The following is a 144179-nucleotide window of genomic DNA, read 5'->3' as shown; positions in this document are numbered from 1 at the left end:
AAGATTGTTTCTGCTCTGACTCCGGACATTTCCCCATAACTCTCTCTACTCTCACTTCTTACTCTTCCCTAGGACTATATTTACTCTCGCTCCTGACTGTTACCCAGGACTGTTTCTGCTCTCATTCCTAACTGTTCCCCAGGACAGTTTGTACTCTCACTCCTGTCTGTTCCCCCGGACGGTCTCTATTCTCTCTCTAGATTGATCCGCAGGACATTTTCTGCTCTCACTGCTGAGTATTCCCTGGGGCTGTCTCTAATCTCACTCTTGACTGTTCCCCAGAACTGTCTCCATTCTCACCCTTGTCTGTTCCCCAGCACTGTCTCTAGTCTCACTCCTGACAGTTCCCCAGGACTGTTTCAGTCCTACACCGGCCCCCTTCCACAACTCTTTCTCCGGTACATCGATGATTACTTCGGTGCCGCTTCATGCTCTCGTCAGGACTTGGAAAAATTTATTAATTTTGCTTCCAATCTCCACCCCTCCATCATTTTCACGTGGTCCATCTCTGACACTTCCCTTCCCTTCCTTGACCTCTCTGTCTCAATCTCTGGTGATAGACTGTCCACCAATATCCATTACAAACCCACCGACTCCCACAGCTATCTCGACTACAGCTCCTCACACCCCGCTTCCTGTAATGACTCCATCCCATTCTCTCAGTTCCTTCGCCTCCGTCGCATCTGTTCCGATGATGCTACATTCAAAAAGAGTTCCTCTGACATGTCCTCCTTCTTCCTTAACCGAGGTTTTCCACCCACGGTCGTTGACAGGGCCCTCAACCATGTCCGGCCCATCTCCCGCGCATCCGCCCTCACACCTTCTCCTCCCTCCCAGAAACATGATAGGGTCCCCCTTGTCCTCAATTATCACCCCACCAGCCTCCGCATTCAAAGGATCATCCTCCGCCATTTCCGCCAACTCCAGCATGATGCCACCACCAAACACATCTTCCCTTCACCCCCCTTATCGGCATTCCGTAGGGATCGCTCCCTCCGGGACACCCTGGTCTCATTCTATACTGTTCTCCAGAACTGTCTCTGCTCTCACTCCTGACTGTTACCCAGGACTGTTTCTTCTCACACTCCTGACTTTTCCCCAAGATTGTTTCTGCTCTGACTCCTGACATTTCCCCATAACTCTCTCTACTCTTACTTCTTACTCTTCCACAGGACTATTTTTACTCTCGCTCCTGACTGTTACCCAGGACTTTTTCTGCTCTCATTCCTGACTATTCCCCAGGACAGTTTCTACTCTCATCCGCCCTCACACCTTCTCCTCCCTCCCAGAAACATGATAGGGTCCCCCTTGTCCTCAATTATCACCCCACCAGCCTCCGCATTCAAAGGATCATCCTCCGCCATTTCCGCCAACTCCAGCATGATGCCACCACCAAACACATCTTCCCTTCACCCCCCTTATCGGCATTCCGTAGGGATCGCTCCCTCCGGGACACTCTGGTCCACTCCTCCATCACCCCCTACTCCTCAACCCCCTCCTATGGCACCACCCCATGCCCACGCAAAAGATGCAACACCTGCCCCTTCACTTCCTCTCTCCTCACCGTCCAAGGACCCAAACACTCCTTTCAAGTGAAGCAGCATTTCACTTGCATTTCCCCCAACTTAGTCTACTGCATTCGTTGCTCCCAATGTGGTCTCCTCTACATTGGAGAGACCAAACGTAAACTGAGTGACCGCTTTGCAGAACACCTGCGGTCTGTCCGCAAGAATGACCCAAACCTCCCTGTCGCTTGCCATTTCAACACTCCACCCTGCTCTCTTGCCCAAATGTCTGTCCTTGGCTTGCTGCGTTGTTCCAGTGAAACCCAACGCAAACTGGAGGAACAACACCTCATCTTCCGACTAGGGACTTTACAGCCTTCCGGACTGAATATTGAATTCAACAACTTTAGGTCATAAGCTCCCTCCCCCATCCCCACCCCCTTTCTGTTTCCCCCTTCCCTTTTTTTTTCCAATAAATTATAAAGATTTTCCTTTTCCCACCTATTTCCATTATATAAAAAAAATAAAAATAAAAAAAAACCCCACTAGAGCTATACCTTGAGTGCCCTACCATCCATTCGTAATTAGCACATTCGTTTAGATAATATCACCAACTTTAATTTTAACACCTATGTGTTCTATTGTACTATTGTCGTTGACATCTTTTGATGATCTGCTTCTATCACTAACACAAAAACAGAATTACCTGGAAAAACTCAGCAGGTCTGGCAGCATCGGCGGAGAAGAAAAGAGTTGATGTTTCGAGTCCTCATGACCCTTCGACAGAACTTGCGTTCGAGTCCAAGAAAGAGTTGAAATATAAGCTGGTTTAAGGTGTGTGTGTGGGGGGCGGAGAGATAGAGAGACAAAGAGGTGGAGGGGGGGGTGGGGGTGTGTGGTTGTAGGGACAAACAAGCAGTGATAGAAGCAGATCATCAAAAGATGTCAACGACACTAGTACAATAGAACACATAGGTGTTAATGTTAAAGTTGGTGATATTAATGTCGTTGACATCTTTTGATGATCTGCTTCTATCACTGCTTGTTTGTCCCTACAACCACACACCCCCACCCTCCCCCCTCCACCTCTTTGTCTCTCTATCTCTCCGCCCCCCACACACACACCTTAAACCAGCTTATATTTCAACTCTTTCTTGGACTCGAACGCAAGTTCTGTCGAAGGGTCATGAGGACTCGAAACGTCAACTCTTTTCTTCTCCGCCGATGCTGCCAGACCTGCTGAGTTTTTCCAGGTAATTCTGTTTTTGTTTTGGATTTCCAGCATCCGCAGTTTTTTTGTTTTTATTTTTGCTTCCATCACTGCTTGTTTGTCCCTACAACCACACCCCCCCCTCCACCTCTTTGTCTCTCTATCTCTCCGCCCCCCACACACACACCTTAAACCAGCTTATATTTCAACTCTTTCTTGGACTCAAACGCAAGTTCTGTCGAAGGGTCATGAGGACTCGAAACGTCAACTCTTTTCTTCTCCGCCGATGCTGCCAGACCTGCTGAGTTTTTCCAGGTAATTCTGTTTTTGTACTGTTTCTAATCTCACTCCTGACTGTTCCCCCGTTCTGCTTCTACTCTCACTCCTGACTGTTCTCCAGGATTGTCTCTACTCTCACCCCTGACATTTAACCAGGACTGTTTCTACTCTCGCTCCTGACGGTTCCCCCATACTGCTTCTACTCTCACTCCTGACTGTTCCCCCGTACTGCAAATACTCTCACTCCTGACTGTTCCTCGGGACTGTTTCTGCTCTCACTCCTGACTGTTCCCCAGACATGTTCCTACTCTCCTTCCTGACTGTTCCACAGGACTGTTTCGACTCTCTCTCCTGACTGTACACCAGAACTGTTTGAACTCTCACTCCTGACTGCTCCCCAGGACACTCTTTACTCTCACCCATTAATGTATCCCAAAGCAGTCTCTATTTTCGCTATATCCTGTTCCCCACAACGGTCTCTATTATCACTCCTGACAATTCCCCAGGATTTTTTCTGCTCTCACTCCTGACTGTTCCCCAGGACTGCCTCTACTCTCACTCCTGAGTTTTCCCCACTACTGTTCCTACTCTCACTCCTGACTTTTCCCCCGTACTGCTTCTACTCTCACTCTTGACTATTCCCCAGGACTGTCTCTACTTTCACTCTAGACTTTTCCCCAGAACTGGCTCTACTCTCACTCTAGAATGCTCCACAGGACAGTCTCTACTCTAACTCCTGACTGTTCCCCATGACTGTCTATACTTTCATTCTATATTGTTCCCCAGAACTGTCTCTGGTCTCACTCCTGACTGTTACCCAGGACTGTTTCTGCTCACACTCCTGACTTTTCCCCAAGATTGTTTCTGCTCTGACTCCGGACATTTCCCCATAACTCTCTCTACTCTCACTTCTTACTCTTCCCCAAGACTATTTTTACTCTCGCACCTCACTGTTACCCAGGTCTGTTTCTGCTCTCATTCCTAACTGTTCCCCAGGACATTTTGTACTCTCACTCCTGTCTGTTTCCCCGGAGGGTCTCTATTCTCTCTAGATTGATCCACAGGACTTTTTCTGCTCTCACTGCTGAGTATTCCCTGGGGCTGTCTCTACTCTCACTCTTAACTGTTCCCCAGAACTGTCTCCATTCTCACCCTTGTCTGTTCCCCAGCACTGTCTCTAGTCTCACTCCTGACAGTTCCGCAGGACTGTTTCATTCTCACGCCTGACTGTTCCCCTATTCTGCTTCTACTCTCACTCCTGACTGTTCTCCAGGATTGTATCTACTCTCACCCCAGACAGTTCCCCAGGACTGTTTCTACTCTCACTCCTGATGGTTCCCCCGTACTGCTTCTACTCTCACTCCTGACTGTTCCACGGGACTGTTTCTGCTCTCACTCCTGACTGTTCCCCGGACATGTTCCTACATTCCTTCCTGACTGTTCCACAGGACTGTTTCGACTCTCTCTCCTGACTGTACACCAAGACTGTTTGTACTCTCGCTCCTGACTGCACACCAGGACTCTCTTTACGCTCACCCATTAATGTATCCCAAAGCTGTCTCTATTTTCGCTATATCCTGTTCCCCAAAATGGTCTCTACTATCACTCCTGACAATTTCCCAGGAATTTTTCTGCTCTCACTCCTGACTGTTCCCTAGGACTATCTCTACTCTCACTCCTGAGTTTTCCCCACTAATGTTCCTACTCTCACTCCTGACTTTTCCCCCGTACTGCTTCTACACTCACTCTTGACTATTCCCCAGGACTGTCTCTACTTTCACTCTAGACTTTTCCCCAGAACTGGCTCTACTCTCACTCTAGAATGCTCCACAGGACAGTCTCTACTCTAACTCCTGACTGTTCCCCATGACTGTCTATACTCTCATTCTATACTGTTCCCCAGAACTGTCTTTACTCTCACTGCTGACTGTTAACCAGGACTGCTTCTGCTCTCACTCCTGACTTTTCCCAAGACTGTTTGTGCTCTGACTCCTGACATTTCCCCATAACTCTCTCTACTCTCACTTCTTACTCTTCCCCAGGACTATTTTTACTCTTGCTACTGACTGTTACCCAGGACTTTTCCGCTCTCATTCCTGACTGTTCCCCCAGACTGTCTCTACTCTCTCTCTAGACTGTTCCGCAGGACTTTTTCTGCTCCCACTGCTGAGTATTCCCTGGGGCTGTCTCTACTCTCACTCTAGACTGATCCCCAGAAGTGTCTCTATTCTCATCCTTGACTGTCCCACAGCACTGTATCTACCCTCACTCTGTCTGTTCCACAGGGCTGACTCTACTCTCACTCCTAAGTGTTGCCCAGGACTTTCTCTACTCTCAATCTGGAATGTTCCTCAGTACTTTCTACACTCTCACTCCTGACTCTTCCCCAGGACTGTCTCTACTCTCACTCTAGAATGCTCCCCAAGATAGTTTCCACTCTCACACCTGACTGATCCCCAGGACTCTCTCTACTGTCACTCTATACTGTTCCCCAGAATTGTCTCTACTCTGACTTCTGACTGTTCCACAGGACTGTTTGTACTCTCGTTCTTGACTGTTCCCCAGGACTGTTTCTACTCTCCTTCTTGACTGTTCCCCAGGACTTTTTCTGCTCTCACTCCTGATGGTTCCCTAGGACTGTCTCTTCTCTCACTTCTTACTGATCCCCAGGAATCTCTCAACTCTCAGTCCTTATTTTTCCCCACAACTGTCTCTACTCCGACTCCTTACTGTTCCCCCGGACTATCTCTACACTCACTCCTGGCTGTACCCTAGGACTGTTTCTGCTTTGACTCCTGAATGTTCCCCAGGAATGTCCCTACTCTCGCTCTAGCCGTTCCCCAAGACTGTCTCTACTCTCACTATCGCCTGTTCTCCAGGACTTTTTCAACATTCATTCCTGATTATTCCCCAGAAATATATCTATTCTCATTCCTGACTATTCCTCAGAACTGTTTCTACTCTCACTGCTGACTGTTCCCCAGGACTCTTTCTACACACACTTCTGACTGTTCCCCAGGACTGTTTCCACTAAACCTGCTGACTGTTCCCCACGACTGGCACTAGTCTTAATCCTGACTGTTCCTCATGAATGTCTCTACCCTTTCACTGCTGACTTTCCCCCAGGACTGACTCCAATATCTCATGACTGACTGATCCCCAATACTGTCTCTACTCTCCCTCTAGGCTGATTCCCAGGACTGTTTCTACTTTCACTCCTGATTATTCACCAGAGCTGTCTCTACTCTCACTCCTGACTGTTCCCCAGCACTGTTTCTGCTCTCACTCCTTTCTTTTCCCCAAGACTGTTTCTGCTCAGACTCCTGACATTTCCCCATAACTCTCGCTACTCTCACTTCTTACTGTTCCCCAGGACAGTTTGTACTCTCCTTCCTGACTGTTCCCCAGGACTGTTTCTACTCTCTCTCTTGACTGTTCCCCAGGACTGTTTCTACTCTCACTCTAGAAAGCTCCGCATGACAGTTTCTACTCTCACTCTAGAATGCTCCCCACGACTGTCTATACTCTCATTCTATACTGTTCCCCAGTACTGTCTCTACTCTCACTCCTGCCTGTTCCCCAGCACTGTTTCTGCTCTCACTCCTGACTTTTCCCCATGACTGATTCTGCTCAGACTCCTGACATTTCCCCATAATCTCTCTACTCTCATTTCTTACTGTTCCCCAGGACTGTTTGTATTATCGCTCCTGACTGTTACCCAGGACTGTTTCTGCTCTCCCTCCTGACTGTTCCTCAGAAATGTTTCTACTCACCTTCCTGACTGTTCCATGGGACTGATTCGACTCTTTCTCTTGACTGTTCCCCAGGACTGTCGCTACTCTCACTCTATCCTGTTCCCCACAACTTTCTCTACTATAAATCCTGACTGTTTCCTGGGTCTGTTTCTGCTCTCACTCCTGAATGTTCACCAGGAATGTTCCTATTCTCCCGATTGACTGTTCCCAAACAATGTTTCTGCTCTCACTCCTGACTGTTCCCCATCACACTCCCTACTCTTTCATGACTGACTCTTCCACAGGACTGTCTCTGCTCTCACTCCTGGCTGTTCCCCAGGACTGTTTCTGCTTTGACTCCTGAATGTTCCCCAGGACTGTCCCTACTCTCGCTCTCGGCTGTTCTCCAGGACTTTTTCAACGCTCATTCCTGATTATACCCCAGAAATATATCTACTCTCATTCTTGACTCTTGCCCAGGACTGTTTCCGCTCTCACTCCTGACTGTTCCTCAGAACTGTTCCTACTCTCACTGCTGACTGTTCCCCAGGACTGTTTCTACATACATTCCTGACTGTTCCCCAGGACTGTTTCTACTAACCCTCCTGACTGTTCCCCAGGACGGCCACTATTCTTATTCCTGACTGTTCCTCATGAATGTCTCTACCCTTTCACTGCTGACTTTCCCCCAGGACTGACTCCACTCTCTCATGACTGACTGATCCCCAGGCCTGATCCTACTCTCACTTCTGACTGTTCCCCAGGACTGTCTCTAATCTCACTTCGTACTGATCCCCAGGACTCTCTCTTTTCTCAGTCCTTATGGTTCCCCAGTAAATTCTCTACTCTGATTCTTTACCATTCCCCCGGACAGTCTGTACTCTCACTCAAAACTGTTCGCCAGGACTGTTGCTACTCTCACTGCTGACTCTTCACCAGGGCTGTCTCTACTCTCACTCTAGACTGTCCCCCAGGACTCTACTCTCACTCTAGTCTGTTCCCCAGGACTGTCTCTATTCTCACTTCTGACTGTTCCCCAGATCTGTCTCTACTCTCACTCCTGAGTTTTCCTCACTACTGTTCCTACTCTCACACCTGACTGTTCACCCGTACTGCTTCTCCTCTCACTCCTGACTGTTCCCCAGGACTGTTTCTACTCTCACCCCTGACAGTTCCCCAGGACTGTTTCTACTCTCACTCCTGACGGGGCCCCCGTACTGCAAATACTCTCACTCCTGACTGTTCCCCCGTACTGCTTCTACTCTCACTCATGACTGTTCCCCGGGACTGTTTCTGCTCTCACTCCTGACTGTTCCCCAGACATGTTCCTACTCTCCTTCCTGACTGTTCCACAGGACTGTTTCGACTCTCTCTCCTGACTGTACACCAGGACTGTTTGTACTCTCGCTCCTGACTGCTCCCCAGGACTCTCTTTACTCTCACTCCTTAATGTATCCCAAAGCTGTCTCTATTTTCGCTATTTCCTGTTCCCCAAAATGGTCTCTACTATCACTCCTGACAATTCCCCAGGATTTTTTCTGCTCTCACTCCTGACTGTTCCCTAGGACTATCTCTACTCTCACTCCTGAGTTTTCCCCACTACTGTTCCTATTCTCACTCCTGACTGTTCCCCCGTACTGCTTCAACTCTCACTCTTGACTATTCCCCAGGACTGTCTCTACTTTCACTCTAGACTTTTCCCCAGAACTGGCTCTACTCTCACTCTAGAATGCTCCACAGGACAGTCTCTACTCTAACTCCTGACTGTTCCCCATGACTGTCTATACTCTCATTCTATACTGTTCCCCAGAACTGTCTCTACTCTCACTGCTGACTGTTAACCAGGACTGCTTCTGCTCTCACTCCTGACTTTTCCCAAGACTGTTTGTGCTCTGACTCCTGACATTTCCCCATAACTCTCTCTACTCTCACTTCTTACTCTTCCCCAGGACTATTTTTACTCTTGCTACTGACTGTTACCCAGGACTTTTTCCGCTCTCATTCCTGACTGTTCCCCAAGACAGTTTTTACTCTCACTCATGACTGTTCCCCCAGACTGTCTCTACTCTCTCTCTAGACTGTTCCGCAGGACTTTTTCTGCTCCCACTGCTGAGTATTCCCTGGGGCTGTCTCTACTCTCACTCTAGACTGATCCCAAGAAGTTTCTCCATTCTCATCCTTGACTGTCCCACAGCACTGTATCTACCCTCAATCTGTCTGTTCCACAGGGCTGACTCTACTCTCACTCCTAAGTGTTGCCCAGGACTTTCTCTATCTCAATCTGGAATGTTCCTCAGTACTTTCTACACTCTCACTCCTGACTCTTCCCCAGGACTGTCTCTACTCCCACTCTAGAATGCTCCCCAGGATAGTTTCCACTCTCACACCTGACTGATCCCCAGGACTCTCTCTACTGTCACTCTATACTGTTCCCCAGAATTGTCTCTACTCTGACTTCTGACTGTTCCACAGGACTGTTTGTACTCTCGTTCTTGACTGTTCCCCAGGACTGTTTCTATTCTCCTTCCTGACTGTTCCCCAGGACTTTTTCTGCTCTCACTCCTGATGGTTCCCTAGGACTGTCTCTTCTCTCACTTCTTACTGATCCCCAGGAATCTCTCAACTCTCAGTCCTTATTTTTCCCCACAACTGTCTCTACTCCGACTCCTTACTGTTCCCCCGGACTATCTCTACACTCACTCCTGGCTGTTCCCCAGGACTGTTTCTGCTTTGACTCCTGAATGTTCCCCTGGAATGTCCCTACTCTTGCTCTAGCCGTTCCCCAAGACTGTCTCTACTCTCACTATCGCCTGTTCTCCAGGACTTTTTCAACACTCATTCCTGATTATTCCCCAGAAATATATCTATTCTCATTCCTGACTGTTCCTCAGAACTGTTTCTACTCTCACTGCTGAGTATTCCACAGCACTGTTTCTACTCTCACTCCTGAATGTTCCCCAGAACTGTCTCTATTCACACCCCTGACTGTTCCCCAGGACTGTCTCTACTCTCACTCCTGAGTGTTCCCCAGGACTGTCCCTATTCTGACTCTAGAATGTTCCCCAGTACTGTCTCTACTCTCACTCCTGACTCTTCCCCAGAACTGTCTCTACTCTCACTCTAGAATGCTCCCCAGGGCAGTTTCTACTCTCACTCCTGACTGTTCTCCAGGATTGTCTCTACTCTCGCTCCTGACAGTTCCCCAGGACTGTTTCTACTCTCACTCCTGACTGTTCCCCTGACATGTTCCTACTCTCCTTCCTGACTGTTCCACAGGACTGTTTCGACTCTCTCTCTTGATTGTACACCAGGACTGTTTGTATTCTCACTCCTGACTGCTCCCCAGGACTCTCTTTATTCTCACTCCTTAATCTATCCCAAAACTGTCTCAATTCTTGCTATATCCTGTTCCCCACAACGGTCTCTACTATCACTCCTGATTGTTCACCAGGAATTTTTCTGCTCTCACTCCTGACTGTTCCCCAGGACTGTATCTAATCTCACTTCTTACTGATCTCCAGGACTGTCTCTACTCTCAGTCCTTACAGTTCCCAAGTAAATTCTCTAATCCAACTCTTTACTTTTCCCCCGGACGGTCTGTACTCTCAATCTAGACTGTTCCCCACTACTGTCTCTACTCTCACTCTAGAATGCTCCACATGAATGTCTATACTCTCATTCTATAATGCTCCCCAGAACTGTCTCTGCTCTCAGTCCTGACTGTTCCACAGTACTGTTTCTGCTCCCATTCCTGACTTTTCCCCAAGTCTGTTTCTGCTCAGACTCCTGACATTTCCCTATAACTTTCTCTACTCTCACTTCTTACTGTTCCACAGGACTGTTTCTACTCTCGCTCCTGACTTTTATCCTGGTCTGTTTCTGCTCTCCCTCCTTGGCTGTTCCCCAGAAATGTTTCTACTCCCCTTCCTGATTGATCTATGGGACTGTTCGACTCTTTCTCCTGATTGTTCCCCAGGACTGTTTCTACTCTCACTCCTGACTGCTCCCCAGCACTGTTTCTACTCTCACTCCTGACTGTTCCCCAGAACTGTCTCTATTCACACCTCTGACTGTTCCCCAGGACTGTCTCTACTCTCACTCCTGAGTGTTCCCCAGGACTGTCTCTATTTTGACTCTAGACTGCTCCCCAGTACTGTCTCTACTCCCACTCTTGACTCTTCCCCAGAACTGTCTCTACTCTCACTCTAGACTGCTCCCCAGGGCAGTTTCTACTCTCACTCCTGACTGTTCTCCAGGATTGTCTCTACTCTCGCTCCTGACAGTTCCCCAGGACTGTTTCTACTCTCACTCCTGACTGTTCCCCTGTACTGCAAATACTCTCACTCCTGACAGTTCCCCGGGACTGTTTCTGCTCTCACTCCTGACTGTTCCCCAGACATGTTCCTAATCTCCTTCCTGACTGTTCCACAGGACTGTTTCAACTCTCTCTCCTGATTGTACACCAGGACTGTTTGTGTTCTCACTCCTGACTGCTCCCCAGGACTCTCTTTACTCTCACTCCTTAATGTATCCCAAAACTGTCTCAATTCTTGCTATATCCTGTTCCCCACAATGGTCTCTACTATCACTCCTGACTATTCCCCAGGAATTTTTCTGCTCTCACTCCTGACTGTTCCCCAGGACTGTCTCTAATCTCACTTCTTACTGATTTCCAGGACTGTCTCTACTCTCAGTCCTTACAGTTCCCAAGTAAATTCTCTACTCTGACTCTTTACTTTTCCCGCGGACAGTCTGTACTCTCAGGACTGTTCGCCAAGACTGTGTCTACTCTCACTGCTGACTCTTCTCCAGGTCTGTATCTACTCTCACTCCTGAGTGTTCCCCAGGACTGTCTCAATTCTGACTCTAGACTGTTCCCCAGTACTGTCTCTACTCTCACTCCTGACTCTTCCCCATGACTGTCTTTACTCTCACTCTAGAATGCTCCCCAGGAAAGTTTCTACTCTCACTCCTGACTGTTCTCCAGGATTGTCTCTACTCTCGCTCCTGACTGTTCCCCCGTACTGCAAATACTCTCACTCCTGACTGTTCCCCGGGACTGTTTCTGCTCTCACTCCTGACTGTTCCCCAGGACTGTCTCTAATCTCACTCCTTACTGATCCCCAGGATTCTCTCTTCTCTCAGTCCTTATGGTTCCCCAGTCAATTCTCTACTCCGACTCTTTGCTTTTCCCCCGGACGGTCTGTACTCTCACTCAAGACTGTTTGCCAGGACTGTTTCCACTCTCACTGATGACTCTTCACCTGGGCTGACTCTACTCTCACTCTAGACTGTCCCCCAGGACTCTACTCTCAATTTAGGCTGTTCCCCAGATTTGTCTCTATTCTCACTGTTCTCCAGGATTGTCTCTACTCTCACATCTGACAGTTCCCTGGAAATGTTTCTACACTCACTCCTGACTGTTCACCAGGACTGTTTCTAATCTCACTTCTTACTGATGTCCAGGGCTGTCTCTACTCTCACTCTAGACTGTCCCCCAGTACTCTACTCGCACTCTAGGCTGTTTGCCAGATCTGTCTCTATTTTCACTGCTGACTGTTCCCCAGCACTGTCTCTACTCTCACTCCTGACTGTTCCCCCGTACTGCTTCTTCTCTCACTCCTGACTGTCTCACGCTTGACTATTCCCCAGGACTGTCTGTACTTTCACTCTAGACTTTTCCCCAGAACTGTCTCGACTCTCACTCAAGAATGCTCCACAAGACAGTCTCTACTCTCACTCATGGCTATTTCCCATGACAGTCTACACTCTCATTTTATACTGTTCCCCAGAACTGTCTCTACTCTTACTCCTGACTGTTACCCAGGACTGTTTCTACTCTCACTCCTGACTGTTCCCCCAGACTGACTCTACTCTCTCTCTAGACTGTTCCGCGGGAGTTTTTCTGCTCTCACAGCTGAGTATTCCCTAGGGCTGTCTCCACTCTCACGCTAGAATGCTCCCCAGGATAGTTTCTACTCTCACTCCTGACTGATCCCCAGGACTCTCTCTACTGACTTATGACTGTTCCACAGGGTTGTTTGTACTCTCGTTCCTGACTATTTCCCAGGACTGTTTCTACTCTCCTTCCTGACTGTTCCCCAGGAAGTTTTCTGCTCTTACTCCTTACTGTTCCCCCAGACTGTCTCTACTCTCATTCCTGGCTGTTCCCCAGTGCTGTTTCTGCTTTGACTCCTGAATGTACCACAGGAATGTCCCTACTCTCGCTCCAGTCGTTCCCTAGGATTGTCTCTACTCTCACTCTTGGCTGTTCTCCAGGACTTTGTCAACTCTCATTCCTGATTATTCCCCAGAAATATATCTACTCTCATTCCTGACTGTTGCCCAGGACTGTTTCAGCTCTCACTGCTGACTGTTCCTCAGGACTGATTCTACAAACTTTCCTGAGTGTTCCCCAGGACGGTTTCTACGAACCCTCCTGACTGTTCCCCAGGACTGGCACTGTTCTTACACTTGACTCTTCCTCATGTATGTCTCTACCCTTTCACTGCTGACTTTCCCCCAGGACTGACTCCAATCTCTCACGACTGACCTATCCCTGGGCCTGTCTCTACTCTAAATCCTGACTGTTCCCCAGGACTGTTTCCACTCTCACTCTAGGCTGCTGCCCAGGAGAGTTTCTACTTTCACTCCTGATTGTTCACCAGAGCTGTATCTACTCTCAATCCTGACTTTTCCCCAGGATTGTTTTTACTCTCTCTCCTGACTGTTCCCCAGGACAGTTTCTACTCTCACTCCTGACTGTTCCCCATGACTGTCTATACTCTCATTCTACAGTGTTCCCCAGAACTGTCTCTACTCTCACTCCTGACTGTTCCCCAGCACTGTTTCTGCTCTCATGCCTGACTTTTCCCCAAGACTGCTTCTGCTCAGACTCCTGACATTTCCTCATAACTCTCGCTACTCTCACTTCTTAATATACCCCAGGACTGTTTGTAATCTCCACCTGACTGTTCCCAAGGACTGTTTCTACTCTCTCTCCTGACCCTTCCACAGGACTGTTTCTACTCTCACTCTAGAAAGCTCCCCAGGACAGTTTCTACTCTCACTCCTGACTGTTCCACAGCACTGTTTCTGCTCTCACTCCTGACTTTTCCCCAAGGCTGTTTCTGCTCAGACTCCTGTCATTTCCCCATAACTCTCTCTACTCTCACTTCTTAAAGTTCCCCAGGACTGTTTGTGCTCTCGCTCCTGACAGTTACCCAGCACTGTTTCTGCTCTCATTCCTGACTGTTCCCCAGGACAGTCTCTACTCTCACTCCTGACTGTTCCCCCGGACATTCTCCACTCTCTCTCTAGACTGTTCCGTAGGACTTTTTGTGCTCTCACTGCTGAGTAATCCCTGGGGCTGTCTCTACTCTCGCTCCTCACTGTTCCCCAGGACTGTTTCTACACTCCCTCCTGGCTGTTCCCCAGGACTGGCACTATTCAACTCCTGACTGTTCCTCATGACTGTGTCTACTCTTTCACTGCTGACTTTCCCCCAGGACTGACTGCGCTCTCGCATGACTGACTGATCCCCAGGACTGTCTCTACTCTCACTCCTGACTGTTACCCAGGACAGTCTCTATTCTCACTCTTGGCTGCTCTCCAGGACTGTTTCTACTCTCACTCCTGATTGTTCACCAGAGCTGTCTCTACTTTCACTACTGACTGTTCCCCAGGACTGTCCCTACTCTCACTTCAGACAGTTCCCCGGAATGTTTCTGCTCTCACTCCTGACATTTCCCCAAGAATATTGCTGCTCTGATTCCTGTCAGTTCGCCATGACTCTCTCTACTCTCAGTTATTACTGTACAGCAGGAATGTTTATACTCTCGCTCCTGACTGTTCCCCAGGACTATTTCTGCACTCATTCCTGGTGTTCCCCAGAAGTTTTTGTACTCTCCTTCCAGACTGTTCCATGGGACTATTTCGACTCTCTCTCCTGACTGTTCCCCGGGACTGTTTCTGCTCTCACTCCTGACTGTTCCCCAGACATGTTCCTAATCTCCTTCCTGACTGTTCCACAGGACTTTTTCAACTCTCTCTCCTGATTGTACACCAGGACTGTTAGTATTCACACTCCTGTCTGCTCCCCAGGACTCTCTTTATTCTCACTCATTAATGTATCCCAAAACTGTCTCTATTCTTGCTATATCCTGTTCCCCACAACGGTCTCTATTATCATCCTCACTATTCCCCAAGAATTTTTCTGCTCTCACTTCTGACTGTTCCCCAGGACTGTCTCTAACCTCACTTGTTACTGATCTCCAGGACTGTCTCTACTCTCAGTCCTTACAGTTCCCAAGTAAATTCTCTACTCCAACTCTTTACTTTTCCCGCGGACGGTCTGTACTCTCACTGAAGACTGTTCGCCAAGACTGTGTCTACTCTCACTGCTGACTCTTCACCAGGTCTGTATCTACTCTCACTCCTGAGTGTTCCCCAGGACTGCCTCAATTCTGACTCTAGACTGTTCCCCAGTACTGTCTCTACTCTCACTCCTGACACTTCCCCAGGACTGTCTCCAATCTCACTCTAGAATCCTCCTCAGGACTGTTTCTACTCTCACTCCTGACTGTTCTCCAGGATTGTCTCTACTCTCGCTCCTGACAGTCCCCCAGGACTGTTTCTACTCTCACTCCTGACTGTTCCCCCGTACTGCAAATACTCTCACTCCTGACTGTTCCCCAGGACTGTCTCTAATCTCACTTCGTACTGATCCCCAGGACTCTCTCTTCTCTCAGTCCTTATTGTTCCCTAGTCAGTTCTCTACTCCGACTCTTTACTTTTCCCCGGACGGTCTCTACTCTCACTCAAGACTGTTCGCCAGGACTGTTTCTACTCTCACTGATGACTCTTCACCAGGATTGTCTCTACTCTCACACCTGACGGTTCCCTGGAACTGTTTCTACACTCATTCCTGACTGTTCACCAGGACTGTCTCTAATCTCACTTCTTACTGATGTCCAGGGCTGTCTCTACTCTCACTCTAGACTGTCCCCCAGGACTCTACTTGCACTCTAGGCTGTTTGCCAGATCTGTCTCTATTCTCACAGCTGACTGTTCCCCAGCACTGTCTCTACTCTCACTCCTGACTGTCTCACGCTTGACTATTCCCCAGGACTGTCTCTACTTTCACTCTAGACTTTTCCCCAGAACTGTCTCTGCTCTCACTCTAGAATGCTCCACAGGACAGTCTCTACTCTCACTCCTGACTGTTCCCCATGACTGTCTATACTCTCATTCTATACTGTTCTCCAGAACTGTCTCTACTCTCACTCCTGACTGTTACCCAGGACTGTTTCTGCTCTCACTCCAGAATTTTCCCCAAGATTCTTTCTGCTCTGACTCCTGACATTTCCCCATAACTCTCTCTACTCTCACTTCTTACTCTTCCCCAGGACTATTTCTACTCTCGCTCCTGACTGTTACCCAGGACTGTTTCTGCTCTCATTCCTGACTTTTCCCCAGGACTGTTTCTACTCTCACTCCTGACTGTTCCCCTGGACTGACTCTACTCTCTCTCTAGACTGTTCCGCAGGACGTTTTCTGCTCTCACTGCTGAGTATTCCCTAGGGCTGTCTCTACTCTCATTCTAGAATGCTCCCCAGGATAATTTCTACTCTCACTCCTGACTGATCCCCAGGACTCTCTCTCTGTCACTCTATACTGTTCCCCAGAACTGTCTCTACTCTGACTTATGACTGTCCCCCAGGACGTTACTTGCACTCTAGGCTGTTTGCCAGATCTGTCTCTATTCTCACTGCTGACGGTTCCCCAGCACTGACTCTACTCTCACTCCTGACTGTCTCACGCTTGACTATTCCCCAGGACTGTCTCTACTTTCACTCTAGACTTTTCCCCAGAACTGTCTCTGCTCTCACTCTAGAATGCTCCACAGGACAGTCTCTACTCTCACTCCTGACTGTTCCCCATGACTGTCTATACTCTCATTCTATACTGTTCTCCAGAACTGTCTCTACTCTCACTCCTGACTGTTCCCCAGGACTGTTTCTACTCTCCTTCCTGACTGTTCCCCAGGACTTTTCTGCTCTCACTCCTGACTGCTCCCTAGGACTGTCTCTTCTCTCACTTCTTACTGATCCCAAGGACTCTCTCAACTTTCAGTCCTTATTGTTCCCCACAACTTTGTCAACCCCGACTCCTTACTGTTCCCCCGGACTGTCTCTACTCTCACTCCTGGCTGTTCCCCAGTACTGTTTCTGCTTTGACTCCTGAATGTACCACAGGAATGTCCCTACTCTCGCTCCAGTCGTTCCCTAGGATTGTCTCTACTCTCACTCTTGGCTGTTCTCCAGGACTTTGTCAACTCTCATTCCTGATTATTCCCCAGAAATATATCTACTCTCATTCCTGACTGTTGCCCAGGACTGTTTCCACTCTCACTTCTGACTGTTCCTCAGAACTGTTTCTACTCTCACTGCTGACTGTTCCTCAGGACTGTTCCTACACATTCTCCTGAGTGTTCCCCAGGACGGTTTCTACGAACCCTCCTGACTGTTCCCCAGGACTGGCACTATTCTTACACTTGACTCTTCCTCATGTATGTCTCTACCCTTTCACTGCTGACTTTCCCCCAGGACTGACTCCAATCTCTCACGACTGACCTATCCCTGGGCCTGTCTCTACTCTAAATCCTGACTGTTCCCCAGGACTGTCTCTATTCTCATTCTAGGCTGCCGCCCAGGAGAGTTTCTACTTTCACTCCTGATTGTTCACCAGAGCTGTCTCTACTCTCAATCCTGACTTTTCCCCAGGATTGTTTTTACTCTCTCTCCTGACTGTTCCCCAGGACAGTTTCTACTCTCACTCCTGACTGTTCCCCATGACTGTCTATACTCTCATTCCACAGTGTTCCCCAGAACTGTCTCTACTCTCACTCCTGACTGTTCCCCAGCACTGTTTCTGCTCTCACGCCTGACTTTTCCCTGAGACTGCTTCTGCTCAGACTCCTGACATTTCCCCATAAATCTCGGTACTCTCACTTCTTAATATTCCCCAGGACTGTTTGTACTCTCCTACCTGACTGTTCCCAAGGACTGTTTCTATTCTCTCTCCTGACCCTTCCACAGGACTGTTTCTACTCTCACTCTAGAAAGCTCCCCAGGACGGTTTCTACTCTCACTCCTGACTGTTCCCCTGCACTGTTTCTGCTCTCACTCCTGACTTTTCCCCAAGGCTGTTTCTGCTCAGACTCCTGACATTTCCCCATAACTCTTTCTACTCTCATTTCTTAAAGTTCCCCAGGACTGTTTGTGCTCTCGCTCCTGACAGTTACCCAGCACTGTTTCTGCTCTCATTCCTGACTGTTCCCCAGGACAGTCTCTACTCTCACTCCTGACTGTTCCCCCGGACACTCTCTACTCTCTCTCTAGACTGTTCCGCAGGATTTTTTGTGCTCTCACTGCTGAGTAATCCCTGGGGCTGTCTCTACTCTCACTCCTCACTGTTCCCCAGGACTGTTTCTACTCTCCCTCCTGGCTGTTCCCCAGGACTGGCACTATTTTCACTCCTGACTGTTCCTCCTGACTGTATCTACTCTTTCACTGCTGACTTTCCCCCAGGACTGACTGCGCTCTCGCATGACTGACTGATCCCCAGGATTGTCTCTACTCTCACTCCTTACTGTTACCCAGGACTGTCTCTACTCTCACTCTCGGCTGCTCCCCATGACTGTTTCTACTCTTACTCCTGATTGTTCACCAGAGCTGTCTCTACATTCACTACTGACTGTTCCCCAGGACTGTCCCCACTCTCACTTCAGACTGTTCCCCGGAATGTTTCTGCTCTCACTCCTGACTTTTCCCCAAGAATATTGCTGCTCTGATTCCTGTCAATTCGCCATGACTCTCTCTACTCTCACTTATTACTGTACAGCAGGAATGTTTGTACTCTCGCTCCTGACTGTTCCCCAGGACTGTTTCTGCACTCATTCCTGGTGCTCCCCAGAAGTGTTTGTACTCCCCTTGCAGACTGTTCCATGGGACTATTTCGACTCTCTCTCCTGACTGTTCCCCAGGACTGTCTCTATTCTTACCCCTGCCTGGTCCCCAGCATTGTCTGTACTCTCACTCCTGACTTTTCCCCAGGACTGTCTCTAGTCTCACTCCTGACTCATCCCCAGGACTGTCACTACTCTCACTCTAGAATGCTCCCCATGACTGTCTATACTCTCATTCTATACTGTTCCCCAGAACCGTCTCTACTCGCACTCCTGACTGTTCCCCAGCACAGTTTCTGCTCTCACTCCTGACTTTTCCCCAAGCCTGTTCTGCTCAGACTCCTGACATTTCCCCATTACTCTCTCTACTCTCACTTATTATTGTACAGCAGGAATGTTTGTACTCTCGCTCCTGACTGTTCCCCAGGACTGTTTCTGCACTCATTCCTGGTGTTTCCCAGAAGTGTTTGTACTCCCCTTGCAGACTGTTCCATGGGACTATTTCGACTCTCTCTCCTGACTGTTCCCCAGGACTGTCTCTATTCTTACCCCTGCCTGGTCCCCAGCATTGTCTGTACTCTCCCTCCTGACTTTTCCCCAGGACTGTCTCAAATCTCACTCCTGACTCATCCCCAGGACTGTCACTACTCTCACTCTAGAATGCTCCCCATGACTGTCTATACTCTCATTCTATACTGTTCCCCAGAACCATCTCTACTCTCACTCCTGACTGTTCCCCAGCACCATTTCTGCTCTCACTCCTGACTTTTCCCCAAGCCTGTTCTGCTCAGACTCCTGATATTTTCCCATTACTCTCCCTACTCTCACTTCTTGCTGTTCCCCAGTAATGTTTGTACTCTCGCTCCTGACTGTTCCCCAGGACTGTTTCTGCTCTCATTCCTGGTGTTCCCCAGAAATGTTTGTAATCTCCATCCAGACTGTTCCATGGGACTGTTTCGACTCTATTCTGACTGTTCCCAAGTACTGTTTCTACTCTCACTCCTGACTGTTCCCCCGGACTGTCTCTACTCTCTCTCTAGACTGTTCCCCAGGACAATTGCTACTCTCACTGCTGAGTATTCCCCAGAAATGTTTCTATTCTCACCCCAGCCTGGTCTCCAGCACTGTCTCTACTCTCACTCCTGACTTTTCCCCAGGTATGCTTCTACTCTCACTCTGTCTGTTCCCCTGGACTGTCTCTACTCACACTCTAGACTGTACCCCACTACTGTCTCTACTCTCACTCCTGACTCCTCCCCAAGCACTGTCTCAACTCTCACTCTAGAATGCTCCCCATGACTGTCCATAATCTCATTCTATAATGTTCCCCAGAACCATCTCTACTCTCACTCCTGACTGTTCCCCAGCACTGTCTCTGCTCTCACTCCTGACTTTTTCCCACGACTGCTTCTGCTCAGACTCCTGACATTTCCCCAAAACTCTCTCTACTCTCACTTCTTACTGTTCCCCAGGACTGTTTCTACTCTCGCTCCTGACTTTTATCCAGGTTGGTTTCTACGCTCCCTCCTGGCTGTTCCCCAGAAATGTTTCTACTCTTTCACCTGACTGTTCCCCAAGACTATTTGTACTCTCACTCTATCCTTTTCCCCACAACTGTCTCTACTATCAATCCTGACTGTTTCCCAGGTCTGTTTCTCATCTCACTCCTGACTGTTCCCCATCACACTCCCTACTCTTTCATGACTGACTCTTCCACAGGACTGTCTCTACGCTCATTCCTGGCTGTTCCCCAGGACTGTTTCTGCTTTGATTCCTGAATGTTCCACAGGACTGTCCCTACTCTCGCTCTCAGCTGTTCTCCAGGACTTTTTCAACTCTCATTCCTGATTGTTCCCCAGAAATATATCTACTCTCATTCCTGTCTGTTGCCCAGTACTGTTTCCGCTCTCACTCCTGACTGTTCCTCAGAACTGTTTCTACTCTCACTGCTGACTGTTCCCCAGGACTGTTTCTACACACACTCCTGACTGTTCCCCAGCACTGTTTCTACTAACCCTCCTGACTGTTCCCCAGGACTAGCACTATTCTTACTCCTGACTGTTCCTCATGAATGTCTCTACCCTTTCACTGCTGTCTTTCCCCCAGGACTGACTCCACTCTCTCACGACCGACTGATATCCTGGCCTGTCTCTACCCTCGCTCCTGACTGTTCCCCAGGAGTGTCTCTACACTTGCTCTAGGCTGCTCCCCAGGACTGTTTCTACTTTCACTCCTGATTGTTCACCAGAGCTGTCTCTACTCTCACTCCTGACTGTTCCGCAGGATTGTTTCTACTCTCACTCCTGATTGTTCCCCAGGACTGTCTCTACGATCTCTATGGACTGTTCCCCAGGACTTTTTCTACTCTCCCTGCTGAGTATTCCCCAGGGCTGTCTCTACTCTCACTCTAGACTGTTCCCCAGAACTGTCTGTATTCACATTCCTGACTGTTCCCCAGGATTGTCTCTACTCTCACTCCTGAGTGTTCCCCTGGACTGACACTATTCTCACTCTAGACTGTTCCCCAGTACTGTCTCAACTATCACTCCTGACTCCTCCCCAGGACTTTCTCTACTCTCACTCTAGAATGCTCCCCAGGACAGTTTCTACTCACACTCCTGACAGTTCCCCAGGACTGTTTCTACTCTCACTCCTGACTGTTCCCCTGTACTACTTCTACTCTCACTCCTGACTGTTCCCCCGTACTGCAAATACTCTCTCTCCTGACTGTTCCCCCAGGACTGTTTCTGCTCTCACTCCTGACGGTTCCCCAGACATGTTCCTACTCTCCTTCCCAGCTGTTCCACAGGACTGTTTGGACTCTCTCCCCTGACTGCACACCAGGACTGTTTGTACTCTCACTAGAGACTGTTACCCAGTACTCTCTTTACTCTCACTCCTAAATGTACCCCAAAACTGTCTCTATTCTCGCTATATCCTGTTCCCCACAATGGTCTCTACTATCACTCTTAATTATTCCCCAGGAATTTTTCTGCTCTCACTCCTAACTGTTCCCCAGGACTGTCCCTACTCTCGCTCTCGGCTGTTCTCCAGGACTCTTTCAACTCTCATTCCTGATTGCTCCCCAGAAATATATCTATTCTCATTCCTGACTGTTTCCCTGGACTGTTTCTACTCTCACTCCTGACTGGTCCTCAGAACTGTTTCTACTCTCACTGCTGACTATTCCCCAGGACTGTTTCTACACACACTCCTGACTGTTCCCCAGGACTGTTTCTGCTAACCCTCCTGACTGTTCCCCAGGACTGTTTCTACTAACCCTCCTGACTGTTCCCCAGGACTAGTACTATTCTTACTCCTGACTTTTCCTCATGAATGTCTCTAACCTTTCACTGCTACCTTTCCCCCAGGACTGACTCCACTCTCTCACGACTGACTGATCCCCTGGCCTGTCTCTATTCTTGCTCCTGACTGTTCCCCAGGAGTGTCTCTACACTCGCTCTAGGCTGCTTCCCAGTACTGTTTCTACTTTCACTCTTGATTGATCACCAGAGCTGTCTCTATTTTCACTCCTGACTGCTCCCCAAGACTGTCTCGACTCTCAATCTAGGCTGCACTGCAGGACTGTTTCTACTTTCACTCCTGATTGTTCACCAGAGCTGTCTCTACTCTCACTCCTGACTGTTCCCCAGGACTGTCTCTACTCTCACTCCTGACTGTTCATCAGAGCTGTCTCTACTCTCACTCCTGACTGTTCCCCAGGACTGTTTCTACTCTCACTCCTGACTGTTCCCCAGGACTGTCTCTCCTATCTCTATAGACTGTTCCCCAGGACTTTTTCTACTCTCCCTGCTGAGTATTCCCCAGGCCTGTCTCTACTCTCACTCTAGACTGTTCCCCAGAACTGTCTCTATTCACATGCCTGACTGTTCCCCAGGACTGTCTCAACTGTCACTCTAGAATGCTCCCCAGGACAGTTTCTACTCACACTCCTGGCTGTTCTCCAGGATTGTCTCTACTCTCGCTCCTGACAGTTCCCCAGGACTGTTTCCACTCTCACTCCTGACTATTCCCCGTACTGCTTCTACTCTCACTCCTGACTGTTCCCCCATACTGCAAATACTCTCACACCTGACTGTTCCCCAGGACTGGTTCTACACACACTCCTGACTGTTCCCCAGGACTGTTTCTACTAACCCTCCTGACTGTTCCCCAGGACTGCCATTATTCTTATTCCTGACTGTTCCTCATGAATGTCTTTACCCTTTCACTGCTGACTTTCCCCCAGGACTGACTCCACTCTCTCACGACTGACTGATCCCCGGGCCTGTCTCTACTCTCACTCCTGACTCTTCCCGAGGACTGTCTCTACTCTCGCTTCTGACTGTTCCCCGGAATGTTTCTACTCTCCTTCCTGACTGTTCCCCTGTACTGCAAATACACTCACTCCTGACTGCTTCCCGGGACTGTTTCTGCTCGCACGCCTGACTGTTCCCCAGACATGTTCCTACTCTCCTTCCTGACTGTTCCATGGGATTGTTTCGACTCGCTCTCCTGACTGTACACCAGGACAGTGTGTACTCTCACTCCTGACCCTTCCCCAGGACTGTTTCTACTCTCTCTCTGGACCCTTCCCCAGGACTGTTTCTACTCTCACTCTAGAAAGCTCCCCAGGACTGTATCTACTCTCCTTCCTGACTGTTCCCCAGGACTGTTTCTACTCCCACTCCTGACTGTTCCTCAGGACTGTCGCTACTCTCACTCTATCCTTTTCCCCGCAACTGACTCTACTATCAATCCTGACTGTTTCCCCGGACTGTCTCTACTCACACTTCTTACTGATCCCGAGGACTGTCTCTACTCTCAGCCCTAATTGTTCCCCAGTAATGTCTCTACTCCGATACCTTACTCCTCCCCCGGACTCTCTCTACTCCCACTCTAGACTGTTCCCCAGGGCTGTCTCTACTCTAACTCTAGGCTGTTCCACAGAGATGTCTCTATTCTCACTGATGACTGGTCCCCAGCACTGTCTCTGCTCTCACTCCTAACTGTTCCCCACGACTAGTTCTTCTCTCACTCTAAACTTTTTAAAAGAACAGTCTCTACTCTCTGTCCTGACTGTTCCACAGGATTGTTACTACTCTCTCTCCTGACTGTCCCCTAAGACTATTTCTGCTCTCACTACTGACTGTTCCCCAGGATGGTTTCTACTCCCACTCTAGACTATCCACCAGGACTGTCTCTACTATCACTCTAGGCTGTTCCCCAGAACTGTCTCAATTCTTACTGCTGACTGTTCCGCAGCACTCTCTCTGCTGTTCCCCAGGACTTTTTCTACTGTCACTTTAAACTTTTCCCCAGAACAATCTCTACTCTCAATCCTGACTGTTCCACAGAGCTGTTTCTACTCTCACTTCTGATTGTTCCCCAACACTGTTCAGCTCTCACTCCTGACTGTTCCCCAGGATTCTTTCTACTCTCACTCCTGTCTGTTCCCCAACACTGTTTCCACTCTCACTCCTGACTGTTCCCCAGGATTGTTTCTACTCTCACTCCTGTCTGTTCCACAACACTCTTTCTGCTCTCACTCCTGAATTTTCTCCAGGTCTGTCTCGACTCTCACTCTATACTGTTCCCCAGGACTGTTTCTACTCTCACTGCTGAATTTTCCCCGGGACAGTTTCTGCTCTCACTCCTGACGGTTCCCCATGTCTGTCTCAACTCTCACTTCTTACTGTTCCCCAAGACTGTTTGTATTCTCACTCCTGACTGTTCCCCAGAACTGTCTCAACTCTCGCTACTGACTGTTCCCCATGACAGTTTCTACTCTCACTCCTGACTGATCCCAGGACTGTTTCTACTCTCGCTCCTGACTCTTCCCCAGGACTGATTCTACTCTCACTCCAGATTTTTCCCCAACACTGTTTCCGCTCTCACTCCTGACTGTTCCCCAGGTTTGTTTCTACTCTTACATCTTACTGTTCCCCAGGTCTGTTTCTGCTTTCACTCCTGACAGTTCCCCCGTACTGCATCTACTCCAACTCCTGACTGATCCCCAGGACTAGTTCTTCTCTCATGCTAAACTTTTTAAAAGAACAGTCTCTACTCACTGTCCTGACTGCTCCACAGGACTGTTACTACTCTCACTCCTGACTGATCCCCAGGAATTTCTCTACTCCCACTCTCTACTGTTCCCCAGAACTGTCTCTACTCTCACTCCTGACTTTTCCACAGGCCTGTTTGTACTCTCTCTCATGACTGTCCCCCAAGACTGTTTCTGCCCTCACTCCCGACTGTTCCCCATGTCTTTTATTGCTTTCAGTCCTGAATGATCCCCTGTATAGCTTCTACTCTGAACCCTGACTGTTCCCCAGGACTGTTTCTACTCTCATTCTTGAGTGTTCCCTCGTTCTGCTTCTACTCTCATTCCTGTCTGTTCCCCGTGACTGTTTCTGCTCTCATTCCTGATTGTTCCCCAGAAATGTTTCTACTTTCCTTCCTGACTGTTCCACAGGACTGTTTCTACTCTCACTCCTGACTGTTCTCCAGGACTATCTCTGTTCTCACTCCTGACCGCTCACCTGGACAGGCTCAACTCTCACTCCTTACAGTTCCCCAGGAATGTCTCCATTCTCGCTCTATCCTGTGCCTCACAACTGTCTCGACTGTCACTCATGACTGTTCCCCAGGACTTTCTCTACTCTCACTCTATACTGTTCCCCAGAACTGTCTCTACTCTCACTCCTGACTTTTCCACAGGCCTGTTTGTACTCTCTCTCATGACTGTCCCCCAAGACTGTTTCTGCCCTCTCTCCCGACTGTTTCCCTGTCTTTTTCTGCTTTCACTCCTGAATGATCCCCTGTATAGCTTCTACTCTCACTCCTGACTCTTCCCCAGGACTGTTTCTACTCTCACTCTAGACTCTTCCCCAGGACTGTTTCTACTCTCACTTCTGATTGTTCACCAACATTGGTCAGTTCTCACACCTGACTGTTTCCCAGGATTCTTTCTACTCTCACTCCTGTCTGTTCCCCAACACTGCTTCTGCTCTCACTCCTGACTTTTCCCGAGGTCTGTCTCTACTCTCACTCTATACTGTTCCCCAGGACTGTTTCTAATCTCATTCCTGAATTTTCCCCAGGAATGCATCCACTCTTACTCTAGACTATCCACCAGGACTTTCTCCACTCTCACTCTTGGCTTTTCCCCAGAACTGGCTCTATTCTTACTGCTGACTGTTCCCCAGCACTGTCTCTGCTCTCACTCCTAACTGTTCCCCACGACTAGTTCTTCTCTCACTCTAAACTTTTCCCTAGAACAGTCTCTACTCTCACTCCTGACTGTTCCAAAGGACTGTTTCTACTCTCTCTCCTGACTGTCCCCTAAGACTATTTCTGCTCTCACTCCTGACTGTTCCCCAGGATGGTTTCTACTCTCACTTTAGACTATCCACCGGGACTGTCTCTACTCTCACTCTAGGCTGTTCCCCAGAACTGTCTCTATTCTTACTGCTGACTGTTCCCCAGCACTATCTCTGCTCTCATTCCTGACTGTTCCCCAGGACTTTTTCTACTCTCACTCTAAACATTTCCCCAGAACATTCTCTACTCTCATTCCTGACTGTTCCACAGGTCTGTTTCTACTCTCTCTCCTGACTGAACTCTAAGAATATTTCTGCTCTCACTCCTGATTATTCCCCAGAACTCACTCTACTCTCGCTACTGACTCTTCCCCAGGACTGTTTCTACTCTCACTCCTGACTGTTACCCATGACAGTTTCTACTGTCACTCCTGACTCTTCCCCAGGGCTGTTTCTACTCTCACTTCTTCTGTTCCCTATCACTGTTTCTACACTCACTCTTGACTCTTCCCCAGGACTGTTTCTGCTCTCACTCCTGGCAGTTCCCTAGAAATGTTTCTACTCTCCTTCCTGACTTTTCCCCTGAACTGTTTCTACTCCCACTCCTGACTCTTCCCCCGGACTGTCTCCACTCTCTCTTTAGACTGTTCCCCAGGACGTTTTTTACTCTTACTGCTGAGTATTCCCCAGAGTAGTTTCTACTCTCTCTCTAGACTGTTCCCCAGAACTGTCTCTATTCTCAACCCTGACTGTTCCCATGCACTGTCTCTACTTGCACTCCTGACTTTTCCCTAGGACTGATTCTACTCTCACTCTGTCTGTTCCCCAAGATTGTTTCTACTCTCATTCCTCTTTCTTCCCCTGGAATGTCTCTACTCTCACTCTAAACTGTTCCCCAGTACTGTCTCTATTCTCACTCCTGACTCTTCCCCAGGACTGACGCCACTCTCACTCCTGACTCTTCCCCAGGACTGTCTCTTCTTTCAGTTCTTTGTTTCCCCATGACTGTTTCTACTCTCACTCTAAACTTTTCCGCAGAACTGCTTCTGCTCTCACTCCTGACTGTTCCCCAGGACTGTTTCGACTCTCATTCTTGAGTGTTCCCTCGTTCTGCTTCTACTCTCACTCATATCTGTTCCCCGCGATTGTTTCTCTTCTCACTCCTGATTATTCCCCAGAAATGTTTCTACTCACCTTCCTGACTGTTCCACAGGACTGTTTCTACTCTCACTCCTGACTGTTCTCCAGGACTATTTCTGTTCTCACTCCTGACTGCTCACCTGGACAGGCTCTACTTTCACTCCTTACTGTTCCCCAGGAATGTCTCCATTCTCGCTCTATCCTGTGCCTCACAGCTGTCTCTACTGTCACTCATGACTGTTCCCCAGGACTTTTTCTGCTCTCACTCCTGACAGTTCCCCAGCACCCTCTCTGCTCTCACTCCTGACTGTTCCCCAGGACTTTCTCTACTCTCACTCTATACTGTTCCCCAGAACTGTCTCTACTCTTACTCCTGACTTTTCCACAGGCCTGTTTGTACTCTCTCTCATGACTGTCCCCCAAGACTATTTCTGCCCTCTCTCCCGACTGTTTCCCTGGTCTTTTTCTACTCTCACTCCTGACTGTTCCCCAGGACAGTTTCTACTCTCACTCCTGACTGTTCCCCAGAACTGTTTCTACTCTCACTCCTGACTCTTCCCCAGGACTGTTTCTACTCTCACTTCAGATAGTTCCCCAACTCTGTTCAGTTCTCACACCTGACTGTTCCCCAGGATTCTTTCTACTCTCACTCCTGTCTTTTCCCCAACACTGCTTCTGCCCTCACTCCTGACTTTTCCCCAGGTCTGTCTCTACTCTCACTCTGTACTGTTTCCCAGGACTGTTTCTAATCTCACACCTGAATTTTCCCCAGGAATGCATCCACTCTTACTCTAGACTATCCACCAGGACTGTCTCCACTCTCACTCTAGGCTCTTCCCCAGAACTGGCTCTATTCTTACTGCTGACTGTTCCCCAGCACTGTCTCTGCTCTCACTCCTAACTGTTCCCCACGACTAGTTCTTCTCTCACTCTAAACGTTTCCCCAGAACAGTCTCTACTCTCACTCCTGACTGTTCCAAAGGACTGTTTCTACTCTCTCTCCTGACTGTCCCCTAAGACTATTTCTGCTCTCACTCCTGACTGTTCCCCAGGATGGTTTCTACTCTCACTTTAGACTATCCACCAGAACTGTCTCTACTATCACTCTAGGCTGTTCCCCAGAACTGTCTCTATTCTTACTGCTGACTGTTCCCCAGTACAATCTCTACTCTCATTCCTGACTGTTCCCCAGGAATTTTTCTACTCTCACTCTAAACTTTTCCCCAGAACAATCTCTACTCTCAATCCTGACTGTTCCCCGGGACTGTTTCTACTTTCTCTCCTGACTCTTCCCCCGGACTGATTCTACTCTCACTCCAGATTGTTCCACAACTCTGTTTCCGCTCTCACTCCTGACTGTTGCCCAGGTTTGTTTCTACTCTTACAACTTACTGTTCCCCAGGTCTGTTTCTCCTTTCACTCCTGACAGTTCCCCCGTACTGCATCTACTCCAACTCCTGACTGTTCCCCAGGACTGTTTCTAATCTCACTCCTGATTGTTCCCCAACACTGTTTCCGCTCTCACTCCTGACTGTTCCCCACAATTGTTTCTACTCTCACTCCTGTCTGTTCCACAACACTCATTCTGCTCTCACTCCTGAATTTTCTCGAGGTCTGTCTCGACTCTCAATCTATATTGTTCCCCAGAACTTCATCTACTCTCACTCTATACTGTTCCACAGGACTGTTTGTGATCTCTCTCCTGTCTATTCCCCAGGACTGTTTCTGCTCTCAACCCTGACAGTTCCCCATGACTGTCTCAACTCTCACACCTGACTGTTCCCAGAACCTTTTCTACTCCCATTCCTTACTGTTCCCCCGGACTGCCGCTTCTCACACTCTAGACTGTTCCCCAGGACTGTCTCTACTCTCACTCCTGACTCTTCCCCAGGACTGTTCCTGACTCTTCTCCCGGACTGTTCCTATTCTCACTCTTGACTTATCCCAGGACTGTCTCTACTCTCAATCTAGACTGTTGCCCAGAACTGTCTCAACTCTCTCTCCTGATTCTTCCCCAGGATTGTGTCCAGTCTGCTCTAGAATGCTCCCCAGTAAAGTTTCTACTCTCACTCCTGACTGTTCCTCAGGACTGTTTCTGCTCTCACTCCTGACTGTTCCCCAGGACTGTTTCTACTCACACTTCTTACTGATCCTGAGGACTGTCTCTACTCTCAGCCCTAATTGTTCCCCAGTAATGTCTCTACTCCAATACCTTACTCCTCCCCCGGACTCTCTCTACTCCCACTCTAGACTGTTCCCCAGGGCTGTCTCTACTCTAACTCTAGGCTGTTCCACAGAGATGTCTCTATTCTCACTGATGACTGGTCCCCAGCACTGTCTCTGCTCTCACTCCTAACTGTTCCCCACGACTAGTTCTTCTCTCACTCTAAACTTTTTAAAAGAACAGTCTCTACTCTCTGTCCTGACTGTTCCACAGGATTGTTACTACTCTCTCTCCTGACTGTCCCCTAAGACTATTTCTGCTCTCACTACTGACTGTTCCCCAGGATGGTTTCTACTCCCACTCTAGACTATCCACCAGGACTGTCTCTACTATCACTCTAGGCTGTTCCCCAGAACTGTCTCAATTCTTACTGCTGACTGTTCCGCAGCACTCTCTCTGCTGTTCCCCAGGACTTTTTCTACTGTCACTTTAAACTTTTCCCCAGAACAATCTCTACTCTCAATCCTGACTGTTCCACAGAGCTGTTTCTACTCTCACTTCTGATTGTTCCCCAACACTGTTCAGCTCTCACTCCTGACTGTTCCCCAGGATTCTTTCTACTCTCACTCCTGTCTGTTCCCCAACACTGTTTCCACTCTCACTCCTGACTGTTCCCCAGGATTGTTTCTACTCTCACTCCTGTCTGTTCCACAACACTCTTTCTGCTCTCACTCCTGAATTTTCTCCAGGTCTGTCTCGACTCTCACTCTATACTGTTCCCCAGGACTGTTTCTACTCTCACTGCTGAATTTTCCCCGGGACAGTTTCTGCTCTCACTCCTGACGGTTCCCCATGTCTGTCTCAACTCTCACTTCTTACTGTTCCCCAAGACTGTTTGTATTCTCACTCCTGACTGTTCCCCAGAACTGTCTCAACTCTCGCTACTGACTCTTCCCCATGACTGTTTCTACTCTCGCTCCTGACTCTTCCCCAGGACTGATTCTACTCTCACTCCAGATTTTTCCCCAACACTGTTTCCACTCTCACTCCTGACTGTTCCCCAGGTTTGTTTCTACTCTTACATCTTACTGTTTCCCAGGTCTGTTTCTGCTTTCACTCCTGACAGTTCCCCCGTACTGCATCTACTCCAACTCCTGACTGATCCCCAGGACTAGTTCTTCTCTCACTCTAAACTTTTTAAAAGAACAGTCTCTACTCACTGTCCTGACTGCTCCACAGGACTGTTACTACTCTCACTCCTGACTGATCCCCAGGAATTTCTCTACTCCCACTCTCTACTGTTCCCCAGAACTGTCTCTACTCTCACTCCTGACTTTTCCACAGGCCTGTTTGTACTCTCTCTCATGACTGTCCCCCAAGACTGTTTCTGCCCTCACTCTCGACTGTTCCGCATGTCTTTTATTGCTTTCAGTCCTGAATGATCCCCTGTATAGCTTCTACTCTGAACCCTGACTGTTCCCCAGGACTGTTTCTACTCTCATTCTTGAGTGTTCCCTCGTTCTGCTTCTACTCTCACTCCTGTCTGTTCCCCGTGACTGTTTCTGCTCTCACTCCTGATTGTTCCCCAGAAATGTTTCTACTCTCCTTCCTGACTGTTCCACAGGACTGTTTCTACTCTCACTCCTGACTGTTCTCCAGGACTATCTCTGTTCTCACTCCTGACCGCTCACCTGGACAGGCTCAACTCTCACTCTTTACAGTTCCCCAGGAATGTCTCCATTCTCGCTCTATCCTGTGCCTCACAACTGTCTCGACTGTCACTCATGACTGTTCCCCAGGACTTTTTCTGCTCTCACTCCTTACAGTTCCCCAGCACTCTCTCTGCTCTCACTCCTGACTGTTCCCCAGGACTTTCTCTACTCTCACTCTATACTGTTCCCCAGAACTGTCTCTACTCTCACTCCTGACTTTTCCACAGGCCTGTTTGTACTCTCTCTCATGACTGTCCCCCAAGACTATTTCTGCCCTCTCTCCCGACTGTTTCCCTGGTCTTTTTCTGCTTTCACTCCTGACTGATCCCCTGTATAGCTTCTACTCTCACTCCTGACTCTTCCCCAGGATTGTTTCTACTCTCACTCTAGATTCTTCCCCAGGACTGTTTCTACTCTCACTTCTGATTGTTCCCCAACATTGGTCAGTTCTCACACCTGACTGTTTCCCAGGATTCTTTCTACTCTCACTCCTGTCTGTTCTCCAACACTGCTTCTGCTCTCACTCCTGACTTTTCCCGAGGTCTGTCTCTACTCTCACTCTATACTGTTCCCCAGGACTGTTTCTAATCTCATTCCTGAATTTTCCCCAGGAATGCATCTACTCTCACTCTAGACTATCCACCAGGACTGTCTCCATTCTCACTCTAGGATCTTCCCCAGAACTGGCTCTATTCTTACTGCTGACTGTTCCCCAGCACTGTCTCTGCTCTCATTCCTGACTGTTCCCCAGGACTTTTTCTACTCTCACTCTAAACATTTCCCCAGAACAGTCTCTACTCTCAATCCTGACTGTTCCACAGGTCTGTTTCTACTCTCTCTCCTGACTGAACTCTAAGAATATTTCTGCTCTCACTCCTGATTATTCCCCAGAACTCACTCTACTCTCGCTACTGACTCTTCCTCAGAACTGTTTCTACTCTCACTCCTGACTGTTACCCATGACAGTTTCTACTCTCACTCTTGACTCTTCCCCAGGACTGCTTCTGCTCTCACTCCTGGTAGTTCCTAGAAATGTTTCTACTCTCCTTCCTGACTTTTCCCCTGAACTGTTTCTACTCCCACTCCTGACTCTTCCCCCGGACTGTCTCCACTCTCTCTTTAGACTGTTCCACAGGACGTTTTTTACTCTTACTGCTGAGTATTCCCCAGAGTAGTTTCTACTCTCTCTCTAGACTGTTCCCCAGAACTGTCTCTATTCTCAACCCTGACTGTTCCCATGCACTGTCTCTACTTGCACTCCTGACTTTTCCCTAGGACTGATTCTACTCTCACTCTGTCTGTTCCACAGGATTGTTTCTACTCTCCTTCCTGACTGTTCCCCAGGACAGTTTCTACTCACAGTCCTTAGTGTTCCCCAGGACTATCTCTGTTCTCGCTCTATCCTGTTCCCAACAACTGTCTCTACTCACACTTCTGACTATTCCCCAGGGCTGACTCTACTCTAACTCTAGACTATCCACCAAGCTTGTCTCTACTCTCACTCTAGGCTGTTCCCCAGAACTGGCTCTATTCTCACTCCTGACTGTTCCCCAACACAATCTCTACTCTCACTCCGGACTGTTTCCCAGGAATTTGTCGGCTCTCGCTCCTGACTGTTATCACGAATTGACTCTACACTCACTTCTTCTGTTCCCCAAGACTTTTTATACTCTCACTCTAGACTGTTCCACAGGACTGTTCTTGCTTTCACTGCTGACTGTTCCTCAGAACTGTCTCTACTCTCTGTTCCAACCGTTCCGCGGGAATATTTCTACTCTCACTGCTGAGTGTTCCCCAGGACTTTCTCTAGTCTCACTCTATACTGTTCCCCAGAACTGTCTCTACTCTCACTCCTGAGTTTTCCACAGGCCTGTTTGTACTCTCTCTCAGACTGTCCCCCAAGACTGTTTCTGCCCTCACAACTGACTGTTCCCCAGGTCTTTTTCTGCTTTCACTCCTGACTGATCCACTGTACAGCTTCTACTCTCACTCCTGACTCTTCCCCAGGACTGTTTCTGCTCTCACTTCTGATTGTTCCCCAACACTGTTCAGCTCTCACTCCTGACTGATCCCCAGGATTCTTTCTACTCTCACTCCTGTCTGTTCCCCAACACTGCTTCTGCTCTCACTCCTGACTTTTCCCCAGGTCTGTCTCGACTCTCACTCTATACTGTTCCCCAGGAGCGTTTCTACACTCACTCCTGAATTTTCCCTAGGTCAGTTTCTGCACTCACTCCTGACAGTTCCCCATGTCTGTCTCAACTCTCACTTCTTACTGTTCCCCAGCACTGTTTGTACTCTCACTCCTGACTGTTCCCCAGAACTCTCTCTACTCTTGCTACTGCCTCTTCCCCAGGACTGTTTCTACTCTCATTCCTGACTGTTCCCAGTTCTGTCTCTACTCTCACTTCTTCTGTTCCCCATCACTGTTTCCAGTCTCACTTTTGACTGTGCCCCAGGACTGTTTCTGCTCTACTCCTGGCTGTTCTCTAGAAATGTTTCTACTCTCCTTCCGGACTTTTCCCCTGAACTCTTTCTACTCCCACTCCTGTCTCTTCCCCCGGACTGTCTCCACTCTCTCTTTAGACACTTCCCCGGGACTTTTTTTACAATTACTGCTGAGTATTCCCCAGAGTAGTTTCTACTCTCTCTCTAGACTGTTCCCCAGAACTGTCTCTATTCTTACCATGACTGGTCACACGCACTGTCTCTACTCTCACTCCTGACTTTTCCCTCGGACTGTTTCTACTCTCATTCTGTCTGTTCCCCAGGATTGACTCTCACTCCTCTTTGTTCCTCAGGATTGTCTCTACTCTCACTCCTCTTTGCTCCCCTGGAATGTCTCTACTCTCACTCTAAACTGTTCCCCAGGACTGTCTCTATTTTCACTCCTGACTCTTCCCCAGGTCTGTCTCTTCTTTCAGTTCTTCGTTTCCCCATGACTGTTTCTATTCTCACTCTAGGCTGTTCCCCAGGACTGTTTCTACTCTCACTCCTGAGTGTTCCCCCATTCTGCTTCTACTCTCACTCCTGACTGATCCCCAGGACTTTCTCTACTCTCACTCTATACTGTTCCCCAGAACTGTCTCCACTTTCACTCCTGACTTTTCCACAGGCCTGTTTGTACTCTCTCTCATGACTGTCCCCCAAGACTGTTTCTGCCCTCACACCTGACTGTTCCCCAGGTCTTTTTCCACTTTCACTCCTGACTGATCCCCTGTACAGCTTCTACTCTCACTCCTGACTGTTCCCCAGGACTATTTCTACTCTCACTCCTGACTCTTCCCCAGGACAGTTTCTACTATCACTTCTGATTGTTCCCCAACACTGTTCAGCTCTCACTCCTGACTGTTCCCCAGGATTCTTTCTACTCTCATTCCTGTCTGTTCCCCAACACTGTCTCCGCTCTCACTCCTGACTGTTCCCCAGGATTGTTTCAACTCTCACTCCTGACTGTTCCCCAGGATTGTTTCTGCTCTCACTCCTGTCTGTTCCACAACACTCATTCTGCTCACACTCATGAATTTTCTCGAGGTCTGTCTCGACTCTCACTCTATACTGTGCCCCAGGACTGTTTCCAATCTCATTCCTGAATTTTCCCCGGGAGAGCTTCTGCTCTCACTCCTAACAGTTCCCCAGGACGGTCTCTACTTTCACTTCTTACCAAGACCCAGGACTTTCTCTACTCTCACTCTATACTGGTCCCCAGAAATGTCTCTACTCTCACTCCTGACTTTTCCACAGGCCTGTTTGTACTCTCTCTCATGAATGTCCCCCAAGACTGTTTCTGCCCTCACACCTGACTGTTCCCCAGGTCTTTTTCCACTTTCACTCCTGACTGATCCCCTGTACAGCTTCTACTCTCACTCCTGACTGTTTCCCAGGACTATTTCTACTCTCACTCCTGACTCTTCCCCAGGATTGTTTCTGCTCTCACTCCTGTCTGTTCCACAACACTCATTCTGCTCACACTCATGAATTTTCTCGAGGTCTGTCTCGACTCTCACTCTATACTGTTCCCCAGGACTGTTTCCAATCTCATTCCTGAATTTTCCCCGGGAGAGCTTCTGCTCTCACTCCTGACAGTTCCCCAGGACGGTCTCTACTTTCACTTCTTACTGATACCCAGGACTTTCTCTACTCTCACTCTATACTGGTCCCCAGAAATGTCTCTACTCTCACTCCTGACATTTCCACAGGCCTGTATGTACTCTCTCTCATGACTGTCCCCCAAGACTGTTTCTGCCCCCACTCCCGACTGTTCCCCAGGTCTTTTTCTGCCTTCACTCCTGACTGATCCCCTGTACAGCTTCTACTCCCACTCCTGACTGTTCCCCAGGACTATTTCTACTCTCACTGCTGACTGTTCCCCAGAACTGTTTCTACTCTCACTCCTGACTCTTCCCCAGGACTGTTTCTTTTCTCACTTCTGATTGTTCCCAAACACTGTTCAGTTCTCACTCCTGACTGTTCCCCAGGATTCTTTCTACCCTTACTCCAGTCTGTTCCCCAACACTGCTTCTGCTCTCACTCCTGACTTTTCCCCAGGACTGTTTCTACTCTCACTCCTGACTGTTCCCCAGGATTCTTTCTACTCTCACTCCTGACTGTTCCCTAACACTTTCTCTGCTCTCACTCCTGACTGTTCCCCAGGATTGTTTCTGTTCTCACTCCTGTCTGTTCCACAACACTCATTCTGCTCTCACTCATGAATTTTCTCGAGGTCTGTCTCGACTCTCACTCTATACTGTTCCCCAGGACTGTTTCCAATCTCATTCCTGAATTGTCCCCAGGACAATTTCTGCTCTCACTCCTGACAGTTCCCCATGGCTGTCTCAACTCTCATTTCTTACTGTTCCCCAGGACTGTTTGTATTCTCACTCCTGACTGTTCCCCAGAGCTGTCTCTACTCTCGCTACTGACTGTTCCCCAGGACTGTTTCTACTCTCACTCCTGACTGTTCCCCATGACAGTTTCTACTCTCACTCCTGACAGTTCCCAGGACTGTCTCCACTCTCTCTTTAGACTGTTCCCCAGGACGTTTTTTACTCTTACTGCTGAGTATTCCCCAGAGTAGTTTCTACTCTCTCTCTAGACTGTTCCCCAGAACTGTCTCTATTCTCAACCCCTGACTGTTCCCATGCACTGTCTCTACTCTCACTCCTGACTTTTTCCTAGGACTGTTTCTACTCTCACTCTGTCTGTTCCCCAGGATTGTCTCTACTGTCATTCCTCTTTCTTCCCCTGGAATGTCTCTACTCTCACTCTAAACTGTTTCCCAGTACTGTCTCTACTCTCACTCCTGACTCTTCCCCAGGACTGACTCCGCTCTCACTCCCGACTTTTCCCCAGGACTGTCTCTTCTTTCAGTTCTTCATTTCCCCATGACTGTTTCTACTCTCATTCTAAACTTTTCCGCAGGACTGTTTCTACTCTCACTCCTGACTTTTCCCTAGGACTGTTTCTACTCTCACTCTGTCTGTTCCTCAAGATTGTCTCTACTCTCACTCCTCTTTGTTCCCCAGGAATGTCTCTACTCTCACTCCTGACTCTTCCCCAGGACTGTCTCTGCTTTCAGTTCTTCGTTTCCCCATGACTGTTTGTACTCTCACCCTATACTGTTCCCCAGGACTGTTTCTACTCTCACTCCTGAATTTTCCCCAGGACAGTATCTGCTCTCACTCCTGACAGTTCCCCATGTCTGTCTCAACTCTCACTTCTTACTGTTCCCCAGGACTGTTTGTACTCTCACTCCTGACTGTTCCCCAGAACGGTCTCTACTCTCGCTACTGACAGTTCCCCAGGACGGTCTCTACTTTCACTTCTTACTGATACCTAGGACTTTCTCTACTCTCACTCTATACTGGTCCCCAGAACTTTCTCCACTCTCACTCCTGACACTTCCACAGGCCTGTATGTACTCTCTCTCATGACTGTCCCCCAAGGTTGTTTCTGCCCCCACTCCCGACTGTTCCCCAGGTCTTTATCTGCCTTCACTCCTGACTGATCGCCTGTACAGCTTCTACTCCCACTCCTGACTGTTCCCCAGGACTGTCTTTTCTTTCAGTTCTTCGTTTCCCCATGACTGTTTCTATTCTCACTCTATACTGTTCCCCAGGACTGTGTCTACTCTCACTCCTGAATTTTCCCCAGGACAGTATCTGCTCTCACTCCTGACAGTTCCCCATGTCTGTCTCAACTCTCACTTCTTACTGTTCCCCAGGACTGTTTGTACTCTCACTCCTGACTGTTCCCCAGAACGCTCTCTACTATCGCTACTGACTGTTCCCCAACACTGTCTCCGCTCTCACTCCTGACAGTTCCCCAGGATGGTCTCTACTTTCACTTCTTACTGATACCCAGGACTTTCTCTACTCTCACTCTATACTGGTCCCCAGAACTGTCTCTACTCTCACTCCTGACATTTCCACAGGCCTCTATTTACTCTCTCTCTCATGACTGTCCCCCAAGACTGTTTCTGCCCCCACTCCCGACTGTTCCCCAGGTCTTTTTCTGCCTTCACTCCTGACTGATCCCCTGTACAGCTTCTACTCCCACTCCTGACTGTTCCCCAGGACTGTTTCTACTCTCACTTCTGACTGTTCCCCAGGACTGTTTCTACTCTCACTTCTGATTGTTCCCCAACACTGTTCAGCTCTCACTCCTGACTGATCCCCAGGATTCTTTCTACTCTCACTCCTGTCTGTTCCCCAACACTGCTTCTGCTCTCACTCCTGACTTTTCCCCAGGTCTGTCTCGACTCTCACTCTATACTGTTCCCCAGGAGCGTTTCTACACTCACTCCTGAATTTTCCCTAGGTCAGTTTCTGCACTCACTCCTGACAGTTCCCCATGTCTGTCTCAACTCTCACTTCTTACTGTTCCCCAGCACTGTTTGTACTCTCACTCCTGACTGTTCCCCAGAACTCTCTCTACTCTTGCTACTGCCTCTTCCCCAGGACTGTTTCTACTCTCACTCCTGACTGTTCCCAGTTCTGTCTCTACTCTCACTTCTTCTGTTCCCCATCACTGTTTCCAGTCTCACTTTTGACTGTGCCCCAGGACAGTTTCTGCTCTACGCCTGGCTGTTCTCTAGAAATGTTTCTACTCTCCTTCCGGACTTTTCCCCTGAACTCTTTCTACTCCAACTCCTGTCTCTTCCCCACTCTCACTCTTGACTGTTCCCCAGGACTGTTTCTGCTCTCACTCCTGGCTGTTCCCTAGAAACGTTTCTACTCTCCTTCCGGACATTTCCCCTGAACTCTTTCTGCTCCCACTCCTGTCTCTTCCCCCGGACTGTCTCCACTCTCTCTTTAGACACTTCCCCGGGACTTTTTTTACAATTACTGCTGAGTATTCCCTAGAGTAGTTTCTACTCTCTCTCTAGACTATTCCCCAGAACTGTCTCTATTCTTACCATGACTGGTCACATGCACTGTCTCTACTCTCACTCCTGACTTTTCCCTCGGACTGTTTCTACTCTCATTCTGTCTGTTCCCCAGGATTGACTCTACTCTCACTCTAAACTGTTCCCCAGGACTGTCTCTATTCTCACTCCTGACTCTTCCCCAGGTCTGTCTCTTCTTTCAGTTCTCCGTTTCCCCATGACTGTTTCTACTCTCACTCTAGGCTGTTCCCCAGGACTGTTTCTACTCTCACTCCTGAGTGTTCCCCCATTCTGCTTCTACTCTCACTCCTGACTGATCCCCAGGACTTTCTCTACTCTCACTCTATACTGTTCCCCAGAACTGTCTCCACTCTCACTCCTGACTTTTCCACAGGTCTGTTTGTACTCTCTCTCATGAATGTCCCCCAAGACTGTTTCTGCCCTCACACCTGACTGTTCCCCAGGTCTTTTTCCACTTTCACTCCTGACTGATCCCCTGTACAGCTTCTACTCTCACTCCTGACTGTTCCCCAGGACTATTTCTACTCTCACTCCTGACTCTTCCCCAGGACAGTTTCTACTATCACTTCTGATTGTTCCCCAACACTGTTCAGCTCTCACTCCTGACTGTTCCCCAGGATTCTTTCTACTCTCACTCCTGTCTGTTCCCCAACACTGTCTCCGCTCTCACTCCTGACTGTTCCCCAGGAGTTTTTCTGCTCTCACTCCTGTCTGTTCCACAACACTCATTCTGCTCTCACTCATGAATTTTCTCGAGGTCTGTCTCGACTCTCACTCTATACTGTTCCCCAGGACTGTTTCTAATCTCATTCCTGAATTTTCCCCAGGACAGTTTCTGCTCTCACTCCTGACAGTTCCCCATGGCTGTCTCAACTCTCACTTCTTACTGTTCCCCAGGACTGTTTGTATTCTCACTCCTGACTGTTTCCCAGAACTGTCTCTACTCTCGCTACTGACTCTTCCCCAGGACTGTTTCTACTCTCACTCCTGACAGTTCCCAGGACTGTCTCCACTCTCTCTTTAGACTGTTCCACAGGACGTTTTTACTCTTACTGCTGAGTATTCCCCAGAGTATTTTCTACTCTCTCTCTAGACTGTTCCCCAGAACTGTCTCTATTCTCACCCCTGATTGTTCCCATGCACTGTCCCTACTCTCACTCCTCTTTGTTCCCCTGGAATGTCTCTACTCTCACTCTAAACTGTTCCCCAGTACTGTCTCTACTCTCACTCCTGACTCTTCCCTAGGACTGACTCCACTCTCACTCCTGACTCTTCCCCAGGACTGTCTCTTCTTTCAGTTCTTCGTTTCCCCATGACTGTTTCTACTCTCAGTCTAAACTTTTCCACAGGACTGTTTCTGCTCTCACTCCTGACTGTTCCCCAGGACTGTTTCTACTCTCATTCCTGTCTGTTCCCCGCGACTGTCTCTACTCTCACTCCTGACTTTTCCCTAGGACTGTTTTTACTCTCACTCTGTCTGTTCCTCAGAATTGTCTCTACTCTCACTCCTCTTTGTTGCCCAGGAATGTCTCTACTCTCACTCCTGACTCTTCCCCAGGACCGTCTCTTCTTTCAGTTCTTCGTTTCCCCATGACTGTTTGTACTCTCACCCTATACTGTTCCCCAGGAATGTTTCTACTCTCACTCCTGAATTTTCCCCAGGACAGTATCTGCTCTCACTCTTGACAGTTCCCCATGTCTGTCTCAACTCTCACTTCTTACTGTTCCCCAGGACTGTTTGTACTCTCACTCCTGACAGTTCCCCATGTCTGTCTCAACTCTCACTTCTTACTGTTCCCCAGGACTGTTTGTACTCTCACTCCTGACTGTTCCCCAGAACGCTCTCTACTCTCGCTACTGACAGTTCTCCAGGACGGTCTCTACTTTCACTTCTTACTGATACCTAGGACTTTCTCTACTCTCACTCTATACTGGTCCCCAGAACTTTCTCCACTCTCACTCCTGACACTTCCACAGGCCTGTATGTACTCTCCCTCATGACTGTCCCCCAAGGTTGTTTCTGCCCCCACTCCCGACTGTTCCCCAGGTCTTTATCTGCCTTCACTCCTGACTGATCGCTTGTACAGCTTCTACTCCCACTCCTGACTGTTCCCTAGGACTGTCCTTTTTTCAGTTCTTCGTTTCCCCATGACTGTTTCTATTCTCACTCTATACTGTTCCCCAGGACTGTTTCTATTCTCACTCCTGAATTTTCCCCAGGACAGTATCTGCTCTCACTCCTGACAGTTCCCCATGTCTGTCTCAACTCTCACTTCCTACTGTTCCCCAGGACTGTTTGTACTCTCACTCCTGACTGTTCCCCAGAACGCTCTCTACTATCGCTACTGACTGTTCCCCAACACTGTCTCCGCTCTCACTCCTGACAGTTCCCCAGGATGGTCTCTACTTTCACTTCTTACTGATACCCAGGACTTTCTCTACTCTCACTCTATACTGGTCCCCAGAAATGTCTCTACTCTCACTCCTGACATTTCCACAGGCCTCTATTTACTCTCTCTCTCATGACTGTCCCCCAAGACTGTTTCTGCCCCCACTCCCGACTGTTCCCCAGGTCTTTTTCTGCCTTCACTCCTGACTGATCCCCTGTACATCTTCTACTCTCACTCCTGACTGTTCCCCAGCACTCTTTCTATTCTCACTCCTGACTCTTCCCCAGGATTGTTTCTGCTCTCACTCCTGTCTGTTCCACAACACTCATTCTGCTCTCACTCATGAATTTTCTCGAGGTCTGTCTCGACTCTCACTCTATACTGTTCCCCAGGACTGTTTCCAATCTCATTCCTGAATTTTCCCCAGGAGAGTTTCTGCTTTCACTCCTGACAGTTCCCCAGGACGGTCTCTACTTTCACTTCTTACTGATACCCAGGACTTTCTCTACTCTCACTCTATACTGGTCCCCAGAAATGTCTCTACTCTCACTCCTGACATTTCCACAGGCCTGTTTGTACTCTCTCTCATGACTGTCCCCCAAGACTGTTTCTGCCCCCACTCCCGACTGTTCCCCAGGTCTTTTTCTGCCTTCACTCCTGACTGATCCCGTGTACATCTTCTACTCCCACTCCTGACTGTTCCCCAGCACTCTTTCTACTCTCACTGCTGACTGTTCCCCAGAACTGTTTCTACTCTCACTCCTGACTCTTCCCCAGGACTGTTTCTACTCTCACTTCTGATTGTTCCCCAACACTGTTCAGTTCTCACTCCTGACTGTTCCCCAGGATTCTTTCTACTCTCACTCCAGTCTGTTCCCCAACACTGCTTCTGCTCTCACTCCTGACTTTTCCCCAGGTCTGTCTCAACTCTCACTCCTGACTCTTCCCCAGGACTGTTTCTACTCTCACTTCTGATTGTTCCCCAACACTGTTCAGTTCTCACTCCTGACTGTTCCCCAGGATTCTTGCTACTCTCACTCCTGTCTGTTCCACAACACTGCTTCTGCTCTCACTCCTGTCTTTTCCCCAGGTCTGTCTCTACTCTCACTCTATACTGTTCCCCAGGACTGTTTCTACTCTCACTCCTGAATTTTCCCCAGGACTGTTTCTGCTCTCAGTCCTGACAGTTCCCCATGTCTGTCTCAACTCTCACTTCTTACTGTTCCCCAGGACTGTTTCTACTCTCACTCCTGACTGTTCCCCAGGACTGTTTCTACTCTCACTCCTGACTGTTCCCCAGAAATCGCTCTACTCTCGCTACTGACTCTTCCCCAGGACTGTCTACTCTCACTTCTTCTGTTCCCCATCACTGTTTCCAATCTCACTCTTGACTGTTCCCCAGGACTGTTTCTGCTCTCACTCCTGGCTGTTCTCTAGAAATGTTTCCACTCTCCTTCCTGACTTTTCCACTGAACTCTTTCTACTCCCAATCCTGTCTCTTCCCCCGGACTGTCTCCACTCTCTCTTTAGACTGTTCCCCAGGACGTTTTTTACAATTACTGCTGAGTATTCCCCAGAGTAGTTTCTACGCTCTCTCTAGACTGTTCCCCAGAACAGTCTCTATTCTCAGCCCTGAATCTTCCCATGCACTGTCTCTACTCTCACTCCTGACTTTTCCCTAGGACTGTTTCTACTCTCACTCTGTCTGTTCCCCAGGATTGTCTCTACTCTCACTCCTCTTTGTTCCCCTGGAATGTCTCTACTCTCACTCTAAACTGTTCCCCAGTACTGTCTCTACTCTCACTCCTGACTCTTCCCCAGGACTGTCTCTTCTTTCAGTTCTTCGTTTCCCCATGACTGTTTCTACTCTCACTCTAGACTTTTCCACAGGACTCTTTCTTCTCTCACTCCTGACTGTTCCCCAGGACTGTTTCTACTCTCATTCCTGAGTGTTCCCCCGTTCTGCTTCTACTCTCATTCCTGTATGTTCCCCACGACTGTCTCTACTCTCACTCCTGACTTTTCCCTAGGACTGTTTCTACTCTCACTCTGTCTGTTCCTCAGGATTGTCTCAACTCTCACCCCTCTTTGTTTCCCTGGAATGTCTCTAATCTCATTCCTGACTCTTCCCCAGGACTGTCTCTGCTTTCAGTTCTTCGTTTCCCCATGACTGTTTGTACTCTCACTCTATACTGTTCCCCAGGACTGTTTCTACTCTCACTCCTGAATTTTCCCCAGGACAGTATCTGCTCTCACTCCTGACAGTTCCCCATGTCTGTCTCAACTCTCACTTCTTACTGTTTCCCAGGACTGTTTGTACTCTCACTCCTGACTGTTCCCTAGAACTCTCTCTACTTTCGCTACTGACTGTTCCCCAGGACTGTCTCTACTGTCACTCCTGACTGTTCCCCAGGACTTTTTCTGCTCTCACTCCTGACAGTGCCCCAGGACTGTCTCTATTTTCACTTCTTACTGATACCCAGGACTTTATCTACTCTCACTCTATACTGGTCCCCAGAACTGTCTCCACTCTCACTCCTGACATTTCCACAGGCCTGTATGTACTCTTTCTCATGACTGTCCCCCAAGACTGTTTCTGCCCTCACTCCTGACTGTTCCCCAGGACTGTTTCTACTCTCACTCCTGACTCTTCCCCAGGACTGTTTCTACTCTCACTTCTGATTGTTCTCCAACACTGGTCAGTTCTCACTCCTGACTTTTCCCCAGGATTCTTTCTACTCTCACTCCTGTCTATTCCCCAACACTGCTTCTGCTCTCACTCCTGTCTTTTCCCCAGGTCTGTCTCTACTCTCACTCTATACTGTTCCCCAGGACTGTTTCTACTCTCACTCCTGAATTTTTCCCAGGACAGTATCTGCTCTCACTCCTGACAGTTCCCCATGTCTGTCTCAACTCTCACTTCTTACTGTTCCCCAGGACTGTTTGTACTCTCACTCCTGACTGTTCCCCAGGACTGTCTCTACTCTCACTTCTTCCGTTCCCCATCACTGTTTCCATTCTCACTCTTGACTGTTCCCCAGGACTGTTTCTGCTCTCACTCCTGGCTGTTCCCTAGAAACGTTTCTACTCTCCTTCCTGACATTTCCCCTGAACTCTTTCTGCTCCCACTCCTGTCTCTTCCCCCGGACTGTCTCCAATCTCTCTTTAGACTCTTCCCCGGGACTTTTTTACTCTTACTGCTGAGTATTCCCCAGAGTAGTTTCTACTCTCTCTCTAGACTGTTCGCCAGGACTGTCTCTGCTCTCACTCTAGAAAGCTCCCCAGTGCTGTTTCTGCTCTCACTCCTAACTGTTCCCCAACACTGCTTCTGCTCTCACTCCTGACTTTTTCCCAGGTCTGTCTCTACTCTCACTCTATAATGTTCCCCAAAACTCTCTCCACTCTTACTCTATACTGTTCCCCAGGACTGTTTCTGCTCTCACTCCTGACTTTTCCCCAGGACTATTTCTGCTCTCACTCTTCAATATTCCCCAGATCTTTTTCTACTCCCAGTCCTTACTGTTCCCCTGGACTGTCTCTTCTCTCACTGTAGACTGTTCCCCAAAACTATCCTTTCGCTCACTCCTGTCTCTTCCCCTGGACTGTCTCTTCTCTCACTCTCGAATGCACCCCAGTACTGATTCTACTCTCACTCCTGACTCTTCCCCATGACAGTTTCTACTCTCACTCCTGACTGTTCCCCAGGACTGTCTCTACTCTCACCCCTGACTTTTCCCAGTGTTGCCTCTCCTCTCACTCCTGACTTTTCAAAGGACTGTCTCTACTCACTACTTACTGTTCCCAGGACTGTTTCTACTCCCACTCCTGACTCTTCCCCAGGACTGTCTCTAAGCTCGCTCTAGACTGCTCCCCAGTACTGTATCAACTATCAATCCTGACTGATCCCCAGATCTGTCTCTATTCTTACTCCTGACTGCTCCCAGGACAGTTTCTCCTCTCACTCTTTACTGTTCCAAGGACTGTTTCTATTTGCATTCCTGATTGTTCTCCAGAACTTTCTTTACTCTCACCCCTGACTGCTCTCAAGGTCTGTTTCTACTCTCATTCCTGTGTTGTCCAGGACTGTCTCTACTCTCACTCCTGACTTTTCCCACGTCTGTCTCTACTCTCACTCCTGACTGTTCCCCTTGATTGTCTTTACTCTCTCAGACCTGACTATGAGCCCAAGGAGTGGCTCTACTCTCTGACTCCGACAGCTGATGCCAGATTACTTGCTATGACTGACATTGTATTTATTCATTATTTTGCACCTTTGGAATGTTCAACCTCAGAGGGCCATGGATGGTCAGTCATTGAGTACATTCAAGGCTGAGACTGATACATTTTTGGGCTCTAAGTAATTCAATGGATATGGGAATCAGATGGGAAATTGGTGTCAATATAGAAGCTCACAATCTTATTAAATTGCCAAAATGACTCAAGACACCATATGGGCCAATTCTGCTTCATTCCTTACATCCTTATATCATACATTTAACTTTGGAAGCACTGATGGATAAAAATGTTCAGGACATTTCAGGTTTGAGGAAGAATTTGAATGATTTGTTGAGAGGAACCTCCCAATCCACAGATTATGAATTACAAAGTGTATTTACATTATTTCAAATGTGGAATTGGGAATAAATAATTGGGAAAAAGTTGACCCAGAAAGTGTGGCGAAGAAATAAGATTGTTAATAATACTAATCAACCTTACATCAAGATTGCACATGTTAAATTGGAAAATATGCTAAGTCTGAATTTTCTCTCTGGTTTTTATGTTGCTGTTCCTGCCTCTGGCTCTACTCTCCCACATGTATGTCTCACTTTTTCCTCTCTCCTTTTCACTACCTAACACCTTGTTTTTCATGATCATTTTCTCCTTTCCTTTCAGCTGTTAGGTGGTAGGCACTATGGCATGTTTTGACAGACAAATCAGCCGGCTCTGGCTGCAGGCTGCATTTGAATTGTGCTGGTGGGTGAAACGTGTCTCCCAGGTCTCCTTTCCAACCCTTCCCAAAATCATTTAATCTTCCTCCTCTCTCTTTTCTCCCATCGCTTTCACTGCACGTTCAATTTCTCAATATCCCTCCCATCACTAACCATCTTTCTTCCTTCAATCCATCCACTCAATCCCTCATATTCTCTGCTTCAACTTGTTGCACTGTCACTGTCCTCATCATTAACATACGTATGAATTAGGAGCAGAAGTAGGCCACTCGGCCCCTTGAGCCTGCTCCATCATTCAATGAGATCATGACTGATCTGATTGTAACCCTAACTCCACATTCCAAACTATTCCCTTAACCTTTCACCCCCTTGTTAATCAAGAATCTATCTACTTCTGCTTTAAAAATATTCAAAGACTCTGCTTCCATCGCCATTTCAGGAAAAGAGTTTTAAAGACTCACAACCCTCTGAGGGAAAAAAATTCTCCCCAGTTCTGTCCTAAATGGGCGACCCTTTACTTTTAAACAGCAACTCCTTGTTCTAGATTCTCCTCAAGAGGAAGCATCCTCTCCACATTGACTCTGTCAAGACCTTTCAGGATCTTATATGTTTCAATCAACTTGCCTCTTACTCTTCTAAACTCCAGCTGATACAAGTCTAGCCTGTCCAATGTTTCCTCATGAGACAACCTGCCCATTCCAGATATTAGTTTAGTAAAACTTCTCTGAACTGCTTCCAATGCATTTAAATAAGCAGACCAATACCGTACACTTAAGATGTGGTTCACCAGTGCCCTGTGTAATGGAAGCATAAACTTCTTACTTTTGTATTTAATTACCCTTACAATAAATGATAATATTCTATTTGCTTTCCTAATTACTTGCTGTACCTGTGTACTAGCCTTTTGCAACTCATGCACCAGAACACCTAGATGCCTCTGCATCTCAGAGCTCTGCAAACTCTCGCCATTTAGATAATATGCTTTTTTTTTTATCCAAAATGGACAATTTCACATGTTGCCACATTATACTCCATTGGCCAGGTCTTTTCCCACTCACTTAACCTATCTACATCCCTTTGTAACATAGACTTTGTATGTCCTCCTCACATCTTACTATCCTCTCGTTGTGTCATCAGCAAATTTCACAACCATATCATTGGTCCTTTCATTCAAGTCATTCATATAAATTGTAAAACGTTGAGCCCCCAGCACTGATCCCTGTGGCACACCACTCATTACACCTTGCCAACCAGGAAAAGAACCATTTATGCCAACTCTCTGCTTCCTGTTAGCCAGCCAATCTTCTATCCATGCCAACATATTACCCCCTACACCATGAGCTGTTATTTTTTGCAATACCCTCGGTTGTGGCACCTTATCAAATGCCTTCTGGAAATCTAAATACACTACATCCACCAGTTCCTCTTTATGTTGCTTTGTCTAAGAACGTCAATAAATTGCTTGAACATGATTTTCCTTTCACAAAACCATGTTGACGCTGCCTGATTACTCTGAATGTTTCCAATGCCCTGTTATAACGTCTTTAGTAATAGCTTCTAACATTTTCCCTATGATATTAACCTTGACCCACTTCACTTGTCAACCCGTTTCCCTATTCCTCACCCACCTAACACCTTTAGCCCTTGTTTGTTTACAAAATGGAACTATTTTAGTTTTCTAACATAATTAAAATTGTGATGTGTATAGAAACCTCCTTTCTCTGTTTATGTCTTTCTCCCGGTTTCTCTGTATCATCCTATAGTTGTTAGAAATCGGTCTCACAAATGTATGTTACTGCATTTAATTTTCCAAACTGCCAAAGAACCAGGTGAAATATGTAGATGGCTTCAAAATTCATCTAGTGTTTTATGACAAAATGGAACCAAAAGGGAAAAAAAAATCAGATTTTTGTGTCTCAAACACCTTGATTTTCATTGTGACCAGGTCAGTAGTGCAATAAAAATCACATCAGAAATAAAAACTCAGATTTACTGTTAGATTTTCAAGCTGGTGTCTATTGAGGCAGCTGGTTCTCACCAGAAACACCCAGGGGATGATGAAGGTATTTAAATTGGGGTCCTATGACATTTTAGATGCCTCTCACCAATTTAGTGCCTGTCAGCACTGGCACTGCCAATTATCAAACTATTGCTATTCCTGAATGTTATAGTTTGGGAAATAATTCAGTGGCATTTAAAGGACACTCATCTACTCTAGTTTAATTGTCTGTGAACATTTGGTAGACTTCTTGTTTGCATTCATTGGCCATTTTGGATGCTGAGTCTAGTTTCTAGTGTTTGACCGCTTCAACTGCTACCACTAACCATTAACAGTCGGGTCATGGTGCATCATCCACTGAGGTGACAACACACTCGGCTGTTGACTGCAGAGTTTCAGCGCAATGTTCCAGAACCCCATACAAGCTGGGAAGCAGGCTGCTCCATACACTTCAACATGGGGGAGTAGAATCCTTGTTCTATAATATTGAAAAATTGCTGACACACATTTGCTGGACCTCGAGTTTACAAGTGCGACTTTCACTCTGCTTGCTGATCTCTCCAGCTGACATGAGCCTGCTGTCCAGTTTTTTTATTTGCATGGCCGGGGAAAGCAGTTGTAGTTCGATGTTGAGGTTAACAATCTCAGCTTCAGCTGACACAGTGTGAATGGTTGAGGTGCCACCAGGAATGGATCTCTCAGGGCAGAAGCTCAGTATATGGGCGATGGTCTGACTTGGATGGCCACAATCACCACTTAAGCCATTCCTCATGTTCCACTCGTGATGCAAGTGGCTACATCTTCCCTGGCCCATCCTCAAGTGGTTGAGGATTGTCCATGTTTTCCATGGAAAGTTGAAACCTGGGACTTTAGCTCTCGGGTCAGTTACCAGGTTGCGGTTGGTGATGTTTGCAGTCATCCAGGAGGTCCACCATCGAGAGGTGGGGCTGGGGCCGGTTTGTGTGGAATGTATTCTAGTCCGGACTGCAGGATTTCAGGCGACTGTGTGGGTTTTTTTTTGAGGTCCTGTATCAATGGGAGTGTTTTGTTAGCTGCCCTTTGAGAAGGATGTGGACATCAGGAGGTTCCATGTATGCCAGCACAGGGAGCTTCTCGAGCTGCATTTGTCTCAATGTCCCAGAAATAATCCTCAAACTTCACGGTGGTGGATATCTACTGCGTTTGTGTGCCAGCTCCTGAGCCAGGTTGAGCAGCAGCACCTTGCTGTAGACCAGGGCGAGTGAAGCAATGTGTATGTGTTGGAGCTACTGCCCCAGCTGTGGTATCCACCAGTTATTTGCAGTCGATTATCCACCTTCCATTTCACCTGTGCCTGCACCTGCTCATTCGTGCTGAATGAATCATCAGGTGTAGAGCCCTGAATCTCTACCCTGCTGCTTGGGAAGCTATGTTTGAATGCCAGTGCATCTTAAGGAAAGTGGCACTTCCTCTATCTGTTTGTATATGTGTGTGTATGTGTAAATTAAGTGTAAAAGAGGAGAACATTTCCATGTACTCTCCACCTCCAATATAATGTGATCAACCTCTCAATCTCCCATGCTACACAACCAGCCTCATTATCTCCAACACTATATGGCTGGCCTCACCATCTCCATGGAATGTGTCCTTCTTACCCCAACATGTCAGCATTCTCCATCAAAGTTGTGAATTTATGTGATGCTTACCCTGTGTGTTTGTGACAGAACATAAATGTTACATGTCAGTCTGTCATTTTACATTGAGCATGAAATCATCTGGAACAATCTCAGTGTAACTGAAACATGTGGTCTATGTTGTGATGATCCCAGTAGAGACCAATGACTTTTAAAAAGACATTTGAATTCCCAGATGTCCAACAGAAAGGAATTGCACAACAGGATTTCAATTTTAATACTTTTACTGCAACAAACAAACTAAAGCAAAAGTAACTAAACATTACTTTCTTACCAATTAACTCTCTAAAGTACAGAAAATACACCCTCTATCAGCATTTTAACCCCATGTCACATTTACTTCACAACAAGCTCTCCACAGAATTGCAGCCTTTTCAGGAAACATTCCAAAGTCACTTGCAGCTTCCCACAGGTTCACTACTTCCTGGTTCACCAAGTTGGAACATCCAGCATACCATTTCCCTCAGTCTCTTGAGAAATCCTGAACCCACCTCCAGCAGCATGGCATAACTCAATGATGCCTTCCCTAGCCATGTCAGGAAGGATATTTCAGAGTTCTTCAATTCTTGTTGGATCCCTCTTCTCGATTAGAGGATCAGTTGCCATCAGCATTCTACCTGGTAGCTAACACAGACCAACCTTTCCCTCCTGTTTGCATTGGCTATTGTCTTTATGTTTCTCTCTCCCAGACCTCCCATCTCTGTTCAAGTTCAAGGCTTCTGAGACAGAGGGAGGAATTGTCCCAGATTTGCACTCAGTGCAGTTGTGGGTGGGTAAAACAACCAGCCTCAATGGGGGCTTTTCACACTCTATCATCCCAAAACAGCTGCATTAATTATACATTCTCAGGAAAAATGACACTTCCATGGCGGCAGGCTTGCGTTGACCCACCACATTATCACCTCGCTGGGCATCATATTTAAACTCCAGCCACATGCACACCTCTCAGTGCTTCCAACCCACAACTGTAGCATGGAAAAAGTAGCCCTGAAAGGCAAGAAGTCTGCAGCCCCAGGTTTACTGACGTGTCCATTGAGCACCTTTTGGATGCCGTGGAGGCCCACCGTGATGTCCCCTATCCCCGCTCTGGCCACAGGATGGGCAGCTGCATCACCAATCCAGCATGGGAGGTGGTGTCAGCGGTGGTCAGTTGCCCTGCAAAAGAGGACAGGCACCAGTGCCACTACTGGATGAATGGTCTCATCCATTGCGCCAGAGTAAATCACTCTTCTCATCACTCTCAACTCACACACTCACAAACCCATCACACATCCACAGGGATCTCACACTTCAAAGGACAACACCACTAACTCTCACATCTCCTTCAGGCTCATATCCTCGTAAGCTCATGTCCTCATCCCGTCCATGACTCCGCTCACCACACAAACATTCCATGCAGTGACATGTGTCCTGCTCACACTCTCTACATCTGTTTTCATGCAGGAGAAGCTGGCCCACAACAGCAGGGAGAGGTCCCAGAAGGGGGGTGGGGGTGGTTGGAATGACCCACATATAGCCCCTCACTCACTTTGAGGAGCATGGCCATCATGCTGACTGGTGAGAACATGGGCCCTGCCTGTGGCAATGATGAGATTGGCGGCAAATACCCACGTGAGAATCCTGCACCACATCACCCCTCTCTCAATGCAAATGTGTGAGTGCCCTCTCTCCTACTTTTGACTCTGCTACCATGCACTAATTATTTCTACTTTGGTTCACAGGGACTTCCGCTAAGCGACCAAAAGCCCCAGCCAGCCAGCCCCTCAGCTCCATCCAGGCCCTCGCCCCCATCCAAGAGGACACGTCCTCCATTGAAGAGCTGGAAATAATCAGCCTGGGAGACCCATCACAGCACTTACCCACATCCTCCATCAGTGCAGAGACACAGGTCTTGGTGGGACCTCGGTCTAGAGCAGGCTCGGGTTCACAATCTGGTGGTCACCACATGGACACACATCTGCAGTAGGAGGAATCAGGTTCAGCCAAGCTCCCCGGCACTCGGAGGACTGCTGGGGAAAAGGCACCTGTGAGGTTTGAGGCAGATGATGAACCTTTGGATTCGGCCTCCTAACTCATCCTGGAGTCAGCAGAAGGTGGAGGAACATCATGCAGAGTTGTTGGAAACCCTCAACAGAGTGGCACATGAGTTGGGGGGAGTACGTCTGCCTGTTATCTAATGTAGTGGTGCCCACATGTGTGTGTGTTGGAGGTCTCCATAAGGAGGATGGTAGATGCCATGGAGCCCTTGTCCCAACAGAACTCAGAGATGTGCGCTGACGTGCACTCCATCACAGGAGCCATGTGTGAGTTCCTGCAAAGGCAATGCAAGAGGGAAACGAGGCACTTTGATGCTTCTCCAAGTACTCCTACCCCACAATGAGTCTGGCCGGGGCCATCGGGCATCAGGGGACAGGAGGAATGGCAGCTGGACACCCCTGGGTTATCCACTCAGGAATTTCAGAGGCTGTCCACTCCCTCCGAGTCCCTTTGCCTGTGTGTCCCTCAGCCTCATCCTCTGTAACCACTAGGGAGCAGCCAGCCCACGAGTGAATCTGGAGGGAGCGTTTTCAATACTGCCTGCTGCGGCTCGCTCTCAGTTGTCCATCTGAGCTGATCTGCATCTCTGCCGATCACAGTCCTTTGCAGCACCTGATCTTGCCCATCACAATGGTCGTTTCATTTTCAATTTGGACAGCATGGTGCTAATTTGGTTTTACTTTTGCTGTCCTATCCTTTACCCTCCCCTAGTCACCTATTTCCATTACCCCATCACAGTTAACCCCCCAACATTACTTTCCACTGCCCCTCTGTGACTTAACCAGGGACAATTCATTTTCTTCAGTGATGTCCTGGTGAACATGTACGTTCCCTTCCTTCCCGAAAATCCACCCCCATCCACATTCACCTCCCTGACCTCGTCCTTCCCACTCCCAGGGTCTGTGTCTGCCTCTGAGTTTCCACCAACCACCCTCATCATCCCTTCTCTCACTACCATCGAATCCTCACCCTACTGCCTCACCCTGCCCTCGGTCATTCTCACCATTCCCTCAAACCATGCCCATCCTTATTTCATTCCCCAGGGGGCAGTCAAGGACCCCAGAGATACCCTCCCTTGCATATTCACATAGACATCCCCCGCTCCGGACCTCTTCCCCTTAAGAACCTCTTCCCCCTCTGGACCTCAGCCCCCAGAGTCCCTCTCTCCACCGGAACCCCTTACCCCCCTTAGTCCTCCAACTCCCCCAATTCCATCCACTCCCCCACTTAGTCCTTAGCCCTTCCTGACTCCCTGAGACACCCTTACTTCTTCTGCCATTCTTTGTCCTTCCTCCACAACACCATCCTCCAGCCTTACCTCTTCCTCCAGCCTCACTTCTTCCTCCACCCTTCCTCCATCCCCCCCTTCCTGACTCCCTAAGACAATCTTATTTCTTCCTCCAGTTTTACTCCACGCCCCTTCCTGATTCCTTCCTCCACACTTACTTCTTCCTTTCGCCAGACTCCGTCCTTCTGTGCACTTCATCCTCCCCCCTGACTCCCTCCCCTCTCCATATTCCTTCCTCCTCCTGGACTCCCTCCTCTCTCTGCACTCCTTCCTCCCCCTGGGCTTCCTTCTCTCTCCATACTCTTCCCTCCTCCAAACTCCTTCCCTTCACCTTCCATCCCCCTTACACCTACCTCCCCTGTTGGCATCTTCTCACCCATTACCCCATCCTCTCCCTGTACTCCCTCCCCCATGCCAACCTGCCCCCCAACAAGTTCATTCCCCCCCTTGCAACCTCACCTCACCCCACAAAATTTTCATTCCCCCTCCCAACCTCACCCCCACCGACACCTTCATTTGCCCCCTCCCAACTTCTCTCTCAGTCGGCCCTAAAACTTCCTCTTCCACTCCCTTGACCATCTTCTGTTATGAGCATTAACGGTGACTTCCCAACTTCCATGAGCTGCTTCGTAGCAGAGTCATGTCCATGAGAATCCACCCAGCATGCAATGGACACTCCTCCAGTGTGCCATTGGTGTCGGGCTCCAGCATCTTCTGCTCCTCAGCTGTCTGCAATGTGAGTAAGGCCCTAGCGGTAAGTCCCGACTTCTGCACTTCACAGTTGTCAAGTCGTGTTCTGCACCGCCGTGTTTTCCTGTCAACATGGACGGATGATCCAACGAGGGGCAGGGGGGTGGGTGAGTCCGGTGGGCATTTGCTGTCCTTATAATGATATGCAGATGTATTACAATGAGGTTCCTGACGTCCGATGGCGGGGAATGTGGTCCGCCATCGACGGGCTGGCCGAACGATTGCAAACTGGTGTCACAATGTCGTGGAACTGATTTTTGGCCTTCTCACCATATTGTACATTCACACCCACAGCCAGCTGGCAATGATGACTTCGGCAAGAAAGTCTGAAATAACAAGAACATCTGTTTCTGCCTTTGTTTTCAGGTTTTAAATCTGGCACTTCATTTCAACAGCACTTGACCTGCGCCCCCGTCGGAATGGTAATCAAGCATGTTGTCAGGCAGAACTTGTGGTAGATCACATGACTCTCTTCATTACTCCATTTTACCTTAAATTAAAGAGACAGTTTAAAACAGGACCATCTTATAAAACCTTGCATTAATAACAGTGTAATTGGAGCAAAACTAAATATTCAAATGACACATTAAAAATGAAAAAATTAACTGAGGCATTATGAATAGATTGACTTTAACTTCCTGACATTAGAATAGTTTTGTAAGAATATCAGCGTTTTTACATTCCTTTTAATAGAGATCAAATTACAGTATTGAATGGATTTGTTTAAACATGCTCTTGAAAAAAGCTTGTCTTTTCCCTCTCATGTTCTCAAAACCCTTTCTCAATGTGAGTAATAATGAATATTTTTTAAGCACTGGTTTTTATCAGAGCAAGGGGTGTCATGAAAGTCTAGTTCAAATGACCATATATAACAGGACCGTGGTTTAAGGGGGCAACAAATACAAAGTAACACTCTCATGTGAAAAGAATATGAAACTTCTCAATTCTGTTTGATAAAATATTTTAAACAAACGAGTGTTTGGAAAACATGGGATAAGGTTGCATTAAGAGAACTATAAACTAAAAGGCATGAAAGAGAAAAGCTATGTTTTATTCAATTAGAAGGAAAGAAAACTTAATTCGAGACTCTGGCTTGGAGAACAACATCTTGGAGAACACTTCTCACTAAATCTGTACACAGTGATTTGTGAGTAATTTATCAGAAAAAGATGTAGTGTTGAAGAACTGGTGGGTAACTAATGTTACACCTGGATTAAAGAAAGTAGATGCAGCATATTGAGGGAAACAAAGAGCAGCTTAACACCTGCCATAGGAAAAGTAATGGAATCCTTATAAAAGGAGAACATAGAAAAAAATTGAGAAACAAAATAAATCATGGATTTCAAAAGGGAAAGTCTTGCTTGACCAACCTGTTTAAATTCTTTGAAGAGGTAACAGAGAGAGTGTACATGGGGAATGCCCAGAGTTGCAGAAGGTGTAAAGTGAGACTCCACAAAGATCAGTACTGGGACCACGGTTGTTCACAACTTTTTTTATTAAAGATTTTTGGAATCAAAAATACAATTTCTAAGTGTGTGGACAAGACTGGATTTGGAGAGAGAGAGTCAACACCGAAGAGGACTGCAGTAAATTACAGGAAGGCATTAATACATTTGTAGAATGGTCAGAAAATTAGGAGATGGATTTCAGCACAGGTCAAAAGGAGGTATTGTATTTTGGTAAGAAAAGTAAGGAGATCGCATATTACTCGGGAAATAAAAATTTAAAAGGGACCTGAGAGCAGAAACGCACAGTCACTAAAAGATACCATGCAGTTTAATAATGGTAAATAGAAGCAAACAATGTTCTCGGGCTCAATTCCAGAGGGATAGAATTGGAAAGTATTGAAGTTACCCTGAATTTGAATTGGACCTTGGTTAAACCACACTTGGAATACTGTGTACAGTTCTGGGTTGCAATATTAAGCATATAGAAACATGGAAACTATGAGCAGGAGTAGATGATTCGGCCCTTCGAGCCTGCTCCGCCATTCATTATGATCATGGCTAATCATCCAACTCAATAGCCTGCTCCCACCTTCTCCCCATATCATTCGATCACTTTCGCCCCAAGAGCTATATCTAACTCCTTCTTGAAAACGTACAATATTTTGGCTTCAACTACTTTCTGTGGTAACGAATTCCACAGGCTCACCACTCTCTGGATAAAGAAATTTCTCCTCCTCTCAGTCCTAAATTGTCTACCCCATATCCTCAAACTGTGACCCCTGGTTCTGGACTCCCCCACCATTGGGAACATCCTTTCTGCATCTATCCTGTCTAGTCCTGTTAGGATTTTATAGCTTTCTATGAGATCCCCCCCCTCATTCTTCTGAACTCCAGTGAATATAATCCTAACCGACTCAATCTCTCCTCATTTGTCAGTCCCGCCATCCCAGGAATCAGTCTGGTAAACCTTCGTTGAACTCCCTCTATAGCAAGTACATCCTTCTTCAGATAAGGAGACCAAAACTGCATACAATATTCCAGGTGTAAACTCACCAAGGCCCTGTATAATTGCAGCAGGTTATTCCTGTTCCTGTACTCGAATCTTCTGAATATGAAGGCCAACATACCATTTACCTTCTTTACCACCTGCTGCACTTGCATGCATGCACCTTCAACGACAGGTGCACAAGGACACCCAGGTCTCGTTCCACATTTCCCTCTCTCAATTTATAGCCATTCAGATAATAATCTGCCTTCCTGGTTTTGATACCAAAGTGGATAACCTCACATTTATCCACATTATACTGCATCTGCCATACATTTGCCCACTCACTCAACTTGTCCAAATCACACTGAAGCATCTCTGCATCCTCTTCACAGTTCACCCTCCCACCCAGCTTTGTGTCATCTGCAATTTTGGAGATATTACATTTAGTACCCTCATCTAAATCATTAATATATATTGTGAATAACTGGGATCCCAGCACCGATCCCTGCGGTACCCCACTAGTCACTGCCTGCCATTCGGAAAAAGACCCATTTATTCCTACTCTTTGTTTCTTGTCTGCCAACCAGTTTTCTATCCATCTCAATATATTACCCCCAATCCTATGCGCTTTAATTTTACACGCCAATCTCTTATGTGGGACTTTGTCGAAAGCCTTCTGAAAGGCCAAATAAACCACATCCACCTGCGCCCCCTCATCAACTCTACTAGTTACGTCCTCAAAAAATTCCAGTAGATTTGTCAAGCATGAGTTCCCCTTCATTAGAGTCACTGGAGAAGGTGCAAAATGATTGACAAAGATGATATCAGAACTGTGACGCTGTAGCTATCAGGAAAGGGTTTTGAAAAAAGGCTGAGTGGTGATCTAATAGAGATCTTTAAAATTATGAAAGGTTTTGATTGAGTAACTATATGTTTGAACTTGTGGGAAAGAGTAAAACTTGAGGCCAGCAATATAAAGTAGTCACCAATAAATCCAATAAGTTATTCAGAAAAAGCTTCTTTGCCCAGAAAGTGGTGAGGATGTGGAACACCCCAGCACAGGGAGTGGTTGAGAAAAACAGTATAGATGATTTAAGGGAAGGCTGGATGGATGTTATAAGGGAGAATGGAATAAAGGGTTAAGCTGACAGTGTTAGATTAGGAAGAACAGGAGAAGGCTAGGGTGAAACATAAATGTCACCAAAGACTGGTTGTGCTGGATAGATTGTTTCTGTGTTGTATTTTCTATGTGGTGAGTATTGGACCCAACGCAAATATACGTTACTCCTTATGGCTGGTTAGAGTATCTACAATGAATAATTTGTCAATATCCTGAAGTGAATAATCAAACATATTATTGTCTCTGGTTATACAAATCTATTTAAAGGATAGGAAGGAATTAAGCAATAATATCATCCAATTTTTGAGCAAACACATTCAGAGTTCTGCTCTGCCTGAGCTCCTGTTTGATGTCAGTTCAGCTGGTGCTGTCCCCTTTAAAAATGCAGCTGTTGTCAAACTAGTAGCTGAAGAATAATTGTACTTTAGTACTGAATGTTCTGAAACTATTGCAAAAACTCTGAAAGTATAATGTTTAGTCTGCAAATTTATTAATACCAGAAATACTCTGGGAACTTTTGTATTGCCTGAGTAAACCGAACTACACCCCATTTAAACAGCTTTATGGACTGGCTTATGATTGTAAAAGAATCATTGTCCAGTGTGGAGCATATTAGTTCTTAACCAGAGTCCTGGCACAATGAAAAGTAGAAAACCTTTGGATAAAAGAGCCCTCCAGACATTTTACATTCAATCCATGAGCAAGTGGAAGAATCGTTCGTCATTGTTCAGAAATGAAGAAAGGACATTTGGCTTTACCTGGGTCCTCACAGAATGACAATCCAACATACTCTCCAGAGGACACAGTGGGTATTTTATCAAAACCTGACAGTAAACTCATGTAAAACTCTTCCATTGTGCCTTGCAATCTGAGGAGTGCAGCGGACATCCCTTCCTGATGTTCCTGAGCTTATTTTTGCAGCTCCAGCAACTGTGACATGACTGAATCCAGAGGCTCGTCATCTGACTTGGACTCAGCAACGTCCTGACCTCCAGCAGTCCTCCGAGTGCCGGACACCAGGGAAGTCCCTGCCGCCACCTGCTGTGGATCAGACAGTGTGATGTGCTCACCAGATTGTGATCCCAAGGCTATTCTAAAGCTAGGTCCCACCGAGGCATGCATCTCTGCATTCGTGGAGGATGCAGGGGAGCACTGTGACAGGAGTTCAATGAAGGTGCCTTCAGTTTCCTCTTCAGAGGTTTCTTCGGGGCTTAATTGATGGCCCTGTGTCATGGACTCTATCGGCTGCTTCCCAGATGTGCCTGCAGAAGCAAGGGGAGAAAATTAGTGCATGGCAGTGACCTGTGAAACAGGACACATCACTCACAGCATGGTTGTCTGATGGATGTTGCACTGCTGGATCCTCACTTGGTAGAACAGCGATGACTTCACCATTGGCACAGGACAAGTCCAGATCCTTGCCAGCCAGCTGGATAGCTCTGTTTTCAATGCCTGGGAGGATCTTGATTTCAGGCATTCCTCCACTGGTCTGTGACCTCGCCCTGCTGTTGTATGCCAGCTTGTCCTACATGAATAGAAATGGAGAAAGTGCAAGCAGGATGCCTGCCAGGCCAGGTGATAAGTATGCCTGGCCTATGTGGGTAGTGAGTGGCCCCATAGATGGGATGAGGGCAATGATGGTGTATGTGAGAGAATGAATGGTGAAGCCCCTTGAACTGGCAGTGAGTGAGGGCCCTTTGAATGCGTGATGGGTTTGTGAGTGTGTGAGTTGAGAGTGATGAGATGAGTGACTTACCTGGCAGAACAGAGGAGATCATTGGGTGCCCATCCTATTTTAAAGGACGTTGGAGCTGACCACCACTGCCACTGCCTCCCAAGCTTGGTTTGTCATGCCGCTGCCAACCCTGCTGCCAGGGTGGGGTAGAGGACATCCTGGCAGGCCTTCACGGCATCCAGAAGGTGTTCCAGTGACGTGTCACTAAACCTGGGCGGGGGGTGGGGTTGGTGGTGCGGCAGGGGTAGGGGGGGAGTCTTTTTGCCTTTTGTGGACATCTTCTCTGCAGCAGTCTTGGTCTGGAAGCACAGAGATGTGTGCACATGGCTGGTCCTTAAATCCTTAAACATGGTGCCCAGCGTGATGAAGCAGCGAGGTGATGGCAGGCGGGTGAATGAGAATCTGCTCACCATGGAAATGGCGTGTTTCCCAGGAATGCATAAATAATGCTGGGAGTTTGGGACAATACGGCTTGAAAACCCATCATCGCAACCAGCGGGTAAAACATTGTTTTACATGCCCCCTACCGTATTTAGTGCAAATCTGGGACGATTCTGCCCCACGTTTCTGTAGTGGGTGAAAACTGTACTTTTTGTTTGAGTTCTAGTCTGAGAAAGTCGAATTTCTGAGTTGGCCATTTCCTTTCTCTCCCCCAGGCTGTCACCAATGAACATGTGGGTGAGAGCGACGAGAATGTGGAGTGAGGCAGCTGGTCCTTGAAGACTGACTACTTGCTCTCAATGATCGGCTGTGCTGTGGGTCTGGGCAATGTCTGGAGATTCCCTTACCTGGCTTACAGAAATGGAGGAGGTACAGTAGTGAATCCAAAATACAGGGGAGTGAAAAGCAGAAATTAAGGGGAACAATTTATAAAGAATATCAATAAGGCAGCTCAGCACCACCTTCTCATGGGTAACTAGGGATGGGCAATAAATGCTGGCCCAGCCAGCGAAGCCCACATCCCGTGAATAAATTTTTTAAAAATTCACTGAAACAAGAAACGGTACTTGCACTAGGTAAATAATACAGGGTTAAACAAGGCTGATATAAAGAATGATGAATTCAATATCACAGCTTTAAACTATTTACACAATTTGTCTACGGTTGTGGGGTGAAAAAAAAAACAACAGACCTGAGGATTGGGAGCAGTTTAGAATTCAGCAAAGGAGGGCCAAGGGGAAAATACAGTATGAGAGTAAGCTTGCGGGGAATGTAAAAACTGATTGTAAAAGTTTCTATAGGTATGTGAAGAGAAAAAGATTGGTGAAGACAAATGTGGGTCCCTTACAGTCAGAAACAGGGAAATTTATAATGGGGAACAAATAAATCGCTGACCAACTTAGTGCATTCTGTCTTCACAAAGGAGGACACAAATAACATACCAGAAATGTTGGGGAACACAGGGTTTAGTGAGAGGGAGGAAACGAAAGAATTCAGTATTAGTAGGGAAATGGTGTTGGGGAAATTGATGGGACTGAAGGCCGATAAATCCCCGGGGCCTGATACTCTACATCCCAGAGTACTTAAGGAAGTGTCCCTAGAAATAGTGGATGCATTGGTGGTCATCTTCCGAGATTCCATAGACTCTGGAACAGTTCCTACAGATTGGAGAGTAGCTAATGTAACCTCACTATTTAAAAAGGGAGGCAGTGAGAAAACAGGGAATTATAGACCAGTCAGCCTGACGTCGGTAGTGGGGAAAATTCGAGAGTCCATTATAAAAGATTTAATAGCTAAGCACGTGGAAAACAGTGGCAGAATCAGACAGAGTCAGCATGGATTTATGAAAGGGAAATCATGCTTGACAAATCTACTGGAATTTTTCGAGGATGTAACTCGTAGAGTTGGTGAGGGGAGGCAGTGGATGTGGTTTATTTGGACTTTCAGAAGCTTTCGGCAAAGTCCCACATAAGAGTTTGGCGTGTAAAATTAAAGTGCCTGGAATTTGGGGTAGTGTATTGAGATGGATGGAAAACTGGTTGGCAAACAGGAGACAAAGAGTAGGAATAAATGGGTCTTTTTCCGAATGGCAGGCTGTGACTAGTGTGGTACCTCAAGGATCGGTGCTGGGATCCCAGTTATTCACTATATATATTAATGATTTAGTTGAAGGAATTAAATGTAATATCTCCAAAATTGCAGATGACACAAAGCTGGGTGGGAGGGTGAGCTGTGAGGAGGATGTAGGGATGCTTCAGTGTGATTTGGACAAGTTGAGTAAGTGGGAGAATGCATGGCAGATGCAGTATAATGTGGATAAATGTGAGGTTATCCACTTTGGTATCAAAAACAGGAAGGCAGATTATTATCTGAATGGCTATAAATTGAGAGAGGGGAATGTGGAACGAGACCTGGGTGTCCTTGTGCACCTGTCGTTGAAGGTAAGCATGCAGGTGCAGCAGGTGGTAAAGAAGGTAAATGGTATGTTGGCCTTCATATCCAGAGGATTCGAGTACAGGAACAGGAATAACTTGCTGCAATTATACAGGGCCTTGGTGAGTTTACACCTGGAATATTGTATGCAGTTTTGGTCTCCTTATCTGAAGAAGGATGTATTTGCTATAGAGGGAGTTCAACGAAGGTTTACCAGACTGATTCCTGGGATGGCGGGACTGACAAATGAGGAGAGATTGAGTCGGTTAGGATTATATTCACTGGAGTTCAGAAGAATGAGGGGGGATCTCATAGAAAGCTATAAAATCATAATAGGACTAGACAGGGTAGATGGTGGGGGAGTCCAGAACCAGGGGTCACAGTCTGAGGATATGGGGTAGACCTTTTGGAATGAGATGAGGAGAAATTTCTTCACCCAGAGAGTGGTGAGCCTGTGGAATTTGTTACCACAGAAAGTAGTTGAGACCAAAAGATTGTATGCTTTCAAGAAGGAGTTAGATATAGCTCTTGGGGCGATAGGGATCGAATGATATGGGGAGAAGGCAGGAGCAGGCTATTGAGTTGGATGATCAGCCATGATCATAATGAATGGCAGAGCAGGCTCAAAGGGCTGAATGGCATACTCCTGCTCCTAGCTTCTATGTTTCGATGTTTCTAAGAGCAGGTCAGAGGCTAGGAATCCTATGGCGAGTAACCCACCTCTTGACTCCCCAAAGCCTGTCCATCAACTACAAGGCACAAGTCAGAAGTGTGATGGAATACTCCCCACTTGCCTGGATGAGCACAGCTCCCACAACACTCAAGATGCTTGACACCGTCCATGACAAAGCAACCCACTTGATTGGCACCCCATCTACATACGTTCACTCCCTCCAGCACCGATGCACAGAAGTGGCAGTGTGTACCATCTACAAGATACACTATGGGAATTCACCAAGGCTCCTTCAACAGCACCCTCCAAACCCATGGCCACTACCATCTAGAAGGACAAGGGCAACAGATACATGGGAACACCACCACCTGGAACTTCCCCTCCAAGTCACACATCATCCTGACTTGGAAATATATCGCCATTCCTTTGCTGTCGCTGGGTCAAAATCCTGGAACTACCTTCCTAACAACACTGTGGGTGCACCTACACCACAGAGACTGCAGCAGTTCAAGAGGGCAGCTCATCACCATTTTTTCAAGGGCAACTAAGGATGGGCAATAAATGCTGGCCCAGCCCGCAAAGCCCACACCCCATGAATGAATAAAAAAAAGAACCATCACAGTTGTGTAGAACTGCTGATTTATGAATTTTGAATATATTTTCAAATGTTATTGTTCAAAACACTTGAACCTTCCACATTAAGTATGTTTACTGCACAATATCTGAAAGCCTCAGTTATCAGCCTCCTCAGTCAGAGTCTGGGGTCAGCTCTGGAATTTCGAATCAGACCTGCTCGTATTCACTGCTCTTCACAACCCCACAAAACTGGATCGATGGAAACCAAGAATCAATGTGCAAAAATGTCAGAACGTGATTGCATAAAGAGACAGAAAATATTTTGATTCAGTTAAAGAGTGAATTTTACAAAATGGGAATTTCTCTGCAATTCCATTAATTTACTGAACATTCCACATTGGAGCTGAGAGCTGAACATCTCCCATATATAAATGTTCAAAAACACCATAGAATCTTATCAAATAAAGACAAGTTGATTTTCTGTAAAGGGGTGTGTGGAAATAAAGATATTTCTGGATAAATGAGATAGATAGATTCGGACTAACAGAGAGACAGACAATTATGTTTTCACAGCGATCAGTGATAATTTTAACTCAACTTGTCAGATGGAACAATGAGGTTCAGTTCGAAAGTCTGTTTTAATTCCACTTGACGTTATGCTCCATTGAATTCCTTGGCTGTATTTTCCAGGTCCATTTCTTATTCCCTACGCACTCATGCTGGCACTCGTTGGGATGCCAATGTTTTTCTTGGAATCTTCCTTTGGGCAGTTTGCCAGCCTCGGGCCTGTTGCAGTGTGGAAAGCCGTGCCGATGTTACAAGGTTAGTGTTTATTCAGCAACACATAATTGGCAACAGTTTAAATGGACAACAGTGTTCGAATAATATTAATATACTAGGGTTATATTTCCCTTATTGAACAAACATTTAAGCTCAATGTGCTCAAGTACTGTTTACAATCTGCACTATTATATATTTACCAAGTTATATAGACAGTAAAGATACAAACACAGCAAGAGAAATGTTTTCTTTCCTGATTTGAAATGTAATCACATATTAGCCAAATACCTGAAGAACTCTCTGTCTGTCTTTTGGGTATTAACACTGTTGCAATAATTAATTGGTCTCACATTTCTTTCTTCTTAAAGAATTGCTGATTATTGGAGATTGTATTAGAAGAAATGATTTTCATTTTAACCGCGCATTTCACAAGCATAGGATGTCCTCAGCATGATTCACAGCAGAAGTGTCCATTTTGTAGATCAATCACTGTTGTCAAGTGGGGAAATATGGCAGACAATTAGTGAACCAAGAGGCCAAACAAACAACAATGAGATAATCAATATATAATCTGTTTCAATTATGGATAAATAATGGCCAAGACACAGGGATTGAGCTCTCCGGCACTTTCTTGTGCCATGGGATGTTATGAAAAGACAGACTTAACAACCCATTCAAAAGTCAGCACCTCCATCTGTGCAATATTCCCTCAGTCCTGCATTGAAGTGTCATTCTGGATTACATGCTCCAGTATCTGGAATGGGACTTGAACAAACCATCTTCTTAATCAGAGATGAGAGCAGAGCCATAAGACAGGATCTTTGGGCATTCCTGAAGTCCAGAATGGAAGTGGCCTGAAAGTTACGGTGTCAGTGTGCCAGATTTCTGATCCATTCCCGGTGCTGGTCATTTTTATCAGAGGTGGATTCGACGCTGGCCATATGTAGCGGGTAGCCAATTAATCTTAGTCAGAGCCTTGTTAACACCAATTAAAGGAGGCGGATTGGAAATTTCCATTTGACCTCCAGCTTCCTGCTCCAGCGAAGGCCAGTTTGAGTGCCTGTGGAGGTGAGCACCCAGTGACAGACCAGGGCCAGTACTCCACACAGGCCTAGAGGCTTTCCCTGCCTGCCTGGGTGTGAGAGCAGCCATACGCTGCCTTGTAGGGGGACTTCCCTCCACCTCCCCAGCAGTGGTGACCAGGCTACAAGAACCATCTTAGAATTAAAGTTCAAGTTGGTAAGAGGGCGCCTCCATGTTGAAGTGCCCTCTCTTGTTACTTACCTTCCATCACAGCCTGCTGCCCCTCTCAAGCTGGAAGGTGGTCCAGCTTCAAGAGTCCACCCACTGCCACCCTTAATTAGACATGGAACCTGTTTCCATGCCATTTAAGGAGATTCCTCCATTCCCAATGAGTGACTGCTTTCCCACAGGGCTAAGTTTGGGGCACAGAAACAGCACTGATACCTGTTTTCCACCCCGAAGAGGAAATCCAGCTCATTGAGGTATTATAGCACAGAATGAAGCCATTAGGCCCATTGAGTCTATGCCAGCTCTCTGTAGAGCAATCCAATCAAGTCTGATTTCCCTGCTCCATCTTTATAGACCTGCAAATTTATTTCCCCCAAGTTCCCATCCAATTTCCTTTTGGAATCATGGATTGTTTCTGCTGTTATTTGTATACATTTAGATTAAGTATCTACAGGTGGGGGTGGGTAGGGGCAAACATTGGATAATTATTTGTGCTTATAGAAAGAGGCACTTGCATTCTGCAGCCAGTGGGCACTACAGGGGCTGGATTACAGCATCAGCCCCGGAAATTATATTTTAACTTCATTTGTTAAGTTTCCTGTAATTTTTTTTGTTATAATGCCCCTTTAAAGGGCTGTTAATTAGTTAATTTGATTATTAGTTCGTTTGATTATTTTACTTGGTATATTCAAAATACTATTAAAAGACATTTGCGTTCTGCAACCAGTGGGTACCTCATTTTTATGGGGAGAATTTTTAGCTTGGCGGGCGGACGCGTGCCTGACCTGACAGAGCGTAAAAAGATGCATGATGATGTTGGGGGAATGTCCAGACATTATCATGCACTCACGTGATATTTCAGTCGTTGGGCATGCGCCGAATCCAGCACACGCCCGTGGACATTTAAAAAGCCTACTAAGGTCATTAAAAGGGTAATTGAAATAAATTTTTCGCTGTCTGTCCAAACTTACAGTTGGCAGCAGGCGGAAACCAGCATTAGCATTTTTTAGGAAACTTCATCCACGGGCAGGATGAGATTTCCAACAGCAAATAAAAACAAAATTAAAAATTTAATTAATGACATGCACCTGCTCAAGTGACAGAGTCATCTGAGGGAACATGTTTCATAATGTCTTAGGAATATTTATTTTTTAATTTGTGAAATGTTCATCTGAATATGCAATAACCTATACATAGATACAACAGTGAATGTGTGAGCCTTGCTATGAACATCGTGATTCAATTTATGATAACTCTGATTACACTCTACCTTCCCCTCTAAGTTTGGAAACACCAGACTGAACCTTGTACATAGGCAGCGTTTCATCAAAAATTCTGATGGTGTTGAATGCATAGGTAAATGAGGCGTTGTACGATAATTGAGAAGAAAGCGGGAAAGTCGAGTTTCTAGACTACTTTCTGATAATCTCTTCATTCCAGATTTGAAAGTTCGCACAGCTCTCTCAGCTTAGTCATTTGATGAGGGATGGCATGGAACTGTTTTATGTCTGATTCCATTTAAATTCATGAATCTCTGAAACTCTGTACTGGTAAAGGCTGTACCGTTATCCGAAACTATGATTTCCGGTAGGACATGTATGCTAAAATAGTGACACAGTTTTTGATAGTTGCTCTCGATGTTGGTGATCTGACTTCGTACAGATACCATCCAATCAGAATGTGCATGTACGATCAATAATAGCATGGTACATAAGAATGGCCCCACATAATCAATATGCAATTTAACCCAGGGCCGACCAGGCCACTCCCATGGATGCAGTGGAGCTGAAACAGGTAGCTTTTGTTGTTGCTGACAATGTACTTGACCATGCTTTCAACGTCACTGTCAATGCTTCTCCACAGACATAGCTTCACACAAGCATTTTCATCTTTGATATTCTTGGATGTGCACTGTGAAACTCTGTCAAGAGTGGTTCTCTTTCTTGCAAAGGGATAACAATTCTTGATTCCCACAACAAAATTCCATCTTGACAAATTAACTCTGTTTTTCGGGCATGGCATAGTCTCATCTTTTCAGATACAGCTGAATTTGACGCCCTTGCAAAACATGGCCTCTGACTTTCAACAAAATTGAACCTCTGTTCATCCAATTTCTAATTTGCTTTGCACACAAAGGCGAAGAATCCATGAAATTCATTACAAGCACAACTTCTTGTGGCACTGGAGCATGTACAATGCTACCTGGTAATGGGAGATGACTGAGTGCATCCACATTTGCAATATGTATGCCAGGGCGGGACACAAAGGTATACTCAAATGCAGATAATATCAAAGCCCAGTGTTGAATTCTTGCTGATGCTATTGGTGCAATGGCTTTATCCTCACTGAATAATCCCATTAATGGTTTATGGTTCGACACAATGGTGAAATGTTGTCCATGTAGGCACTAGTGAAATTTCTTCACTCCAAATACCACCGATAATCCTTCCTTTTCTAGTTGGGAATAACCTTTGTCAGCTTTGAAGAGCATTCTCGAGACATAGCCAATTTCTGATCCATCTTCCATTCTATGTAATAACACTGCCCTTACATCACATGTTAATACCAACTCTTTTGATGGGTGGCAGTGTACCAATAAACATTACAAATGCAAAAGTTCATTTATTTTCACAAAGGCTTCTTCCTGTTATGAATTCCATAAGCAACAATGATTCTTTTTTAACAAGTGTAATGGTGCCAACACAGTTGATAAATTTGGCTAGAAGCGGCTATAGAAGTTGATCATTCCCAGGCAAGCTTTAAGTTTTGGCTGCATTGGACAGAGAGGGCACATCTTTGATTACCCTAACTTTCTCCTCTACCAGATGCAAACCCATGGCATCCACCCTTTAAGCCAAGTAAGTAATTTCTGGTCCATTTTTCTTTCTTTAATCATATGCCAGCTTTCATGAATCTTCTTAGCACCTCCTCCAGGTTGGCCAAGCGGTCAGTCTCGGTTGACCTTGTGATCAGGAATAGGTATACTACCACAACAAAAACAGAATTACCTGGAAAAACTCAGCAGGTCTGGCAGCATCGGCGGAGAAGAAAAGAGTTGACGTTTCGAGTCCTCATGACCCTTCGACAGAACTTGAGTTCTCAAGTTCTGTCGAAGGGTCATGAGGACTCGAAACGTCAACTCTTTTCTTCTCCGCCGATGCTGCCAGACCTGCTGAGTTTTTCCAGGTAATTCTGTTTTTGTTTTGGATTTCCAGCATCCGCAGTTTTTTTGTTTTTATATAGGTATATTACCACTTGGGGAAGTCCTTGGAAAAGACTCTCCATTGTCCTTTGGAAATTGCATATGCAAACGATACTCCAAAGGGTAGGTGTGTAAATTGATAAAGACCCTTGTGCGTGTTGATGGTTGCATACTCTCTAGATGTGCTATCCAGCTCTAACTGTTGGCATGCATGGCTCATGTCCAGTTTTGTATAGCATTTGCCTCCAGCTAGCTTTGCATATAAGTCGTCTATTCTCAGAATAGGATGTTTATCTAGTTTGGCTGCCTTGTTCATGATTAATTTGTAGTCCTCACAAGTGCGTGTGGTTTGGTCAGGCTTAACCACTGGAACTATGATTGCTGCCCACTCCGAGAATTGGACAGATTGGATGATGCCCAGCTTTTCTAACTGGTAATGTTCTGTGTCCACTTTCTCCTTCAATGCAAAAGGCATAGGCCTGGCCTTAAATAAATGTGGTGTTGCCTGAGGATCCACATATATTTTTGCTTGCAAGCCTTTTAACTTCTTTAATTCATCCCGAAATAAACTGTTGATTTTCCTTGGCAGTTCAGGAATTCCTTCTGTTTTCAGGCGAAATATTTCAGACCAGTCAAGCTTGATTTTCTGTAACCAGTCTCAGTCCTTCACCTGTCACTACTATTGCTGGAAGCTGAGCTGCCTGTTGCCTATAAGACACAGGCACTGTGGCAATGCCCTCTACCTGTATGGATTCTCCAGTATATGTCTTCAATTTAGCAATTCAATGGCCGAGTACCTTCATTTAGGTATTTAAATGTGTGCTCTCCCACCACTGTGGTTGAGGCTCCCGTATCAACCTCCATTATTAGTGGCTTCTCATTAACGTGGATTGTGACAGTGATAGTTTCGGTTTTTACAGCGGCGACGCTATACAAGGGATAGATGTCTATTTCAGCAGCTTCTGGTTATGCTGCATTTTTCAATTAAATCATGTTGGTTTGCTGCTTTATGGGCTGTTTGACTTCACCCTGCACAGCTTTACTACATGACCTTTCTTATGGCAGTAATGGCAGTCTGTCTCCCTGAATCTACAGGTCCATGGCCACTCCCACATCTATACGAGATTAACCTGCTGGAGTGTTTCTACTAGGCCTTTTCATGATTCTAACAGCAGACATTGCCTTTCGCTTTGCTGCTGTGTCTCTGGTTTTCGCACCACGCCCAGCAATAGGTTCTCGCCCTACATGAAGAACAGCGCCATGTTCTATGTGCTGTAAGGCTTGCAAGTCTCTCACAGCATTTTCCATGATGAGTGCTATTTCCAGGGCACGCTGCCAATCGATGTCGATCTCCAGGAGTAAACAGCGCTGAATGGCGTCCTTGTGAACTCCACAAACTAATCGGTCCCGCAGCGTATCATTTATTGTGCCCCCAAAGTTGCAGTGTTCAGTCAACTGCTTCAGCTTCGCTATATAGATCGCGATGGATTGTCCTGGGGCCCTAACTCTGGAATTAAACTTAAACCACTGCATTATTACGATGGCTTCAGCTAGAAATGCTTCTTCACGATGTCCATTAATTCATTAAAGGACTTATAAATGGGCTGTCGGTCTGTGGATGAGACTGTATGTCTTGCTACCACATACACTCAAAACGATTGTTTTCTGCTTTTCCTTTCATTCACAACGAAAGAAAAACCAAGGCGCTCTACATACAGGCTCTAGTCTTTTATAGTTGCATTGTAAAGATCAATTCTGCAGAGAGTGGCATGACCGGTAAGTAGTCTTTTCTTTTTCTATTAAGATTTGATGTACTCACATTAACAAGGTGAGGTGCAGCATTGCAGACATTTTACCCTCATTGCCAAATATAATGACTTGATGGACCAGATAGGCTTCAACAAGAAACAGATAAACTTTATTACAGAGAGTTTTCCAGATATTACATTCTTGATCAGGACCCTTGACAGGAAGCCCTGGCCCCGAGATTACCCGTGCTTAGGACTCATTGATCAGAGCCTCCAAGAATACCACATGACTCCTGACAGACAGCAGCAGAGGCTATATGTTTAGTTACTACAATAGTCCATAGATGTAATTTATCTGAATTTTCAAATGGCCTTAGATAAGGTGCACCATAATAGTTTAATGAATAAAGTCAGGAATGTGGAGTCATGGACAAGTGACAGAATAGATTTCCAGCTAGCTTCAAGACAAATAAGAGAGTAGGAATTAAAGGATAGTTATTCAGAGAAGAAGAAGGTGGGAATTGGTGTTCCACAAGCATCAGTGCTGGGCCACTGCTTTTCACAATTTACATGTACAATTTGGACTTTAGAATGAAAAGCACAATTTCTAAATTTGCATGTGACAACACTTGAGGTCTACAACACATTACATGAGGACATTACTAAACCTGGAGAATGGGCAGATAATTTGCGAATAAAGTTCAACACAGATAAATGTGAGGTAATATATTTTGGCAGGAAGAATTGGTAGGTGACTTATTACTCAGTCTAGTTGGCATAGAGGAACAAAGGGATTTGGAGTACAAATACGTTAATCACTAACAGTTGCACCACAAATTGGCAAGGCTGCAAAAAAATCAGACCAAGCAGTCGGTTTTATTTCTTGAGGGAATGAATTGAAGAGCAAGGAAGTTATACCAAACTTGGTTAGACCACTTTTAGAGCACTGTGTGCAGTTCTGGTTGCCATATTATAAAAAAAAGATATAGAGGCACTAGAGAGAGTACAGAGAAGATTTACAAGGACAATACCAGGGAATGCAAGGGTACACATGCCAGGAAAGGATTGACAGGCTGGATTTCTTCTCTCTTGGAGAGAAAAGCATAACAGGAGACCATCAATAAGACTTAGAGCTGAGTTATATGGGGTGCCGTGCTTCCCGCTCTCATGGCTAAAATGATACAGGGGGAGCCTAACCATGATACCAACATCTGCCCCACAGTAATATAATGTTGGAAGCAGCATTAATAGTTTTAAGGAGAGACTTCTTCCCCTTCCTTGGGAGGAAATCCTGCCTTAGAGAACAGCCAGCCAATCGATGGTTAGCAGGTCTATAGGCCATCAGCGCCAATGGGAGTGGTGCCACAGGCAGTTAAACCGTTCTGAGGAGCCCAGGTGGGTAAGGCATCTCGACGTGGAGGGAGGAAGGCCGGGTTCACAAGGCCAGAGGGGAGGATTAAGTGGGTGGTGAATTACCTTGGACGGGGGTGTGCCTCCTATGATGCAAGGGATCCACAAAAAAGGTTCTCCTCCCACTTTCCCGACACCAGCCCTTACAGCTACAGCTGCCAAACTTCCCACGTGACATGAACCTTCCCCTGCTCACTGTAGGTAAAATATTGCTGGTGGAGGAATAAGGCCCTTGGGTGGCCATTATTGGCCACTTAAGAACTTCAGCAGGCCAGGGCAAGCAGGCTGCCTGATGCTTTCCCTACCCCCATAAAATTTCAGACAGATCACGAGTGGATGGGTAGGTGTCAGGAAGGCCACCTGCTGGGTTTTACATGCACCCCCACCTTCAAATCCATTGGGCAAGGAAATGTAAAATCCAGCCCCAAGAAATCCAATAGGAAATTGAAAAGAAATTTCTTCAACCAAAGAGTGGTGAGAATGTGGAATGTGCTACCACAGGGGGTGGTTAAAGAGAGTAATATAGATGCATTTAATGGAAAACTAGACAACAATAAAAAGGAGAAGTGAGATGGTTACGAAAAACAGATTTAGATAGAATAAGATGAGAGGAGGCTCAGTGGAACATAAACACATGGCAGGGGACTGAATGGCCTGTTTCTGTGTCTTATATCTTACGTTATCCTATGTGACACATACCAGGAAATCTTCGGACACACCACTAAAAGACAACAGGAATGGTTGATGAGAGAAATATAGAAATATGCAAAACACTTAATTGGAAATGGACAGCATTCCAAGTCTGGTAACAGGATCCAAACTCCATGGAAAAAAGGTTTGTCTACCAGACAGCCAAAGCTGAAGTTCAAAGGAGAACCCATGATTTGAAGAACATATGGGGGACAGAGAAGATTGAAGAAATTCAACTTCAGGCTGACATGCATGACAAGGCAGCTATAGAGATTTCTGCACCATGAGCCCACAGGCCAACATCAGTAAGATCCAAAGATGGCAATACATTGACTGTATCAAAACCTACTGGAAAGAGTACTTTGTGGAGCTACTCAATCAGAACTCCACAGTGGACATCCACTGGCTGGAGAAGCACAAGGTACAATCAGAAGTGAGCTAGACAATGATGCAACACTCAACATAGTGATCATTGCTTTCAACCAGATGAAAAACAACAACTGGTCCTAACAACAGCATCCCTGCAGAAGCACTGAAACCTGGAGCAGAGATGTTGATCTCTTGGACACATGCCCCATTTGTGAAGCAGAATGAAGAACTTCTAGGTGATCTTAGAGACACCATAATGATCACAATCTTCAAGAAAGGAGACAAGTTGTACTGTAGCAACTACAGGGGTGTAACATTGCTCTCAGCTGTTGATAAAGTCCTAGCTAGGTTACATCTTAATTGTCCCTCATCAATTGAAGAGGTGGTCCTTCCAGAGTTCCAGTGTGGCTCCCAACCTGCCAGCTGAACAACTGACATTATCTTCACAGCGCGCCAAGTTCAGGGAAAGTACTGAGAGCGGAACATCCCTTTGTACATGACTTTCTTCGATCTCACAAAACCCTTTGACTTGGTGAATTAAACTGTCCTTTGAAAGATGCTGCAATGATATGGATAACCAGCTAAATTCACAAACAACATCTGTCTGCCACATGACTGCGTGCAAATAATAGTTCTATGCAATGGCTCCATCTCAGACCCCTTCCCTGTCACCAAAGTAGGGTGTGTCATTGCACCAATATTAATCTCAATTTTTCTTGCAAATTAACATGCTCCGCCCAGATATGGTAGTACTTACCATGCCAATGGTAAACTCTTCAATCTCAACTAGCTGAAGGCCACCTCCAAGACAACAAAGACTGCTATAATGGAACCACATTATACTGATGGTGCACAAGTTAGTGTTCACTCTGAAGAAGAATCAGATCGTTTACTTATTCACCAAAGCCTACAAGAGCATCGTACTTGTCCTGAATGTCACGAAGACCAACGTCCTCTACCAACCCACATTAAATTTATGAAATCCAACGTCTTCAGTTGAGATTCATGGTGAAGTGTTGGAAAATATTCCTCATTTTCCACACCTTGGAAGCTACCTATACCAAAAAGCTAAGATTGACCAAGAGGTAAACCATCGAATCCAATTGAATGGGCAATAAATGCTGGCCTAGCCAGTGATACCCATATCCCATGAATGAATAAAAAATAATGTGCCAGTTTGGCCTATGGTGAATTAAGCCTTGGAGTTTTGAGAGTCGCGATATTGGATCTGACAGTAAACTCAAAGTCTATTCGTCGTTGGTTCTTCCCACTCTTCTATGTGGTGCTGAAGCTTGGACAGCTTTGATGACATATCAAGGCCCAAGAGCAGCATTATCTATGCTGTCTCAGGGGGGTTTTGTGAATCAAGAGGGCAGACAAAAGAACAAACATGAGAGACCTCCATGGTGCAGAAATGTCAAGTGTAGAGGCCATGATAATCTCACATCAGCTGAGATGGGTGGGTCATATCATCAGAATGCCTGACCCAAGACCACACAAACAGTTGCTCTACTCAGAGCTACACAAGAGCACTTGTTCACATGGGGTGAGGGTGCTAGGGGTGAAAAGGAATAATGTCAAAGACAAGCGAAGAGCCTTCCTGAAGGTTTGCTGCATTAAAATTAACACATGGGAAGCAGACAACCTATCATGACCAAAATGATGATTCATCATCAAAAATTGTGTCAAAACCTTCCAATCCTGAGAAGGAGTGATGAGAGAGATGCAAAGAGAGAGCAGTTGCTTGAGCCCACAATCCACCACCGTCCCTAGCGCATGACAACCAATGTCCTTACTGTGGGAGAGCCTGCAAGGCTAAGGTCGGGCTCATAAACCATCTGACATCTTACTTCCACCAATCACAAGAAAGAATTATGCTTAACATGAGAGATTGCACACTAATAGGTATTTGTATAAGTCTTTTCTTTTACCTTGAGTCTGTCTCTCCCCTCATTTCCTGAGCATGGATGTTTCACTGTACAAGTGGAATGTACATTCTGATTTTGTATTGTACCAAAACCTCCCTTCAAAATTTCTGTTTGGCTGTGAGTTTACCCAAATTATTGTGGTCAACTCAGTTCACATTTATGCATAGTTCTTACTTAAGTTTAAAACTTTGATTGTGATTTTGCTTCCCCCACTCAATCCTAATATCGAATGTAATTATATCATAAATTTCACCCACTTCCTTATGTGTCAAAGTGTCTCTAACTCACGCTCCAACTCAGCGACTCTGATCCGGAGTGAGTCGAAGCAGTAACATTTCCCACAGGTGTGGTCAGCCAGGACAGTCTCACAGGCCTCCATGGTGACCAATTGCAGCAAAACACAATTGGTTTGTATGACCAGCAGAATCCACGTCAAAGAATATATTTCAATCAATAGTTCCCAATCTAATCACCTGTTCCTTGTTCATTTTCAGGTGTGGGGATCACTATGGTCCTTCTGATTACAATTTCCAACATTTCCTACACCTGCATCATCACCTACAGCCTGTACTACTTGTTTGCTTCCTTCCAATCCCCCCTGCTGTGGGCAGACTGCTTCAGTTGGTGGGGTGCAGATGAAACATGCAGTAAGGCTCCCAAAGGTACGATCTTTGCTTCTATTGGGCAAAGTATAGACACCAACTGTTCATTTTACATTCTGTCAGTCTGAATGAGAGAGAAAAATGGACAATAGTTTTAGTGACCATCTCCATTGTGATCATATGGCAGAAATACTGGGATAGAAATCAGCAGCAGGAACCATGTCATTGAGTCACTGGGATTGCAGGATAGACAATAATAAATAAAAATTGAATAGTGGAAATATATTTTTAAAATAGTTGATCTTCCATGGTGTTGTTTATTAGAAAAATAGAAAATGAATCTCTTTAATTCTTTCTTCTGCTCTTTTTCTATCTGTTCATTGTTTATCTCTCTCTCTCTCTCTCTGTATTTGTGTCTCACATTGATTCTCTTGTCTGTGCATCTCTGCATTTTTGTCTCACATCGATTCTCTTGTCTGTGTATCTGTGTTTGTGTCTCACATTGACTCTCTTGTCTGTGTATCTCAGTGTTTATGCAGGAATCTTTTTCTCCCTTTTTCTCAACATGTGAGTTGAGTTTTTCCCAAATATTTCCCATCTTCTGTATATTCTTCACTCTGTCTCTCACAAACTCTCTCCCTTTTTGTGGGAATTATTTCAGTCTTGTCTCTTTCCCTTTCTTCTCATCTCCCACATAGACCTACTGTTCAACTCAGGATTCTAAATATTTATTTCTCAAGATATTAAAGATTAATTCTGTTTGAATTGATTAAAGCAAGATTAAAAATCTTAACTATGATGAGTCAGTTTGAAACTCCAGAAAGAGTGGAAAAATGCTTTGATTTTAGAGAAAAACTCTTTATCGTACGGACTGGGACATTGGATGATAACTGAGCATATTCTTATATATTCTTATTCCGTTCATACTATCTAATCAGAGTCCAAGTATAAATTGCAATGACTTCTCTTCCCACTGCCACACCATTGACTCTGGTGTCCCCCAAGGATCTATCTTTGGCCCTTCCTATTTCTTATCTAAATCCTCCCCCTTGGTGATTTCTCCTGAAGGCACAGCATTAGTTTTCACATGACGAAACCCAGTTCTACCTCACCTCCACCTCTCTCTCTTGATTCCTCCACTCTTACTAAATTATCAGACTGCTTATCTGACATTCAGTACTGGATGAACAGAAATTCCTGCAATTAAATATTGAGAAAACTGAAGTCATTGTCTTCTGTCAATGCTACAAACTCTGTTCTGTAGCTGCTGACTCCACCTATTCATCTGGCCATAGTCTGAGACTAAACCAGACTGTTTGCAAATTTGGTGTTGTACTTGACTGCAAAACGAGCTGCCAACCATATACCTGTGCCACTATTTAAATCACTTATTTTCACTTATAACATTGTTTGACTTGGCCCCTGTCTCAGCTCATCTGCTGCTGAAACCCTCACTCATTCTTTGTTTTCTCTCGGCTTAACTACTCCAAAGCAATTCTGGCTGGTCTCCCACATTCAACCTTCTGTAAACTTGAGGTTATCCAAAGATTTGATGTCTGTGCCCTAACTTGCACCAAGTATCCTTCACTTATTGTCCATGTTTAACATTAGCTTTTGATATAATATGGTAGGTGGTATTTGCCAGGCTGACCAAATCCCAAAGGGAAACTTGGAAATCACAACGATTTTGCAATTTGTATTTATTATGAGAAGGTTTATGCACTGAAGTCAGAAGTAAGAAACCTGCTACCATCTTTTCAGGTTTAAAATATTAAAATAACACCGTTATTAACAAAAGAAAAGAAAAAAATAAACACAAGATTACAGTTACACAGTTATTTAATTTTATAACAGTCCCAAAAACGTTTCTAGTTAACTAGGGTCCCAACTACGCACCTCTTTCAGGCAGCAGTCCAAATAGATTTTGAATCTATAAAGCATCCAGAAATATTGCCACAAGCACCTACTGTTGCTGTGAGGGAGATATTTCACAGCATCTCTCTCATTCTCACTCAACAATGGAACTCCAAAGCCTTTTAACAGAACCTTGGTTACTGGAGCAGCAAATTTCGCCAGGGTGGCTAGAGGCTTTTTCCCACAGGTCTGTTTCACACAGTCAAGATTCAAGACCTCACATGCCCACACTCATACAACTTTCTATCTTTCTTTAAATATATGTTTTCCCTTTTGATCTGTAAATACCAAAGTTCCAACCTTCCTTTGAAAGTTAGTTGTCCCAGAATATAAAAGTCTTTCATATTGTCATTATGGTCTGCATTTTTGGGAAAAATAAATTTAATAACTTTGCCTTTTTTATCCAGCCAGTTGTAACCATCTTATCAATTCCCTTTGAAAATCAAACAACCTTTCAACTTAACTAAAACTGCAAATTCCATTCACACTGTACCTGCTGAGCCTCATCCTAGCTTACCCACCTCCATTTCAAAATGCCTGTTTTATACTTAACCCCTTTTGATGTTTCAAACCTTGTAGTCTGGCCATCTCTAATTTAATTAAAGTAGACACGTGCACACACACACACGCACAGACACACACGCGCACACACACACACGCGCACACACACACACGCGCACACACACACACACAGTCCCCATAGGCCTGCTTCTGTATCCCACAGTAAAATTAGGGGAAAAAATGGTATTTCCGATAAACTTCCAGGTCAAGCAATGCATTGATCTTAAAATACTCATCCTTGTTTTCAAATCATTCCATTGCCTTGCCTCTCTGTGTAATACCTCCCATATCCTCAACCCTTCAAAATATCTGCGCTCCTCTAGTTCTGACCTCTTATGCATCCCCAATTTTAATCGCTTCACCATGATTGGCTGCGACTTCAGCTTCCTGGCCCCTAAGTTCTGGAATTCTCTTCCTAAACCTCTGAATCTCTCTACTCAACTTCCTTCCTCTACTCCACCATAAAACTTACTGCCTTGACAAACTTTTGGTCAGTTGCCCTAATATATCCTCATATGGTTCAGTGTCAAGTTTCCTTTTTAACTCTGCTGCAAGAAGTGACACAGTTCTGGTTAGTGGTCAGGCACAAGACAGTGTGGCTGCAAGGCAGATGGTAAGGGGAGCTTGATGCAGTGCTGGTGGAGCCTTGACCTTGGGATGTTTTATTATGTTAAAGACACTGTATAAATACAAATGTGTATTATGTAGACTGGGTTTGTGGGTGATGTCTGATCTTCTTATACAGACTGCATTGTTTTTTTTTAGTTTATTTATTCATGTTGTAGAAATCCAGAAGTTGTAAAGTGTCAGTTAGAGCACATGAATGGCAGAGCAGACCAGGTCCATTATGTTGAGAAACATTCTACATCGAAACAGCAGGGCAATCGTGGACAAACGGCAGGATGCAAATACTGCGGTTGACATCATGCAATGGAAAAGAAGGACTGCTAAACATGGGGAAAGCTTTGTTTTAACTGCAAGAAGCAGAATCATTTTACACACAAGTGCTTGGCAAAAAGAAGCAAAACAAGCTGATACAGATGGCCACCGGAGAGATATCAGCAGAAGGGTCTGACCAAGAACTATGCACAATACAACAGGTTGGTTCTGACAACTCTATAGGTGATAAATGGTTTGTGACTGTTAAAATATGACTGCAGAAGGAGAGTATCAAGCGAACAAGAAGTGTCAGATAGACACTGGCATATCATACAACATAATAACCTTCACAGACCTGTGTGAAGTGGCTCAACATGGTGATCATGGTAAAAATGCAACCCTGGAAAGTAAGGTTGAGGCTATAGGATGGCACAATGCTCATACTGAGAGGACAAATTAGTCTGAGAACCCAATGCAATGGCAAAAAGGAAGATCTAGAATTCCAGATCATAGATGGGAGATAATGGCCATTCATTTCAGCTGGGATTTTCTGTGCCCGCCAGCAACTGGCATGTTCGTGGAATGAGTGGACGCTATGGTGTGATCGGTTTCACGATGGCATGAAACCAGTTTGCGATTGCCTGCTCAGCCTGCCAATGGCGGGCCACATTTCCCCTCATTGGATGTTGGGAACTTCATTGTAATACACCTGCATATCACTATATGGCCAGCCCGCCTGACTTGTCCTTCCCGCCCCCTCCCACCCCTGCTGTATCATCTGCCTACGTCGGCGGGAAAACACACCAAAGTGTTTCACAACAGCATATAAGCAACATGCACCTGGCGGGCTGGACTTGGGACTTCGAGGTTTGTTTGCCTACCTTGCTTCGGTCAGCACTCACAGTCATCAGTGCCAGGCTGCACAGACAGCACCACATCACTTTTAAGGGGGCTCATGGGCCGGTCTGTACCTGCCACATCAGCCATATGTGGATGGCTTTTCAATGGCTGCAGGGCTGGGGCTTACTTGAGGAAGGGGGAGAAGAGGCTTCAGGATGAGGGCTGTACTGGAGAAGGAGGGTAACCTCGGGTATGTAAGGGAGCATATGTTGATCTGTGCAAATGTCTTCAAGATGGTGAGGGCTGAGGAGGCAGTCTCCAGAGGAGGTGAGACCAGATGGACATGTGAGGGTATGTGTGTGAGAATGGGTGGTGATGACCCTTGAGCTGGCAGTGAGTGAGATGCCAGTGAATGTGTGATGGGCTTGAGTGTGTGAGCTTAGAGTGATGAGATGGTTGCCATACCCTGGCTGCACGGATTAGATCATTCACCCTCTATCTGCATTGGTTGGTCAACCTCTTCTGTACAGCATTGACACTAATCACCACTACCACCATCTCCCAAGCCTGGTTGGTGATGCCACTGCCCATCCTGTGGCCAGATCGGGGGTAGAGGACATTGCGGCGGGCCTCCAGGGCATCCAAAAGGTGTTCCAGTGATGTATCACTAAACCTAGGGGCTGCAGTCTTTTTGCCTTTTGTGAACATCTTCCCTACAGTAGTCCTGAGCTGGAAGCACTGAAATGTGTGCCTGCCCACCATGGAAACGGTGTGTTTCTCGGAATGCATAACTAATGAGACAGGTTTGGGATGATACGGCGTGAAAACCCGCCATTGCGGCTGGTGGGTGAAAGGTTTTACCTGCCCGCTACCGCACTTAATGTAAATTTATGATGATTCCTCCCGAAAGCTTGGACTAGTGACATTAAACATGCCAACAGAGTTTTACAATGTGTTGCAGCACACAAAACCATTAACCGCCGAACAGATCTTAGAGGGGTACAAAGATATGTTTATAGGGCTAGGATGTCTACCAGGAGAAGATCATCCAGAAGTAGGTGAGAGTGTAAGACCAATTCAGCATCTGCTGAGAAGAGTTCCAGCTGCCCTTGAGTTAAGCCTAAAAGACAAAATTGGAGAGCTGGAAAAGAAGGGAGCCATCAAGAAAGTGACAATTCCTACAGACTGGATTAACAGCATGGTAGCAGTGGGAGTTTGCAGAAAGCATTGCATTCCCAGATCACCACATCTACAAGTGTCTGAATCTCAAGGAACTTCAGTTCAGAGTTGTTAAACTGGAATCTGAGCTACAGATATTGCTGGGTATCCAAGAGGAGGAGAGTTACTTTTGGATAAGAACAAAAAGACTGCGGATGCTGGAAATCCAAAACAAAAACAGAATTACCTGGAAAAACTCAGCAGGTCTGGCAGCATCAGCAGAGAAGAAAAGAGTTGACGTCTCGATCCTCATGACCCTTCGACAGAACTTGAGTTCGAGTCTTTTGGAGATGGTCCCTTTTAAACTGTTATGTCTTTTTCTAAAGTGGATATTCTGACACTTGAAGTTCCTTTCGATCAAAATTCTCTGTCTCTGTGATGCATTTCAGAAATGTAACAGAGATAGGATCCCAAACCATAGAATAGCAAAGAGAGAGAGAGACAGAGAGAGAGAGAGGTGATGTTAAATTCTGCCATTGTCTTGCTGCTGTTATGGGTACATTCTTTTCACAAATGGTGTTCTGATCATATGACAGCTGGCTATTGGCACACAATGAAGGAGCTTTAATCAGCCATTGTCAAAGTTATCAAGATGCCAACGAAACAGATAAGGGTTCCTTAGCACCCCCTTTGCATAATGAGATTTGTTAGTCCTTCTTTGTTCCTGGCAGTTTCTGCAGTCAGGAATTCGGTGGCCTATTGTCCTTATGTTTTGTAGAAGGTTGAGATAATGGCAGGTGTGAAGTCCATCGGGGGAACTGCCTAGACATGACCCCTTGGTAATCCATTTTCAGAGGCTTCTAAAAACTTGGCTAATTTGTAGGTCAGATGACTTCTGCAGCCATTTTAAAGCACAGTACCTTTTCAGTTCCTCTTTCCCTTTTTAAAAACAATCCAAGGCATTACACAAGCCGATGAAACTAACAATTAATATTTTACATTCCACATGACTCATTACCATGACACCTCCCCCTCATGTAGATTGAAATGCAAATCATAGCAAGTGTTTCAATATAAGATGTCCAATATTAAAAAATACATTAAAGAGACACATGCACACCCTTTCCCACTTTAACCTTATAGTTACAGCTATGCTCTGTTGTCAGGTCGGCTACGAAATATTTCTAAACTGAGTTAGATTCTGGATAGCAAGCTGTCACATTGCTTGTTTCCATTGTGAATGTTAGTTAAGCACAAAACCTAACTTCATTGGAAATGGTTAGTTCTGAATTCTCTTTGTTCCCTCTGGGGTCAGGCATAGATGAGGATTTTCAGTTTCAGAATTCAGTGCCTGATCCCTCTTTTACGAAACCCCTGATTACATTTTAACTAGCGATGTTGGGTTAAATATCTGTTCCCCAGATCTTTAATAAGCATTGTGCTCCTGGTTAACTGTGAGGCTGCATGGCATCTAGAATGCAAATTTTCTTGCTGGCAGAGCTGAGTTTCTTGACTGAATTTTAATCCTTCACTGTCCAGCTCAATAACCTATGAAGTTAATTGTTCAACACGAGTATTTTATCAAATATGATCTCCAGGAAGTCAGTAGATGGTAACCTGATCTTAGCTCCTGTTGGGTCTCTGGACTTCTGCCCGGGGCTTCAATTTTAGTTATCTTCGCATCAACACTGCTGGGCTGGTTGAGGGCTTGTTCCTGGTTTATCAGTGGATAACTCAACATTGCTTTCACTGGTATGTCCCCTGTGGTCCCCCAAAGTTGTGTCTGCTTTGGTATGTGTTCCCTTCCCTTTCTCTTTTGTTTTGGAAATGGGCTTTCCCTAACCTGTTCCATGTTCCCTGGAATGTTACAGCACCCAATTGGATGTTCAGCTCCTGCTGTACTCTTCCATGACTCTTCAACCAAGTGGCACATCACCCTCACTTTCTCTTGTCCAATTTGGGAAGACGTCTGCTAACTAGATCACTGGCTCTCTTCCTTCATCTTGTTTTAAACTTCATAGGCCCTTCCTTGACCTCTTCAACTTGTACTAGCCTGGGCTCATCCCTTTTAACTTCCTCAACCTCTATTCTGACCCTTTCTGCCGCTATTGGCCTGGCTTTGGCCTTTTATAATTCAAGTGGCTTTTCCTTAGTCACTTCAACCCTCATGAATTCTATCGCCCCCTGTAGGGCCTCTGAACCTCTCCCAGTTCCCTGCACATCTGCAGACCATTGCTGGCTTTCTCCAACCTCTACAACCTCTTTGGGTTGTCTCTGATTTTTCAGGGGTAATGCCCTCCTTCAAACATGGGCGTTCCTCAATAAAATATCTACCCTTTCATGGGCAAACTTAAGGGACTGCACCCATAGTTACTAGGCCTGTTACAAACACTCTCCTCAAGTAAATTTTAATCAGTGGCATCTCCACACATTCTCCTGTGAGTCCTTTTACTAGAGCACCAGAATTTATCCTGTCCTCAGGTGTTAATTCTTTAATGCTCCCATTAGCAAAGTTTGCAAGCAGCCAGTGTCTTGGAGAATGCTGAACTCCTTTTCCCACTCTTTTAAACAGTTAGGGGTCATCTTCCCCTTATTTACAAACTCCTGGTAGTGACCCTAGACATTTGCCATGTTTGTACATTGGTTGACCACTTTATGGCTATGGGTGCTGATTTGGCAGTAGTGCTCCATCTGGATCTCTTCATGTGCCAACAATTTTCATTGAAATGGCCTAGCTGGAACATTCCCACAGAGGCCAATTCCCTCTGTCTCCCCCTTGGGTTTCTCCTTTTAAAAGTTGGATGTGATAAGTTAACTCATAGTCAGCTGCCATGACTGCTGCCTGTCTGGCCCTTTCCACTTTCTAAACCTCTACACCAGTTTTGATAAAGAGAGGGAGTGAATTTTTGAACTCTCCAAGGAGCATTATTTCTCCGAGGTTTTCATTTTGGGCCTTTATTTTAAGCGGCCATATCCATCAGTCAAAAGTGAGCTACTTGAGCCTTTCAAGTTCAACAGCATCTGATCGGACTGTTTTTTGAAGGGTACAGAATTTCTAATGTAGACCTCCAGCACCGGTTCATACACACTTAAAATAGCATTCTTTGCCATGTGTAATTTGCTGAACTCTCATCAAGCAACATGGAGTAAACTTTGTGTTTTGCCTGTCAGTTTTCTCTGTAACAATGGGGTCCACCTCTCCAGCAGCCACTATATCTGCTGAGCCACTCTTTCAAAAGAAATTAAGACAGTTCCTACTTCTTCCTTATCAAACTTGGGGATTACTTGGGAAAACTTGAATAACTTGGTCCTAAGCTGGGCATGGTTTCAGTGGACACAGTGAACCTTTCCCTGCGGATTTCGAGAAGCCTCAACTCCCATTCTTATGTCTCTCTTTGGAACAATCCTTCTCACTCCCTACTTTCTCTTTCCCTTTTCCTTCTATTTTTCTCTCTTTCTACTTTTCTTTCTTCTTCGCTCTTTCCCTAGCTTGGAATTTTAGCTCTAGTTCTTTTCAGTTCTAGTTGTAACTTTTGCCAGTTATTTTATCTATTTCAGTTTCTTTCAGTTCAAAATCTAATTGTCTGGGTCACACATTGTAGAATTTACATTTGCCTGGTTTTTGAGCGGAACTCTAACTGTAACTGTTTAGCTCCTTCTTTTGCTCTTCAAGGGAAAGGACCCTTAAACAATCCCAAATTTCCTCACTCTGGTTGAGAAAGGTACTTGGCTTCGAAAATGGGCATTTTGTTTTGTATGGTAACACTGCAATCCACGAGGGAACTGTTCTGGTGTTTTTTTTTTAAAAAGGTCAAATCACCTAGGAGTTAATTTAGTTCCCACTTTCAATTCCATTCATTGTCTGTGGGCTCAAATTGTCCCGTCCAGGAGGCAGGAAGAAAAGAATATACATATTATGAGAGCCTGGCTACTTACAATATTATTAATTTTTCTGGTTTTCAAAGTGGACATTTCTGCTCTGATAAAATGGCTGCAGCTGATCACAAGCTCTCAGTTCACCTCCGAGACTTGAGCTGCTTCAATTCCTTTAATTATACAGCTTTTGAGTTTTACCTTCAGTTGTGGTTTAACCTCCGAAGAGAACCGGACTCCAGGTTAGCAGCCTAACTTTGACCTCCGTCTCTTTCCAAGTCTGATTTCCAGGAAGAACTCTATATTTCACATATGGAGTGAACTAATACCCAGGACACAATAATACTTTGCAGCATCGTCAACGGACTCAACCTGCAACTGAGTTCACAGGACCAAGACCAGGAATTCTGCCAGACAAAACCACCTGCAATTACCTTCCTTGGACATTGATCCTGGACTCTGAACTCACTTGAAACCATAATACTTATTTTTATCTGGTCTCTGCCCTGAACCCCTTTCTTTCCCTTTTGCATTCATAAAATGAAAGGGGAATAAGGAGCAGACATTGTGAAACCCCATTCCTGCATTTTGTGTGTGTGTAAAATAAACCCACCCTCTTATTTTATCTTATCTTGAGTTTGCTGTGGGGTTATTAAAAGAGGATTGGATAACTCCAAAACTGAAGGGTTGGGGAAAATACTTATGAAGGGGGAAATCAGAAATCAAAAACACCTTTCCACTTACAGGCGTGTTTATAGGTAGTGAGTGGAGAAATCAGGGCTGTTTAACTTAATCCCTCTTCTGCCTATCACAAAATCCTGAATAAGCCCCCAAAGATCTGTTATGAGCAAGTCCAGAAGGGTGAATAAATTCCATTTATTTCCATTCCTGAGAATGGTTATAACCAAGCTTGAATTTTTAGAAAATGTGAGATTTTTTTCAATTAAAAATATGCACTTGACTATATGTAAAGCTATATGAAGAAATAAGCCATCCAGATCTCTTGAGTTAACAAATAAGGAATTAGGATTATTGTCAAAATTCACTCAGGTAAAAGTATAGTAAAAAGTAAAAAGGCAAAAACATGACTCGACTTTCCTTTGGTGGTCTTGAAGTTCCAGTGGTGTTGGGGCCGATATAAACTGATTGTTTCTCTGGTAAAACTCTCTTTGAAACTGTAATTCATTCTTTTCGGAAGTGGATATTATGATACTTGAATTTCCTTTTGATTAAAATGCTCTGTCTCTGTGATGTATTCCAAAAATGTAACAGAGATAGGATCCCAATCCTTAGAATAGCTGAGTGAGAAAGAGAGAGAGGTGATGTTACATTCTGAAGTCTTCTTGATGTTATTGGTGCATTCTCCAGACTCCTGCTGGAACGAAATGACAGGTTTATAATCACAGCTTTTCACGAGTGGAGTTCCAATCATGTGACAGATGCTGTTGGCATACAATGGAGGGCAATCCATTATAAATAAAGGAACTTCGATCTCCCATTGTCAAAGCTATCAAAATACCATTGAAACAGAAAGGGGATCCTTAGCACCCTCCTTGTATAATGAGATTCCTTAGTCCTTCTTTGTTTCCAGCAGGTTCCAGTGTCAGGGAATTGAGTGACCTCTTATCCTCAGCCCATAACTTATGGGCTCTGGAGTGTCATAACTGCAGGGTACCCCAAAGATGTGCTGGCGAACCCTCCTGGAGGTCCCCAAATGAGGACTGCCTGGCAATTGCCCAGAAAGTTCAAACTTCCATGGGGCAACTGCCCTGCACTGGGAACCACTAGAAAGTACAATGTAAATCGTAAAGCTCGGATGGCTCCAACTGCCTTACATCAACAATAGTTACCCAGAAAAATTTAGAAGAATTAAAACCACTTCTAACTCCTGGGTAATTAGAGTACTGACCCACCCCGGACCTCCCATGGGAGCCCCATGACTACCTGATACATCCACTGATCAACCCCCCATGTCCACCCTCCAACACTAACCCCCCACCGCCCAACTAACCACCTAACCCCCCCCAACCAAAAGACCCAACCACTGACCACCTGCTGACAACCAACCCCCCTCTAACAACTCCACAGACCAACCCCCTCACTACTGATCACCCCTGAGACCACTCAAACCCCCCCCCCAAACTAACCGCATGATGCCCCGCCCCCACAGATCACCCAATTCCCACAGCCCTACTGGCCACACAGCCCAGCCAATTGACCCCACAACAATGACCACCCCCACTGACCACCCGAACCCACTGCCCAACATTCCCCCCACTCTGAGCAACCTCCCCCACTGACCACCCAACCATAACTCCCATTGATGACCCAAATCCCTGCTGAATTACCCACCCACCACCCCCCCCCCGCCCCCCCCGCCCCCCAGTGACCACCTGACCCTCACCTCTGCGACCACAGAGCCCCCACACATTCATTTAAGGCCTCAATTGGCAGAGGGGCTGGAAACTTGACCACAGGCCTTCCTGCTATGGATTTAATTCGGGGTGGAGCCAGGAGGGAGTCAGAATGCTCACCCGCCCCCCTCCTGCCTGATTAAAGGCCCTCCTTGCATCCAAACCTGTCACAAGACAGGGAAGAAGAAGCTGGCCTTTACCTCTTTGTTCTGGCCCATCTGTAACCTCATCCATGTAATAAAAGGAATTGGACTGATTCAGTCAGAGTGAAGCAGTCACCCTGATTATATCACTAGAAATGACAGCATCATTCCCAATGAAATGTAATTCTAAAACACATTCCACATTTTCTAGATCCACACTGCAATCTCACTCTGGATGATGGATATTTTGAAATCGTTAATACAACATGGCTGCATGTAAACAATGAAACTTGTCCAAATGGATCAGAAATCGACGTTCCTCACCAGGGTCCGAGTGAGCAATACTGGGAGTAAGTAAATTACTACAGATAGCGGCACCTATAACCTGCACAGCTGTACCAGTAGCTCCTCTCAGGAAGGTTGGTTGGGTGAATGTCCTGTTTAATGAGTGAAAAGCTGTTTGATTTTGATGGAGGTACTATTTACATCATACACCTGTTACAAAATAGCATCACAACTGGCGCCCTTTCATTAAATAGTTTGAATTATCTGTGACTGATATCCCATTCTCTGTGTTTTAATTAAATGTGTTTAGACCAAAGACCAGGGAACTGAATTGGGAAACAGTCTGGGGGCAGGTACCACGTTTGACACTATGGAGGAGCTGAATTCATTGGGAGACACAGAGTCGAATTTTATCAGCAGTTAAGATGTCCCGTTGCTGAGACCAATTGCAAAAGCCAACCGCATACCACCAGGTGGCAGGACCCTGGGGCAGCATTTTACCAGCCATGGCCAGTTAAGAGGCCGCCAGCAGGTCTGCCATCCAGTTGAGGTAGGCAGCCAGCCTCCCAGAGATTCCAGCTCAATCATAGGGCTGGCATCTCAACAGCCTCAGTAGTACGATCACTAGTGGCACCCTCGAAGACGAGGGAATTTTCTTTGCTTACCATGCCAGGGCCAGTCAAGCTCCAGCGATTGGGAATAGGCTGGTGTGGTGGGGAATATACTCCTAAGGTGGCACTTTAGCAGAGGTGGCCATTGCAGCCAGTGGGCCTCTCCCTGAGCTATGGAATGTTGATTAAGGAGGCCCCTCCCCTAGGAACCCACTGTGAGGCCGCCAAGGTTTACCTGCAGGTTTCCGGATGTGGTGGTGGGCCCCATTTGTAGTATGAAGGGTTAATGTTATAAAGATAAATATATAGTTGATGTAACATACATGACAACAGAGCATGAAGAGAGATAGTTCTATGTAGAGCCTCAAGCTAAATCTGTATTATAAAAAGTTCAAAAAAAAAATGTAGAGTTTACCAACAGCCTTGCCTCCAGCATTATCTGGTTGTCTGGATCATGAACAATCCTATCTAAGGCCCACAAATGTGATAATAGATGGTAGTAGTGGAAAACAATGAAAGAAGCAGCAAGTGAAGAGCCCAGTGACTGGAAAAAGCAGTGAAAGAAACAATCGCAGGACAAGGACAGCAAGGGAAGACCTTAAACTGAACTTCAGAAAAGGACACTGTAAAGGGAAGTCACAGAGAAAATCTCACCTTTACCAGAGTGTTTTGACCATGTACAAGGGTCCAGATCAAGCCGAAAAGTCGAGAACTGTCATCAAAGGTTTACCAGGTAAAGGATTAGCAGGGAAGAGATGCAAGGAATGGGTCAGTATCCTTCTCTATGCCATAAGCAGTAGTGCAGATGATGTAACGGTCAGGCAGTGCATGAGCAAAGACACTATGACTTATGAAGAAGTTATCAAAGACTTTGATACTTATTTTAGTCTTTGAAGAAACACTATTGTAGAGTGGGTGAAGTTCAATATGTGCATCCAAAGAGCAGGAGAGAGTGCAGGTCCCTTCACTAATGATTAACATCCATTCACTGAGAATTGCAAATATGGAGCCCTGAAAGACAAATTAATTCAGGATTACATCGTTGTAGGAATCTTAGGAGACACTGCACAGGATTTGTTGCAGTTGAATGAAGATTTGACACTGTCGAAGGCTATGCAGTTAATGAGGCAGGCTGAAATGAGAATACAAAACGAGGTTTCAATTTGAGGCAAGAAATAAATCCCATGGAGAAAAACCACTGAGACATTGCAGTTTGTAGCACACAGAAATAGCAGCACACCTAAGCCAAAACAAGGAAAAAGTGAGGAGGGCACAGTGGCCACAATTATTCCGCATTCTCTAATAGTGGGGAAAGGCTGCATTGGCATGAAGAATGCCCTGCCAATAAGTTAGGCATTTCTACAAGAAGGGAGACCATTTTAATTCCATATGTTGCAGCAAAAAAGCTCTTAACACAAAAATTAAAGGAGAAACAACTAAATTGAAAAAGAAAAAGATAATGAAGTGCAATTCTTAGGTGAAATTACAGGATCTAATGGGAACTATTGGAGTGTAGACATTATGGTCAATGAACATAAAGTAAATTTCAAATCAGACACCGGAACAGGAATTTCAATTCTTTCAGACACAGAACAATGGTTAAAACTAGACTTTCTCTAGCTATCGACCATGAGACTCCACGGTCCAGGAGGCATTCAACTGAATATCAAGGGACAGTTGACTGATAAATTCCAGTACAAAGAGAAATCACAGAAATTTTGCATGTGATCCACAACCAAGAAGGCTCACTGTTAATTTGAGAAGCTTGCACAGATCTACAGCCCATCTATAAACTTTATGAATTAGGGAGCCCAGAAAAATCAACAGATTTCACGACAGAATTCCCAAAACTATTCCAAGGTTTAGGGAAGCTGTAAACGGACTATTGTATCACTTTGAGACCAGGTGTAAACCAATTTGCTTGTCCACCCAAGGTTCCCCACTCACTTTTACAGAAAAGCAAAACAAGAAATGAAGACAAGGCTGCATCAGGAAGTCACCTCACCTGTAACCAAACACACAAACTAATGTTCAGGCAAGGTTCCAGCACTGAAACCGAGTGGCTCAACAGGAATCTGTGTTGACCTCACAAAGTTAAGACCATAAGACATAGGAGCAGAAATTAGGCCATTCAGCCCATCGAGTCTGCTCCGCCATTCAATCAGGGCTGATAGGTTTTTCAACCCCGTTGTCCCGCCTTCTCCCCGTAACCTTTGATCCCCTTACCAATCAAGAACCTATCTATCTCGGTCTTAAATACACTCAATGACCTGGCCTCCACAGCCTTCTGTGGCAATGAATTCCATAGACTCACCACCCTCTGGCTAAAGAAGTTTCTCCTCATCTCTGTTCTAAAAGGTCTTCCCTTTACTCTGAGGCTGTGCCCTCGGGTCCTAGTCTCTCCTACTAATGGAAACATCTTCCCCACGTCCACTCTATCCAGGCCTTTCAGTATTCTGTAAGTTTCAGTCGGATCCCCCCCCCCTCATCCTACTAAACTCCATCGAGTATAGACCCAGAGTCCTCAAACGTTCCTCATATGTTAAGCCTTTCATTCCTGGGATCATTCTTGTGAGCCTCCTCTGGACCCTCTCCAGGGCCAGCACATCCTTCCTGAGATACGGGGCCCAAAACTGCTCACAATATTCTAAATATGGTCTGACCAGAGCCTTATAAAGCCTCAGCAGCACATTCCTGCTTTTATTTCTAGTCCTCTCGAAATAAATGCCAACATTGCATTTGCCTTCCTAACTACCGACTCAACCTGCAAGTTGAGAATCCTGGACTAGGACTCCCAAGTCCCTTTGCACTCCAGATTTCTGAATTCTCTCCCCATTTAGAAAATACTCTATGCCTCTATTCTTCCTACCAAAGTGCATGACCTCACAATTCCCCAAGTTGTATTCCATCTGCCACTTTTTTATCCATTCTCCTAACCTATCCAAATCCTTCTGCAGCCTTCCCGCCTCCTCAATACTGCCTGTCCCTCCACCTATCTTTGTATCATCTGCAAACTTAGCCAGGATGCCCTCAGTTCCTTCATCTAGATAATTAATGTATAAAGTGAAAAATTGTGGTCTCAACACTGACCCCTGCAGAACTCCACTAGTCACCGGCCACCGTCCTGAGAAGGACCCCCTTATCCCCACTCTCTGCCTCCTGCCAGACAGCCAATCTTCTATCCATGCTAGTACCTTGCCTCTAACACCATGGGCTCTTATCTTACTGCACAGCCTCCTCTGCGGCACCTTGTCAAAGGCCTTCTGGAAGTCTAAGTAGTTAACATCCATTGGTTCTCCTTTGTCTAACCTACTCGTTACCTCCTCAATGAATTCTAACAGATTTGTCAGGCATGATCTTCCCTTGATGAAACCATACTGACTTTGCCCGATTTTACCATACACTTCCAAGTATTCTGAAATCTCATCCTTAATAATGGACTCTAAAATCTTACCAAAGGCCGAGGTCAGGCTAATCGGCCTGTAATTTTCTGTCTTTTGCCTCACTCCCTTCTTAAATGGAGGGGTTACATTAGTGATTTTCCAGTCCTCTGGGACCCTCCCTGACTCCAGTGATTCCTGAAAGATCACCACTAATGCCTCCACTATCTCTTCAGCTATCTCCTTCAGAACTATGGGGTGGTCCAGGTGATTTATCCACCTTCAGACCTTTCAGTTTTCCTAGCACCTTCTCCTTGGTAATGGCCACCATACTCACCTCTGCCCCCTGACTGTCCTGAACTTTGGGGATGTTACTCGTGTCTTCCACCGTGAAGACTGATGCAAAGTACCTATTCAGTTCCTCCGCCATTTCTTTGTTCCCCACTACTACTTCTCCAGTGTCATTTTCCAGCGGCCCAATCTCCACTTTTGCCTCTCTTACCCTTTATATATCTAAAAAAACTCTCGCAATCTTCTTTTATATTACCGGATAGTTTACCCTCATATTTAATTTTCTCCCTCCTTATGTCTTTTTTAGTTGTCCTCTGTTTGTCTTTGTAGGCTTCCCAATCCCCTGGTTTCCCACTGCTCTTCGCAAGGCAGTGGAATGGGAGATCCACTCAATGGCATGCGTGGGTGAGAGCCTAGCAAAGCCATAAAAAGTACCATTTTTACAAACTTGGATGCTAACAGTGGCTTCTGGCAACTGCCTTTGGACAAGGAATCCAAACTACTAACTATATTTATTCACACCCTTCGCGAGATATCCTTTCAATCGCTAACTGTTTGGAATCATACCAGCTCCAGAGATTTTTCAGAGAATAATGACAGGCATTTTGGAAGCATTAGCAGGGGTCATCTGCCACATGGATGACAACCCTGATCTACTTGGCACTTATTTGACACAATCACTGAGCTTCCTGCCACTGTTAATATGCCGAGGCAGGAGGAAGACATCGGGTCATATTACCCTACCATATTATCAGCTCTCCAGCCATCTAGTTTGTCTCCAAAGGTTGTTAAAATGCACCCTATCCACAGTGACTAACCCAGGTAGTTTTAACAGTGCAATGTAAGGCAGCCAATGAAGCAGTTTCAGGAACTCCTTCAAATCATCTCTGTTGGGAATCTCATTTTCACTCACTGTTAAACAAAGCTGTATATTTACAAAGAACAATAGGAGTAGTGAAAGATATTTTACTGGATATCAAATTTCATTTCAATTCTTAGTAACATTTCACACCTTGGAATGAACTACATATTGCATATTGTTTACACCTATTATATTTGATTAAATGTCCTGATGCTTAGTGTTCAATCGTAAGTGAGTGTAATGAACAGTATTCTTATCTAAGTTGTCCTCTGTTGCCATTTTATTCAGTAAAGTGGTTTTATGCCGAACCAGTTCAATGGATGAGACTGGGGAGATGGTCTGGTATTTAGCCCTCTGTCTGCTTCTGGCTTGGCTGATTGTTGGAGCAGCGTTATCAAAAGGAGTCAAATCTTCAGGAAAGGTAAAACAATTGGTGATAAATAGAGTCACAAAGTACAGATTTCTGCAACAATAAAGCTAAAATTTATAAATCGTTAGTGAAGTGAGCTGGTTTATCTCACAGGTGATGTTAACAGTGACTCTTTGGCAGTGGAAGATCCATAATTCATGAGCACTTCAGGCCTGAGTGAGATCTGAAGATCTTTCTCCTGAGTGAAAGAACAGCAGCAATTCCCCCAAACCCCTGAAATGTGTCCCTCATTCTAAGGATCCCAGTCCCTGATAAACAGAACACCACAAGAATTAGGAGCAGGAGCATGTAGGACTTTGGATGTATTTCCAATTGTTGTGGAAGGCTGGGCAGAGAGTGAGCCGATTGGGGTCATGGGGCTGGATTTTACGCTGACGCTGGGCTTCCTATTTCCAGTGTAAATTTTGGGGGTGATCCCACCTCTGCTCTGCCGGCTCCCCCGCATTTATTTTACTTGCGATGGCCCTTTAATTAGTATGAGGCAGGTCTTCCATCCATCTCCGGCAGGACGTCCTGTATCCTTGAGCCTCCAGCCAGTTGGAAGTCAGCAAGCCCATTCAGGAGTCTTGCTCATGCTGGTACTGCAGGTAGACAAAGGAGGCAGCATTCACTGATGGACCAGGACACTGAGGTAAGTTTTAAAATCTCACTGGCATACGAGGGTGGGCACATGTTGGACATGGCAGGGGGGGAAAGGTGGACATGGGGAGGCAAAGCTGTGCGGGAGGAGGAGCCTTCAATTGGTACAGGGGGCAGAGTGTGCCTGGGAAGGAAGCACCTCTCCCTTTCACTGATAGAAGCCCGTAGGGCTAAAACTATTGGGCTACACGTTGGGTGCCGGCCTCTCCCGCCACCCATTATTTCAGAGTGGCAGCAGGATGAGGCCCTTATTTGGGCATCATTTACCCACTTAATTGCCTCAATAATGCCATGGATGGACGACCCATCCTGTCACCCTTACAATCATGTCAGGACAGGGATGTGTGGACTGGAGGCAGGTATGCCACCGATGGCATAATATTGTGCTACTAGCATTCAGTTACAATATACAGCTCAGTGTTAAATATACATTTTATATAATGATTTCTCCTCCAATTATTTTCTGATTCGTTCCCTGCTTTGAATACAATCCTATTAATTTGCCATTCAATTGGATTCAATACTGTAAATGTTGTACCAGCAATACAGGAAAATCTAACAAGCTACTCTCCATGTTCAGGTGGTTTATTTCACTGCAACATTCCCTTATGTGGTTCTGATCATACTCCTGATCCGAGGTATTACCCTGGAGGGAGCCTATAAAGGAATTGAATTCTACATTGGAAGCCAGTCAGATTTCTCCAAGCTGGCTGATGCTGAGGTAAAATCAACAATATAATTGACTGAATTTCAGATGTAATTTTTCTTTGAATTGTTTAATATTTCACTTTAATTATTTTTTGTCTGCCTACGATAGTCAATTTAAAATCTGAGTGTTGATTTTGGGGCCCTCTTCAAAAGTGGGAAAACTAATTTTGGGTATTGCCAAGTTTCAACTAAGACTTTGTGATGCACTTGAATTAGTTAATTTATGGCTTTTATTGTCATGAGGTTGGATTTTCATGTTTGAAGTGGGAATCAGGAATCGGAAAATTACCCAGCATTGCAATCTTGTCTTCTACCTGTGCGTCCTGGCCAGCGGGATCTTCTTCTCGTGGAGGTGGGCTGATGTGAGACAGCCAGTTTAAAAAGACCACATCTGTTCACAGAGCATTCAACTTTGTTCTGCAGATCAGTATGAGGACCCCGAACACTCACATCCCTACCCCTCACCCCCATGAACACTACTCCTCCCCTCATCCCTTACCAATTCCCAAAGCCCTTTTATCTCCACAACCCCATTCCCCCTTAACCTCCAACCCTCTGTCATACCTTCATACACCCATCTCTGTGCCATATACCCTCAACCCCATACCTCACTAACACCCTCAGCCACCTCACCCCTCAACCCCACAACCCACTCACCCAGTATCCACTATAATCAAAACTCACGAGACCTATAATAACATTTGAAAGTGATTCAAAATCTCATAAATCTGTAAAAAATAAATGTACATTACTTGAATAGCCACATGAAAGCCATTATCCTCTCCAGAAGCTCCTTGAAGACAGCCAAAAGCTCAGGCATCTGCCAAAGATTTGAAGGAGCCAAATAGATGACTGAGCTGAACTTTGGTGAAAAAAAAAGGCGCATTTCACACACACATCAGGATTTCTAACTAGGATTACCTTTCAAAATTGTTTAATGCAGAATAATTCTTTATCAAGTGGATAATCTACTTGAATGCATCTCAAAACTTTTCGAATTTATAATGTTTTTTTCTCCTAACAGTTTGTCAGTTGTCAGAAATAATGACATGGCAATGACATTATTTAATGGTCACATCTTTTTAAATCAAAGCACTACAATCACTAATTGTAGTTGTAACATATAGAACTTAGACTGCAGCAGTCTAATAATCATAATAACATGTAAAGTAGAAAACACCTTTTGTATTGATGTTTTGTGTGGTTCCTGCCTCCAAACCATGGTTCACCCATGGTTCATGGCACCTCTGTGCCAGTATTATTTACATTGCCTGCCAAAACCCACCACCCTCCATTAAAATTGTGGAATTTGTGAAATGCCCATGACTGTGATGGTGCCAGCAACATTAGGACAGCAGCATGCAGGCTCTCACCCCACTCCCATCCTACGCTGATGGAAATTTGCTGTGCCGGAAGTGAGGCTGGGAATCACAGCCTTGATGTTAGAAGGATGGAAGGGATGGTAAGTACTATTATTGAAAGAGAAGAGATAGATGGAAGCAGATGAAATTGAATGACTGGGAATGGGATGAAATAGAATTTCTACTTGATCTCTCCTTTCTGAAACCTTGGAACAGATTTAGTAATGATATTTTCAGATGAAATGCCTCATCAATATATGGGTAAATGTTGGCCCAAAATTGGCTGTAGAAGGCCTTCACCCTTAGTTCGACTTGTGTAAAATTTCCCTCTGCTAATTAATTCAACTTTCTATTTACCAGGTCTGGAAAGATGCTGCAACACAAATTTTCTTTTCTCTCTCAGTGGGTTGGGGCAGTTTAATAACACTGTCATCCTACAACAAATTCCACAATAACTGTTACAGGGATAACATCATTATCTGTATTGTTAATTGTGCTACGAGTGTATTTGCTGGATTTGCCATCTTCTCCATCCTGGGACACATGGCTCATGCACAAGACAAACCTGTTTCAGATGTTGCACGGTCAGGTAAATACAGAGTCAAACTTATTCGACTGGACATTGTTTGGGCACATGCCTCATTAGTTAGACTTCTTTATGGAGCGTTCAGCTCTTACATGTTTGCACCATACCTTACTGAAAATGTAAGCTGATAATTAGGACAACAGGATATCTGGGACGCTCATGAATGAGGGGACCAACAATGTATCCCGGCAATAGGATTTGAGGATTCAGAGAGGAATAGTGAAGATGGAGGGTAAATTAGAGTGGGTGAATTAATTACATCAGGTATAGAATAAATAAAGAGATGGATAGGTAGATAGGGAGAAAAAAGGGACCAAATTGAAAAGTAAGAAAATAATTTCAAATTTTAAATTTGTCATTTTCATAATCTCCAACAATTAATGAAGTGCAAAAGTGAGATTGAACCAATTAAATTGGTCCTTTTATGGACTGAAATATTGATTGCCATGACATTAAGAGTTATTACATTGTTAAAAAAAGTTATACTCTTAATTACCAGACTTAACTTTTTGCAGCATGTCTACTGAGCAGTTTACATGCATATCCAGCAAATTCTTAAAAATAAATGAAAAGCTAAGGATGAGGTGCTGTTTGTGCAAAGCAAATGGCCGAATCCTATAAATCAACAAGGACATTCTAGAGATTTGCACCTCTTCATATGAAAATACAAAATAGGAGCGGAAGTAGCCCATTTGGCCCCTTGAGCCTCTTCCACCATTCAACAAGATCATGGCTGATCTGTTTATGTTTTGAATTCCATATGCCCATCTACCCCCACCCCAATAACCTTTGAATCCCTAGCCTAACAAGAATCTATCTACCTCTGCCTTAAAAATATTCAATGACCCTGCCTCCACCATCTTCTGAGGTAGAAAGTTCCAAAGTCGCACAGCCATCTGAGAGAAAAAAAATCTCCTCGTCTCTGTCCTAAAAGGGTGACCCCAGATTTTAAAACAGTTCCCCCTAGTTCTGGACTCACCCACCAGAGGAAACACCCTTTCTGCCTCCACCTTGTCATTCTGCTCAGGGTCTTATATACTTCAATCAAGTCACCCCTTATTCTTCTAAACTAGAGTGGAAGCAAGCCCAGTTTGTCTAACCTTTCTTCATAAGACAATGTACTAATTCCAGGCATCAATCTAATAATCCTCCTCTGAACTGCCTCCAACATCTTTCAGTAAATAAGGAGACAAAAATTGTGCACAATATTTGAGATGTGGTCTCACTAATGCCCTGTATAACTGAAATATAACATCCTTACTGTTATGTTCAATTCCTGTCATAATAAAGGATAGCATTCCATTAGCCTTCTTAATTACTTGCTGTACCTGCATCATAACTTTTGTGTCTCATACACTAGAACACCTAGATCCCTCTGCACCTCGGAATTGTGCAGCCATTCTCTGGTTAAGTAATATTCTGTTTTTTTTATTCTTGCTGGCAATGTCAACAACTTCACATTTTCCTACATTATAATCCATCTACCAGATTTTTGTCCACTCACTCAACCTGTCTGTATTTGGCTGCAATCTCCTTATGTCCTCTACACAACATACCTTCCTGCCTACCTTTATGTGATCTGCAAACTTAGCTACCATGCCTTGACTCCCCTCATCTAAGTCATTGATATCAATTGTAAAAAGTTGTAGTCCCAGCACAGATCCCTGCTGCACTCCACACGTCACATCCTGCCAATCAAAAAAAGACCCATTTGGGCATACTCTCCATTTTCTGCCAGCCAGCCAATCTTCTACTATGCTAACACCCCCTACACCATGTGCGTTTATTTTCTGCAATAACCTTTGATGAGGCACCTTATCAAATGCCTTCTTGAAATCCAAGTACAGCATGTCTAAGGTTCCCTTTATCCACAGCGCATGTTGTTCCTTCATTTGGTTAAACATGATTTCCCTTTCACAAAACCATGCTGACTCTTCCCGCTTACCTTGACTTTCTCTCAGTGCCCAGCTATAATCTCTTTAACGATCGATTCTAACACCTTCCCCATAACAGATGTTAAGCTAACTGGCCTAACTGTTAGCTGCCTCCCTCCCATCTTGAATAGAGGGATTATATTAGCTACTTTCCAGTCTGATGGAACCTTTCCAGAATCTGGAGAATTTTGAAAAATTAATGCCAACGCATCTACTACCTCATTAGCCACCTCTTTTAAGACCCTAGGATGAATTCCATCAGGACCCAGAGGCTTTTCAGCCACAGCTCCATCAATTTGGTCAAAGCTGCTCCCCTAGTGATTCTAATTTTACAAAGTTCCCCTCTCCCTTCCACCTCCTGATTTATAGCTATTACTATAAAGGTTTTTGTACCCTCTGTAGTGAAGACAGAAGCAACAGTTCATTTCATCTGCCATTTCCTTGTTATCTACTATTAATGCCCCATTCTCACTCTCCAGAGGACCAACACTCACTGTACCTACTCTTTTCTTTTTAAATATTTGAAGAAGCTCTTGCTATCTGTTTTTACCTTTCTAGCTAGCTTCTTCTCATGCTAATTTCGTTATCCTGATTAACCTTTTAGTTATTCTCTGCCATTCTTTATATTCTGGCCAATCATCTGACCCGCTACTCATCTTTGCAGATATATGCTTTTCCTTAACAAAAACAGAATTACCTGGAAAAACTCAGCAGGTCTGGCAGCATCGGCGGAGAAGAAAAGAGTTGATGTTTCGAGTCCTCATGACCCTTCGACAGAACTTATGCTTTTCCTTAAGCTTTCTTTAACTTCTTTGGTTAACCACAGATGGTGCGTCCTCCCCTTGGATTTTTTCTTTATAGGAGGAATATACTTATTCTGAGTATGCTGAAATATCCCCTTAAATGTCTGCAATTGCATCTCTATTGATCTATCCTCTAGCCTATTATCCCAGTTCACTTCACCTAGCTCAGCTTTCATGCCCACATTGTTGCCCTTATTTAAGTTTAAAATACTAGTCTTAGACCCACTCTTTTCCCTTTAACATGGGGTATAAAGTTCAATCATATTGTGGTTTCTGCTACCTAGGGGTGCCTTTACTCTGACAGCATTAATTAATCCTGTCACACAACACAATACCGAGTCTAATATAACCTGCTCTCTCGTTAGTTCCAGAACGTGCTTCTCCAAAAAAACTATCTCAAAATCATTCCATGAATGCCTCATCCAGGTTATTACGGCAAATCTGATTTTTTTCAGTTTATATATAGATTGAAATCACCCATGATTATTGCTGGCCCTTTATCATGAGCACCTAATGTACTTTGTGCTCTTCATCCCCTGAATTTGTTGGCTAGTTTGCACATCAATAATGTTTCCTAACTGTGAGATGGTAAATAAAAGTAAAGTAAGATGTGTGTTTATATAGCACCTTTCATAGCCACAGGACATTTCAAAGTGCTTTGCAGCCACAAAGTATTTTTGAAATGTGGTCACTATTGTAATGTAGGAAACATGGCAGCCAATTTGCACACAGCAAGCTTCCACAAACAGTAAAATGATAATGATCAGATAATTTGTTCTTGCATTGTGATTGAAGGATATATTTTGGCCCTAACCCCAAGGATAACTCATTCCTCTTCTTTGAAATAATGGCCATGGAATATTTTACATCAACCTGAGAGGGTAGATGGGGTCATGAATTAACGTATGATCCGAATAAACTATCAATAATCCTTTCATTCTGCTGCAAAATCCAGGACTTTTGAACTGGAAAGAGTTTAACATAAACTTGCCAAAGTCTAAACAAAGTAACCATACACTAACTGACCAGTTAATCATAATCCATCAATGGGAATAATTGGAACTTGTAACAATATTAACCAGAGTCACACAGTTTTAACTATCTCTCTGAAATGAATCAGCCTGAGATTACAACTTTTCCAGTGCCCAGACACAATAATCAATACTTGGATCCACAGCAATAATTCTGGTGAAAATTAATATTCAGGCTCTGAAAAACCACACAATGAAAACGGAGTTTGGATTATCCTAGGCAGGCAGTGGCAATGAATAATGAATTCGAAAGCCTGGAGGTTGATAGTCTCTTTTGTTCAACTTTTGTTCTTTCATGTGAACATGCTAAATCGTCATGAAATAATTAACATCATAACATTCAGTAAAGGGTCAGTTATTTACATTATAAATACATTTTTGCCCATGTTCAACATTTTATGAATGCAAATGAATTCAAGACTTAGTGTATTCATAATGTGAACCACTTTGAGCATGTTGAGTATTTCTAAATAAATCAGAGGTTGTTTTTATTTAGTTATAATATCAATTATTGCCACTGTATTATTGTAAATTATGGGTGGTACATTTTGTTTGTATAAGGTTTTGATATGAAAAGTAAGTTCCGCGTAAACATTCTGTGCAACACCAATTATATCTGTAGATGCTGCTGTGATCAATATTAGAATAATTAGCAAGTATCAATACATTAAACAGCCTATAATTGCCTCAAGAGAAAAGCAGCAACCCTATTGGTACCTGAAGGCAATGGTGCAGCGTAAAACCCACAACATAAATAACAAATGGTGGGTAGTGTTTCCTTTTGTGGGAGAATCTAGAACTAGGGGTAACTGTTTAAAAATAAGGGATCATTCATTTAAGATAGAAATGAGGAGAACTTTTTCCTGTCAGAAGGTTGTGATTCTTTGGAACTCTCTTCTTCAAAAGGTAGTGGAGAAGAGTCTTTAAATATATTTACGGCAGAGTCAGATAGATTCTTGATAAGCAAGAGGGTGAAAGGTTAGTGGGGGTAGGTGGGAATGTGAAGTTAAGGTTACAATCAGATCAGAGATGATTTTATTGAGTGGCAGAGGGGGGCTTGAGGAGCCGAGTGCCCTACTCCTGCTCTTACTTCAAATGTTACTCTGTAGAAAGAGTGCAGGAGATCCAACAATTTGTGGACACCAGTGACATGCACAGTTTCTTCAGCCAGATCCACACAATCATTCACCCAATCACTCAGGGGAATATCCTGCTTGGAGCCAAGCATGGAGGGGAGATCATCAAGGACAGGGAGGCAGTCAGTGTTCGCTGTAGAGAACATTCTGAAGAAGTCGTCAATCAAGATCCTGTCTTCAACTTAAATTTCCTCAACTCCATTTCTCAATGCCCCACCTGACTCAGTCTCAGCATCAGTCATGCCAGAGCAAAGTTGAAAAGGCCACTCAGCAGCTGAATAGCAATAATGCCTATGGAGCAGATGGGATCCCTGCTGAGATCGTGAATCATGGCAGAGGTACACTCCTGGCACGGCTACACAGCCTCATACCATTCATGTGGGAAAAGCAGAGCATGCCAGGGGATTGCAGGGATGCTGTGGTCATGTCTGTATTCAAGCAGTAAGATAAATCCAATTGTGTAATTACAGGGGAGGACAGAGAGGATCAGGAGAGGTTGCAGAGAAGATTCAAAAGATGATACCAGAAGTGTATGGGTATATATATCAGGATAGGATTGAAAGGCTGGGTATATTTCTCCTGAATAAAAGGATGACCTAATAGAACTTTTATAATTATGAAATGTTTTGTTCAACAGACAAAATGTTTCCTCTTGTAGAGAAGAACATAACTAGAGGCCATCAGTAGAAGATAGGCACCAAGAATTCAGAAGAAAATTTGTTACCCACTGAGTGTTGAGAATGTGGAACTCACTACTACAAGGAAAAGTTGAAGCAGATAGTGCAGATGCATTTAAGGGAAAGTTAGACAATTTTGTGAGGGAGAAGGAAATCAAGGGTTACAATGATAGACTTAGATGAGGAAAGATGGGAGGTGGCTTGAGAGGAACAAAAATGCCGGCACAAGGCTGGTGCAGGTTGAATTGCCTGTTTCTGTGCCTGTATCCTATGTGCATAATATAAATTCAGTGATTTCTATTGCAAACACATCCTACTGCATCATTTGTAATTTTCATGTAATGATCCATTAATAAATTTTGACAAACATTGACAATCTGGATTCTAAAGAAATTAATGGATTTTAAGTAAATAACATTAGTTTACAGTGTGTCTCTTCTGAATGCCATTAATTGTATCATTTCAATTGTATGTAGGTTTCAGTTTGGTTTTCATTGTCTACCCAGAGATTCTTGCACAGTTGCCATGGGCACCTTTTTGGTCCATTTTATTTTTCTTCATGCTGATCACTCTGGGACTCGACACTCAGTTTGCAGGTTTAGGTAAGAATGACATTGCTTCATTTAAGCAATCCCAAATCACATATGTAAAAGGAAGTCATTTAAATTATTAAGTTTATAATATATAATGAGAAATACTGTTGGTGAAGTTGGTGAACAAATGTATATTTCTTTGTGGCAGTCCCCTGCTTGCAATTTTAATGGAGCATCAATCTGTTTGACTTAATTAGGTTAACAGCTCCATTAAACTATCACTCCAGGGAAATGTCACTCCAATATCTCATATTTCATAATACAATTTATATTTGATTTCCGGTCCTCAAGTTCTCACCCTCAATTTCAAAACCCTCCATGGCTGTGTAATTGCAAGCTAAACCTTTCATACTGTGAAGGGGATCATCTGACTGTATAGACAAATCAGCCCTAAGCACGGGTAGTCTTAGTTCCCTAGTCTTGGTCTTGGAACATGCATGTAGCTTCATCAAGAGCTCTGTAAATAAAATTTATTATCTCTTACAAGAAATCTGTCCTGCACTCCAAGTTTATTACAATTGCCTTCGAGGATAAATAGCTCCATCGCTACACCTCGCCTCTTGAATGTTAGTATTTTGATTTTGAAGGGAAGGAAAAAAAGGTATACTTACCATCAGTGCCTCTCTTCAGCAGAATTGACCCATACAACTCATCTATTGAGGACTGGAGTCAGTATATACAGCGCCTAGGTTTTTACTCTGTGGTAAATAAAATAACGGCGAAGAAGAAATAAAAGGCAATTCTCCTAAGTGTATGCAGGAGCAAAACATGTAATCTAATCCATAGACTGACGGCTCCAAACACGCCAAATTCAAGAATCTTCACTGAGCTAGTAGACCTTGTGAAGGCATATTTTCAGCCTAAACCATTGGTGATCGTGCAAAGATTCATGTTCAACTCTAGAGTAAGGCCCCCTGGTGAGCCGACCACAATGTACATCGTGAAGTTAAAATAATAAGTGTAGTACGGTGACTTCGGTGATACTGTAAATGACATGGTTTGCGGCATACACGATGACACCATTCAGCGGCGTTTACTTGCAGAAATTGATGTTGATCTGAAGTGTGTCATGGAGATAGCGCTAGTGATGGGGAGTGCTGAGAAAGACTCACAGGCTTTGCAGAGTGTACAATATGGGGACATTCTGCAGTTAGGGCAGGAACCTGCCGCTGGGCGTGTCACGAAGATCTGGGAGGCTACCACGAATGGTCCCTACTGCTAGAAAAACAGAAGCAAATACTGGAAGCATTTCACTAGTAATTCAAAAATTAAAGGGTTACTGATGTGGGGTAACCATGTACCCGAAACCTAGGCCTGAATCTTTTGGTCAGTGTGCGGGGGCAGGCCCCGCTCGCTGACCTGTAAAATGACAAGCGGTGACATCGGGCATGCCTCTCGACGTCACCGCGGATCATTCAGATCTTCAGTTTGGCAGGCAGGCACTGGAGTCAGCTGCGCATTCGCCAAACTCTCAAAGCCCTATTAAGGCCGTTAATAATCTAATTAAGTTGGTTGTCGGGGCTGCCCCTCCAACCATAAAGTTAGCAGGCAGGCGAAGAGCCCAGGCGGCTCTCGCATTTATCATGAAACCTCATCCACAGGCAGGATGAGGTTTCATGAAGTGTTTATAAATTGAATAAAATTTTTTATTAAAATTCATTATTGACATGCCCCAGCTCATGTGACACTGTCAATTTTTTTTTTGCTTTCTTTAATTTTTTCGTAATCAAACTAATCCTCCGAGGCAGCTCTGTGCCTCAGGGAGATTTCTGCTGTCTTATGCGCACACGTGCGAAAGGACGCAGGCCCCAACTCAGCCTCCTCCCCCCGCCCGCACAGGGAGCGCTCAGAGCTTCTGGGTGCGCATCACATTGAGCGGGCCTTAATTGGCCTGCCCATGTAAAATGGCAGTGCCCAGCCGATCGTGGGCAACGATAGGCTGCATGCCTGCCCATGCCCACTCCCACTCGCGCTCAGCACCCTCTGAGGGGGGGATGGAAATTCTCCCCCTACAGATTTAAAGGTGCAGGATGCCACTGCTGTAACATAAAGGGGCATGTTATAAAACAACGCAGGGCAGAATCAACTCAGCCATTCAGACAGCAGGCCAAGTTCAATGCAGAGCACCATGTAAATGAACCAGAAGCTGCAGATCCTGATATCTATTCCCTACACAATCAGAAGGCAGGAAAACTGAACCAATCACTGTTACCCTTCAAGTAAATGGGAAGCCTCTAGTCATGGAGGTTGACACAGGTGCATCGACCACAGTGGTGGGAGAACACATCCTTAAATACCTCAGCGAAGGTACCCAGCCATTGAGTTTGGAGCAAACCATAGCTCAGTTAAAAACATATACTGGAGAGGCATTACAGGTGAAAGACATCACCTCCATCCTTGTATCTTACAGCCCAGCTTCCAAAAATTTTTATAAAGTTTACTGTTTCTTACAAGAAACCTGCCCTGCACTCCAAGTTTATCACAATGGCCTTGTCTTTCCCTATCTCTATAATATCCTCCAATCCCCACAACCACCCGAGATATGTGTGGTCCTCTACTTCTGACATCTTGTGCATTCCCAAACATAATTGCTCCATTATCAGCAGTCAGGCTTTCAGTTGCCTAGGAGGTAGGATTTAAGCTTTTCACTCCATTATTATGGGTTTATCTCAGGATTCGCTGTCTGCTCCCTCTGGACGAGATCTTGCCGGAGGCAATGGTCTTTTGTTCAAAAAAAATTATTTATATGCTAATTATTTAAAAAGATTAAATAAGACCAAGACATAGCTGGAGCTACTCTGAGATGTTTCACACTCCTCTCCTCTCAGTGAGTGACATCACTGTGGCATAGCTTCCGAGAATGTGCATAAGGAGCTATCATTAGAGTTAACCCTTTAGTCTTCATCTCCTCCACCCCCTGAGTCTTTATCCTTGTTTTGAGTTCAAAGACAACAATGTTTTCTACTCTTTCAGTGAACTCTCTCTCATTGAGAGGTCTCGTAAGCCTAAAACTATTCGATCTTAAATCAAACCATTTTTTAGCTGCCTGAGATCACATGATTCTGCAAGCTGTGTTACTGCAGTCACATAATGTTCAATTGACTCGATTACACCTAGAGCTCTAACATTGAATACTGAGTGCTCATATGTAATGTTCACTTGGGGTTCAATATGTTCATTCAATGCTTCAAAATCTATGTTGTCTGTTTCCTTTGTTCATCAGTAAGATTTAGGGTGGTATAAAATTGGTAGCAGTGCCTCTCCAGCAGTGTTAGAAGCATGGCTGCTCATATCCATTTTGGCTTGTTAATTCAATTTATTGCCAGCTGGTAGTTTTGCCGTTGCAAGTGGAAAAAACTGCCAGTTCTTCCACATATTGCCTATCATTTCGATGGGAGCTGAGAGTGGAAAGTTTACTGCCATGGTCACTCACCAGTATTTTACTTGCAGCCTGCCCTTCAGTATATGTTTGCTTTTCCTTGTCCTTTCTCAGCAGCTTTTAGCATATTTGAACATTTCTTTGTGTCTTTCTGAGTTGTGAGTTCTCTGCAGCTACTCTAGGATTTCAAAACTCTATTTTATCTCCGCATCCTGACACCATGTTTCGAGTTCAATGATTGCATGGTTTTCCAGTCTGAAGTCTTTATTGAACTGATGTAGGATGACAACTCCAGGAGCTACTCTCATGGCAGAGGTCATAAGACTACAGCAAGCCAGATAGGGCATGTAGTACTGTTGCAATTCAATTCCCAAACAATCCCAATAATATTATTTTCACATTCGCCTACACCACCCCCAAAGTCTCTTCTTTTTAAAAGGAAAGTCTCTTTGGTAGTTTCACCAGTCCTCCTGAATGAGTGAGTGTAGAGCTCACCGATGGGGGGAAAATTCAGCTCATAGAGTATTACTACCATTCCTCCAAATGTGACAGATTGAGATGTGGAAGAATTGTCAAGCCTCAAGGATTCTGAATTTATAAAGTGAAAGACTTGTTGAGGGAGCAAGGATAGCAAGTAACACTTCTTATACTCCGTTGGAAAGGAGGAAAGTTTTCTTTGGAAAAGAAAAGACGATGTTGTATGATGTTGTATGTGCCTACATATCATTGCAATGTAAAGGTGCACGGCAGAACAAGGGTTAAGTGCGGCTGGAGAATAGCACTGTCTACTGTATAATGTGTAGAATCACATGGTAATGGACAGAGAGAACAGTCTGAAAAGAATACTCTGGAAGCAGCTTGCATGGAGGTAACAGCACCATGCAAGACAGTAACCTGGGATCTGTAAATAATTAAAAGTTAACAATAAAGCGTTCATGTTTAAATATACAAGTCCCAAGATCTCAACATTGAGGCATCTAAATAATCTGTATTACAAGTGTTCAGCAAGGTTACTAATGGCCTATGATTGGTCTTAGGCCCAGTACATAATCAGAGAATTTCTCACATGCCCAAGTCGCTCTGAGGGCTTCTTTTTCAGCCACAGCATAGAGGTGTTCAATCTGGATTAAGGATCTGGATAGGTGGTAAACAGGTCTCTTGCCATCACTTTGGACCTGGCATAGCACTGCTGCCAGCCCCACTGCAGATTCATCAGCTGCCACAATTGTGGAAACTTCCGGGTCTGAGTGGACTCAGGCCTCTGAGGATGTTAGCATCATTTTGATTTGTTCGAATTGTTGCTGCTCACACTCAGTCCAGCAGCACGCCTGGTCCTGTCATAAAATATGTCTGAGGGGTTCATTTATCTAGGCTCAGTGAAGCAGTAATTTACCTAGTTGGTTGACCATGCCCATAAACATTTGGAGTTCTGTTATATTTCTAGGTGGTGAAAATTCTTTTGCTGCCTTTGTTTTCTGTGGGTCTGCAGAAATTTCTGTTGCTTGTATAATCTTTATCATGGACCTGGAAAACTCACATTTGTCATTAAGTGTCAAGCCAGCCCCTTGCAACATTATTAAGACCTCCCTGACCCATTTGTTGTGTTCCTGTTCCATCAACCAATGGGTCAAGATGTTGTCCATGTATTGCCATCAACACCCTGCAGTATATTGGATATTGTCCATTGGAATATTTCAGGGACTGACATGATGCCAAATGGCAGAAATCTAAAGCAGTACCGTCACAAGTGTGGAATAAACGTAGCTGCATTTGGACTTCTGATCCAATGGTAACTGCCAGAATCCACTGTTGGCATCAAGTTTGGTGAAGATTGTTTTTGTTGCAGGTTTGGCCAAGTTATCATCTACCAATGCCTTTGGATGCATTTTTCTTTCCACTGCCTTGTGAGGTGTGTAAGATCAACGTAGATACGAATGGAGACATTAGGCTTTGGGACTGGCACCATACCAGGGCACCACCTGGTTGGTGCAGTGAGTGGTGAAATGACCCCTTCTTGTTGCATCAGCTCAATCTCACTCCTGACATTTTTCAGAACTGGGTGTGGGACCTTCCTTGGCATGAATTGACAAATGGGTTTAGCGTCTGCTTTGGGTGTAATGTGATACACAGTCTTCAGCTTACCCAAGCCTTCAAAAATTCTGTGGAATTCCCTCCTTCACTCATTATCTTGTGCTTTTGCATCAACAGGCTCAGAGCTATGCAGGCTTTTCTGCTCAACAAAGAGCATTCTTGACAATGTACATTGTTTCAGAAATTTGTCTATCTTGTGTTTTAAGTCATACCTAGCTGGCCTTGAACACTTAGCTTGATCATCCCCGACCTTGGAGTTGAATAGAGGACAGTTGCAGTGTGATTTATTCAGCCATGAAACTCTGCCAGATAACACTGAGACAACAGCTCCTATGTCAAGCTTGAATTCAGCCGGAGGCCTATTTATGTCAGTCAGCACTCCAATACAGCCTTTTATCTTCCTTTATTTCTCTGAGGAAGGCGATTTCCGGGTTGTCAAGGTCTTGAATTTCTCGAATGAAGGCTCCTTCAGCAGATTTCTCCTTCTGTCTGGTAAATATAGATTTCCTGGAATGACAGACCACTTTAAAATGGCTGAACTTGCCCCAGCCATGGCACTGTGCAGTTTGGACAAGCAATTCGGGTGGGGCATTCTTCCTACTGATGGACCTACTACCCACATTAACAGGGATATTGTGAAATGGCGGTTGGCACCTTCTCAGGGCATTTCCCTGCTTGCTGCTGTGCTATAATTTTACAACCCATAAACCGAATGACTTCATCAGACTGTTCTTGGGAAATTCCCTTCAGATTGCTGACAAAAGCCTCATTCTGCCTCTGCTCTTTGACCTGTCAGGCCAGTTGTACAGCATTGCTTAAATTAAACCTTCCCAAGATTTTAAGAAATCAGAGAGATTCTCATCTAAAATGCCAATGACTATTTTATCACTCATCAGGTCATCTTTTAGTCTTCCAATCATACAATTTTCAGCGAGGTGGTGCAATTCATTGATGAATGAGTCAATCTTTTCACCTTGTTTTTGACTGCACTGATTAAACTATGATAATATTTTTCTAAGACTGAAGTGTGAGTCAAAAGTTCCAATGACATCCTCAGAGGAGGCTGTCTCTTTATTCACTCCGTCTGGCCAGAACGTTATCTGCTATGTTCCCAAAAGTGTATAACAAGGTGCTAACTTGATCTTTGCTCTCTTTACTCGCAAGACCTGAGGCATTATGGCACCGGTTAAAACATCTTTGCCAATTTTGTCATGGCTCAGCCTGTCTGGGGCTATCCATATTTTGAAATGATCCTGGTAGGGGCAAAGTAGTGGTCATTTCTTACCCTGATTCAAGGTTGTCTTTTCTTGTGCAGCTTGCCAGTTGCTGCGCTGCCCTTGTTATTTGGTCGTCCCTGGTGTGGTTGTTGGTTTGGCCTCAAGTCATTGACCTGCTGCTCTGCACTGTTGCTGGGATTCACTTGAAGCTTTTCCCGTCATTTTCTACTGTTCCTCTGTGGGTGTAGTTACTGTTGCCACCATCTGTTATTATGGGCTGATCGTTTGGCTTCTTCCTCTAGAAGAGATCTTGCTGGAGGCAATGGTCTTTTGTTCAAAAACATTTATTTACATGTTAGCTATATAGAAAGATTAAATATGATCAAGACATAGCTGGAGCTACTCTCTGAGATGCATTACATTCATCTCCTCTAAGTGAGTGACATTGCTGTGACATAGCTTCTTAGGCATATACTCAGTAGCTATCATTAGAGTTAATCCTTTACTTTACATTCACCTCCTGGGTACATGCAGCTCCAAGACTTGATTCATTCAGGGGATATGAGCTTCACTGGCTGGGTCAGCATTTATTGCCCATCCCTAATTGCCCTCGAGAAGGTGGTGGTGAGGTGCCTTCTTGAACTGCTGCAGTCCATGTGGTGTAGATACACCCACAGTGCTGTTAGGAATGGAGTTCCAGGATTTTGACCCAGCCACAGTGAAGGAACAGCAATATGTTTCCAAGCCAGGATGGTGAGTTACTTGGAGGGGAACTTCCAGGTGGTGGTGTTCCCACCTATCTGCTGCCCTTCTCCTTCTAGATGGTAGTAGTCACGGGTTTGGAAGGTGCTGTCTAAGGAGCCTTGGTGAATTCCTGCAGTGCACCTTTCAAATGGTACACACCGTTGCTACTGTTCGTTGGTGGTGGAGGGAGTGAATGTTTGTGAATGGGGTGTCAATCAAGCGGGCTGCTTTGCCCTGGATGGTGTCAAGTTCTTAAGTGTTGTTGCAACAGCACTCAACCAGGCAAGTGAAGAGTATCCCATCACACTCCTGACGTGTGCCTTGCAGATGGTGGACAGGCTTTGGGGAGTCAGGAGGTGGGTTATTCATCACATGATTCCTAGCCTCTGACCTGCTCTTGTAGCCAAAGTATTTATATGGCTAGCCCAGTTCAGTTTCTGGTCAATGGTAACTCCCCCAGGATGTTGATAGTGGGAGGATTCAGTGATGGTGATACCTTTGAATGTCAAGGGACGATGGTTGGATTCTTTCTTGTTGGAAATGGTCATTGCCCGACACTTATGCAGCACAAATGTTTCTTGCCACTTGTCAGCCCAACCCTGGATATTGTCCAAGTCTTGCTGTATTTGGACATGGACTGCTTCAGTATCAGATGAGTCGTGAATGGTGCTGAACATTGTGCAATCATCAGCAAACATCCCTCCTTCTGACCTTATGAAGGAAGGAAGGTCATTGATGAAGCAGCTGAAGATGTTTGGGCCCAGGACACTACCTTGAGAAACTCCTGCAGTGATGCCCTGGAGCTGAGATGACTGTCCTCCAACAACCACAACTATCTTCCTTTGTGCTAGTTACGACTCCAACCAGTGGAGAGTTTTCCCTTTGATTCCCAATTGACTCGAGTTTTGCTAGGGTTGCTTGATGCCACATTCAGTCAAATGCTGCCTTGATGTCAAGGGCAGTCACTCTCACTGCACCTCGGAAGTTCAGCTATTTTGTCCATGTTTGAACCAAGGCTGTAACGAGGTCAGGAGCTGAGTGGCCCTGGTGGAACCCAAACTGGGCATCAGTGAACAGGCTATTGCTAAGCAAGTGCCATTTGAAAGCACTGTTGATGACCCTTCCATTACTTTATTGATAAAGGAGAGTAGACTGATTGGGCGGTAATTGGCCAGGTTGGATTTATCCTGCTTTTTGTGTACAGGAGTACCTGGGCAATTTTCCACATAGTCGGGTGGATGCCAGTGCTGTAGCTGTACTGAAACAGCTTGGCTATGGGCACGGCAAGTTCTGGAGCACAAGTCTTTAGTAATATTGCCAGAATATTGTCAGGGCCCATAAACTTTGAAGTATCCATTGCCTTCAGTCATTTCTTGATATCCCATGGAGTGAATCGCATTAGCTGAAGACTGGCATCTGTGATGCTGGGGACCTCTGGAGGAGGCCGGGATGGATCATCCACTTGGCACTTCTGGCTGAAGATTGTAACAAATGCTTCAGCCTTATCTTTTGCACTGATGTGCTGAGCTCATCCATCATTGAGGATGGAGATATTTGTCAAGCCTCCTCCTCCAGTCAGTTGTTTAATTGTTCACCACCATGCATGACTGGATATGGCAGGACTGCAGAGCTCAGATCTGATCCATTAGTTGTGGGATTGCTTAGCCCTGTCTATCAGTTGCTGCTTATGCTGTTTGGCACAGAAGTAGTTCTGTGTTATATCTTCACCAGGTTGACATCTCATTTTTAGGTATGCCTGGTGCTGCTCCTGGCATGCCTTCCTGCACTTTACATTGAAGCAGAGTTGATCCCCTGGCTTGATGGTAATGGTAGAATGGGGGATGTGCTAAACCATGAGGTTACAGGTTGATTTCGAGTACAATTTTGCTGCTGCTGATGGCCCACAGTGCCTCATGGATGCCCAGTCTTGAGTTGCTAGATCCATTCAAAATCTATCCCATTTAGCACAGCAGTGCCACACAACATGATGGAGGGTATCCTCAATGTGAAGGCAAGATTTTGTCTCCACTAGAACCATGTGGTGGTCACTCCTACCGTTACTGTTATGGACAGATGCATCTTTGGCAAGCTAGTTGATAAGGATGAGGTCAAGTATGTTTTTCCCATTTGTTAGTTTCCTCACCACCTACCACAGACTCAGTCCAGCAGCTATGTCATTTAGGATTCGGCCAGCTCAGTCAGTACTGTTGCTACTGAGCAACTCTTGGTGATGGACATTGAAGTCCCCCACCCAGAGTACATTCTGCACCCTTGCCATCCTCAGTGCTTCCTCCAAGTGATGTTCAATATGGAGGAGCACTGATTCATGAGCTGAGGGTGGACAGTACATGGTAATCAGCAGGAGATTTCCTTGCCCATGTTTGACCTGATGTCTTGAGACTCCATGGAGTCTGGAGTCGATGTTGAAGACTCCCAGGGCAACTCCTTCTCAATTGTATACCACTGTGCCGACATCTCTGCTGGGCCTGTCCTGCCAGTGGGACAGGGCATACCCAGGAATGGTGATGGTAGTGTCTGGGACATTATCTGTAAGTCTTCCTCATGGAATCATACCTATGTCAGGCTGTTGCTTGACTAGTCTGTGAGACAGCTCTCCCAATTTTGGCACGAGCCCCCAGATGTTAGTAAGGAGAACTTTGCAGGGTAGACATGGCTGAGCTTGCTGTTGTCATTTCTGGTGCCTAGGTTGATGCCAGGTGGTCCATCATGTTTCATTCTTTTTTGTGACTATAGCAGTTTGTTAAATGCCATTTCAGAGGGCATTTAAGAGTCAACCACATTGCTGTGGGTCTGGAGTCACGTGTAGGCCAGACTGGGTAAGGGTGATAGATTTCCTTCTATAAAGGACATTAGTGATTGCAACAATCAACAATGGTTTCATAGTCGTCATTAGACTTTTAATTCCAGATTTTTTTACTGAATTTAAATTCCATCTGCCCTGACAGGATTTGAACCAGAGTCCCCAGTGAATTACCCTGGATCTTTGGATTACTAGTTCAGCAACAATACAACTATGCCATCACCTCCCCCATCTCTGCGACTGTGAAAATTATGAATTAATTACTGATCTTATTTAACAATTTTCTTTCATCAGAAACAATTTTCACAACCCTGCTAGACCAGTTCCCCAAGTTTCCATGATCAAAGCATCTTCATTTGATTACCGGTGTTTGCCTGTTATTTTATTTGCTTAGTCTTGTCTATGTAACACAGGTAAGTTCTCCTTTAATATTTTGCTACTTTTCCACATGTAGAGCTGGTTATAACTCTAAAAGGTGATAAATTTCACAGGATGAAGTAATAGAGAAGGAGCTTGTGTGTTGGTCCTATTGTTTTTCCATTTGTTGAATATTGCTCAGTGATGATGTGGGATTGACTGATCTTTCCCCATGTGCTAAATACAAGGCTGGGTAAACAGATGAAACTCAGCTTTATTAACACACAGCCAATCAGATTTACATTGTGTTCACTTTAAATTAGCAGGATATTCCTTGAAATCTTCTCTTTCAGTGCAGGGATGACCACTTTGGTAGGTTTCTGTCACAATGTCAGCCTGGTCAATTAAAAACATTCTCATCTCTGATCAGAAGCTTGTGGTTCATCAAAATAGAATTTAAGCACAATATCTAGGCAGACACTTCAGTGAATTACTGGGCCTTAACTTCCAAGGTCCCCAGCATTGGATTTGGGGGGTACCCAAAGATGTGCTGGGGAATCCTCCTGGGGTGTTCCCAGGTAAGGGTTTGCACGGCAATTGCCCAGAAGTGCTAACTTCCTCTGGACAATTGTGACTAACTGGTAACTATTGTAAAGACCTAGGCTGACCCCACAGGACTTCCTCCAACCCCCGACCTCTGACACCCTCCAACACCTGAACTCCAAACCCTGCCCCTCGACAACCACCACACCCCCAATTCCCCCCAATTCCACCACCACCCCCCCCCCCCACTCCTGACTTCAGACCCCCCCCCAACTCCCCACGGACTTCTGCACCCCCACCCCCCACAATCACCCCCACACCCCAGAATTTTGACTGACCTCCGCCCTCGGACCCCCCCCTCAAATCTCTCGCCCTCGGACCCCCCCAACCCCTCGACCTCAGGCCCCCCCGCCATGGACTTCCAACACCCCGTCATCCCCGTTCCCCATGGACTTCCGACTTCCTGTCCCCAACCAGACCTCCGGCTTCCTGACCCCAACCGGACCTCCAACCAACATCCTACCACCTCTTCCGGGCCTCCAACCTACCCTCCAGACACCCCATCCCCTAATCCTGTCCACTGCCTTAGACACTTACCTTCCCCTGGCCTGTCAACTTCCCTGGCCCTTTAAACTTACCTGCTTTATGACAGCAAGTGCAGTAAAAAAGGGGGCATGGCCTCCTTGAATCCGCTGGAGTTACACTTCACTGGGGCCTACAAGGAGTCTTTCACTGCAGGCCCCAAGCAATTCTGCCGAACAGAAGGGTCAGCGTCATTTTCAAGTCCAGGTAGGTGTGTATTTATTTCTTCTAATCTCTGCAGGCCAGCACTTTCCAACACTAGTTACAGAAGTTACAGTCCATGATGTGACTGGAACATCAGAAACATGGGTAAATTCAGAATGTAGAAATGAAAATCAGATTCAGGGGTTTACAATGTTCAGAAAAGACAATGTGGACAATTCAAAAGGAGCTGGGACAGGTGATGTCAGGGGTATCTGGGAGGTAAATGACGTTAATTCTGTGGGAGATGCAAAGTTACAAATTGAATTAACTTGGTTTGATATTGTAAATGTGGAAAGTCCTAAATTCACCTGGGGAATGTGCTGTACAAGTAGGTCAGTATGGGAAGAGATAGGAAAGCTACAAGACATGGAAATCGCAGAACTCTTGAAGAAGGAAACCTCAAAAAGACAAAAGTATCTAAGACCAGAGTCCAGATTGTGGCTACCAACATGAGTAGCTCGAATAGGGAAATTTCCCAAGTTACTGGGCCTGCCTCAGTTAAAAAATGTTCCAAATTGGGAGATTTTTTGCTAGTGGCAGGGCAGGTGGGCATGAGGTCATGCTTGCTGGCCCCAGAAGGTGTCACCTGCAAATTTCGAAATTGTGCCCAGTACACCAATGTCTAAGTAATTACTATGTATCAGGAAAAGCAAGGATTCCAACACTGACCCGTGGGGAACTCCACTACAAACTTCCTCCAGCCTGAAAAACATCCATTAACCACTATTGTCCATTTCATGTCGCTCAGCCAATTTCATATCCATGTTGCTACTGTCCCTTTTATTCCATGAGCTATGCCTTGCCCAGAAGTCTATTGTGTGACACTATATTAAATGCCTTTTGGAAATCCATGTACACCACATCAACAGTATTCCCCCCATCAACACTCTCTGTTACCTCTTCAAAAAGCTCCAGCAAGTTAAACATAATTTTCCCCTTAAAAAATCCATGCTAGCTTTCCTTAATTAACCAGTATTTGTCAATGTGACACCTAATTGTCCTGTATTATTTCTAGAATTTTTCCCACCACTGAAATTAAGCTTACTGGCCTGTAGTTGCTGAGCTTAACTTTACACCCTGTTTTGAACAAGAGTAACATTTCACCCCCCCCGAGTCTAAAGAAGCTTGAAAAATTATGGCCAATGCCTCTACAATTTCCACTCTCACTTGCCTTGGTATCCTTGGATGCATCTGATCCACTGCTGGCTGTTGTTGAAAGTGGATGACACACATACTTCATGAAGGAAATGGAAATAGATGAGAAAGAAATGGAAATGGATTAGGAAACGTAGTAGACTCAATGCTAAACATGCCCAACCAATGTAGATCAACAGCAACTGCAACAAAGCCAAAAAGGCTATTCACCTACCTCACCACAACAGTGGAATATAAATCAGAGGAGGTGATCATCAAATTATACAGTACTCTGGTCAGAGCCCACCTTAACCACTGCATCCAGTCCATCCAAACAGAGATAGACATTCAAACACTGGAGGCTGTGATGAGAAAAGCGATACTCAACCCTCTCTCGCATAGTCACTGCTGAATAGAACCCATGACCAGAATGATAGAATGCAGGTCCGAGAACTGAGTGTTCTGCTGGATCTGGCTCTCCATGGCGATCCCCAGTCAGGTGTGTTATCGTTCACTTAGCGAGTCTGAGTTGCTGTGGCAACATACACTTTTACATGCATATTGTAGTCTAGAGCTATGGATAGTGATGGTTGATGCTCCAACTTTCTTTCCATCATATAGCTGACCAGGACTCTCTCCCACTCTTACCACCTACTATTGACCTATGTTGGAAGGATTTGCAGGTGAATTCTCAACCTGTTTGACTGCATTACAAATGCACCTTCCTCAAGCAACAAGTCCTGGGGTGGGACTCAAACCCAGAGCTTCTGTCTCAGCGGTTGGGATGCTACCCACTGTGCCACAAGACCTCCTATGCTGGGATGTTAGCAAACCCTTAATGGCTGAATAAAGATGGACTGAATGGCTTTCCTCATCTATAATTACGTTGTCTCTAAACTGGCTGCTGCATTTACCCAGTTAACCATGGTAACAGACAATGTAACAGACATTTAGAAATGACAGATGCAATTTAATAAAGGGAAATACAATATTGTGCGATTCAGCAGAGGGAAGGTTGCTGTGGAGTATTTCTTAAATGGGAATGTATTTCCCATTGTATTGAGGGAGACCCTGGGGGTTTTCATGGAATTGTCGCTAATGCCATTCGCACAAAGTTCCCAGGCAGCTAAAACAGTATGTTGAAGAAGTAAAGCGAGGAGCATAATATATAAATCCAGACAATGAGATCACATCTGGACTACTGCATGCAATTTTTGTTTTCCAATAAGATATTTAGTTATTGAAAGGGTACAGAGAACGGTGACACAGTGATTCCAAAAATTAAAGGAATGAGTAAATATTGAGCAGACAAGATGGAAGTTGGTGTTTTGGAGCTGTGTAAAGTGTAGATTTTTCACATCGCACTAATCTCTTATTTTGAATCTCAGAATGTGATGGTTTTCTTATGTAACATTTTCCAATTTACCATTTATTTTTAGACTGGGATTTACTGGTTATTTTTTGTGGATTATTTCTGTACTGGATGGGTTCTCATTACAACTGCTCTGCTGGAACTTCTTGGCCTCAGCTGGATCTATGGTAAGTACAAGAAAAGCACTGAAACAAAATAAAATAATTAAATTAAAAAGTACTTGTGTGGATCTTCATGCCTCTTTAGAAAAATCAAAAGAATCGAATTGTGTGATTTGTTGTCGATAGTTCTTCATATCTGAGAATGATGGGAATACAAATGTTCTCCTTAATTGTCAAAGATCTTTCCCAATTTGGTTCCAAAAGCCAATATGAGACAGACAGTGCCTTCAGCATTCTTTAGTCATGATTCCCTTATTCTTGCTGGGTTACAGCTGGTTCTTGTTGGAGTAAATTTTGCTGCAGCCATTTTCCTGCTAATTGCTGATGGGGATGTTGTTCAAACATCTTCACCCTGAGTTGTTGTAGTGATTGTGAGTTTAACCTTTACTTACTGGTGCGGTGATCATATGACTGTACAGATGAATCAGCCCTAACTGTGAGAAATCTTCAGGGCGGAGAGTATTAGCCTTGGCCTTGGAAAAAGCATGTAGACTCATCAGAAGTCTGTAAATAAAGTTAACTGTTTCCTACAAGAAACCTGTCCTGCACTCCAAGTTTATTACAATCGGCAACGAGGATGAAAAGCTCCAACACAGACCTCGCATCACGACTGTGAGTATTCTGATTTTTCAGGGAAGAAAGAAAAGTATATTCGCCAGCAATACCTCTGTTCAGCAGAATTGACCCGTACGACTCATCCATCGAGGACAGGAGTCAGTACATAGAGCGCCGAGGTTTCTACTTTGTGGCGAACGAAATAACGGCAGAAGAGAAACAGAAGGCAATTGGGAGTAAAACGTATAACACAACCCAAAGTCTGGCAGCTCTGAAAGCGCCTAATTCCAGATCCTTCACCAAGCTAGTAGACCTCATGAAGGGACATTTTCAGCCTAAACCTTCAATGATCTTGCAAAGATTCAACTTCAACTCTGTAGTAAGGGACCCCAGTGAGTCAATTGTAACATACATTGCAAAATTAAAACAGTTAAACGGAGCACTGTGACTTCGGAGATACTCTAAACGAAATGTGAGATCACGACAATGTCATTCAGCACCGTTTACTTGAAGAAGTTGATATTGATCTGAAGCGTGCCATGGAGATAGCGCTAGCAATGGGGAGTGCTGAGAGGCTTTGCAGAGTGTGCAATATGGCACCGTTCTTCAGTTAGGTGTGGCACGAAATCCAGGAGGCTACCATGAAGTGGGACACGATCCCTCCTGATAGAAAAACAAAAAGAAATACTAGAAGCAGCTCACCAGTAATTTAAAAATTAGTGTTACCAATGTGAGGTAATCAAGTACCAGAGACCTGCAGATTTAAAGAGACCTAATGCTACTACTGTTACAAAAAAGGACATGTTATAAAACGATGCAGGGCAAGATCAAGACAGCCATTCAGATAGCAGCACAAGTTCAATAACGTGCACAATATAAATGAACCAGAAGCTGCAGATCCTGCTATCTATTCCCTACACAATCAGAAGGCCAGGAAAACTGAACCATTCACTGTTACCCTTCAAGTAAATGGGAAGCTTCTAGTCATGGAGGTTGACACAGCAGCATCGACCACAGTGGTGGGAGCACACATCTTTAAATACTTCAGCGAAGGTACCCAGCCACTGAGTTTGGAGTAAACCATAGCTCAGTTAAAAACATATACTGGAGAGGCAATACAGGTGAAAGGCATCACCTCTGTACCTGTATCTTACAGGCAATAGACAGCCCAGCTGCCAGTGATCATTGTAACAGGTGAAGGATCTAGACTTCTGTGCCGTGTTTGATTGAAAGAAGTTAAACTCAAAGTGATCAGAAATTTTTCAAGTCAGAACAGGAGGAATTCCTGAGTTGTTAAAAAAATTATGACCGAATATTCTGAGATGAGTTGGGGAAAATAAAAGGTCTACAAGCTAAAATATACGTACATTCTGAAGCAATACCCCGGCTTTTTAAGGCAAGACTGTGCCTTACCCCCTAAAGGAAAAGGTGGAAGCAGAATTGTGCCATTTGGAGAAGTTAGGAATAATCCAGACAGTCCAATGTTCAGAATGGGCAGCACCCATAGTCCCTGCAATGAAATCAGGTCAAACCATCTGCATCTACGGAAATTACAAATTAACAGTGAACAAGGCTGTGAAATTAGACAAATACCCAATCCCAAGGATTGAAGACCTTTATGCTAAACTTGCAGGAGGAAGATCCTACACTAAACTGGACATGATCCAAGCATACCAGCAGCTAGAGCTGGACAACACATCAGGAGGGTATGTCACCATGAACATGCACAAAGGCCTGTACCAATATGCACGCTTACCCTTTGGTGTGTCATCTGCCTGTGCAGTTTTCCAAAGAACCATGGAAAGCCTACTATAAGGACTTCAATGTGTTATAGTGTATCTGGATGACATCCTGATCACAGGATCCACAGAAGCAGAATGTGTGGCCAACCTAGAAGTGGTTCTGAAGAGATTTTGGGAGGCTGGCATTCATTTGAAAAAAGAAGTGCACTTTTCAAACCACTGAAGTCAGGTATTTGAGTGGATGACCAAGGGTTGCATCCATTAGAGAAGAAAGTCAGGGCAATGAAAGAAGCACCCTCTCCTATCAACGTCACTGAACTCAAGTCTTTTTTGGGCATGATAAACTATCACAGTTGCTTCTTGCGTAATCTACCTACAGTTTTAGCCCCTTTACACTTATTATTGAAGACGAACCACAGATGGTCAGGGATGCACCGCAAGAGGAAGCCTTTATAAAAGTCAAGAAATGTTTGCACCCGTCGTGTCTGCTAGTGCACTATGACCCATCAAAGGAATTGACACTCGCTTGTGATGTATCCCCCAAGGGGTGGGAGCAGTATTGTCATACAAGATGGAGGATGGATCTGAAAGACCAGTAGGATATGTATCCTGTACCCTTTCTGCAGCCAAGAAAGGTTACTCTCAAACTGAGAAAGAAGGCTTATCTATTATATTTGGAGTAAAGGAGTTCCATCAATGTTTTTATGGTGGACACTCCACCATAGTGTTAGATAACAAACCACTAGTAGGTTTGTTTAGTGAAGAAAAGACAATCCTACCAATAGCCTCTGCTAAAATTCAAAGATGGGCTTTAATTTTGTTGTCATACGAGTACACCTTTATGCACCGTCTGGGTGAATGTGCAAATAACAAATGCAGACACCCTCAGCCGTCTTTCTTTGCCCGATGGTATTAAAAATATTCCAGCAACTCAAGAGGTAGTACTTGTATTGAATTTCCTAGACTCTTCACCAGTCTGCATGAGACAGATTACAAATTGGACAAATGGAGATCCAATTTTAGCAAGAGTCTGTGAACAGGTATTACAAGAATGGTCAAAAGCATGTCCCTGAAAAATTTAAACCATTTTTTGCCCATAGATCTGAACTGAGTTCACAGAATCACAGAACCACACAGTGCAGAAGAGGCCCTTCAGCTCATCGAGCCTGCACCAACATATGAGAAACACCTGACCTACCTACCTAACCCCATTTACCAGCATTTGGCCCATAGCCTTGAATGTTATGACATGCCAAGTGCTCATCCAGGTACTTTTTAAAGGATGTGAGGCCTTCACCAACCATCCAGGCAGTGCATTCCAGACCGTCACCACCATCTGGGTAAAAAAGTTTTTCCTCATATCCCCCCTAAACCTCCTGCCCCTCACCTTGAATTTATGTCCCCTTGTGACTGACCCTTCAACTAAGGGGAACAGCTGCTCCCTATCCACCCTGTCCATGCCCCTCATAATCCTGTCCACCTCGATCAGGTTGCCCTTCAGTCTTCTCTGCTCCAACGAAAACCCAAGTCTAACTAACCTCTCTTCATAACTTAAATGTTTCATCCCAGGCAACATCCTGAAGAATCTCCTCTGCACCCCCTCTGGTGCAATCACATCCTTCCCATAATGTGGCGACCAGAAATGCACACAGTATTCCAGCTGTGGCCTCACCAAGGTTCTATACAACTCCAACATGACCTCCCTGCTTTTGTAATCTATGCCTCGATTGATAAAGGCAAGTGTCCCATATGCCTTTTTCACCATCCCACTAACATGCCCCTCCACCTTCAGAGATCTATGGACACACACGCCAAGGTCCCTTTGTTCCTCAGAACTTCCTAGTGCCATGCGGTTCATTGAATACTTCCTTGTCAAATTACTCCTTCCAAAGTGTATCACCTCACACTTTTCAGGGTTAAATTCCATCTGCTACTTATCTGCCCATTTGACCATCCTGTCTATATCTTCCTGTAGCCCAAGACACCCAACCTCACTGTTAACCATCCAGCCAATCTTTGTGTCATCTACAAACTTACTAACCTACCCCCCATATAGTCAGCTATGTCGTTTAAATGACAAATAATAGGGGACCAAGCACAGATCTCTGTGGTACGCCACTGGACGTGAGTTGTCAAGATGGTATCTTAATATGGGAAGCAATGGACAGAACCATTACTAGAAGAATTTTATAGAGCACATCCCGGTATTTCGAAAATGAAGATGCTTGCACAAAGTTATATCTGGTGGCCAGGTATAGACAATGATATGGAAACAATGGTTAAACACCCTCTCCAGTGTCAGCAACAACAGAAGTTCTCGTTTCAGCTCCACTGCATCCGTGGGGTTGGCCTGGTTGACCCCGGGTTAGATACATACAGGCCATGTAGGTCCATTTCTAGGTACCATATTTCTTGTGATCATCGACGCACATTCAAAGTGGATGCACGTTTTTGAAGTGAGATCACTTACATTATCAGCAACCATTGAAAAACTGCACCAGAGATGCAGTGTTCATGGTTTTCCTGAGATCATTCCATCAGATAATGTACAGCTTTCACTAGTACTGAATTCCAAAGATTTGTGAACCTAAATGGGATTAAACATGTCAGAACAGCACCGTATTATCCCTTGTTCAATGGGTTAACAAAAAGAACACAAAGAGAAACCTTTACAACAGACATGAAGAAATTGTCAGAGGGAACATTATATACTTTAAATTCAAGATTTTTGTTCAGCTATCGCACAACTCCTCGTGCGACCATTGGTTTAACACTTCCGAATTGCTAATAAAAGGGATACAGACTTGAAAGGATCTGGTGGACAGCTGGTTTAACCATCCATTGCCAGATGTGGCTAAACTGCTCAGAACAGTGGATAACCCAGCAAGGCAAAGATTAGCCCTCCGTTCTTTTCTGTACTGCAAATTGTTTTGTAAAACCCCTCACTCCTGTCCCTTTCACCCCACAAAGAGTAAGGAGATCATGGGCTTCTTAGTCAGTAAATTAGAGGCCATCTGATCAGCTGCCTCTGCTGCTTCACTCTCTTCCACTAGCCCACCAGATTAACCTTCCTTTAAATGCTCCTTACTGCATTGCTGAACTCGCAAATGTTCCCCACTGACCTGGCCCTCAACTCACCCTTCTCTCCTCTCGTACCCTCTCTGAGCTCATCTGCTCCATGAGCTCCAACACCTGTTCCTTCAATCTTACTCCTACTAACCAGTCAATCACCCAATTTTCTATCCTGGTGCCAATTTTCACCAATATTATAAATGGTTCTCTCTCTTCATGTGTTGTCTGTCACTCCTTTAAGTTTGTCATCATCACCTGTCTCCTCAAGAAAACAATTCCTTCCCCACCATCTTTGCAAACTTAACATCTCAAATCTTTCCTCCCTCTCCAAAGTCCTGGGTATGTTGCCTCCCAAATCCATTCCTGATTTTCCAGGAACCCCATGTTTGAATCCCTCCAATCAGGTTTCCGCCCCTGTCACAGTACTGGAACAGCTCTTATCAAAGCCACAAATGCCATCCTATGTGCCTGTGGCAAAGGTAAACATTGTCTACTTGTCCCTCTCAACTTGCCTGCATATCTTTGATATGGTCGAAGACAACATCCTCTTCAAATGACTCTCCACTTTCATTCAGTTTAGTGGGTCGAATCTCAGCTGGTTCCACTTTTATCAATATAATCTCAGCCAGAGAATCACTTGCAATGGCAATTCTCTTCCTGATCCCATACCAATTCTTCTGGCATCCCCTAAGAATCTATCTTTGGCCTTCTCCTATTTCTCATCTATATGCTGCCACTTGGCCATCTTCATCTAAAAGTCCAGAGTTAGTATACAGATGTATCTTGATGACACTCAGCTCTACCTCATCACCATCCCTCTCAAATCCCCACTGTTGCTAAATTATCAGGCTGTTTATCCAACAGTTTGGTACTGGATAAGCAGAAATTTCCTCCAAGTAAATATTAGAAAAATTTAAATCATTGTCTTCTGTCTCTGATCTAAGTTCCACTCCCGAGCTACTGACTCATCCATCTCCATTGCAATTGGCTGAGATTAAGCCTGTCTGTTCACAAGCTTGGTAAAACATTTGACCTCAAAATGAGCTTTCAACTTCCTACTCCTGTCATCATTAAGACAGTCTATTTCCACCTCCATAACATCGCCCCTGCCTCAATTCATCTGCTGCCGAAACTCTCATTTATACTTTTGTTACTCCTGGACATTACTATTTCAATGCACTCCTGGCTGGTCTCCTACATTCTTCCCTCCACAAACTGTCATTCAGAACTCTGGTGCCCGTGTCTAAACTTGCGCTAAATCCAGTTTCCTTATAATCCCCATGCTCTCTTGACCTACATTGGTTCCTGGTCAAGCACAATGCATTAGTTATAAAATTTTAATCCTTGATTTCCAATCCATTTATAGCCTTGCCTCACCCTATCTCTGATCTCCTCCAGCCCCACAACCCTCCCAGATATCTGCTTTCTTCGAATTCTGGCCTCTTGTGTATTCCTGATTTTAGTTGCTTCACCTCAATGTGACCACGTCTTTAGTTGCCTGGATTCCAAGCTCTGGAATTCCTTGTCTACATCTCTTTCCCTCTGTACCTCACTTCTATTTTTTTTATGATGCTCCTTAAAACCTATCTCGTTGACCAGGTTTTTGGTCATCTGTCCTAATATTTCCTTATGTGGCTCAGTGTCCAACTTTGGTTTATAGTGCTCCTATGCTGTGCCTGGAAAGTTTAATTACATTAGAGGTGCTACATAGATATAAGTTGTTGTCTTTGTTGTTGTTGTGATCACTTCTCTGATTTAACCTGTTGTTTATTAATAACCAGTATGAGATTAACTTCTACAGCAAACAAGCTGCCCTGAAGACTGGACAAACCAAGTGACTGTGTCTCTGCTTTCTTGCTGCTCACAGGGGTAAACAGATTCATCAAGGACATTGAGATGATGATTGGGGAAAGGATTTGGCTCTTCTGGCTGTGGTGGAGAGCGTGTTGGATGTTTATCTCTCCATGTTTGCTGGCAGTAAGGAGATGTTACATCTTTTAGTGATTTAAACTGAAAATAATCAAACTGTAGATATTTTATCTAATTCTTTATCCCTTCATTTCATTCAGGCAGTTTTAATCTGGTCATTAGCAACATTTTCCCCACCAACATATGGGTCTGTTGAATACCCTGTCTGGGCAGCAGCACTTGGCTGGTGTATGATAATCTTCTGTATTATGTGGAACCCCATTGTCATGTAGATTGGACAAAACAAATCAGCAAAGGTGGCCTTGGGGGTGAGTTCATAGAGTGTATTTGGGACAATTTCTTTCATAGTTAACTAGTGAGCTCATAGAAAATAGTCTGCCTGGGAAGAATGATCATAACTTGCAAGAATTTCACATTCCGTTTCAGGGTGAGAAACGTGGGCCTGAAACTCATGTCTTAAATTAAATGAAGAAAATTATGAAGGCAGAATCCAATAAAGTGTACTGGAAAAATAAACAAAAAGCTACGTTGGCAGATAAGCAGTGGCAGGTATTTAAGGTGATATTTCATAACTCTCAACAATGATATATTCCATTGAAAAAGAAGAATGAACCATGCATGGTAAATGAAGGAAGTTAAGGACGGTATTAAATTGAGAGAAAGGGCATCAAATGTTGCAAAGATTAGTGATAGGCCAGAAGGCTGGCAAACCAGCAAAAAATGACTTAAAATATTAAAAAGGGGGAAAATAAATTATGGGCAGAAATTTCCCCCCTCGGGGCGGTTGCGCAGGGACAGGCACGATCTCAATTGGCACCTCGGATCGGGGCCGCGCCGCTATTTTACATGGGAGAGCCAATTAAGGCCCACCCAGCATGATGCGCACCCAGAAACACTATGCGCTCCCCATGCATGCGGAGATGGTGGGGGGGGGGGAAAATTTCCTGAGTCGGGCACTGCACTCTTTCATGCATGTACGTGGAGCTGCCTCGGAGATTAAGTTCAGGATGAAAGTTTTTATTAAAGAGAAAAAGTATTTAGACATGTCCCCTCATGTGACAGGATCATATGAGCTGGGACATGATTACTAAATGTTTTTTTTATTTAATTAATAAACCCTTCATGAGACCTCATACCACCAGTGGATGAGGTTTCATGAAAAATGCGAAGGCCACCTGGACTCTTCACCTGCCCGCCAACCTTAAGATTGGACGGGCAGCATTCTTAACAACTTTAATTACTTTCTTAATGGCCTTAATAGGCCTTTGACAGTTTGGCGGGCATGCAGCCTAGTTGGCTGCGCGCCCGCCAAAGTAAAACTCTAAATGCGCAGTGACATGGGGACGCTCGCCTGAAGTCACCGCACGTCATTTTACTCATTGGTGAGTTGGCCCCGCCCCCGCTTGCCAACCTGAAAATTCTTCCCTATGAGATTAAACAAGCAACAAATGTAAGGACAGAACTTTCTCAGACCGCCAGCAGTGGGCGTGATAGGTGACCTGCTTCACAATGGCTGCAATCCTTTATCTTTTGCTGGCCATGTCTCCTGGGCAGCGGTGTGAGCTGGTGGCAATGAGCGCTTTGCTGGCAGCTGAATTTTAAAGATGGCGGCCGGCATATTGCAACAACAGGATGATGTCAAGTGGGCGAATGAGAGCCGCCTGTCATGGAAACGGCATGTTTCACGGGACTGGATATATATTGAGGCTTGGGAAGATACGGCGTGAACACCCATCATTTTCATCAGCAAGTAGGGCTCCATTTTACTCGCTTGCTACTGCACCTAGTGCAATTCTGGGAAAATTCCGCCCTACAAGATTCTACAAGTATATAAAAAGGAAGAGAGTAGCTAAAGTAAACATTGGTCCCTTAGAGGATGAGACTGGGGGACTTATAATGGGGAAACAAAGAAATGGCATTGATTTTGAACAAGTATTTTGTACCTGTTGTCATGGCATAAGACACTAAAAGCAACCCAATAATAGTAAAAAGTCAAGCCCAAATGGGAGGGAAGAAATTAAATAATTACCACCAGAAAAGGAGATTTAGGCAAACTAAAGGCTAAATGGGACTAAAGGCTGACAAGTCCATTGGACTGATGGCCAGTCTCTTGGAAGTAACTGCAGAGTGGTTGCAATCTTATAAAATCCCTAGATTTCTGAGGCTCTGCAAATTTGTCCCGTAGAATTTCTTTTTCCAGAATTTTCTGAAGTTCTCCCAATCTCTCACCATCTCTTTGACTCAACAGCTTGTATTTATTTGGTGCCTTTAATGAAATAAAATGTCCCAAGGTGCTTCACAGTACAGTGCTATAAAAAAAATTTGACACAACTCTTTCTGTCTTGTGTCATTCTTTTAATTTACCATTAAGTTCCTTCAATTTCCATACCATCCAGCATTGATATTCCCTTCCTTCCTCTTTCTCTTGAAATCTTCCCTCCATAACATCTCTAACAAATCCATTTCCTCTTAAGATGTGTCCCACCCAGTCTCTCTGCTTTTTCCTCATTACGTTCAGCAAATTTCTTTGTTCATTCACTCTCCACAATACTTCATCATTTGTTACTTTTTCTGTCCAGCTGATCCCTTCCAATCTCCTCCAATCCCATATTTCAAAACTATTGAGCAAGCTGGTCTCCTCTTTCTGTTAAGTCCAAATCTCACATCTGTACGAAACAACACTCCAAATCAAACTCTTTACAAGTCGCCTCTTAAATTGTTTATTCAACTTTCTGGTGAGCAACTATCTCCTCTTACCAAAGATGGTCTTTCCCATTGCCATCCTTGTTCTTATTTCTTTGTTACATCTTCCATCTGCAGATATTATGATTTCTAAATACTTGACTTCTTGCACCTGTTCTAATTAACTTCCTTTCATGACTATTTGAATAGTTCACGGTGATTTTCAGATGGGAATCACTTTGGTTTTGCCAATGATCATATTCATTGCGAAATTCATGCCTGTTCTCTACCTATTAGTTCTTGTAATCCTCCTTCTATGCTTTCTGCAAGTGCTTTCTCACCTGCTAGTCTAACCAATGTTATCACTTGCACCCCACCAAACCCCAATCTTAAACCATTTTCTGTGTTTTCAAATACTTCTTTGATCATTGCTTCTGTGTAGACATTGAAGAGGACTGGTGATAAACAACACCCTGGTGATAAACAACACCCTTGTTGAACTCCTCATCTCAGTCCTAAATGGACTACCCTGTACCCTGAGGATTGCAGATTTCCTTCTTTAAAGGGCTTAATTGAACCAGATGGGTTTTTACAACAATGGTTTCCAGATTTTTGCTGAATTCAAATTTCACCACCTGCCATGGTGGGATTTGAACCCAGGTCCCCAGATCATTACCCTGGGTCTCTGGGATACTAGTCCAGTGACAATACCAATACCACTAAGCCACCGCCTCCCCACTTCTTAAAGGAGGAAGGAGAGGTGGAGAGGAATAAGGAGGGGATTCCAGAGCTCAGGAACTCAGCAGCTGAAGGCATAGCCACCAATGGTGGAACAATTCAAATCAGAGAGGCTCAAGTGATCCAAATTAGAGGCCTGCAGTTACCTCAAAGACTTGTGGGGTTGGGGGTGAACATAGAGGGGTGAGGTCTTAGAGAAATATGAAAACCAGGGTGAGAATTTTAAAATCAAGATGTTGCTTAAGCAGAAGCCAATGTAGGACAGTGGGAAACAGGAGTCATGGGTGAACCCGCCTTAATGAAAGTAAGGACATAGGCAGCAGAGCTTTGGATGACCTCAGGTTTTGTAGGATGTGGGAGGCAGGCTACAAGGAACAACATGGATGAGAATATCATCAACAGGTGAGCTGCGGCAGGGAGTACCATTTGTTATTCATCATGACTCTGCTTCCACTGCCTTTTGAGGAAGAGAGTTCCAAAGACTCATGATCCTCTGAGAGAAAAAAAACTCCTGCAAGAGGAAACATCCTCTCCACACCGACTCTGTCAAGACCTCTCAGGATCTTAAAGGTTTCAATCAAGTTGCCTCTTACTCTTCTAAACTCCAGTGGATGCAAGCCTAAATTGTCCAGCCTTTCCTCATAAGACAATCCACCCATTCTAAGTTCAGTAAACCTTCTCTGTACTGCTTCTAATGTATTCACATCTTTCTTTAGTAAGAAAACCAATATTGTACACAGTACTCCAGATGTGGTCTCACCAGTGCCTTATACAACTGAAGCATAACCTCCCTACTTTTATATTCAAATCCCCTCACAATAAACAATAACCTTCTATTAGGTTTCCTAATTACTTGCTATACCTGCATACTAGCCTTTTGTGATTCATGCTAGGAAACCCAGACCCCTCTGTATCTCAGAGCTCTGCAATCTCTCATCATTTAGATAATATGTTTCTTTTTTAATCTTTCTGCCAAAATGGACAATTTCAAATTTGCCCACATTATAGTCCATTTGCCAAGTCTTTGCCCACTCACTTAATCTATGTAAAATTTAGCCTCCTTACATCCTGTTCACAACTTACTTTCCTATCTACCTTTGTATCATCAGCAAATTTAGCAACCAGACCACCTGTCCCTTCATCCAAGTAATCGACATAAATTGTAAAAAGTTGAGACCCCAGCACTGATCCCTGTGGGACATCACTTACATCCTACCAAACAGAAAGAGATCCAATTTATGGCTACTCTGGGCAGAATTGTCCCAGATTTGCACGAAGTACAGTAGTGGGCAGGAAAAAAAGAATGCTTTACCTGCACATTTCATGTCGTATCATCCCAATTCCATCTCATTAATCATGCATCCCTGGTAAACACGCTGTTTCGATTGCAGGCAGCCTCCAATTCATCCGCCACACCATCACCTCACCACTTACTCAAGCCGGGCGCCATATTTAAAGCGCAGCCACACGCACAACTCTCAGTGCTTCCAACCCAGGACTGCTACATAGAAGACATGGCCCCGAAAGGCAGGAAGACTGCAGCCTCCCCCCAAATTCAGTGATGTGTTCCTCAAACGCCTTTTGGGTGCTGTGGAGGCTCGCCATGATGTCCTCTACCCCTGCTCTGGGCGAAGACCAGCAAGCAACATCACCAATCCGGTGGCTGCGGTGATCAGCGCCAATATCCTACAAAAGAGGACGGCCACCAATGCTGAAAGAGGTTGAATGGTCTCATCCATTCTGCCAAGGTAAGTTACTCTTATTATCACTCTCAATTCACATACTCACAAACCCATCACACATCCACAGGGGTCTCACACCTCAAGAGACAGCACCACTAACTCTCACACACACCCTCATCTCCCATCAGGTTCATGTCCTCTGGAGCTCGCATCTTCATCCCGTCCATGGCTCCGCTCACCACACAAATATTCCACGCAGTGCCATATGTCCTGCTCACACTCTGTCCAGCTGTTTTCATGCAGGAGAAGCCTGCTCACATCAGCAGGGAGAAGTCCCAGGCCAGGGGTGGAGTGGCCCACATTAGGCCTTTCACTCAATTTGAGGAGCGTGCCATCATGCTGACTGGTGAGGACGTGGACCCTGCCTGCGGTGACAGTGAGGTCACTGAACACCCTTGTGTACTTCACTTAACCCTAGAGTGAACAACAAGGAAATTTGCTGAACGTAATTAAGAGCAGACTGAGAGTCTGGCTAGAGCACAGTTTATGAGGAAACATATTTAACAGAGACATTATGGAGGGAAGATTTCAAAGAGAAAAGGAAGAAGGAAGAGAAAATCAAGTTGGAGGCTTGAAAATTGAAAGAAGTTATTGGAAAATGAAAAATCTGGTACAGGATAGATCGACATGGAAAGGCTAATATGAGCCAAAGACCTTCCTGTAGGCAGGGCATACATGACGATAATGATGTTGTGTTTGAACCCTTAGATGAGCTTCTGACCACAAATCTGCACCATCACTCAAACTGCCTCCTTTTACCTCCAAACAGTTGCCTTACTCTACCACTGCCTTTGTTCACTTGCTGCTGAAGCCCTCGTTCGTATCTTTGGAACCTCTGGCTGGGGACTGTTATCCAAGTTTCCACCTTACATGTGTTTTCCTAAAACTCTGCTGCCCATAACATAACCCATATCAAGTCTCGATCACCAACTACCCCGATCCTCTGTTCTCACTGACCAACACAGGCGCCCGAACCAACAGCCAGGGTGACCAGCTGTTGGGGAAATAATTAACGGACACTTTGGAATGCTGAACCTGTAAGTGTCGGTCCCTGGGTGGTGGTGGGGTGGGTGGAGTCTGTGGGGGGTGGATACTGTCGAGCCTGTGAGCCTGGGGTGTTTTGCTGAACTTTAAGATTGGGCTGCAGGGAGGTGAGCACAGGTACGTGCTGCACATGCACAAGATTTAAAGGCCTGGATTACGGTTCAAGCTGCATCCCAGAGACAACTAACCCAGGGCATGGGACAACCGCCTCAAATACGGACTGTCCGTAAAATCTGGGACAGTTGGTCACCCTGCCAACAACATTTAAAATCTAAACTTGTTTCAAATCCTTCAATGACCTTGCCCCCTCTCTATCTCTGTGGCCTCCTCCAGCTCTATAAGCCATCAAGATACCTGTGCTCCTTCAATTCTGGCATTTTGTTATTCCCTAATTTTAATCAGTTCACCATTGATAGCTGTGCTTTCAGCTGCCTTGACCCTAAGCTCTTGAATTCACTTCCCAATTCACCACTCCACCTTACCAACTCTGCCATTGAATTATCGAATGATTACAGCATAGAAAGAGACCATTTGGTCCCTCCTGTCCGTGCCAGCTCTTTGTCAGAGGAACTCAGCTTGTGCCAGTTCCCTGTCTTTTCCCTATGGTCCCACAATTATTTTCTCTTCATATAACTTATCAATTCTCTTTTGAATCCCGCTGCTAAGTCTGCCTCCACCACACCCTCACGGAACGCATTCTCAATCTTAACCACTTGAAGATGGTAATGAACTGCAGTAATGTGTTTTCACCAGCAATTATTCAAGTGTATCTCATTGGTTTGTGGTTTGGTTTACTGTTTGGATCTCTGCTCAGGTAACTTGGAGCCTGTTCTGGTTCGGGAATGGTTCCCACTATCTATGAGTTACTTAGGACTAACTCTGGTATGTTTCTTCAAAAACTCCTGAGGGAAACATTCTAAGCTTCCAGGTAAGTACATCTCTCTCTTCTACAGACTAGACCACCTTCTTTTCTCAATCTCTTGCACATGACAGCTAATATCACTGTTACATTATGATACACATAACTATCTCATTATCATAACTATGAACCCATTAGTCAGCACTCACCACCAGCAGGCTTCCTGATAAATTAGAGTTTAAACGTGGGAGTATAATTTCTGATAAACATACAGGTTAGATATTTTTCAGCATAATATGAATTGTCATGTGTTGGAACAAACTAGGGTAATGTGATTAGGAACAAGATTTTTTCCCAGTGGGAAGTTAATTGTGGGGAGAAATGATTCAACTTTCATTTTTATTTTCATAGAAAATTTCTGCCGCTTGCACATCAGCTCCTGACTGGGGTTCATACTTGGAACGCCGCAGAGGGAAAAGATACAGAAATGGGCCTTATCCTACAGAAGCTCCTAACAATGAGTGCCCTCTTGTCACTACTGAGATGTGAAATTTAAGAGAAAATTTCTGTTCAATTTGTAAACAATGGTTCTGAAAATTCCCAGCTGGAGAAACCAGAAAATTCTGGTGTACTCCCATTGTAATAGTGGGAGTTCTCTGAAACAGTCAGTAACTCCACCAGGACCCAGATACAGCTTGTATGAAGTTTCCTCTGCCCACTGCAAACATGGCCGTCAATTTAGGGCAGGGTGGGACGGAGTAGAATTACTGATCGTCAGTGTTCCTGCATCATGAATCTTCCGTCATGCTCCTACCTGAGTCCTGGCGTTTATACAGAGGATTCCAGTCACTGTACATTGTGGTCAAGGTCTCCAGCTCTCACAACAACTCTGACCTAGAGTATGCAGTGACTGGGTTCCCTCTCATTAGCACAGGATGTAAGTAAGATCGACACGGAGTGACCTGACTGTCCATGTATAATGCTGATGGTTGGTGTACCTGCTGACACAGTTCAATCATGACAAAAACAAAAATACCTGGAAAAACTCAGCAAGTCTAGGTATTTTTGTTTTTGTTTTGGATTTCCAGCATCCGCAGCTTTTTGCTTTTATCTTACAGTTCAATCATGGCTTGTTGACTTCTTTTAACACTCCCTGTGAACTGAGTTCTAAAATTAAACAGATTGTTAAATCACGCCTGATCAATCCATGCTGAATAATTACTTTCTGCTGTATTTTTAAGATGGCACTTGTACAATTGTGACAGTAGATATTTTTATATTCTGTATTCATTTGTTTTATAATCTGTGACACTGCACTATACATGATAGATTTAGTATGCTTTAATCAAATTAGAACAAGCTCAAACTGGCCTTGAGCATCAGTGTTCAACTGTGGAACCTGTAGTAGAAAATATTAACAGGATAATTTCACAGCATTCTGCCATTTTTCCATTTAGATAATATTCTGCTTTTCTATTCTTCCACGAAAGTGGACAAATTCACATTTTCCCACAGTACACAACATCTGTCAAATTTTTTGCCCGATCACATAACATAAGTATGGCCAAAATTTTCCATTTGGCGGGTGGGCGGAACAGTTGCTGACACGGGCGGGCGTGGACTCCCATGAATAGCGGGAGTGTGCAGGCTGCAGCGGGCGTGTACAGACCGCCGGGTCCAATGGTGACACAGCAGTCTGTTTAAAAGAAGGCCTGGCAGCCTCCTGTAGGCTGTTCACTATGGCCACCTGGAGATCCAACCGCAGGGGGTCTGCTCAGCAGGGCAATCTGGAGAGAAGGCCAGAGGAGCAGGGTAGGCTGCCGGGTGTGGCCCAGGAGAAGGGCAGGCTACAGGGTAGGCCAGTGGGGGGGCCATTATGCTCCTTGCTGCCCTCCTCAAGGAACTGGCAGCACGGTGGGAGGTGTTGGTTCCCCAGGATGGGAGAAGGAGCCCCGCCGCACCCCCCACCCCCCACATGACGAAACATGCCTGGGAGGAGGTGGTGGAGGTGGTGAGCTCCCGTGATGTGGTGCGGCGCACCTGGATCCAGTGCCGTAAGCACTTCAACGATTTGTTGCACCATGTTGGTGTTGGGCATTTAACCCAGCAGGTAGCCTTAGCCTTTGAGGGCCTCCACCCCCTCCAAGTCTTACTGTCGTGACTGCATTGAATCATGTTGGGCATTTCTCATACGCTAGGTGGCCAAGCAGATAGTGCCCATGCTTACATCAGCCTGAGTGGTTCATGAGGAAATGGGTTCTCCCCGCACCATGTGTTTCTCTTAGTCACACATGACTAGTCTGGGGGCAACCTGCAGGAGATGCAGCTAGGCGCATACTCAGAACTCCAACACATCTTCTATGCACGGTGATGAGATTGTGGAAGGGGAGCCTCAAGGTCTCGTGGCCAACAGCCAAGTGCTGCCCCCAACGACTCACCTAGTTGTGCCACCTTGCCATTGGAGCTAAGATTGTGGTTTCTTAAAGTGATGGAAGCAGAATGTGTTCAAGGTGGCCGTTGTGGGGGGGGGGGGGTGGGGGGGGGTGCGGGGGTGGTTGGGAGCAGTTGTACTATATTTTTGTGAATGATCAGCAGTAGCGTGGAGAGGAAGCACTGGAGGCCTGAGATGGGTCACTGTGGTTGGGGTGTGGCATGCGCGTGCAGAGTCCATGTGTAAATTGCCACAATGAATGGTCTTCTCTGTTTTTCAAGAGCAAAATGCGCACAATACCTCTGAGCATTTATGCAGTGGAGGTGGCCTCGCCCAGTTGCTGATTTTGAGCCATTTTGAGCAGGAGGCCCTGGAGCTTGAAAGAGGCCATGCACCCAGGTCCATAGGTGTCGGTGAGGCTGGGGTGGAGCGGCCAAGTATTTGAGGTACACAGTAACATCCACTCTGTCTTCCCACCGTCCAAAGCACTGATGATTGTTGGAATCGTTATTGTAGCAACACTGCTCATTCCCAGACTGATAGAATCAGACGTGTGGGTCATAGACAAAGGTCCCTCGGCCCTTCAAAGATGCGCATGTCAAGCACCTTCCAAAGTCGCCTTATCCCATTTCGCAACTGTACATCCAAATACTTATTACATTTTACGAGGGTTTCTGCGTCCGCCACCCTTTCAGCCAGTGTGTCCCACATTACTCTGTCCAAAAATTCCTCATCACCTCACCTGTCAACCTCATGCCCCTTACCTTAAATAAATGCCACCAGGTTAGTCATTCCTCCGCCAGGGGGAAATGTTGCTTTCCGTCAATTCTATCTATGCCCCTCATAATGTTATGAAGCTCAATAATGTCACCCCTCAATCAACTGTGTTCTACAGCAAATTTCACCAGTGTATGCTATGTGTCCTCATAACTCCAACTCTCCAGCCCAGCATGCACCCTGGTCAATGACTTCTGCACTCTCTCCACTCCAATCACATCCCTCCCATGAAGCACTGATCACAACTGAACGCAGAAGTACAGCTGTGGCCTCGGCAGTGTTTTCTGCACTTGCAACATGACCTCCCTGTTCCTACATTTTATTCCTCGGCTAATAAAAGCAAGTATGGCATTTAGCTTTTTAAATGCCTTATGTACCTGTCCCGCTACCTTAACGGGCCTGTCGACATGCCCAGCCATGTCCTCTGATCCTCCTCACTTTCCGCGGTCCTAACATTCCTCGTGTATTCCCATACCTTGCTTGTCCTGCCCAAGAGCATCACCTCACACTTATCCACATAACATTCCATTTGGCATTCCTTAGCTCATCTGTATCTGCCTGTAATGTTTCGGCCTCCTCCTGATTATTTACCACCCCTCCAATATTCGTCTCCTTAGGTTCTGGAAGGTTGAACGCATAATGAGCCAGGAGGAAAGGAATGAACTGTGTCACTGTGTGCACGCTAACTGATCCGCTGTCCTTATTATTACTTTCAGCATCATCAGAGGCTGGTGACCAGGCTCGATTACAGATGCCCCCTCTCACATCTGAGGGCCTGAACTGTCACCTGCGTCACACCATTTCTGCGAGGCAGGCACCAGCGCAGATACTAGCACATTGGTGCGAATTGCAACATTGGTTAATGTCCCGGGGCACAGTGGAGAGGGCACTTCACAAACCGCTGAAGAAATGGCAGAGACAGGGAGTGCCAATGGCATCAGCAACCGGAGGACTGCAGGGGACCAGGCACAAGCTGAGTTGGGGCGTGATGATGTGCCTCTGGAGTCATCCACGACACAGCAGCTGCAGGAAATGTGGCCAGGCGTGCGGGAGCATCTGGGAGTGTGGCATGAGACTATGCTTCGCTTGGTGTCTGTGGTGGAGGAGTCCACACGGAGCATGAGTGATGCTATGAGCCTCATGTCAGAGCTTCATTCTTCCTCCATGGAGAGAGTGGCGACTCTCGTGGAGAGGGGCTTCCAGAAGAACTAGTAGCTTCTCCTGGGAATACACTCAGACCTGCAAGCCCTCACAGCACCAATGGCCACAGCTGGTCATTAGCAATGTGAGAGATGTTCTGGACATGAGTTTCCCAGTTCGGTGCCCATCCATCTATGGTGAGCAGAGAGGTCCAAAGTATCCTCACGTCGGTGCAGCAGCTGCCTTTCATCTCTGCGGGCTCCTGTCAGGGCGCTGCGGATGAGGGCAGCAGCTCCTCCACCCCTCTGCCAGTGACTGTTGCATCAGTTGAGGCTGCGACGACTGGGGAGATGTCAGCTGTGGAACTGGCCACTCCCTCCTAGGTGGGGCCAGCACAGGCTCCACGGACCAGAGGATGACCGCCAAGGTGACCGAGGCCAACAGGACAGCAGAGTCAGCAGGCTGTCTCAGAAGCCACTCCGAGCAATGGGGTGGCACCAAGACGTAGCATCATAAACGTAAGCATAAGGCACCTTAGGCACACCACGGGTTTCTCACTGGTGCTTTTGTGTTGGCCCTAGATTAGGGAATTATTATTTTTTGCTGTTGTAAAAACATTTTGCTTTCATTTTGTTGCACCATATGATGGATAAAATTAAATCCAGATGTGTTACCATGGCTGAGAGTGGTTCCTTTGTGCTGCATTTGTATGTTTTACATACAGGTCATAAGTGTTTGAGTGGACATTAAAGTTTATGTTCAAAGCCCTTAGTTGCAGCTGATGAAGTGGCAGTTGCAGCACTTATGTGCCAACTATGGAAGTGCCAGGCAAGGCTGGTCCTCCTAATCCATTTGTGTGGAGCTAGCTGAAGGTTCGTTGGATTAAAGTCTCCCTGGTGTCCCTGCCTCCTTGGTGTAGTGCCAGGTCAGCGTTCAGCCCCTCAACTTTGCCCTGTGCTTCCTCATCCTCCGAACCACTGCTGGAGTCATCGTGTGCAGCCACATCCACTGAATCAAGGTCTTCATCGCCCACTGTGTCTCCCTTTCCAGCGCAAGATTGTGCAGAGTGTAGCATGCTACCACTATTGCCAAGACACGATCTGGGGGGTACTGGAGTGCGCCCCCTGAGCGGTCCAGGCATCAAAAGCGCATCTTAAGAAGACCGATGGCTCTCTCTACCACAGCCCTTGTGGAGGTGTGTCTCCTATTGTATCGCTGCTCAGCTTCTGTTCTTGGATGGCGGAGAGGCGTCATGAGCCACCTTCTGAGGGGATAGCCCTTGTCACCCAGCAGCCATCCATCAAGCCAAGCCAGAGTATTGAAGAGCCTCAGCACCTGGGAGGATGTGCCTGAGGATGTAGGCATCATGGGTGCTGCCTGGGTACCTTGCACAGACTTGTAGAATCAGCATCCTGTGATCACACACTATCTGCACGTTCATGGGGTGGAAGCCCTTACTGTTGATGAAGGCACTGGGCTCACCTGCTGGTGCCTTGATGGCCACATGTGTGCAGTCTATAGCACCCTGGATGCGGGGGAAGCCAGCAATGGCCGCAAGGTCTCTGGCTCGCTGTGTCTGGCTTGCCTGGTCGCAGCGGAAGTGGATGAAGGTCAATGTACATCTGAACAGTGCGTCTGTGACCTGCTTGACACAAGTGTGGACAGCTGATTGGGATTCACCACAAAGATCACCCACTGAGCCCTGGAAGGAGCCAGAGGCAAAGAAGTTGAAGGCAACTGTGACCTTCAAAGCAGCTGGTATGTGGTGTCTGCCCACACAGTTAAGAGAGATCTCAGGGCCAATCATCTGACAGATGTAGTTGACTGTCACCCTTGACAGTCAGAGCCTCCTTCGGCACTGCACCTCAGTCATAGTGAGACAGCTGCTCCTCTGCCTGTATATCCTGGCAGCAGGATAGTGGTGTCTTCTGTGGCCCCTTCCACCTGGACTACCTCTTGGCCCTGCGCCCCTTGTGTCTGCGCCTGGCCTCTCAAATGTGGCTCCCCTAGAGGCTAATTGTGCACTCCTGGCTTCCTCCTTATTCTAGACCTCCCTTCCTCCTCAGAGGAGCTGCCGCCAGTTGACATGTCAGAACCCATACCCAGGCTAAAGGGAGGCCTCCGGAAAGCTGCAGACCCGATAAAGATTCCTGGCTGAAGAGTGCTGAGCTGAAGGTTCAAAGGACAGAGAAAGCTGTTGGAATTTGTTCTGAACTGCTGCAGATCACACAGGCAAGTTTAAAAAACTTTCTGCAATAAATTTTCACAGGCCAGATTGACAACCCCACTGAGCCATCTTATCCCACCCATGGATGAGTTTTATTAAAAAGTCTCTTACCCACCTGCCAGTTGCGCCCATGTGCCGAGCTGATGATCACACGGGCGCCTGAAAATCGGCATCGATTGCCGATTTAAGGGCCTTAACAAGCCAATTAATTAATGGCGGGCACGCGTCGCACTTCATCGCCCGCTCGCCCAACAAAATATCGTGATGGCGCGCGGTGATATTGGGACGCTCGCCCGCACATCACCTTGAAAGTTCTGCCCTATGTCCCATTGCAAACTCTTCATGTCACTCTCACTACTTGCTTTTCTACTTATCTTTGTATCATCAACAGATTTGGCTATCATACAATCGGTCCCTTCATCCAAGTCATGAATATGATTGTAAATAATTGAGACCCCAACACTGATCCCTGTGGCATTCCACTAGTTACAGTTTTCTGTCCTGAAAATTTATTCCAAAACACATTTTTCTGTTAACTAACTCCCAATCCATACTAATATATTAACCCTAACACTATCAACACTTACCTTGTGCAGTAACCTTCTATGAGACACCTTGTCAAATATCTTTTGGGAATCCAAATCCACTACATCTAGTGGTTCCCCTTTTTCCATCCTGCTTGTTACATCTTCAAAGAATTCTCATAAATCTGTCAAGCAAGATTCCCTTTCAAAAAACGATGTTGACGGAGCTTGATTTTATTACGATTTTCTAAATGTCCTGCTACTACCTCCCTAATAATGGATTTCAGTATTTCCCCAATGACAGATGCTCTAACTGGCCTATAGTTTTCAGCTTCCTGTCTTCCTACTTTCTTGAATAGAGGTGTTACATCTGCAGTTTTCTAATCCCCGTGAATTTTCCATAATCTAGGGAATTTTAGAAGATTACGACCAATGCATTCACTATTTCTGCAGCCACTTCTTTTAAGACCTTCGGATGTCTATCATCAGGTCCAGGGGACTTAACAGTTTTGAGTTCCTTTCGTTTTCATAATATTTTTTCTCTAGTGATTGTGACTATTTTAAGCTCCTTCTCCTCTTTGCCCCTTGATTTTCTACTATTGATTTGATGTTCCTAGTGTCTTCCACTATGAAGACAGAAAGAAAATACTTGTTCAAAGTCTCTGCCATTGCCTTGTCTCATCATCTAAGGGACTATCATTCAACTTAGCTACTCTTTTCCTTTTTATATATTTGTAAATGCTCATCCTGTCTTTTTGTATTTCTTGCTAGCTTACTCTCATATTCATATTCTAATTTCTCCCTCTATTTTTTTTATTCATCCTTTGCTAATTTCTAAAATTTTCCAAATCCTGTGGCCTACCATTAATCTTCACTTCATTGTACACATTTTCTTTCAATTTGATATAATCCTTAACTTCCTTATTTAGCAATGAATGGTGCATCCATTGCACAGTGTCTTTGTTTCTCAATGGAATATACCTTTGTTGAGAGATATGAAATATCTCCTTAATTGTCTGCAACTGCTTCTCTCCTGTTTTACCTTTTAACATAGTTTCCAAGTCTATTGTAGCCAATTTTGTCATCTTCCTTTTATAATTGCAATTATTTAAAACACTATTTTCACACCCTAGTTTCACACTCTCAAACTAAATGTGACATTCTACCATGATATGATCACTCTTGCCTAGAGGATCTTTAACAATTACATCATTAATTAATCCTGTCTCATTGCACATCACCAGGTCTAAAATAGCCTGTTTCCTGGTTGGTTCCAGAATATACTGTTCTAAGAAATTATCCCAAATACAACCTATGAATTCACCTTCAAGGACACCTTTGCCAATTTGATTTGTCCAATCTGTATGAAGATGAAAATCGCCTGTGATTATTGCTGTACGTTTCTTATAAGCCCCCATTATTTCTTGATTTTTACTCTGTCCTGCAGTGTAACTACTGTTAAAGGGCCCATAAACTCCCCCCACAGGTGCCTTTTCTCCTTTCTGTTTCTTATTTCCACTCAAACTGATTCTACATCTTGACCTTGTGAGCCCAGATCATTTCTCACTACAGTACTGACCTCATCCCTTATTAACAGAGCTACCACAACTCCTTTATCCTTTATTCCTAACCTTCCTAAATGTCAAGTACCCTGGAATATTCAGTTTTCAGCCTTGGTCACTTTGCAACCATATCTCTGTATTAGCTACAATATCATATCTATTTCTTTTTATTTGTGCCATCAATTCGTCCACCTTGGTATGAATGTTGTGTACATTCAGATAAAGAGCCTTTAATTCTACCTTTTTACCATTTTCTCTACTCTGATGTATTTTACTGTTGCCCTCTTATTTTTGTGAGTTCTGTCCCCTTCCTATCATGCTCCGGTTATCATTCACTGCATTACTACTCTGAATTATTGGGCTATAACCTAGCGGAGGTTACAGAAAGTGCTAGCCCGCAGAAATGAGAAGAAATAAATACATACTTCCCTGGTCTTGAAAACTGTACATCCAAGTTCCCCTCTAGCCCTCAGGAGATGTTCTTCACTCTGGCATTGGGCAGGCAACACAGCCCTCGGAACTCACTCTCTTAGTTATAGAGAACAGTAACTATCTCTCTAGCTATACTGTCCCTTACTGCTACTATATTCTTTTTTACTCCCCCCATTTCAATGGCCCCTGTAGGATAATGTCATGGTCAGTTTGTTCATCCTCCCTGCAGTCCCTGCTCTTGTCCACACAAGCTGCAGTAACATCAAACCTGTTAGAAAAGTACAAGGGCTGAGGTTCCCTCAGTGCTACCTTCTGCTCCCCATATCTGTCTCACTCATGGTTGCACACTCCTATCAGTGACAAATGACCAAATTTGAAATACCAAAGCAAGGAGAGTGACTGCCTCCTGGAACAAAATGTTGTAGGTGTCCTCCTCCTTCTCTGATACCTCACAGTGTCCGAAGATCGGACTCCAGCTCACCAGCTCTGAACCAAAGTTCCTCACACTGCAGACATTTGCTGCAGATGTGGCTGCTGTGGATCCCACAGATATTTTGTTACAGAAGTATGATGTAAATATTGGCCCGGATTTTCCACAAAGCAGCAATCATCAATGGATTGCTGTTCTGCTCCAACCTTTCCAGTCCCCCGAAGCTGGTCCGTATTTCTTGCCGGGCCTTCCGAGCCAGGCTTCTATAGAAATATGGAATACAGCATCCCTCAGAGAATTCCATCGCAGGCTATAGCATTGGGGGAAGAATACGCACAGTCCCTTTTTTACAGCACTAACTGTCATATGGTAAGTTTAAAGGTCCAGTGTGAATGTTAGTGGGACTGGGCAAGTAGATGAATGAGCAAATGGATTTGCCGGGGTGGGGGGCGCGGGGGGTGGGGGGTGGGGGGTGGGGGGTGGTGGTGCCTGCACAGGTGAGTGAGTTAAATGGTTAAGTGGGGAAGGGTTAGGTGAGTGAGATTGGTACATGGCTGAGTGAATAGGTGGGTTGGGGGTTAGTCGAGTGGGGTCGTGAGGAGCAGTTGGGGTGTCAGGTGGAGTAGGGTGGGTGGTTAGTGCAGGTGATTGGTTGGTCAGTTGTTAGTTACTAGAATTTTTCTGACCAACATTTCATGTGACTGATTTCATGTGTCATGTGACAGTTCCAGGGAACTGTCCGAAAGCCTCCGAATCTAACTCAGGGGTGGAGACTTTTGTGGAGGGTCCTTTGGGGCAGGGAAATTGCCCATTGGAAGCTCAAACTTCCCAGGAAATTCCTGTGGAGGTCAGGAGTTCCACGGGATCCTGACTTGCTTCTTGGGTTTCACATCCTGTCTCCGATGATCCAGAGACTGGAAGATCTGGGCCAATATCTCTATCTATGTCAAACAGCTTTTCACTCATTGAACAGGACATTCATACAACTAACCTTCCTAAGAGGAAGCTACTGGTACAACTGTGCAGGTTATAGGTGCCACTATCTGTAGTAATTTACTTACTCCCAGTATTGCTCACTTGGGCCCTGGTGAAGGACGTCGATTTCTGATCCATTTGGACAAGTTTCATTGTTTGCATGCAGCCATGTTGTATTAACGATTTCAAAATATCCATCATCCAGGTTGAGATTGCAGAGTGGATTGAGAAAATGTGGAATGTTTTTTAGGATGACACTTCATTGGGAATGATGCTGTCATTTCTAGTGATATAATCAGGGTGACTGTTTCACTCTGACTGAATCAGTCCAATCCCTTTTATTACATGGGTGAGGTTACAGATGGGTCAGAACACAGAGGCACAGTCTGCACACTCCACTCACAGCACTGTCCAACTCTGGTACTCACTCTGTGTGTGGATGAGTAGATTACAATAAATCTTGATAAATTTTCATGAAGTGAGAAGAGGAGAGCTATTTATTTCCTGTTGTTTTTCCAGGCCTCACAAAGAAACCAGGCATTTACAAACAGCTGCTGAAGCAGCAACACAAGTCATTCTCGCCTGGATTTTCACTCCCAAGGCAGGTTCACAGAGATGTGAAATCTCCTGGCTCGCCACACCCGCCTCTGGAAAAAATGTGGCCCAAATGGGCCACTATGGGATGGAGCTGGGCCTGCCAGGCCACTGTGGGATGGAGCTGGGGCTGCCAGGCCGCTGTTGGTTGGAGCTGGGGCTGCCAGGCCGCTGTGGGATGGAGCTGGGACTGCCAGGCCGCTGTGGGATGGAGCTGGGGCTGCCAGGCCTGCTGAGCCCCGAAGCAGTCGAAATGCAGAGACAGGCTCACAGTGGGGAACAGTTCTCAGGTGCAGTATAAAAGGCCAACTTGTAGGGAGTTCCTGCTAAGATCCAGTAGGTTGATGACAGAGCTGCTGGTTCTGGGAGGGGATATCTATCAGGAGTCAGGTGAGCACTAACTGTACTAGTTGTCCAACTGGTTACTGACACTGGAAGAGATGTCCCATCATGGGCCAGCCATAGGGAAATATAAAGATTACTGCTGTCCAATCACCTTGTAATGAAGGAGCACACTGTATAAATGTGTATAAGGCCAGTTAAGGCTGGCAAAGCTTCACAAGACACAGCCATGGAGATGGCAGCATCTTGGCACAATCCGCTGCTCACAATGCTCTGTATTAACTCAGATTAGCATAATCCCTCAGGTGATGGTTGCTAGACATCACATGCAGAACGTTTGCCCTTCCACCTGCCCTCTTTCCACCGATCCCTCAGGGTGTGGACATCCAACTGTGCCTTGCCCATTACCTTCACAGCATCACACTGTCACCGCAGACGAGTTGACTCAGAGGGAGCAAGCCAGCAGGGTAGTTTGTGCTCAGGAGCACAACATGCTACCTGTGCATTATAGGAACAGATGCCAGGCCACCCTGTATCCATGCAGCCCCTAACCCTCCAGCTGACAAATCAGGCATTGCTGAGCGAGTGGAGACCAGGATCCAACAAACTGGCAAAGAGTCAAAAAACAGGAAAAAATGCGGAAAAAAAAACAAAGATACAATAAAACAAGTTGACAAAAGAAACCCAGAGAAACGAAATCGGGCTGTACCTTGCATGGTAATTGTAAGTAGAATTTCTGTCCTAACCATCAAAGCAATTCCCTCACAGAATGCTGCAATTCAGAAGAATTGACCCTTTAGTTCCAGCCATGGGCAATTGGTCTCATTATATTGAACGACTCGTGTTCTTTTTCCAAGCGAACAACATTGCAGGTGAAGAGAAGAGGCGAGCGATCCTCTTATCTACATGTGGAGTAAAGCCTATGGCTTGATTTGAAGTTTGGTGGCACCCAGTGCCCCAGATTTGAAAAGTTTTGATGAATTGGTGGACCTCATAAAAGGCCATTACCAGCCAAAGCCCTTGGTAACAAAGCAGCAGTTAAAATTTAACTCCAGAAATAGAGCCCTGGGGTAGACAGTTGTTATGTGGCAAGATTGAAACAGTTAACAAAACATTGTGAGTTTGGTGCATCTTTAAATGACATGCTCAGGGATCATTTAGTGTGCAGCATAAAAGAGGACATGATTCAGAAGAGATTATTGCCTGAAACAAATTTGGATTTTAAGAAGGTGCTTGAGATAGCACTAGCCATGGAAAGCACAGTAAGGGATTTGAAAGCCATACAGGGAGTGCAAAATGGCACCGTCCTTCACATTGGGCGAGAAGACCCAACCAAAAAGGGCGTGAAAATGCAAGACTCTGCCAAGAAGCGGGAAATAGCCACCGCTAGTAAACGAATAAAAAGAAATGGCTTAGCAATGAAAACAAGGAATAGTTGCAATAGAAACAATCAATTTTATAAGGATTGGCAGGTTAAAAAAATCAAATGTTTTTGTTGTCATCAAAACAGGCAGTCTTTCAAGCAAAATAAAAAGCCCCGTGAGATCTATACTGTAGGAGAGCCTGAAGAAACATATTCAGATATTTATTCATTATTTAATTTGAAGGTTGGAAAACAGAACTAATACATGTAACAGTGAAGGCAAATGGTAGACCTATTAGAATGGAAATGGACATAGGAGCTACAGCAATTGGTGAACACACCTTAAAATATATGAATTATGGTGAACATAAATTAAATTTGGAAGAAACTGATCCCAAATCCAAAACTTACATGGATGAAGACATCCAAGTCAAAGGCATAAGCAGAGTTACTGTCCATTATTTAAGACAATGGATAAAACCACCCTTGATGGTGGTAGCAGGCAAGGGGCCAAGCCTCCTTGGGAGAAGCTGGCTAAAGGAGATTAAGTTAGAATGGGCTGAAATTTTCCACCTGAGAGCAAGTGGGTTACCAGAGCTACAACAAAAATATGCCTCAGTCTTCAAGGACGAACTTGGGAAGATCCAAGGCTGCAAGCGAAAATTCATGTGGATCCAGAAGCAACCCCCCCAATAAAGGCGAGACCAGTATCTTACGCACCGCAGGAAAAGGTCGACACTGAACCGGGCAGATTACAGAAACTGGGCATTATACAACCTGTGCTGTTCTCAGAATGGGCAGCACGAATAGCCACTGTCCTTAAACACGACCAAAGCATTCAAATTTGTGGAGATTACAAATTGACAGTTAATAAAGTGGCTAAG

General features: G+C 45.2%; 1 pseudogene; it reads left to right on the top strand.

Annotated features, from left to right (window-relative positions):
- Window positions 1-59487: 59487 nt before the first annotated feature.
- On the top strand, window positions 59488-131047 carry LOC121282469 (annotated as a pseudogene).
- Window positions 131048-144179: the final 13132 nt, after the last annotated feature.

The sequence above is a fragment of the Carcharodon carcharias genome, chromosome 9 (genome assembly GCF_017639515.1).
Source record: "Carcharodon carcharias isolate sCarCar2 chromosome 9, sCarCar2.pri, whole genome shotgun sequence".
Taxonomy (NCBI): domain Eukaryota; kingdom Metazoa; phylum Chordata; class Chondrichthyes; order Lamniformes; family Lamnidae; genus Carcharodon; species Carcharodon carcharias.
The sequence above is the reverse complement of the archived record's forward strand: the minus strand, read 5'-3'. Positions and strand labels throughout refer to the sequence as shown.